We start from the raw sequence: 144,179 nt of genomic DNA, 5'->3' as shown, positions 1-144,179 counted from the left end.
CTTTAACGGACAAACCAGTTGACCAACCACACTGTAAAATATCTGAAATGTTGTTTTGGCCATTCTAAAAATTTGCATGGCAAACAATTCATTAAAAATAAACATTAAAAAAAAAATTCTTTCTTTCAAGAATGATTTTAGTTTTAATGTCAATATGCACCTATTGTAACTATATTTTCTGCATTTTTTTTCCAAAATATGTAGCCCATCAATAAGGTTAGAGCAACAGCACAAGGATCTTTATGATAATGGACTTTTAAATGCAGGAACAGAAATTTCACATAAGTATCTCTGTCTGAAGGATAAAAATATTTTATGTTTGAAGGATTTTGAAGGCAAGTACATGATAGAATTTACATTTTTGGTTGAATTAAATGCCAATCATGTTGTTTACCTCAGCAATACCCATTCTCACATTTTATTAGAATATAACAATGTACTGATTTATTAAAAAACAAAAACTATTATTTATTGGTTGATGTGTAATAGAGCAATTCCATGTAAATGTCAACCTTGCCATGAAATAAAGTTTCCGCAAAAAAAATCAAAACCATTTCTGCATTTTTTTGCGTAAGCAAGTACTTTAAAGTGCTTTAAAAATACTCAAAAATGTCTCTGTCAGTGTTTTCAAACTAGTATATTTGAATTACCAAAATCACACAAGTGCCAATTTCACATCTGTCACATCCATAACTGAGAGACGTCACATCCAAAATGAAGCTTTTTCCTCATAAATGCTAAAAATGTCAAATAAAATAAAATCAATCATGTTTGTTCTATACTGAACCGACTCTTATCCTATTGATTAGCATGGTTTCTTTTGGGTTGTGCAATTTAATTCACAGAATTTCTACAAAGTATGATGTAAACTGCAAACTGGCTTTTTTCGTCACATCCATAACATGCGATGTTTATTTTCCTCATTTAAAAATGTAAAAAATGTTTACAGATTGATCATTTTCAGCTCCCATAACTGTGCTTAGCTGTTTTGGAAAATATAAAAAGGATGTTTTAATATAATGTAAACATATACTTTATGAATATACGTTTTAAGATTTTACTGCAAATGTCACCTCCATAAAGCTGGAATTGTTCAATAATACATTATATGATAGTTTTGTGTGAATAAAAACAGAAAAAGTTGTCATTCAGAGACAATCATCCACTCCAGAGGGTTGTTTTCCATGGCTACCAGACTATTAAGTTATTGAGAGCTTGAATTGAACAGAAATTAGATCAGTCTTTTGAGCTGCATTTTAGACAGACAGTCATATGGGTTTCAAATGACACGAAAGTGAGCAAATAAATGACAAAATTCGATTTTTGGGGTGAACTATCCCCTTAAACACACATTAAAGCCGATGTCTAAATAGGCAAAGGGTCAAAAGGAGAAAAATGAAGTCCCCTGAAATCAAAGAGGATCAAAGGAGAGGGAGAGAGAGACCGTATTGCTCAACGTTTCCATCAGAATCTGATACATTATCTCCAATGCACTTTCACCTACATGGAGAAACAAGTGTTCTGCAATGAGCTGAAATGTTCAAATAACACAGACGTCTCAGCAGCCCTCTGAGAGATAATGTTGTGTTACAGTAATGATCCCTGATCTGCGAATACACTGCACAGTGTTCCCAGGAGCAAGCAAAGCGGAATTAGAGACAGAATAAAGGTGCTGTGGCAACCGATAACCATGGACATTTACTCTGCGTAAAAAAATAAGAGACTCAGTTGCAGGTGGTGCGAATTGCCAGATTAATTCCCACAGAATTTTATCAAAGTTTCGGCACGTTTACCAAGTCAAGTGTAAAACTTTTAGACCTTTTTAAGAGCATTATAAATTAAATTTCAGACTTATACAGACTAAACACTAAAGATAGTTTCTAATAGCCTGGTTGGTCAAGAAGAAAAGTCTTTTATTTACATGTCATAGGAAAATTAAGACCCATTTCAAATGATTTGAGACCTACATGACATTGAAGTGACTAAGTTTTTATAAGGACAAATGTTTTGCTTTTGAAATTTAAGACTTTATAAGCCATTAAGAGCCCACAGACACTCTTTTCTGAAAGTCAATGAGAAAATGGATCAAAATGTGACACAAAAATCACACACACAGGTAAAACGAATAATGCCTATGGTGAGCCTTTAAAATTGTAAAATTCTTAGAGCAATGAGGAAAAGGAGGTGTACTAGAACAGATGACAACAGAAATGTCTGTGATTTCAAATAAAGCTGCAAAATTTATTGAGATGAACACATTCAAGTAATACATTTTAGGACTGCACAATATATCAATTTAGCATCGATATAGCCATGTGTGAATACGCAATAGTCACATCGCAGGACGTCCAATGTGGAGTCAGGATTGTTGACCAAGTCAGAACACAAAATTTTGGAGTCATTTCAGTTAAATAGGGATGCAACGATTAACCGGTTTCACTATTAACCGCGCTTTAATTTTTCGCGGCTAATTAATCAAAGCTTCTCAACACCGTTTCTGCACAAAACAAAACTGCTGCAACTAAAAGTTATGCCAACTGTGCGCTAGTTTAAAATTCCGAGCTTGTACACCGAGACTAATCGCCATGCACACTGGATTAACTATGAAAGAGGCTATAACTAAGGCAATTTTTTTTTATTTCCCACACACGACGCAACGCACTCACGCTTTCCAGGCGCTGACATGGCAGGGAGATTTTGTGACCGTGGAAAATGCAAACGGCATAGGTTTGCAAACCCACCTAAAGTTATAATGGCACTGAGAGCAATCATGTGGTGAACGTTGATCCACCAGCAGAGATCAATCGAGTGTTTTCGGAGCGAGCCCTGAAAGACTCGAAGTGGACTGGAGCTGTTTAATGGCCTGAATCTCGGTGCGTTACATTCACTGCATGTTCAGCGCAAATGGCCACTAAATCGGAATTTTTTTTTTATCTTGTGTAACAAAAAAACTGCAATACAAAAAAAAAAAAAAAAAAAAAAAAAATCACAGAAAATTTGAATATCAATGTACTTTTTTCCAATATCATGCAACCTTAATAAGCGCCTTTTAAAATGGGCAAAACGTGGCCAAAATTATTATTGAAGCAATGTGGAAATGTATAGAATTTTCGGAACTCCGATGAGGCCAAATTTGTGACGTTTTTTTTTCTACATTAAAGCCAGCATGAAACAGAAATTACAGTTGATTTTATTTGTTATTGGGATATATATGTGATTTCCATCTAGTGCATATATATTGTGTGTATAAACAACTGACTTCTTGAACAAGAAAAACAGGACATACTGTAAATGTAGGACAGGACTTACTTTTGCTCCCTTTGAGTCATTTTAGATATGTGAGAAAACCTGCTGTCATTATGTACACACAATTTACACCTCTTCACAACAAATTAATAAAATGTTTGAAGAAATGAACTAAAAAACAAATAACTACTGTATAATGTAAATCTCAATACAGTAATATTAACAACAACATAAATTGGCATCATTTCATATTGATGGTCACATTTTGTAGATTATAAGTAGGGCCAGACAGGATCTGCAGACATTTTGTGCTATTTCTGCTGAGAATTTTGTAAATACAATCAGCAGATTTATGCAGAATGATTTTGGAAATATCATAACTAAAAACTTTATATGTTAAATTTAAAAAAAAAACGTCATAACTTTTATTTAATGTTTACAATGCAAATCCAATTAGATCCACTTATTTGGTAAACAAAGCAAGTCTCTCATAAAATATATCTACAAAAAGACAGAAAATATTATTTTACAAACTGTATTCCAAAAAAATCATATGAACATTTTCATATTAGTCAATATTATTACTGAAATTCATTTAAAAACTGTATAATATATGAATAATATTATAAATATTATTATTATAAAAATTATAATTATATTATAGATATAAATGTACACATTTTTACACAAATAAATAGAAAATCTGCGCACACAGATTCAGTGTGGGCGCAATTATAAGTTACAGTGAAACCAAATGGCAACTAATTCTCAGAGTATTGGTAGACTGTAAGGTTGCGGTAAGTGAAAGTTGACATGTACTTGCAAAGTTTGAAATATTGTGGAGAAATATTAGCAGAAACTATTAGAAACTAAGCTGACAGTCTACTAATATTGTAATGAGAATCAGTATGTAGTTGCAATGTAACTTCTAGTCAACAAAATGTGCAAAAGGGACCGTCAAAATAAAGTTATACCCATATTTTTTCAAAAGAATTGCTGCAGTCTTCATAAATGAATTGGACATGCTTCAGCTTTTTTCAAGAAAAGTCGAGGAAAAAATCCCCTAAAAAAACAGTATTTAAAAAATTTATTACAGAGGCATTTAAATAAAAACAAACACAAATAATGTGCACAAATAAAATACATTAAACATTGCAATATTCCATTTAAAAAAGAAGAACTGCCCGTTTTGATTTGACGAGGACTTCAGGTACAAAAGGACAAAGTGATATCTGAAAGGGCACGACAGCCTAATAAAGCGACTGTATGTAAACACACAAACACCCACAGGCTTTCAGAAGCGGAATGAATCACAGACTCTTGCGTTACTCAGTTTCGTTGACACTCTTGGAATGTAGTTTGGTTGGGAGGTACACACACACACGCACACACACATACATATCTGCCAGTGACACTCATTAGTTAGCAAGTCAAGGTGTAGTTGGATATCTCCATACTACGCACACACACAAAAAAAAGCAGTGACACCTCGTTTTTCTTTCTGGAATTTGGCCTGATACTGATCTACTGTACATTTTTCTACTGATTTGCCCCAAGATACACGCGATACAGTACCTCAGAATAGAAATTAACCAATAACTCCACAGCAGAACTTGTGGCATTCCCTAAAGTACATTACTGAATGTACTTCTATGGATTGAAACTAGGATTGTGAAGGTATCATATTATCTTAAGATAACCGAGATAAGCTTTTATCATGGTACTCATTATCACAATATTGGGATAAGCAAAAATAGTTTTGGCAGGTATACATCACAAAAGAAATCAACATTTGTTTTACTGAGTTGTGTGCATACATTTTCAGAGTAAAACAATGGTTTAAACAAATTAGTTGCAAAATGATTATAAAATATAATAGCTTACTTTTTACATTAAGCTCCATTTGGCAAACATTTTTAATTAACTAACATCAACAGAGGAAAAAAAACCATACAACTGAACTATTAGTTTATAGCTCCATTAAATAAAAGAGTTATTACTTTTGATGGTGATTTACTGATTTGTTTTTTAAACTATGATTTTTTTTCAATTCATTATGAATAATGAATTTTGAATTAGGAATTTTCATTATGAATAATGATTACTTACACATTTTTCCATTCATATTGTGGTTATTTTATTGGCTTACATTTTTTTAAGTCAATATAATTTAAATGATCGAGTTACATTTAAAAAGAGCAGCAAAATTACTTTAAATAATTTAATAAAACAACTAATTGTTATTAAGCATTTCTGTTTTTGGCCAAGTGATTCAAAAAAACTTCAGTTTCAGGCCAGAGGTTTAATTTCTGCACCAATTTACTAACTATAGATGGTTTGAGTTATTAAATATTAACATCACTTAAGGTTAATAAATGTGGTCCAAATTGTGTAGTTCAATTAAATAATGTTAGAAAAAAAAAGCTTTATTACTTAAAAAAAAAATTTAAAAAAAAGTGTTAACAGGCCTACACAAATGAAAACCACTGCAAATACAGCAATCTGAATATTCTTAAAATGCATTATGAAAGATTGAAAGTTGGTTTTATACTGGCATATTAGTTCAATGACACGAACTGTTTGTATTGTTTACTGTGCAACTTTGAATATTGGATCTAAAAATGTATGTCTAACTTCAAAACAACATTAGCACTGTTTGATAGACTGTAAACTATAGAGATGCTCCGATCAGTATTTTTGCAGCCGATAATAACTACCAATTCCTCGTCATTGTGATCAGCTGATACAGAGTAGAGATTGTGATGCTTCAAGCTTTAAATAACTTTACTGTTGCATAAGCACATTTTCCCTCAATGAATGAGATATTGCCTTACAGAAGAGAATAAATTAAGGATGTTGCATACATGTAATGGTCAGAAGCAGCTTTACAAAATAAAAAATTAGATAAAACAGACAGAAAAAAAATGATAGGAAAAACTACCAACAATGCAATTTGGAAACATTGCGCATGTGTTGTAGCACTGTAGATGTATAACCTGGGTTGTAAGCTCGTAACACTTGCGATTGGTTGATGAAATCAGGGGTCCGTTCTTCGTACCTTGCTTAAAATGATCTAAAATGATTTGGCAGATCCAGGATCTTTTAATCTTGATAACCGATCTCTGGCTAATTTGGTTCTTCAAACAAGTTCGCGAATCAGATTAAAATGTCTGGATAAACTGATCTGAGATCTCTGCATTTGTTGTGAAGGACGGATCTATCGATCCTCAAAATCATGATCAGCAATGCAACGATTGGCTGGCGGCACAGCAGCGTAATGACATCATCTGACTAATATTCAATTATCCATGCGAGTAAAATGACATAAAATTAGCAGTTAATGGTTTGTTAAATATGACACGCAATAACTTTCCACCTTTGTTGTGAGCTGCAGGCTTTACACTTTCATGCGTCAAGAGTATTCATTATGTATTTCAATGCATATCAATGTATTTAGTTCTACATTTAGAGAAGATTTTCTTTATTATAGTAGCCTAGGCCTACTCAAGTTTTTTTTAATTGGCGTAAGGAATAACTGTATAAATTAATTTAGCATTTGGATATTGGTAAAGGTGTCTGCGACTTTTGAGAAGCATTAAATCACTGGCATATTAGCGGTCAAAACACATGCATGACTGCATAAATTATTATCCTTTTTTAAAAAAGTCGAATAGTGCATGTACGCGTTTGTATCTAAAAAGTTCATATCAATAAGTGTTCTCTTTGAACCAGCAGGTGGCAGTCTTTGTACTTTTATTTCAGAGTGCAGATTGCATAAGTTTTATTAATATATATTTTTTAAGTTTATATGTAGTTAAAAATATATATTTACTATTTTCCAAGTGTGTATAACTACTGTCAGAAAATATCAGCATTTGGTGCATACTTTCAGTATTATCTTTGCTTGAACTGACCCGATCTAATCCTGTTTATATGAAATGAACCTGCTCCCGAGCAGGTTTGAGCTACCAGAACTGTTGCTATGACAACAAGTCTCAGATGAGTTTTGAAGAACTAAACGATCTTGGATCGTGTCAAATCGTCAATATCCAAATCCAGCTAACTGACTAATCCATGTACGAAGAACAGACCCCATTTCATGAAATCGGCCAGATCAGCTAGTACCGATACGGTCGTGAAATTTCATTATCGGCCGATACCGATCTTCGGCCGATTGATCGGAGTATTCCTAGTAAACAATGTTGTATTTTGATAGTTATTGACTGATAATATGATTTCCCTGTTCAGAATTAGCAAAGAATACTTTTCTGAAAAGATAATTCTAAGGAGAAAGCCTGAATGTGTGAATATAAAACCAACTTAATCCCAATTTATGAAAGTTTTTAAATATTTAAGGTATTTATTAAACGCCAACGATAACAATACCGTACATGTTTATAGTCAGAATGTATTTAATACATAAAATTATTGAATATCAGCACACAGGCTACATTACACAACTTTTTAATCAGAATTTAACACTTGACAGAAGCTGTAACTTTGACAGTTCACTTCACAATATTATCGAGAAAAATCCTCTCATCTGCAAGTTAGTCACGCAATAAAGAAAGTCGTTTCATTTACATTACATGTTAGTGAATAACGTTAAAGACTCAAGGATTAAAACTAACTTCGACTGTACAGTGTATCGAGAAAAACGTTTAAAACTGATTAAATTAACGTTACGAAGAAAGCAAAACGACACAATCCAACTGTTTACTTTTATTAGGAATAAAAGGGGGAAATGACAGATGAACAGCGCTCAAACTCAACACGACCTGTTTGAACCTCCTGAACCTTTCAAACAGAAAGTCAACGCTTGTCTGAAAATGTTTTGATTATATTCATCCAACTTTAACGTCAAAAACGTCAACAAATCCTGCAGTCAACTCTTCCAAATGAGGGCTGTGTACTTAAATCCAGTGAGCTTCCAAGCTAGACTGAATTTTTGGAGTGTTTTGGTTTAAGAAGGTAACTTATTGTTTTTTTTTCCAGTGATCGCTTTTAACTGAAAACTGTTATGTATGTCAGCAGTTCACGGAGTTTTACGAGTACAGCCGGAGACTGAAAACAGATGCTAATAGGCTAAAGCTCCAGTCGCTAACTGACAAACTTACTGACGCCTCGAGAGCTTTAGGTCTGCTGAAAAGCATTGCTTGACAACTTTCATTACTGGTGTAAAAGAGTCGAAAAGGCTACTTTGAAAGAAGAAAGTCGGTTACCTGTGATGACTGTTGGTTCTCTCTTCACTTGGGAATGGATTGATGTACAGTTGATGATGCTGCTGCTGCTGCTGAAAGGCTGACAACATACAGCCGGAAAAGACCGATATGGGCGGGTTGACTGACGTGTCTCTTGGCCAATTATATCGCGGGATTTTCGTCGCCTGACGGGTTACGTCAGAGCAAGACCATTTGTATTGCACAATGTATTTATGATGCAGTTTTTGTGTTTTTAAACACTCACTTGTAAATTAATGATGTGATTCAGAAAAATATGTGGTTCATATATCCATTTTTATAGATTTTTTATTCAAAATGTACACTATTCTGTACAAAAAATGACAAAAAATCGCTGTACTTCCCACAAAACCTTTAATATATGTTACAGTTATAGGTCTACATTTCATTTCAATTAGACAATATCTGCTTCTACTAGTACACTAATTGTCAAAGTTTTTGAATTATTAAATTTATTAAATAACTAATGCTCACCAAGGATGTGAAGGAAAATTAATTAAATGTGAAATAAAAAAATCTGTAATATTGTAATATACTTTATATATACATATAAAAAATAAGTTATTCTAATATTACATTTTAACTGCATTAAAAGCTACATTGAAATAAAACATTAAAGCAGAATAGAAAATAAATATTTATTTGATGTATGATGTTTTTATTGAGCAAATAAATTTCAACATCGGATTGATTTTAAATAGAACTGTAATTTCAATTTTACCTTTTCCCTTACATTACATGATTGCATATAAATAATAGACACCCTTTATGACATAATGGAATAAATAAATAATTACTAATTAGACATAGATTTTCAAAGAAGCTAAAGAAAGTGTGAAGAACTAAAGTATGTCTGATAATATTTTTTCTTCTGGAGAAAGTCTTATTAGCTTTATTTAGGCTAGGATGAAAGCAGTTTTTAATTTTTTTTAAAAACATTTTAAGGTTAATATTATTAGCCCCTTTAAGCTATATATTTTTTCGATAGTCTACAGATTAAACCATCGTTATACAATAACTTGCCTAATTACCCTAACCTGCCCTAATTAACCTAGTTAAGCCTTTGAATGTCACTTTAGGCTGTATAGAAGTGTCTGGAAAAATATCTGGTCAAATATTATTCACTGTCATCATGGCAAAGATAAAATAAATCAGTGATTAGAAATGAGTTATTAAAACTATTATGTTTAGAAATTTGTTGAAAAAACTTCTCTCCGTTAAACAGAAATTGGGGGGAAATAAATAAACAGGGGGGCTAATAATTCAGGAAGGCTAATAATTCTGATTGCAACTATATATAAAATTGTTGGTACCCTTCAATTTTGTCCAGGTCATTAGTTTGGCTTTTTTAATGCTTTTTTTAACCACAATTGGTCAAAATACACAGTATGATGCAACTGCTATCCACCCAAGCGCACAGACGTCCTTGATAAAGTAGTGGCCCATAGACTACCAATATCAAGCAATGTTATATGGAATTTCTACAGCTGTGCCATCAATAAAGTGTTTGAGCACAGAGAGACCTCATCCACTTTTTTCAAACTATTAGAGACTCAGGTGACTTTGACTCTGTTACTGTGAGAGAGGCTGGAGCCTTTGCCATGCTGCTGGAGAATCAGGATTTAATTTTTTTTTTCAGCTTTTCCACAACATCATGCCACATGTGGACATCCTCTATGCCAAACTCCAGAAGAAGGACAGATTCAGTCCACATCAGGGGGAGCATCCAGCAATTCCAGCAGGACATACAGAAGATCAGGTAGTTGCTGTATTTCTTGTTTTAGATTTGTTGTTGTTGTTGTTATTATTATTACTATTATTCGTACACTTTCTTATTCCTTTACAGAAATTCTCTCCATTCCCTAGTTGACCTGTGCGGTGAAGGTGGTTTTCAACCGAAGTGGTGGCGGTCCCTCAGTCCAGAGGTTCATGAACAGTCAAATCAAATCAAATCAGTCAAATTATTTCAATCAAATTAAGTCATTACAAACAAGCTCATCTACATCGTTTATTTACCTTCTATGGGAACTTGTAAATGTCCTTGTGTGTTTGATTTTAAGATAAAAAATAATAATCATTTGAGGAGTAATAATATTGTAGTCACCAAAAACATTTACCCACAGATGGTACATGAAACAATACAGTTTAATTTGTTGCAAGCACACTGGCTTGTTTAGATGATACGATGACCAGGGGCCTCATGTACAAAGACTTGTGTTGAATTCATACTAAAACATTGCATATGGACAAAGCTGTAAATGTGCGTATGCAGTAAAAAAATCTGACGTATGAAACACTGTGTACGTGGAATCCCACGCATATTCTCTTTGTACATCCGAATTAACGTGAAACTGAGCACACGTGCACGAGCGCAAAACCCCTCCTGCTGTATAAAACTATGATAAATGTAAATGCATTTTTATGACTAGACTTAAATATATACAGTCTTTAAACTATTATCTAAAAGGATTTGTTATTCTGTTCCCTCTTGTGGAGCTTGACATGTTTACTAAGAATGAACGTGTTTATGCAGTTTTGAGAAAGTATGAATTTAAACTCTACAACTGGTCTGCCTTTATAACTCAACCTGGTCATTTTAAATGTAGCAGTTGAAATTGACACTGTCATAATTCCATCATTTTTGTCTGTATCCTTTAGGTCTGTGATACCATACTCACACACACACTGAAGAGGTTCTTCTTCAATGACCACCTCTTTAGTGCCACATTGCTGCAGGCAGACAGGTTTGAGCAGTAAACAATAGTATGTCCAGAAGATGCACTTAGCAGGACTCTTAAAGCCTATCCAGTGCTAGATGGAAGTAAGCTAAAGACAGAGCTTAGTCTCATCTACTCCAAGGATGAGTTCAGAGCCTGTTGCGGTGCTTTAGACCTACTCCAGCTGTTTATGAAGAACAATCTTGAGAAAGTATTTTCAGAGACTGTAACTCTCCTAAAGATTCTTGTAACTACGCCTATGACCACAGCAGAAGCTGAGAGGTGGCTTTCAACCTTGAAAAGAATCTAAACTTTTCTGAGAAACAACATGACCCAGGAGATGCTGAATGCATTGGTCATGCTGTCAATAGAGAAGAGACTGGTGACTGAGATGACTGACTTTATCCAAAAGGTCATTGAGAAATTTGCAAGCCAGAAAGAAAGGAGAGCAAAATTTATTTTCAAGTTGTGCTACTGGTCAGTGATTAGGCAACATTTATGTGTGTGTGTGTGTGTGTGTTTATTGATTATCTTGATAACTTCATTACTGATAATAAACCCAAATAGAACTATAATTCACTGATTTGTGATACATTTATTGTATGCTTTAGTCATGTTTTTGTTTTTTCGCCTGATAAATGGCTTTTACACTCTTGTGTTACAAAGTTTGTGAACCCCCCCACAGTTTTGCAGTGTATGAATTTCTTTCTTCTGTTGGACACAAAACATGATATTATGGAAATAAAATATGTTGGTGGAAAAACTATATATAAAAAAAAAACTATGGAAGTCATAGTTTCCCCCCCAACCTTCTCCAGTATATTCTTGTGTAATTTGTGAAGAAACTCAAACAGACTTGGAACAGGTCAAGGGTGAGCAAATGATGACAGAATTTCTACTTTGTGTGATCAATCCCTTTAAAATATAATTATAATGGAAAGTTCAACTTGATAATGATAATAATAACAGCACTATAAGGAATGAGAACTCTGCAATAATAAATAAAAATGTCAATCAGATTCCAGTTTACTGTAAACCCTTCATGCAGAGCTGCAGACAGCAAAACTGCAATATAATAATCAGAATGATATTGTGTGTAGTGATGTGGACATCATCATTGCTACAGCTGTAAAGATAACAGCACAATGGAAGAATATCACTGCAATTTATCATTACACTGAGAGAATCAAAAATAAAAGAAATGTTGAATAAAATGTTGGTGGAATTAATGACGGGAAAACACTGAAAATAATGATTCCAAGATGATTCCTTGGATATACTTTTTTTTTAAAGTTAAATGGTTGTAAACAATTTATTTGAGTTAAATTTAAACAAACAAATGAAGTTGAACATTACTAAATTTAATATATTTGTTTAAATTTAACACATAAATTGTTTAATAATTTTTTTAAGTGTATATTAAAAGAAAAACACTGGAATAAAAAGAGGATTTTCTTACTTAAAGTTTGTCTACTTTTTGGTAAAGCTTTTAATAAACAGTATGGTGAGCTGGGTTTTACAGTGGTGTTTCTGTTCTTGGATATCTAACTTGTCTTACAATGTTTTCTTTTATTGACATGTTTTTTTAAGCTGTTTTCCTTTAAGCACTTTGTGACTTTATTTTATTTTATTTATTTATCAGAATCCCCATTAGCCACTACCAAGGTAGTGGCTATTCTTCCTGGGGTCCATCAAACACAACACAAAATGACATTAATACAAAACAACAAGATCAATAAAAACATTAAAATACAAAATTCATACATAACATCCAGATCAATCCACTTAATATTGTGCCATTAAATATTTCTCAAACGTTTTTTAACCTCATTTTACTTGTTACAAAGCATGTAATGTCTGATGGCAATTCATTCCATGTTTTCATTCCTCTATACATTACAGTCCGTTGCTTTGCATTAGTTTTTGAAACAGGAAGCAAAAAAATTCCTTTTGATGCATGCCTGGTGTTAAAATGATGACTAGCATTACTATACAAAAGTTGACAGTACAATACACTTGGAACTCTTGACACAGAAATATTTCTTATGAAACACAGCAGAGAAACAATTACCCTATCCTTCACCAATAACCAACCTAAAGTTTTATGCATTTTCATAATATTAACTCTTCTATTGCAGTGTAAAATTAGTCGTGCAGCTCTATTCTGGACTAACTGTATTTTATCTAAGTCTTTATTTGATGCACTCGACCATACCACTGGACAGTAATCTAGATAAGAAAGAACAATTGCCTGAACAATTTGAGAGATACAGTACTGTGGTAAAAATTTTACACATCTCATAATAATTGATAAACCTCTTCCCATAACTAATACCATTTTATCGATCTGTTTTGATCACTTTAACCTACTATCAAATAAGTGTCTATAGACACAGGGTTCCACACAACTCATTCATGTTGTCCTAACACAAATTGATTAAGTTAACTCAACACTTAACAAATTTATGTGGATTGAACATAAAAAATTAAGTTGTCCCAATGAAATCGCAATAATTGTGTTGTTTCAGCTCATTTTATATAAGTTGATTGAACAAGCAATGTTATAAAGCATTACACCAACCTGTCCTGTAGAGGTCGCTATTGGACTACTTATCCTATGTGCCTTTGAAAGACGTGCAGGCAAGCACACGAGAGAACAATGCAGTCGGAGTGAAGCCACGGGCAGAGAAGTTGTGTGTTGCTAATTAGCGTTGTTTGGTGGATTTGTGCGTGTTTTAAACCGTGAGTACATAAATGTTCACGTACTGTATGTTTACTGAGACTTAAGGAGTATGTTAGAAGAGTTTTTATGCTGTTTACCAGCATTAATTCGACGTTCTGTGATCGCCGTGATTTGAGATGACGCAGCAATAATTAGCTGCCGCTAATTTGATACTCACGTCGTTATTGAAGTTAATAAGTTACCAGCTGTGTGTATATTGTTCGATTTCAACCTGTTTATATTATGTTAGGCAGTATGTATGATTATTTCAGCCTTTGTCTATATTTCATGCAACATGTGACCCAGTTTGTGTCATAAACACCCAGTTAGCAGCAATTTGGACTCCATATTATGCTGCTGTCAGTATCTTAATACAATTATCCATTTGCACCTAACTACTTACCTGTATAATATTTGATCCAACTGTACTGTTTAATGTTGTATTACAAATGTAACTTTGATTTAATATTGTTTATTGTTATTCCTTTTTTGTAGAAACCACATCTCTATTCACCAGTGTGGAATAAAGCAACATTATTTAATTACCTCGTCTCATGCATTCTAATCGATGCACCACAGTGATCATCACCTTTAAACTGGCAAACTTAGTTGAATACTTCTCAACAAAATTGGTCCTTCGAGCCGGATTTGGTGATTACTGTGGATAATATGGCCCGTGCTCCATCAGATAGACCCATTAGACCAGATGATGTTCGCTCACGCCGCTCCAGACGTCCCCCAGCCTGGTTAGAGCAGTATGAAGTTGACCTTCCAAGACTAGTAGAACGTGAACAGCCAAGGCAACATCCTGCTAGTATGATGGACAGAGGGAGTTATATGGAGAGATCTGCCGAGATGACACCTCTCCCAAAGTATCCCACTGCCCGTAACTGGAGCACAGGAGGGACGGAAGAAAGGAATTTGGTCTCAAGTCATGTTCCCCTTTATGAGAGCACTCCTGCACCATCACATTATACCCCATCGGTGCTAGAAGTTATTCAGCAGTTGCAGGAGGATAATAGGAAGTTACACTCGACCATGATAGAAATGCAGCAGCGTATAAACCAGAATGCTGTTTTGTCACCTGTTTCGCCACCTCATCCTCTTTCACAATCAGTAGCAGTGCCTGCTCACAGTGCCCTGATAAAGACGCCCAACAATGTAGCACAAAGGCTTGGTCAGCAGCCCGTTATTGAGGAAACTGAAGAGGAATGGCCACCACCCCCTCCCCCTGTGACACATTATGAACGGCATAAACAGCCCAATCCAGATATCTCAGATTTTATGGAAGAGCTGAAAGAGCGAATTCAAAAACTAGAACTAAAACGGTCATCTCCCCCATCTACACCAAATTATTACCAGCCAAACGATGAACCAGATGAGTCAGAGTCTTGGTCAGACTATAGTAATACAGCAGCTCCCCCATTGCCCCCACCAAGAGACTATAAATTTACTGATTTACAACCCCGTAGACAAGAGAGATCATATAGGGGTCCTAAACCTTCCATTCCCGACTTCACTTGTGATGATCCCAGAGAGTTTGCTAGGCTTCGGATATCCCTGGAGAACATTCTCCCACCTCACGCTACAGAGAGATTCAAATACCAAATTCTGGTGGACCATCTCAAATTTGAAGAGCCACTTCTAATAGCTGACTCGTATAGTAACTCGTTGTTTCCCTACTCAGATACTATGGCCTCACTCATTAAGCACTATGGACAACCTCACCAACTGGCGCTGAGGAGAATAGCAGAGCTAATGGATGGGCCAACTATCCGATCAGGAGACTCTGTGGGATTTCGTAAATTCGCACTGAGGGTTAGAGCTCTGGTCGGAATGCTTGAACAACTTGAGCAGGAAGGACGTGTTGAACTTCAGTGTGGGTCACATGTGGCCAGGCTAAGCAGCAAATTACCACAGGAGTTTAGGGCTAACTTTAGGCGATATTTTCACCCCCAAAGGAAAGGAGTTCCCTCCCTTATGGACTTCTCAGAGTGGTTGGAGTATGAGCTGCAGATCCAAGAAGGTGGTGATATGCTTGACCGCATAGAGACTGGCAGAGAGGCTGCCAAAAGGCAAAGAGAGCCAAAGAGAGATGGTAAAACACGAAGCAAGTCAATGAATGTTTTATTAGGCTCTACACAAACTACCCTGATTGAAGCACCTTCTGCAACAAAGTCCCCTTCACAGTGGCCTGAAAAGGTCAGAGTATACTGTCCTTACTGCTGTAATAACCTGCACAATCTAGATGATTGTTCCAACTTCTCTCAGCTCACCAGACAGCAGCAGAAGCAATGGGTCATAAACAACCGGCGTTGCTGGAGATGCGGTCGAGGTCACCAAGCAGCCCAGTGTCGTCTAAGAGCACAATGCAGTAACTGTAAAGGCAAGCATCTGACTGCGCTTCACGAAATAAATACTCAACCAGGAGAACTGTGTAAGGAGGAGAAACACAGGGATGAAACGACTTGCGGACTGGTTAACTCTTCCACTGATATCCTGTATCTTGATAGAAAAGCTGGGTGCAGTCAAGTCCTTCTTAAAGTCAGTAAAGTGCTTCTGCGTAATGGCAGTCATACCCTGGAAACATACGCTGTCTTAGATGATGGATCAGAACGAACCATTCTCCTTCAAGAAGCAGCACAGAAGCTGAAATTACAAGGTCAATCTGAGAGCCTTACCCTTAGAACAGTACGACAAGACCTCCGGGTGATACAAGGCTCATCTGTTTCCTTCACTATCTCACCTGCCAGCCAACCTGAGAGAGTCTATAAGATGATAAGGGCCTTCACTGCTGATCAGCTAGGTCTAGCAGAACACACATACCCGATTGAACGACTGCAGTGTAAATATAGACACCTTCGAAAGTTGCCCCTACCAGACATAAAAGGTGCCAAACCTCTCCTTCTCATTGGTTCAGATTTCCCACATCTGATAACTCCAGTTCAACCTGTAAGATTGGGACCTCCAGGGGGACCAGCTGCTGTTAAGACAAGACTTGGCTGGACACTTCAAGGCCCTACTAAGTACTTACCATTACAGAATGGATCCCAGTCATGCTTGTTCACATCTACACTCTCGCCATCAGCCGAGCTGCATAATCATGTGGAAAATCTTTGGAAGCTTGATGTCTTGCCATACAGAAATGAGAAGCTAGTTACAAGATCTCGGCAGGATCAGGCAGCTATGGATCTCCTGCAGACCAAGACTGTTAGAGTGAACGTAGATGGAGTACAGAGATATGCCACACCCTTGCTAAGAGTGCAGTCCATGCCAACCTTGTTTGCCCCACCAACTTCTGTCCTTGCCAATCTTCGCAATACAGAGAAGCGCCTGCTCAAAGACCCAGATCGCGCCACAGCGTACAATGCAGAAATTCTAAAACTTGAAAACTCAGGATATGTTGAAAGAGTGAGCCAAGACGTATGGGAGTCCTCTAGTGAGTCATGGTTCATACCACATCACATGGTGACACACAATGAGAAGGCTAGAATTGTGTTCAACTGTTCCTTTACACATCAAGGACATAATCTGAACGAACTCCTGCTGCCTGGACCCAATCTGAGCTCTTCATTATTGGGTGTCTTGTTGAGATTCAGGGAACATACCACAGCCATCAGCAGCGACATAAAAGGAATGTTCCATCAGGTGAGACTCCTCCCTGAGGACAGACCCCTCTTACGGTTCCTATGGCGTGACCTGAGCAAAGACAGCCCACCTAGCGTGTATGAATGGCTGGTCCTGCCCTTTGGGACAACCTGTTCCCCATGCTGTGCCACATATGCACTTCAAAGGCACATTACTGACCACAGTCAGGAAGGTGATGAGGTTCGTGACGCAGTTGAGAGGCACTTTTATGTGGACAATTGGCTCCAAAGCTTCCCTTCACCAGAAAAAGCCAAAACATTGGTTAACAAATTGAGAGAACTACTCAATGGTGGCGGTTTTGAGTTAAGGCAATGGACAAGCAATGTCCCAGAGGTCATAAGACACCTTCCTCCAGCAATTCTCTCCCAGGATAGTGAGCAATGGCTTAATCAGAGCCAAATGGACCCGCAGGAACCTGCCTTGGGATTACGTTGGAGGTGTAAATCTGACACACTAATATACAAATCCCACTTGAGGGAAGCAAGCCCCACAACTATGAGGAACATTTACAGAGTGTTGGCCAGCCAATATGACCCAATTGGACTCATAATTCCATTCACCACAAGAGCCAAAATCATTGTGCAGATGTTATGGAATAAACAGAGAGAATGGGATGATCCATTACTCCCTAGTGACATACTGGAAGCTTGGTTAGCATGGGAGAGTGAACTGCCTCATCTGGAGAAACTGAGCTTGCCCCGATGTTACACAAAACCTCACCTAGACCACCCCAGTTGTACAAGAGAAGTGCATATCTTCTGTGATGCGTCAGAACGGGCTTATGGGTGTGTTGGATACCTGCGCACTGAAGATCCACATGGTCAGGTAGAAGTAGCCTTCATTACTTCAAGATCACGGGTAGCTCCTAAGAAGCAGCTATCAGTGCCAAGGCTGGAGCTGTGTGCCGCCCTCACTGGCGCCCAACTTGCACATCTGCTACAAAGAGAACTGACCCTAAACATTGATCGGATCACACTATGGACCGACTCAACCACAGTCCTTACTTGGATTCACTCTGATTCCTGCCGGTTCAAGGTTTTTGTCGGGACAAGAGTCGCCGAAATTCAGGATCTAACTGATAGCACAAACTGGCACTATGTTGACTCCCTAAATAACCCAGCTGATGACATCACAAGGGGGAAAACTCTGTTGGAACTGACAGGTGAGAATCGATGGGTCAAGGGACCTCCCTTTCTGTGGCTTTCACCCAAATACTGGCCTAATATCCCAGTCGGCCCCAAAGAGGAAGATTCAGAAGAGTTACGTAAACCTGCTTCCTGCTTAAATATTGTTACAAACACCCTTAAGCCTGGTTATCCTGACCCCAAAGACTTTCACTGCTTTAATGACTTGTTGAAAGCAACTGCACAGTATCTACATGAGGCGACCCCATCTGACTCTCCAGGCCCTACCGCAGAAACCTACCAGATGGCAGAATTAGAGATTTTCAGAGCTGCCCAGAAAGAGAGTTTCCCGGAGGAGACTCAGTCTCTTACTGCTGGTAAACCAGTGTCATCATCAAGTCGCCTAGCTATGTTAGCACCTGAACTTGATGAAGAGATGAACATCATTCGCGTTGGTGGCAGACTACGCAGATGCAACCAGTTAGAACTAGAAACTGCTCATCCGGTTGTATTGGATCCAAAGCACCCAGTGACTAAGATGCTCATCAGACATGTTGACAGTAACCTAAAGCACCCTGGCTCGGAAAGACTGTTTGGGGAGTTAAGACGCAAGTACTGGATACTGCGTGGCCGCGAGGCAGTTCGAAAGGAGCAACGTGGCTGTGTGGAATGTCAAAAATGGAGAGCTCAGCCAGTGGTTCCTCGCATGGCAGACTTACCTCCTGCACGCCTGCGCCTCCACAGTCCCCCCTTCTTTTCAACAGGAATGGACTGCTTTGGCCCCTTTCTTGTAAAAATAGGCCGCCGTAATGAAAAGAGATGGGGGATCCTATTTAAATGCTTGACGACAAGGGCAGTGCACATCGAAATCCTAACCAGTCTTGACACAGATTCGTTCCTGATGTCCTTAAGAAGGTTTATTTCTCGCAGAGGCAAGCCCGCTGAAGTACTGTCTGACCAAGGCACTAATTTCAAAGGAGGTGAGCGAGAACTCAGTGATTCCTTCAAAGACATGCACCCTTCCCTTCAAACGCTCCTGGCAGAGCATCAGATCAAGTTTATATTTAACCCCCCTAACGCCCCGCACTTCGGAGGTTCCTGGGAAAGGGAAATCCGATCCATAAAGACAGCATTATATGCCACGCTCAATGCTCAGTCGGTGACAGAAGAGATGCTTAACACCATCTTGATTGAAATTGAAGGAATCTTGAATTCCAAGCCGTTAGGTTACATCTCTTCTGATGTGGCTGACCCAGACCCAGTAACCCCAAATCTCCTTCTAATGGGGCGGCTAGACCCTTCTTTGCCACAAATACTTTACCATGACTCAGCAGGACTCAGTCGACGGCGCTGGAGGTCCTGTCAAGTCCTTGCTGACCGATTCTGGTCCCAGTTCTTGAAGAATTACTTACCTGCCTTGCAAACTCGAGAAAAATGGCAAACGGACACAAACCCTCTACAACCAGATACAGTAGTTCTCATAGTCGACCCTCAACTGCCCAGAGCACTATGGCCAATAGGACGAGTCATCAAGGTGTTCCCAGGAGCGGACGGGAGAATCCGAACAGCAGAGGTTCAAGTGAAGGATCGATCCTACATCAGGCCGACTAGCAGGCTGATCCGCCTCCCCACTGTGTCCGATGATTAGAAAAAGTGTTGCTGGAGTGATTGCAAATTTGTGCAGCAAATTTGGGGGCGGCTGTTATAAAGCATTACACCAACCTGTCCTGTAGAGGTCGCTATTGGACTACTTATCCTATGTGCCTTTGAAAGACGTGCAGGCAAGCACACGAGAGAACAATGCAGTCGGAGTGAAGCCACGGGCAGAGAAGTTGTGTGTTGCTAATTAGCGTTGTTTGGTGGATTTGTGCGTGTTTTAAACCGTGAGTACATAAATGTTCACGTACTGTATGTTTACTGAGACTTAAGGAGTATGTTAGAAGAGTTTTTATGCTGTTTACCAGCATTAATTCGACGTTCTGTGATCGCCGTGATTTGAGATGACGCAGCAATAATTAGCTGCCGCTAATTTGATACTCACGTCGTTATTGAAGTTAATAAGTTACCAGCTGTGTGTATATTGTTCGATTTCAACCTGTTTATATTATGTTAGGCAGTATGTATGATTATTTCAGCCTTTGTCTATATTTCATGCAACATGTGACCCAGTTTGTGTCATAAACACCCAGTTAGCAGCAATTTGGACTCCATATTATGCTGCTGTCAGTATCTTAATACAATTATCCATTTGCACCTAACTACTTACCTGTATAATATTTGATCCAACTGTACTGTTTAATGTTGTATTACAAATGTAACTTTGATTTAATATTGTTTATTGTTATTCCTTTTTTGTAGAAACCACATCTCTATTCACCAGTGTGGAATAAAGCAACATTATTTAATTACCTCGTCTCATGCATTCTAATCGATGCACCACAGTGATCATCACCTTTAAACTGGCAAACTTAGTTGAATACTTCTCAACAAGCAAATATATATATATATTTTTGAGTGCATGAAAAGTGCTATATAAATACACCTTTACTTATTTTATAGTACTATTATCTGAGAATTCTTAAATCAAGAAGCATTTTCTAGACAAGTAAAATAAATTTGTCATGTTATTCGAAAGAAAAAAAATAGGAAATTTTTCTTTAAAACAAAATAATGTGTCATTGGTATAAGCGAATAAACCTGTTTTTAGATTGTGCTGCTTACACCACTGGCAGAGTATTTGACCTGTTTTACTCATTAGTTACAGAAACATCTTCTGATGCACAGCCTTAGACATATCATCAGTGTTTTTTCCTGGACTCACAGGGTGTTTCGGGTCTTGCAACAGACACCCTGCTCCAGGCGACCCAACAGAGGCTGATCAAACCCCAGCCTGTGTCCAAGTGGCATGCTACCGCCACCACTGTTCCCCCATCTTCAACCAGAGCCATTTGGACGCTTTCTCCGCTGCCTCCACGTTTTTGCTTATGGCTCTTCTTCGGGTGGTGCCTGATATTCCCAGTAAACCATAGGCCTTGTTCAGGGTGTAGCTGGCTAATCCCCAACTGCCCACTTCCATTGGCATACACTTGGTCCTCCACCTATTCGTCGGACACTGCCCCACCAGCTCCTGATATTTTTCCTTCAGTCTCTCCTGAGCCACCTCCATACCCTCCTCCCAGGGCACTGTTAGCTCTAGCAGGATTAGTTGTCTTCTGGCCTAAGAGACCAAGATTATGTCAGGTCTTAATGTGGACTGGGTGATGTGTGGTGGATTTTTAGTTGCCTCTCTAGATCAACTGACATCAACCAGTCTCGGGCTGTGGAGAGCAACCCAGCAGGGCAGCTCTTTGATTTGTTGGCTGTGGCTTGGCGGTATCGCCTGTCCTTGATCCTCTTGCTGATTGCCTCAGCAATGGATTTAAGGCCCTGATCGTGTCTCCATCGATACCGACCCTCGCCTAGTGCGTTGGAGCAGCTGCTCAAGATATGCTGTAGTGTCCATGGCTTGGAACACAGCGGGCATGCAGGTGTCTCTACTCTGCCCCATGTGTGCAGGTTAGATGGGCTGGAATGTCGTCAACCCCTTGGATCAAGAACCTGATTCTCAGGAGGTTCTAAGTCCAGATGTTCTTCCAGGAGACATTCCGCTCCATCACCTGCTCTCAATTCATCAAGGGGGCAGGCGCCTTGCTGCCGCATGGCCACTGCTCTGCTGGTTCTCTCCTCCTCTATTGAAGCATGCACCTCCTCATACACCAGCCTCTGCCTGTCCCTCCCGCTGGCCAAGTCGTACCGGGTTGCTGCTATAGGCTCCCAATTCCGGCTCTGCCTTGCGCTACTGCCCCAAGGATGTCCTTGTGCTTCAGCTGGGTTTCAGCTTGTTGGACTGCCTCTGTTGCCCTCCACTTCCTCCCTGTCCTGACGAAAATCACTGCCCCGGACACTTTCGCATCTCTGGATCCAGAATCCTGCAAATGTTCCAGTGCCAGTGCCACAATGAACTCCCCCCTGACTGAGCCAAAAGGAAGTTAGAATCATTTAATTTTGACATATTATTTCTGGAAACAAACAATAATATGTTATCTGTCTTTAAACGGCTTCTTGATTTATGCAATTTTAGATATTTGGACTGGAAACTAGACAAAACCTCTTAGAAAATCATTTTCACACACTGTAAAAAGAAAAAGTTGACTCAACTAAACATTTTAAGGCAACCAGCTTCAGGACATTTTTGAGTTGAACTTCTCAAAAATGTCCTGAAGCTGGTTGCCTCAAAAATTTAAGTTGAGTCATCTTTTTTTTTACAGTGCACACACACGCGCACACACATATTTATTAATTAAGATTCTTTTTTTAACAGAACATTTACAGGTAATTTTCTCTCAGGACATCAGTGTTTCTTTTTAACAGTGTTTTTACTGCATATTATCAGATTTTATTTTACTGTGTAAATGTTTGCAGCGTGCACAAGTTCACTTCAAGGATAACACCATTAATCATAATGATAGTTTTAAAAACAGTTCTAATTAAAAAAAAAAAAGTTCACAGAATAGCTCACATCAAAATAGCTCACAACTGATAACGCTGCTGTGAAATGCTATGGTTAAATTCACAGTGATTATTCTTTGGCTGATGAACATTAAAACACTGTGGGCTATAATAAACTGAACACATCTTTCTTTTCAAATACAGATCTTAGTTCAGAGCAGTTAAATTTGTAAATCTTGAAATAGCTGTGGCCTTACATTAGGGTTCAATTATTCCCGCCGCATTTTCCCACAGATCTCGATGAACTAAAGAGTGGGACTTGAGGATGATTACAGTAAAATGGACTCTTTCATCCAGCATTAAACACGCCAATTACACTGACCCTGTACAACATGGCTTTGTTTCTGGGTGCGCAGAGAAAACGAAGTTTCACTCAGTTTGTAAATAGTGAATCTTTCTGTCATAATTCGAGAAATGTATGTAAATAAAGTCTGGAAGCAAATTAGAAACATGACTGGCATTCAATGGCCTATACAATGAATTTACGCCATAAAAGCAATAGTCTTATTATTTTCCACTGTTTACTGACTAAACATTTGACGGTGTTGTGCTTGCTTTATATGGCCGTTAGAGGGAGTTGGAGGTTAAATAAACACACAAAACTTGCAGAATGAATTGTTTTGTTCGGTGTGATGATTGAGCTCGTCTGTCTGCTGCACATATTTCGAAATATTTACCCTTGTAAAGATAGTTGCTGAAACATAGTTACCAAAGATTTGGTAACACTGACTAGCCTAAAGTGTAAGTAGCCTGTTTTCCCCACACATCTACGACAATTCATGACAGACACAAAACATATGACTTGGAAAAAAACCATAAAGTATTATAAATACTTTAGTGTTTTTGATCTATACTATATTAAATGACTTGAATTAATCTGTTGTGGTAGTTGCTGTAGTAATACAATTGCTAGTAACTAATCAAAATACCTAATACTACAAGTTTTCTAGACTTAATATGTATTATGGCCTACTACTGACACCAGCTTTTCCTGAAGTAAAAGCTAAAGTAGACCACAGTATTTATTAAAGTTTATTAGTTTATTATGGTTAATACTATAGTATCCTTTAGCATTCATTAACAAGTGGTAAATACTATAATATAGAAAATATAATACACTTTATATGATTCAAAATCACTTTAGTATTTCATAAAAATTTCTAAAGTATCTTTTTCATATAGTTAATAAATATTTTTATTACCTAATTTGTGAATATTACCAAAAAGTTGTGATTAACAACCTCAGTAGGTATATTGAATGTTTTGAGCCAGACCCTATGTCCATTACAATGGACGTCACACACTCAGCCCATGTTTTTGAGGTTCCTGAGCATTTCATCTAATTTAAAGCCTGCAGTCCATAAGAGTGGACGATTGTCATCCAATCAAATGGCGGTAGGGCTCAGCATGTTGTAATTTGAAAAAATCCACTTGCAGCAAGGCATCACTTCACTCTAGACACAGACGTAAGCCACATTTACAATGTTTTTATTCAGATTTATTGATATGTTTGCCAATATTTCATAAATTGTATGTAAAGAAGAGGGATTGTGCTTACTAATTAAAGTTGAAAAGCTTTAGATCAAGATTTTTTTAAATATGTCTGTCCATTAGGATGTACAATGGGTTCAAAATCTGTTACTGAAAGTATCTCCAGTAACACTGATTGAATTTTTTTTATATTAGAAAACTATATCGATGTACTAATTCATTGCTGAAACAAGTTCAAATGCAGAATATACAGATCTTGAAGTTCTTGAGCATTTAACAGATGGAAAATCTCAGATGTGGACATTATGTGGAGTGATGAGGAAGATGAAGATAAAGTTTTTATAAGCAATATGCAATCTAAACAACAAAAACCTCAAAATTAAAGTAAAAATGTTACAATCTTAATGTTTGTGACTTTGAAAAAAAATTTCAAGATTATTTCAGCAATAATGTTTTTTTTTTTTTTGTATTTTATGTTGGTATTATATTTGAGAAGTACAACTGTGTCAACCTGATGTCCATAGAAATGGACAAAGGATATATGTATTTGAAGGGTGTTGAATTTTTATCATTATTATTTGGTCTTATTTATAGGAGCCCCAAAAGCTGGGAAAACATACTATTACATTTTTCAGAAACTTGGAACATATTTTGCGGTTAATGTAAAGTTTGTGAGCTTTCTGAAGGCCTGCTACCACAACAGCACACGTTTGAATAAGGTTTAATATTAATTTATTCGTTCATTTTCTTTTCGGCTTAGTCCCATTACTAATCTGGGGTTGCCACAGCGAAATGAACCGCTAACTTATCCAGCATATGTTTTGCCCTTCCAGCTGCAACCCATCACTGGGAAACATCCATACACACTCATTCAAACACATACACTACGGACAATTTAGCCTATCCACCTCACCATACCACATGTTTTTGAACTTGTGGGGGAAACTGGAGCACCCGGAGGAAACCCACGCAAACACAGGGAGAACATGCAAACTCCACACAGAAACTGACCCAGCTGAGGCTCAAACCAGTGACGTTCTTGCTGTGAGGCAAATGTGCTACCCACTGCGCCACTGTGCAGCCCTAAGGTTTAATATCTGATGTAAACTAGTTTCATTAATTTGGGTGTATTTTATTTATTTTGCTATTTTTAAGTAACAAAAGACATATAAAGTGTTTTTTCTTTGGTGGATAAATGGACAGAAAAACATTTAAAGACAAACTGGGTGGCTGTTGTAATCACAAATATTTGTAAGTTAGCATATTTTATAAATAATAAATTCACAGTTCTAGTAGATTCTTTTAAATTAACAGCGGTGACCACATCAATCATATGTGCTGTGTTTTGTCTTTACAGTTTTAGTTACTGGAGTTGGCTTCTTTACAGTCTTGCAACCAAAAATGCCAGTAAGTTACTGTAAATATTATAGACAACATTATTATAAATATTTCCCAGTGTTTTCTGTTGTGAATAATGCTGTTTTTTTACTCTAAAATATTTCTAAAAACTAGAATGTATAATCCACAAGATGTATTTCTCATCAGACACAACCGAATATGAGTTTATGAACCTACTTTTGCCATTGTCGCCACCACAGCCATTACATGGAGCCCTGAGGACTGCGGGTCCCAAATTCCCCCCCTTACCCCCCCCCCCCCCCCCCCCCCCAACTTACACACAACCTCAGATATTGAGCAACAGCAGCAGACGTCCTGTTAGTATCATTATCACAGTTATTTATAGGCCAACTATAGGACAGCAAACTAAAACACTGCTTTATATTAATTAAGCCCACCATGAAACAGAATATGTGATATCAAGCAGCACTGGGGATATTTTTCTCCCCGTGTCTCCCTGTGGGTTTTGCATTCCTCAGTCTACTGTGGCAAGGCTGCTGACAGCCATTACAGTCATAACAGTAAGAGAATCCCTAAACGCCTTAGCATTGCACAGATAATTGCTGTCTTACAGAAAAAAAGTATTTTCCATTCAAAAAGTCTATAAATATGTTTTGCATCAGCACTTTTAGGATATTTTGATTTGTGGTGTCTTGCATTAAAACAAAATGGCAATGCTAGACAAAGAAACTGATTGTCTGTTGTTGTTTTGTTTTTTTCAGTTTAGACAATTTGGGCATTTTTGCTTTGTATGAAGTGTTTTTTTAGCCTAAAGAAAACATCCTAACATCCATTACTGTTTCTTTTGGCACACTTTTTATCTGATTGTGTCTGTAAATTTTAATGACAATATATACTTTATGAAAATTTAAAATTGACCCACCCTTTATTTTCCCTGAAGCTGTTTCAAACCTTTGTGAGTTTCCTTTTTTTATGTTGAACACTAAAGAAGACATTTTGAAGAATGTTGAAAACTGTAAGCCACTAAAATCCCCAAAATACATACTATGGAAGTCAATGGTTTCCAAAAATTTTAAAATTATTTTCTCTTGTGTTCAACAAAAGAAAAAACTGCAGCAGGTTTGTGGAAGAACTGGATGATGAGTACACTATATAAATTCTATGATCAGTTAGTCCAGACAGCCTATGTTTTTAGGTCATTGTAACCCACTAAACTAAGTTTATCATTCATCCATTTTCTTGTCGGCTTAGTCCCTTTATTAATCTGGGGTCGCCACAGCGGACTGAACCGCCAACTTATCCAGCACATGTTTTACACAGCGGATGCCCTTCCAGTCACAACCCATCACTGGGAAACATTCACAACGGCCAATTGAGCTTACCCAATTCACCTATACAGCATGTCTTTGGACTTGTGGGGGAAACAGGAACACAGAGAAACCCACACAAACACGGGGAGAACACGCAAACCCCACACAGAAATGCCAACTGACCCAGCTGAGGCTCGAACCAGCAACCTTCTTGCTGTGAGGTAAAAGCGCTACCCACTGCACCACCACGTCACCCTAAGTTAATCATGTTTTAATTTAATTATAAGTTACACAAGCTGTTCCATAAACTCATAAGGTTAATATGATTTACCTTAAAAAAGGCAACCAGGATTTTTTTACAGGTGAACCATCTCTTTAAATGTTCACTTCAACATTTACACCATACATTACAACAGCCATATCACCCTGCAGCCCAAGACTGCTTACTCACTGAAGCTAAGCAGGGCTGAGCCTGGCCAGTACCTGGATGGGAGACCACATGGAAAAACTAGGTAGCTGTTGGAAGTGGTGTTAGTGAGGGCAGCAGGGGGCTCTCCACCTGCGATCTGTGTGAGTCCTAATGCCCCAGTAAAGTGAAGGGGATGCTATACTGTCAGTGAGCGCCGTCTTTTGGATGAGACGTTAAACCGAGTTCCTAACTTTTTGTGGTCATTCCCATGGCATTTCTTGTAAAGGGGTGTAATCCTGGTGTACTGGCCAAATACTGGCCCTTACCCATCATGGCCCCCTAATCATCCCCATCCACCAAATTGGCTCTATCACTGTCTCTCCAATCCACCAATAGCTGGTGGGTGTTGAGCGCACTGGCGCCGTTGTCCTGTGGCTCCAAGTGGATGCTGCACACTGGTGGTGGTGTGGAGAAACCCCCCTCATGATTGTGAAGCACTTTAGGTGTATGTTTTTTACACAGCGGATGCTCTTCCAACTGCAACCCAAAACTGGGAAACATCCATACACATCATTCACACAAATACACTAAGGACAATTTAGCTTACCCTGTTCACCTGTACTGCATGTCTTTGGACTTTTGGGGGAAAACAGAGCACCAGGTTGAAACCCAAATACAGGAATACAGGGCGAATACAGGGAGAACATTGAAACTCCACACAGAAATGCCAACTGACACAGAAGAGGCTCGCACCAGCGACCTTCTTGCTATGAGGCGATTGTACTACCCACTGCGCCACCGTGTCGCCTGTATAATACATGCTTCAGGGAATCAAATATATGTATTTATTTAAATATATTTAGATTTATTAATAAAATGTATTACATTTTTAGTGTTTTGAGGGATATTTTTTGTATTCTGACCGACAGTAATCTCCGATAAGTTATTTCAGAAGTTGCTGTAGGTCAAAGTACAAACTATGTGTATAATTTGACTTTACTTTTAGACTATATGAAGACACGAACACCTGTTTTACAAGAGAAGTATCTTGTGAACACTTGCAATGTCCTGTAGATCTGCTGGTTTCAGTTTGTTGAATACTTTTTTTCTGAGACTGATTGGTGAGATTATGCATTCACAATGGTATGAACCATTATAGGGGTGATGTAAAAATGTATTGCATGTATTTTATTATTCATCATTCATTCATTTTCTTTTTGGCTTAGTCCCTTTAATAATCCAGGGTTGCCACAGCAGAATGAACCGCCAACTTATCCAGCACATGTTTCATGCAGCAGATGCCCTTCTAGCCACAACCCATCTCTGGGAAACATCCACACACACTCATTCACACTCATACACTACGGACAATTTAGCCTACCCACTTCACCTATAGCGCATGTTTTTGGACTTGTGGGGCACCTGGAGGAAACCCACGTGAACGCAGGGAGAACATGCAAACTCCACACAGAAACGCCAACTGACCCAGCCGAGGCTCAAACCAGCGACCTTCTTGCTGTGAGGCGACAGCACTACCTGCTGCGCCACTGCGTCGCCTTGTATTTTGTTATATAAACTATTATTATTATTTAAGATACAGATCAGAGGAAAATATTTCTCACTGTTAAAGAGCTGACCCCCCATGCATCTTGTTTTGACGTCCTTTAGGGGGGGAATCAAGTGTTAATTAAGAGGGTCAATCCCCCCCAAACCCCTCTGTAATTCCCACCCTGGTTAAAGGTGAATTAGGTAAACAAAATTGGCCATGTTGTATGAGTGTGTGTGTGTGAATACAAGAGTGGGTGTTTCCCAGTACTTGGTTGCGGCTGAAATGGCATCTGCTGCTTAAAATATATGCCAGTAATAGTTAGTGGCTTATTCCGCTGTGGTGACTCCTGATAAATAAGGAAAATTAAAGAATTACATGAAAGAAAATACTGCAGGAATGCATCACCGGCTGATGATTTGAAGTCTTGTATGTCTTTATAAATCAATAACAGACTAAGTGAAGCCTCTCATTGATCGCTCTCAGTTTCACAGACTCTAGAGGATTGGGACAAATCCCCCTCTTTCATATGGCAACGAAAACGCCTCAGTTAGCACAAATATCAGGCAGCACCTCTGTCCAGTCTCCAGCAGGGTGTTCTCGTGGGTAAAGCCATTAATGTATTTGAGTGAAGTTCAAGGAGCACCACCGGTGTAAGGGTCCCAGCAGAGACCCTTAATGAGGCTCTAGTGTTGGGCCAAGAGGACAGTCAGCCTCTGAATAAAGCAATCATTACAGGTTAATTATGGCACATGTGACCAGTGCTCAAATTCCTGCTGCATTATCCAGCCTCCCATTCCAGAAGTGCAGACAACCAGGCTGAATACAGCACACTAGAGAAGATAAACAGTGGAGACCTTTATCATTAGGGCTGTATCTCTGGAACTGCACGATTTAGAGCTGAAAATCCAATGATGTATATGTTGCATTTAAAAACAATGGTCTAAAATCAGGATTATTTGGGGATTTTGTGAAGACATCTAAACAAAACTTCCAAGATTATTAAGTAATAGTTCATTCATTCATTCATTTTCTACCGCTTTTCTGGGGCTGGGTCGCGGGAGCAGCAGTTTTAGGAGAGAACCCCAGACTTCCCTCTCCCCAGACACTTCCTCCAGCTCCTCCGGGGGGATCCCGAGGCATTCCCAGGCCAGCCAAGAGACATGGTCCCTCCATCATGTCCTGGGTCTTCCCCGAGAGACATGCCTGGAACACCTCCATAGGTAGGCATCCAGGAGGCATCCGAAACAGATGCCCGAGCCACCTCAGCTGACTTCTCTTGATGTGGAGGAGCAGCGGCTCTACTCCGAGCACCTACCGCGTGACAGAGGTCCTCACCCTATCAATAAGGGTTCGCGCTGCCACCCTGCGAAGGAAACTCATTTTGGCCGCTTGTATCCGAGATCTTGTCCTTTCGGTCATGACCATAGGCGAGAGTATAACGTAGATTGACCGGTGAATCGAGAGCTTTGCCTTTCAGCTCAGCTCCTTCTCCACTACAACAGAGGGATACATTGACCGCATTACTGCTGCCGCTGCACCAATCCACCTGTCAATTTCACGTTCCATCCTTCCCTCACTCGTGAACAAAACCCCAAGTAATAGTGTATAAGTTTAAGTAATAGTGTATAATAAAAGCACACTAGGATCAGAGGGAGCTAGATATTCTGTATAAAATATAGAGCGTGTGGTGGGAGTTTTTATTTTCTGCAATATATTTTATTTGTGACCCTGGACCATAAAGACCAGATTTACTGGATATGAGATTTCAATAGAACCAGAAAGTTGAATGAATAAGCTTTCCATTGATGTGTGGTTTGCTATACAACTATTTGAAAATTTGCAATCTGAGAAAATCAGTTTTAAAGTTGTCCAAGTTAAGCCTAATGCACATTAGGTTACTTATTTGAGAGAGAAAAAAAATCAGTTTTGAAATACAATTGCAGTTTATTTAATTAAAATGTTTTGCATGACTGGTTTTCCCAGTGTTGGGATGGAAGGGCATACGCTGTGTAAAACATATGCTAGATAAGTTGACGGTTCATTCCGCTGTGGTGACCCCTGATTAAAGTAACTACGCCAAAAAGGAAATGTATGTAAATGTATTTTTACCATTAAATAAAAAATTTACATTTTCGACTCTTGATGTAGCCTACTTTTGACTATTCCCACAAATATACCCTATACCATTTGTGGCCCAGGTCACATGTTTCAAAATAGTGATATTCATCAGAAATCAGTGTTAAGAAAGTTGTTATTGCAGCAACTTACTCAATACAATGGGAGCACTGGCAGTAGGTCAATGTGTGTTAAATGGGCTGTTAAGTCTTTTATAGGCAGTAAAAACGATTAAGTTAAATTCCCATATGGTTTGGAAACCAATTAAAAATGTTATAGGAACGTTGTCTAGGGGTTCTTATTTTTGGGAAACAAAAACTAACCTTCCCAGAATGTTACAGGGAGTTTTTTTATGCAACAACCTAAAAATACCTGACGTTCAGTATAGGCTATGCGCCCAAAAGAAAAACTTCTTGGATAACCAACCGTTCTGGGAACCCACCAACATTTTGTTATTTTTATTATGGGTCAGGATTTGAAACGGTAACGTTAGTCGATTCCCAATCTTTGTTTATAGGATGAAGAGATGTGCGCCGTGTCTTGGTGGCAGTAGTGCGCTGCGCGCGAGGCTCTCCGCCGATCATTCGTCACGGTCAGAGCCGCTATTTTGGGCGGGGAAAAAGAAACCCAACTAACACTCCAGCAGCACTCAGCAGACGAGCAGCAGCAACTCATTGCACGAGCAACAGGGAATATCTAGCAGACGAGGAGCACTGGAGAAAACACAAACATCTCAATCCAAGCAATCACATCTCTTTTGGATTTCTCATAATTTGGATGTCGGCTGATCTGGTGTGAAGCGCTAACCAGCTCAACTTCTGTTTTTTTGGGGAAGAGGGAGGTACATTTCGGCTTCATTTGTGTCTTGTAAACGGAATGAATGACCAAGACAAAGGTTGACACCGGTTCCCCGACGCATTTTGTCTCGTCGAAGGAGAAGAGGCAAAAGCAGAAAATGGAGAGCAGCACCGGCGAGCAAGAACAGCCGCAGCACCAACCGACACAACAGCCGCCGCCGCCGCCTGCGCCACCGCTACAAGTTACCGAGAAAAAGAAAATACACCGGGCACCGTCTCCTGCACGACCCAAAGATGTGGCCGGCTGGTCACTCACTAAAATCCGCGGTGGTATCGGCACGCCGACGCTGAGCGTTAAACCGGGGGCCATTTATTTAGGTGGCCGCGTGTCCAGACGCAGTCCCGTTACCGGGAAAGACGCAAAAACAGAGAAGAGTAAACCGGCCGGCAAATCCGCGCTGTCCGCGACCGGAGCTCAGAAGAGCAGCGTAAAGTCTAATAAAAGCGGCCGGAGAAAAGTTTCAGATGCCAGCATCGGATCGGATGATTTAAGCAAGGACTCCGGATGCGCACCGGGGAAACTCTCACCCACCGACAGCAGTTCCGAGCTCTCCGACTGCGCCTCCGAGGAGAATAAAGTCTCCACAGATGCACTTAGTAGCGACACGGAGACCAGCAGCCGAGGGGGGATCGACGGCGACAAAGCGGCAGTTGAACATGGATTACTGGACAAAAGTGGTCACACCAAGACCAGCGCAGAGAAAGAGCGACTCTCGCTGGGCATGGAGACCGCAGAGGGGAGCGTGTCCCCCGGGGAGGAGCGCTCACTCACCTCGATGGACAGCAGGATGCCCGCCAGCACATCATTGGCCTTTTCAGACCTGACAGAGGAGCTGATGGACGGCATGCATGAAGAATTAGTCAGGGAGATTGAGGAACTCAGGTCGGAGAATGATTATTTAAAGGTAATATCATGGTTATATTATTGTCTCATGGTATGAAATCAAAGCATATTTCGGATGGGATTTAGTTTTCCATCTAAAGTTCTTTGGAACCCATCTATGAGTTGGTGCTTTAACAGCCAATAAGCAAAACACTGGTCCAAACATGAGCATCAAAAACCTCCTAAACGTCTTACTACACCAAACTTAATCTAAAGAAGGAAATTTGCTAAACCTTTGGCTTTGCATATCTTTAATCTAACTCCACATTTAGCTATAGGCATACAGTAGGAAAATCTGTAATGTAATATTAGTGTAAAATGCCATCAAAATCTTTTGTTTTTAGTGATTATGGTTATAATTACTACAATAAACTTGAAATACACTCAAAGTGAATACATTATATTAGTGTTTTAATCAAATAAAGAGGTAAAGTTACACTTTTAGACCACCTATAACCAAACTACTAATCAAATCAAGGTCAGAAGAAAAACCACAGGTATTAGAAATTTGGTGAAATGATAAATAGCTGATTTGTTTTATAGCAAAGAAAACATTTTTTTGATGTATTAGTGGCCACAATAATTATAAACATTATTCTGGTGGAAACTAATAGTAAATGAATCATTTAAGTAACTAACCAGTGCAATACTGCCTGATGTCATTATCTAGACTACATGTGTGTTTTTACATGCCAGTGTTTCTCCTTAAAACTGAAATACTGTATTCACTCATCCTGCTGCAAGGCACATATTTGTTTACTATTTCACGGCCTTGTCTTTTCTCCAGAATTACTGAGTCATATTGAAGAGATAAACTGATTCTTTTGTAATTTCTGTTTTCGTAAACTATCACAAGACCATGACGAAACCAAACATATTTCATCTGTCATGCCTAATATTAAAGCGTTAAAATACCCAGTGTATGTAGCGCACTGGTGTAGCTGGAGTAATGCAGCTGTTTGCACAGATGCTGCAGCAGTGCACAGCGCCCGCGCCCACTTTTCACTCCATTGTTTATCCGCGCGCTCGAGCACGTGACGCGCGCTGCAGTAGTTGACCTATATTCACTGGAAATGTGTGACAGCACGCGGTGGCCCTCCGTATCTATCAGCCTGCATTTCTTACACGTTTGAGGTATAAATAGTTTATTTGGGTTTGCAGCAATGTGGTTTCCAAACATGGCGCTATTATGTAAACGATGTAGTAAAATGGTCTCGAGGAAAATAATGCAGCGTAATGATTCTCATGCAGATGATGGTACCCTCTCAAGTTTACACACAAACGGAGTGGTGTATCCTAAAACAAGATGTACAGTGAACATACTGTACAGCATATTAGTTTTTGTGTCAGTTTTGTTGTTGGCTTGGGTCATGTGAACTATTTTATATATCATCTTAATTACTTTTATATATTTTAATGGTGAACATTGACAAAGTAACCAAAACATAACATATTGGTCAACTTTAGGGAACTGAGATTTATTCATAATCCAGAAAGCTGAACAAATAAGCTTTCCATTGATGTATGGTTTGTTAGAACAGGACAATATTTAGCAGAGATACACCCAATTGAAGGGGTGACACGGTGGCTCAGTGGTTAGTACTGTCGCCTCACAGCAAGAAGATCACTGGTTCGAGTCCCGGCTAGTTGGCATTTCTGTGTGGACTTTGCATGTTCTTGCCGTTCGGGTGGGTTTCCCCCACAGTCTAAAAACATGAATCAGATGTTTCCCGGTACTGCAGCTGGAAGGGCATCTGCTGTGCAAAACATATGCTGGATAAGTTGGCGGTTCATTCCACTGTGGCAACCCCTGATGAATAAAGGGACTAAGCTGAAGGAAAATGAATGAATGACACTTATTTTAATATCTGGAATCTTCAAAAAAGTATAAATATTGATAAAATCACTTTTAAAGTTTTCAATTTAAGCTCTTAGCAATGCACATGTCTTGACAAAATGAGTTTTTGATATATTTACAGTAGGACATTTACAAAATATCTTCATGGAACATGATATTTACTTAAAATAAAATATATTCTTATGTTTTTCGTCCAAGGTCACATTTAAAAAAAAAAAAACAGGCCCATAGCCAGGGGGGTTTGGGTGGTTCAAAAGATCTACCTCTCACTGACAAAGGTCCAGAATTTATCCCATACATTAGCTCATTTGTCCTGTTTTGACTGCTATGCCATAATAAATTATATATAAAAAAAATACCTGGGAAAATAACCCATCGAAGAAGGCTTTAAAACCAAGTGGAATCCTGTACTGGCTGTTGCTTCGGCGTACCTAATTCTGACTGAGGAAAGTTAAATATGCTGGCCAGTTTGTTATTTGCCTAATAAATGATTATAGGCTAGTTTTTAATTTAAAACTTTAACAGATTCTAATGATATATGATGTAATAAGAATTTTTTCATATTTCTTTATTCAAAATCTTTAGGGATTTTTGGTACATCAAAACGTGTGGTCATGATGAGCATTCAACAAACTAATCCAGCAAAAAATAGTGCTTAAAATGTCATTAAAATGCAGTATTTAAACCTCATAATTAAATAGAAAATGAGGCGAATAACTGCAAAAAGGTCCACATTTTGAGAAAAAAGAACCACCCCTTTCAACAGGCTGGCTACGGGCCTGGTATACAAGTATTGGTCTATTTATTCATAGTAAATGTACACAGATACCAGTACTTTTTATTTTAGATGTAGCAATTTTAAATCATGACACATTCATTCATTCATTTTCTTTTCGACTTAGTCCCTTTATTAATCAGGGGTCACCACAGCGGAATGAACCACCAATCAGTGACTAATTTATTTTTGAACCACCTTCTTTGTTATTTTGAACAACTGTTTTTTTTTTGCTTGGCACAAAGCAGCACAAATAATTTCCACATACCTCACCAAGGACATAATTTAATAATAACAATATTATTACCACTCTATCACTTTCCTTTGGTTTGTCCCATGATATATCAGGAGCCAGAATGAACTACTAATTACAAGAACATGCAAATACCCCACAATATTTACAATAATAAATAAAAAAAATCTTCATCAAGTTGTCACAAAGTTGTCAAAAAGTTTCAAAACAAAGTTCACTTATAAGAATGTGTAACAGTTATATTGTAACTTCTCACATTTGAAGGTGCCTAAATATGTTTTTGGGTCATCAAAAATGATTTGCATTGTTCCTACATTGAGGAAAAGTGCTGAAATATTCTTCTATTTGGCTGAAGAAAGAAAGCCATGTTGGTTAGCTTGGGTGAAAATAGTCAGAACATTTACATGTGAAATATTCCTTTAAATGGCTTTTCACACTACACTTAATCAGTAGCATATGCATTTTTGAAGATACTCCAGTTGGAACTCATATTTACTTCACAATATTGAATTCACAATGCATTTTTTGTGTGTATATCAGGACGAAATGGAGGAACTTCGCTCGGAGATGCTGGAGATGAGGGACATGTACATGGAGGAGGATGTTTATCAGCTTCAGGAGCTCAGACAGCAGCTGGATCAGGCCAACAAGACATGTCGCATCCTGCAGTATCGCCTCAAGAAAGCAGAGAGACGCAGCATCCGCGTGGCCCAGACGGGACAGGTGGATGGAGAGCTCATCCGCACACTGGAGCAAGATGTCAAGGTTAGAGCGATATTCTGTAACTGAGCACTTCAGCTGAGGCGTAGACACGCTTACATTATTTATAACAGATAAAACCCACCCCACATATTCTTTTAGATAATTGATAGCAAGAGCTTGCCTCGCACTTTAAACTGAAATGACCTCTTGTGAAAAAGAAATGCACTGATTGTGTACTTGCAGTGTATTTCAAATCTTTAAAGTATGTTATAAAACTGTACTTGAAGATAATACAGTATTTATGAGATAAAACACAATGCAACTTGAAGTGAGTTCACATTCATGACTGTTTCTTTACACATTTTAGTACACTTTTAAAAAAGTAGTCAACTTTAGCTTTTATTAGTTCTTATATTATTGTTTTAATACAGTACCTGACTAAAGTTTTAGGAACAACAAAATAACTTGACTTCTAGTTGATAATTTGGTATAAAAAATGGCTTTTATGAAAGGCAAAGGCCTTTAGATTACACTTAATTTACCAAAATAAAATATGATATTGCCCTGATATTTAATAATTTAATTAGGACAGAAAGGACTTAGGATTTGTCACTAAACAGAAATAATTTACAGTAAAGAATATAAAGTTATGGTGCAGTGGAATAATAATTAATATTGTGTTTGATCCCATGAGTTTGGAGGACTGCATCCATACATCTCTGCAACGACCCAAATCACTTATTAATAAAGTCATGTGGAATGGCAAAGAAAGCCTTCTTGCAGGACTCTCAGAGTTCATCAAGATTATTTGGATTCATCTTCAATGCCTCCTCCTTCATCTTACCCCAGACATGCTCAATAATGTTCATGTCTGGTGACTGGGCTGGCCAATCCTAGAGCACCTTCACCTTTTTGCTTTCAGGAACTTTGATGTGGAGTACAAGTGTTACAAGTATATCTAAATATGTTTTGAATAAATGGAAATTAAATATATTTTAGTTTATTATAAACACATTGAGCAGTAAACTTATAACCAGGGCTTTACAGCAGAGTCTGTTTATTTACTTATGTAAATGTGTATAAATATACAGTGCTCAGCATATATGAGTACACCCCATTTTGAAAATGAATATTTGTATCCATTTCTCAGTGAATATGGGTAATATATTTTGGTGTATTTGAACAAATCATTTATTAAACAGATATATTTATTAAAATTATATTTTAGTCACAGAACATCTTTAGAAATGGAAAGATAATACATTGAAATTCATGCAAAATATTAAAAGAGAAATTACAACCCACAACATTTCAACAAAGTTTTATATTTTTTTCGTTTCTCTTGATTTTGCTATTTTTGAACATTTTATTTATTATTTTTCTAGAACATATAAATTTATCCTATTAAATTTCTAACTATTATTGCAGGTTATTTTGTTAGATTAGCTCTGCATTTGGCTTCAGTACTGACTAATATAATGTATATGCACAAAAATAATATTGTGAAGCATCCAACAGAAAATGTTCATTTAAATGAGAGATTTCGGGGGGGGGGTATATTTATATATTTATCTATATATCACTGTATATTTATTCAGTTTTTACATTAACTTCAGTAATATAACTGAATAATATGCAATATTATATAATAATATGCAATATTTTTTGTAGATATATTATATGACACTGTTTACCTAATAAAGTGGTTCTAATTAGATTTGCATTGTAAACCTTAAATTAAAAAAAGTATGATGTATTTTTAGTTACTATACTCAAAATCATCCTGCATCAATCCAGGTATTATTTATTTCTTTATTTATTTTTATGTTTTTTTTTCACTTTTATTTTATTTACAAAATTCTGTGCATAAATTTCTGTTGACATTTTTTGCTAACTAAATAAACCTGTAACTAAAAGACTAAATAAGTAAATACACTCAAAAATATATATCTTTGCTGCTTGTTCAAAATACTTTTGTTTAAACAACACAATTCTGGAGATTTTTTTCGGGGGAGACCTATTTTTTTATGTTCAATCATACCTGTCAACATTTGTCCCTGAAAATCGGTGAGACCGGGGGGAGGTGAGGGGGTGAGGTGTCTGAATAACACTGTTGAAAACTGGGTTGATAATTGTACTGTGGTGTTAGTAACTGTACTATGGAACTGTACTATACCAAAGTTGGTGAGCCGGGGGTTTTGCATACTGTACCTACAAAACGGGAGGGTGGCGGGAGAGGTCTGAAATACGGGAGACTCCCGGGAAAAACGGGAGTGTTGGCAGGTATGTGTTCAATCCTCTTAAATTTGTTACGTTAACATAATCGATATGTATTGGGACAACATGAATGATGTGTGGAACCCATTTTTACAGTGTATGGAATTGCATATAATGGTGTACACCTACAAATAAATTAATACATTTATAATGCAGTAATGAGAACTCAACGTTAAAGTGTGCTTCTTTTTCACGAGGCACTGTCTGAATCCAGTAAACAAATTTCATGAAATCCCGTGATGTCTGCGGTTGCCTGTAAGATCATACTTTAGCCTGCATGTCATGCACAACACATGGCCGAGGACACAATACTTCCTTTCTCTGGCCTGTCAGTGAGAAGAGAAAGAGCCATGATGTCATTGCCTCGCTGTCTGTATTCCTCTTTTACATGGCTGATTTGTATACTGTAACAGAGGGAGGAAAAGGAGGGAGTGTGGTTTCCCTTGCCAAGCAAACGTTGTGGCTCTTTGTGCTACCGAGACTGACTATTCCGGCCTTTTAACAAGTAACACCGTGACATGCTTAAGTTTTACCACTCAACACAGCTGGTAAGGATCAGAGGCAGTAGCACACAATCGATGAGGCGAGAAGCACTGGAGGGGGAGGGGGTCCTCCGAAAAACATCTCAGCCTCTGCTGAATTCTTTAACTGCTGACAGGAGTCTCCAAACACAGGGTTGATTGTCTCCCAACGCTACCGGTACAACCAGGTCAAATTACACCAATCTTTCAAATGCTTGTGCATTCAGCTGGTTGAAGTACTCCATTGCCACCGCTGAGACTGACATACTGTGCTTTAAAATCCTCCCAAAAAAAGAATATTTACTCACTATATGCCCCCCTCAAGTGGTTCCAAATCTTAATGAATTTTTTTTTCTTCAGTTAAACACAAAAGAAGATATTTTGGAGAAAGCTGGAAAACTGCAAACATTGAGTTACATAGACAAATACATTTGGTAACAGGTTTTCATCTTTCTTCTTTTGTGTTCAACTGAAGAAAAACCCCTCATAAAAAGGTAAGGGTGAGTAAATGATTTTTTGGTGAGATATCCTTTTAAGGAGAAAGGATATTCTTTATTTAAGTTTAAGCTTAGCATGACAACAAACCATTTTGAATATGTTCAGAGCCACAGATCAGAACTCGTTATTTTTGCAAATTTGATCGTAATAGAGTCTCATTTATCATTTGCATGTGTTTTTAATAGATGTGATTGTGTACGTTTGTTTTTTTTTCTCGAGAGTTTAAAGCAGTCAGACACAACAATGACGTTGTAGCTTAAAAGGGTTATTTCACCCATAAATAAATATTCTGCTATTAATTACTAACCGGGCATCATGGTGGCGCAGTGGGTAGCACGATCGCCTCACAGCAAGAAGGTTGCTGGTTTGAGCTGCGGCTGGGCCAGTTGACATTTTTGTGTGGAGTTTGCATGTTCTTCCCGTGTTTGCCAAGTGGGTAAGCTAAATTGTCAGTAGTGTATGTGTGTGAATGAGAGTAAAACAGTGTTTTCCAGAGATGGGTTGCAGCTGGAAGGGCATCCCTTGCGTAAAACATTTGCTGGATAAGTTGGCGGTTCTTTCCGCTATGGCGACCCCAGATTATAAAAGGGACTAAGCTGAAAAGGAAATGAATGAATGATAATTAATAACATATATGATGACTCTATACCCTGAGACCTTCCTTCATCTTCAGTTCACAAATGAAGATATTTTAGATGAAATCAGAGAGCTCTCTTGTCTTATAGATCAGTGGTCCCCAAAGTTTTTATCACCGCGGACCGGTCAATGCTTGACAATTTTACCGTGGACCAGGGGGCAGGGGTTCGATGACAAGCTGACAAAACATTGCTGTCACTCTGGTACAAGTTTTGTTTCGGTGTTCTGTGTTTGTCTGAGGTAATCTGTCAACTGAAATGTGTATATTCCATACAAGCTGAAGCTGATCAATTGGTCAGTTCTTGTCATGTGACTTGCAGTAACACATGTGACTCAAGGTGTGCTCGCAGCATTTATTCATGCTGCACCTGGAAGGCGTGAGCGCATCATGCCTCCATGCAAGCCATGCACCTCCATTGAAAATAACAAACTTGCGTGAACTCTAGAAAAGATGAGATATGCGAATGGCCCCTAAAAGGCCTCTGTCATTCGCGATCTCCAGCAGTTGATCGTCTTGCACAGACATGGTTGATTCAAATGGGTTTCAGATTTATTCCTAGGCAGTTTGCGAGTCCTTCACTAGGCCTTTTCCCTTTAGCAAAGAAACTTTCTGAAGACTTCTGTTTCTTACTCATTTTGCTGCTTGTAGGTAAAATTTGGCCACTCAAGTAACCGAGATATAAGCGAGACAATACAGTCATTTTTGAAAATAAAAGATTTTTCAGAATGAAAGACCATTCAGACTCAGATATTAAATAAAACAGAAATAATTAATGATTTCTTGTGCGGTCCAGTGCCAATTGATCCACGGACCAGTACCAGTCTGTGGCTCGGTGGTTGAGGACCACTGCTATAGACATATAGACGGCCCTGAGACACTCAAAGTCCAGAAAAGAAAAATTGTCAAAAAAATTGTCAAAACAGTCCATGAGAAAATTGTACAAATGACTTTGATCACCATATTGCCTGTAAATGCACCATAATGTTGTGGAAGGGAAACATTGGTGAACAAAGTAGTTTTTTCTTTTTTTTTTGGTGCCCAAAAGAGTTGGAGACCATAATGTATATCAGATCACCCTCAAGGTTTCTTTTGTCTGTCAAGTAATTGGACAAGAAAGACTAGAAAAAACGTAAAAAAAAAAGACTAACTTGTTCTTCAGTGTTTGGATTATCAGCCGTGAAATTTAATTTAAACTCTGAAAACTGGACTGACGCAGTTTCAATTTACTAGAACTTCTATGTTAAGCTGCTTTGACACAATCTACATTGTAAAAGCGCTATAGAAGTTAAGGTGAACTGAAATAAAAAATAGTGTTAATACTGGATATTGGATCTTAAGAAAATCTCTGGAGGATGATGGCAATGGCCATTCAAAATTAAATGACTACAAATAATTTCAGAGCTATGTAATCATGCGCTCTGTATATTGAGTAAAACCCTTGATTTGTGTGGTATTTTAACTTTTTATTGCGCAGCACATGACTCCTATGAACTGTTGTTCGGTACTTTCCAAACTCACAAACGCTGTTCAGAGGTCAGTGATTTTCTGACCTAGAGGTTGTGCAGGACAAATACTTTTTCCCCCTTGGACTTACTGTCATGTAAGAGTTTCCCATGTTCTTCGTGCTCTTCCCATCTTGCTCTGGTCTCCCGGGACGAGGGGGAGGGGATGATGTCACGGTCAGGGGGGGTGGGGGGGATGTGAAAGGGGTTGATGGAGGATCTCAATGTTTGTAAGATCCCTGCACCATTTCCTGCTCTCTGAAGCACTGGCCTCATTTCTCATCCATTGGGAGCAACTTCTCCCAGATCTGTCAGGGAAAGGACACAAATCTGCTCCACACCTTCTCATCAGCTGCTGCGATTTATTCAATTGGGTTCCAAGAAACATTGTAGCTTCCTCCACTTCTCTGTTATCCAGACATGTGCTCATGCAAAATAACAGCTGGAAAACAGAGAGAATCACAGCTGTCGGAAACAGAAATGTTTATTGAGATCTCTTCATGATCAGTAAATTCGGAGAACCTAGGGGATCAAAAATTAACCACTTACATTTTAACTACACTGTAAAAAAATTCCAAAACAAAATTCCTACATGTTGTTCAAACACAAATCGATTAAGTTAACTTTTTACAAATTTAAGTGGATTGAAGATAAAACAATTAAGTTGTCCCAAAAATTGTGTAGATTCCACTCATTTTAATTATTTTAAGCAAGCAGCAAAAGTCATTTTTTTTGAGTGTATAGAACTAGTTTGAGGAGTAGTTTTCTGCTTGTTGCAAGATATTTAAAATCAGATGTCATGCAGAACTCCACACCCAATCCTAATGGATGATTTTGGCTGATGTTTATTCTGCTTGAAAAAATGTTCTGGAAAATTTCTTTAGAGTTATACACTGTAAAACCCAACTGTAAACTTTATCAAATGAAATGAGTGTAGTTAAGTCAAAATTAACTGAAAGTTAATTCTGCTCATTTGAAAACAGTTTTGAACTCAGTATTGAAAGTAATGAGTTAATTAAACACCTCATTACTTAAATGGAGTAAGTTCACAGTACTCATATAGATTAGTTTTTTTTTTTTACTCAAATGGTTTGTTGCAATCTGCTTCCTCAAATGGTTTGAGTACGCCCTTAACTTACTGAGTTTTACAGTATTCAGTTGGTTTGAGTTATGTTTTCAGTCTTCTGATCAGTTTATTTTTCAGTACCAAGGTCCCGGTGTAAGCAAAGTTGGGATCGGGCTTTTGCTGTTTTTTTTCGCCCCAAAATTCTAGAATGGGCTTCTGTTTTTAAAAAGCTTCCGAAACTCCATCTTTGTTCTTTAGCATTTGAGCCTTTTTAATGCTGAGGGGTTTGCCTTATGTTTTAATTGTTGTGTATGTGATGTAGGTTTTATTTGAATTAGCATTGATTGTGTTCAGCACTTTGGGCAACGTTGTGCTGTAAAAATGAACTATATAAATTAACTAACTAATTAACTAACTAACTAACTTACTAACTAACTAACTAACTAACTAACTAACTAACTAACTAACTAACTAACTAACTAACTAACTAACTAACAAACTAACTTTTATTGTTCTCAAATTGCTTGGTTTACTCAAATGGATTAAGTTCACAGTACTCATTAGGATTAGATTTTGAACTTAAATGGTTGGTTGCAATCAGTTTCCTCAAATGGTTTGAGTTACCTTAACTTATTGGGTTTTACAGTGTAGAAGCGACCTCAATATTTCTCAGGCTTTCAGACTGTTCAGATTAGCTATGAAGTGCTACTGTGGAAAGAAATTTTGTTATAAATGCCTACATTTTTTATCAGATTTATCTTAAACTAAATGATCTAAGCTAGGTAAATCGATATCTCTGTAGTCTTAGCATAGGCCATCAGTTGTCTCATTTACACAATGCATCTCAGACAAATTTAAAGAGATTTCAAAATGAAATGCTGTCAAATTAAATACCAAAAAATACTTTTTTTCTCAGTAGAACATGAAAAGTGGTTATGGTGATTCATATAACACAATAGATATGTCTGCTACCATCCCTTCTAGAGTAAAAAAAAACGTATACAAGATAAACAAAATAGACGGTCATGGCTCCTCACAGTACACTGAGGTCTTCTGTGCTGAACAGGGCAGTCTGTACAGGAAGCTATGCTTGTTCGAGTATCATTTATAACATTATTATCTTTAATCCAAAATATCATCGCACCAAACAAGTAAATATTATCTACAAATATAGCCCACTTGAAGGAGTAAATGAAATGAGTGAGTGAATAGAGCTCAGTACACCAGAAGGAATGCTGTTTTGTTTGATTGATTTTTATTATATTATCAACTTCTTGGTCAGTCGCTGTGATAGTTATATAACAAATAGCGAGCTGTCTATTAGTAATGATGATTTTGAATTCTGACATATATACAAACGTTACTGTATTTAAATAATATAATAATTTTTAACTATACACCAATGGGATTGTGCTTTAGATGTCATCTTGTGGTCAGATGCGGAAATTTAATTGGCGCACACTCTCATGATGCATTATGGCATTTTCGAGCTGTTGAGTGTACATGGGTTGTAGACTCGTTGTTGCCGTGCATTGTGGGATTGATTAAGCGCAATTCATAATAGGGTTAGGCGATGTCGACCAATTTGGCATCGTACAGTGTCTAATAAGAAACACCGTGATGGACGATGGCATCGTCGTCGAAGGCAGCGGTGAATTATTTATTTATGAATAAGTAATTAATTCATAACAAATAAATTATTTATAGCCTACCGTTGCAACTACCTGACCCGTATGGTCTTAGTTTTACTCCGAAACCAAATAATAAATAAATAAAGATAAGTTACACACAAATCACCACCTGTCAATTTCCACGGGACTCTGGCATGAATAGGCAGAGTGATATGTGTCGTTTTAATGGTGTCGACAAACTTGGTTGGTAAAAAACAGGAACCAACCAACAGTATCAAGCATGAAAGCGGAAGATTGAAGCAGTGTACTGACCTGCTGACTGCCTGGATCCGCTGTCTCGAGTTCATGACAGTGTGTGTGCATCTGTGTTTGTGTGTGGTCACATGATGTGCGTTTTCAGAGGTAGTGCGGACGGAGGGCTGTTCACAAATGGTCGGTGAAACGCCAGAGTGGATGTGGATCATTTTCGTTCTAAAATGCCATTTTAAAACTAAGATGTATTAATGTAAACGGGTCCTTAGTGTGTATTTTTCGCAAGCGGATTTGCGGGGCGGAGGATCGCGATGCCGGCTCAGCATTGTGGTGTCTATCGGCCTAACCCTAATTCATAATGTCCACTATGGTTTCTGACTCCACTAAAAATGGCTGGTTTCGTCCATAATTTTTGCACGTTCAAAAATAAATTCGACCTCACATTGTGTAAAAACCGGGTTTGATTCTTTTCGCTTTTCACGTTCAAAAAATCGATTTGAAAGGTGTTTTGACAGTTCAGAGCCACCGTACAAGTGAAAAACTACTTTGGATCTTCGAATATGAATACGAAAAAAATGTATACAAAAATTACAAATGATAGTGTGCAAAGACCTTTTGTCTGCTAGTCCTATTTTACTGCCTCATTGTTTTATAGTCAACTATTCAAAATCAAACTTTCAGAATATAATGTTTGGAATGATGAATGAGTTTTTATTAGTTTTTGATATAGTGACATTGCATTTACTGTATTTCTGCAACTTCTGTGATTGTAAAATGAGGTATAGTTGCTTAAATGTGATTAATAATGGAAAAAAGTTATTGAGTTGGCCAGGCTGACTCAAGATTTTGGCCTACAAACATTAAATACGTCATCACTGCAGCACTGTATTTATAACCCAGCGTATGCGCAAAGCTTGAAGTACATTTTGGGATTAAAGAGACCTTCATGAACTCTCTCCTGTGCTTATAAAAGAGCAAATAATTCGCTAGTCAGAATGAGAATAATAAAGAGGAAGCAATGGTGACAGATGCTGATAAGCGAGGAAAAATATTGTTTGGTCAGTTTGGCCTTCGCCTGCTCTCATATCAGCTGAGCAGCAGCATCCTGGAGATAAGAAAGAGACACATAGTAATGCACAGCTCTTCATCTTGGTTTCCTTCTTCTCAGCCAAACCACTACAGGGGTTTCAGGAAAACTGTCTCCTAAAGCTGCTCTCTCCCTTCATTATCATCCATGTGAGGAGTGCACATGCATAATCATCCATGTGCTGCATTCACACGTCAAAGTCAACTCAAACGACCAGCCAGTAAGACACAGCCTCACTTTAAGCCTAGATCTCAAGCTGAGGATGGTTTAGAGGAGGCACATTAAAGATTACATGGGTCTCTTTTTTTTTTATATAAAATATGAGAAGCAGGAGGAGTAAAGGGCTGTTCACACCAAGCATGATAATGATTAAAACAAAAAATAGAGTTGTAAAACGGTTTAACTGAATGTAGAACAACAACAACAGAGTTCAGAGTATAACTATAATGATGAAGATATAGAGAATTTATATTGTTGCAATCACTTCAAAATTACTTTTTTCTAAGCTAATAAACGATAAAAAACAGACATAAACTAGAAACAAACATCTGTAAATTAGCATATTTTGTGATGCATGTTTTTATTTTTATTTTGCCCCATTTATTTATGCTTTTGAATTGCATTATGGGATCTTAATCTTGAACTTTCAACCTTGAAAAGTTCAAAAAAGTGACTTTTATTAACATTTTAATAGTTTAAAGTGATATATTGTCTCTGTTGGTGTTGTATATTATGGTTTATTATATTATATTATATTATATTATATTATATTATATTATATTATTTCAAACTACTAAAATGTCACTAAAAGTCACTTTGCTAAACTGTAGAGTTGAATTTTCAACATCAAAAGTCAACAGAGCACAGATCAACATCCCATAATGCAACTCACAACTGTAAATAAACAGAAATAAACCCTTTTGAATCACAAAATACAAAAACTCTTAATTAACAGATGTTTTTATTTTTTATTTAAAGCACTTGTGCATTTTAAAGCTACAGATGATGTTATGGAGAAGCTCACTGCTTGATGTTAATCACTCTTTTTAAAGATTATTTAAAGATAGTGTCTTTAAATAATATCTATATTTCTATATTTGTTATGACAAGGGAAAGAATGAAAAAAATGGATGGAAGTTATGCAAGCCAGGCTAACAAATTACAGTATAAAAATAAAAAGTGCTGATGTTTAGTTTTAGTTTTGATGTTTAGTGTTCCCTGCTTTGAAAACACTGGGGGAATAGTTTGTTTTATTTCACTACGCTACACTGAATACGATCGCTAAATTTGTATTATTACATTAAAACATTGTTAAATAAAGATTCATAGGTCAGATATCCTAGTAGCAAAAGAGGACATCTTCTAGTTACAATGGTCAAATGAAAATCATTAACTGAATAGAAACTAATTTTGTTGGTGCCAATAGCCTGGTTAGTGTGTCGGCACATGGCACTACAGTGTTCATGGAGACCAGCGTTCGATTCCCGGCTTGAGGTCCTATATGCCGATCTTATCTATGCTGGCAGCCAGCTCTCTGCAACTCTCACATGGTCACCCACTGAAGCTAAGCAGGGCTGCGCCGGGTCAGTACCTGAATGGGAGACCACATGGGAAAGCTAGGTTGCTGCCGGAAGTGGTGTTAGTGAGGCCAGCAGGGGTGCCCAACCTGGGGTCTGTGTGGGTCCTAATGCCCCAGTATAGTGACGGGGACTCTATGCTGCTGAGTGAGGATGAGGAGATTCCCCCCTATGTGTAAAGCGCTTTGAGTGCCCAGAAAAAACTATATAAATGTAAGGAATTATTATTATTCCCCTATTTGAGCTCCTCACACTTTCCTGTTTATAATCTCCAATGTCTTAAAACATTAAAGTGAAAACTAGGCATGGGCCGGTATAAGCTTGTGATGGTATGATAACCTTGGATAAAAATATCACGGTTTCACAGTATTGTGATCACTGCTCTAAAATAAGTTCTTCTTAAATGTCTTAGTAAAAAAACGACACATTTTTTTCCACATTGAACACAATATACAGTATTTCATTTTACAATTATTAATTTACAATTCACATTTATAATATTTTGGAACAGTAAACATGTCAGGCTAAATAATTAAAATAAATCTTTGACTTCTGCTAGGTTCATCAGTTTACAAAACACAATAACACATAAAAAACCTTTACATATACCTTAGGAACGGTATAGCAGAAATTTGTTGCGGTTTTAAAACCTTGACTTTTCCAAACCGCGCTAAACCTTGAAACCGGTTATCGTCCCATTCCTAGTGAAAACTCATAATAATAACAATAATAACCATTGTTATAATAAAAAATAATAACCAAATGTTATCATCCATAACTGTGAATGCAAATATATTTATTGTTATATTTCTAGTTATCATGCTTGGTGTGAACTGGCCTTTAAAGTACTACTTGCTTGTCGGTTTCAAAGATAGGATTTGTAAAATTAACCTGAGTGTGATTTATGAGCGGAGGCAGAAAATGGACTGGCAGATGTGTTTGAACTTAAACATGTAGTGAAACAGTGTTAATGGGTTTCTTTCAACACCACAGTATTTGGTGCCCTTGGACTGTCCTCATATGCTCATCTGAGCCGCATGTGTGCTTAGAGGTTAACCAAAGGGCAGCTTGCTTTTTTGAAGAAGCGTAAGGTTGAGTTCACAGCTCTGTCGCGCAGCTGCAACCAGATACAGATCTGGAGGGAAGTCATTTAAAACGGCCGTTTGCACAGCAGAGAGGAGGAGCAATCCTGAAAAGCAGGATCAGAGAGGAGCAACACACACACATAATCAAAGCCAAACACAAACAAATTTCACACAGCCATTTACATAGCTGACCAAGATCTGCAGACAAGCTGTCATGGTCACATGCAAAGACTCTTTGATGGGTCATTACCATCCTTTGATTTCTGTCTTTGGGCAAATGGTGCAAATATGGCGGTGTGGTTCACATGAAACTGTGGTGACATGGTGGACAAAAGGGCCATCTAAACACACATTTTGGATTTACATTTTTTATGAGGATTTCCTATAGATGTAGAGATTTTTTATACTTTACAGACTGTATATTCTGTCCCTTTTGTCTGTAACCCTACACTCAATGATGTATGCTGTTTGTTCACACTTCTTATTTAAAATGAGCTGAAACAACACAGTTCTTGAGCTTTTTTTTTTTTGGGGGGGGGGGGGGGGGGGGGCTTAATCGTTTTGTGTTCAATCCACTTAAATTTGTACAAAATTAATAAGTTTACTTAAATCCTTAATGTTGTCCCAGCATTTCTACAGTGTACCCCTAAAGCCAAGACTCACAGGATACATCTGCAGGTTTACATTTTCATTCTGTGTGACTTGTGAGTTGTTGTTGTTTCCTCATGGGAACAAATAAATTTACCAACTAGTTTAAAAGTCAAAAATGATTTTTACTAAAAATACTTGAGGGAGGATTTGGTCCCCACAATTTGATGAATAGCAGGAACACGTTTTCCCTGTCAATCTTGAGGTGTCCATCTTTGCATGTAAATACGACAACAGGCCGTGACATTGTCAGACAAAAGCAGGTGGGTGTCATTCAGCCTGAATGGAGGGAGGAGTGAATGCAAATAATGCGGGACCAACAGACACTTCTGGAGCTCTGATAATTAATGCTTTTGCATCACAAATACTAACGCCAAACTACCATTAAACCCTGGGCATATGGTTTAAAAACATACACTTTTCAAAAAATGCGGAGTTCCACACAATCAAGTTGTGCTTGGACAACATGAAGGAATTAAGTTAACTTATTAGTTTTTACAAATTTAAGTAGATTGAACATAAAAAATTAAGCTGTCCCCAGTAAAGCCTCAAGAATTGTGTTGTGTCAGCTTATATTAAATAAGTAGTTTGAACAAACAGCAAATGTCGTTTTTTAATGGTGTATCTACAGTGCTCAGCATATATAAGTACACCTCTCACAAATCTTCTTTTAAATTCATATGTTTAATAGGAAGCTATACAATATTATATTTGTGCATATACATTAGCTTGGAGCTTATCTAACAAAATAACTTATGATAATGGTCCAAAAACTAGTACACCCAATTTTATATGTTATTGAAAAATATTATATGCAAATTTAAAAAGAGGAATAATGTTGCAATATTTTGCTTGAATTTAACTGTATTATCTTTCAATTTCTAAATATGTTTGATGACTAAAATATTATTTTAATAAACATTTCTGTTTAATAAATCTGATTTGTTTAAATGCACCGAAATACACTGCCTATATTCACTGAGAAATGGATACAAATATTCATTTTCAAAATGGGGTGTACTCAATTATCTTAATTATGCTGAGCACTGTATATGGTCAAATATTTCTTGCTTTCTTGGCTTGTACAGAAAAATACTGTATAAAACTTGTTTATTGTCACACAAGAAAGCTGCCAAATTGTTCATATTTAAGATGTTATTAAAATAGTGTAATTTATAATTAATAAATATATATAGGTTTAAGTTTTAAGTTATTTTTGTATATAAAAATCACAAGATAATTAGCAGAAGACACTCACTAAACTGTCATTTACAGTTGAAGTCAGAATTATTAGCTCCCCTTTAATTTTTTTTTTCTATTTTAAATGTTTCCCAAATGATGTTTAACAGATTCAGGAAATTTTCACAGTATGTGTGATAAAATTTTTTCTTCTGGAGAAAGACTTATTTGTTTTATTTCAGACAGAATAAAAGCAGTTTTTAATTTTTTAAAATCCATTTTAAGGTAAAAATTATTAGCCTCTTTAAGCAATATTTTTTTTTCGATAGTCTACAGAACAAACCATCATTATACAATAACTTGCCTAATTACCCTAACCTGCCTAGTTAACCTAATTAACCTAGTTAAGCCTTTAAATGTCACTTTAAGCTGTATAAAAGTGAAAAATATCTAGTCAAATATTATTTACTGTCATCATGGCAAAGATAAAATAAATCAGTTATTAGAAATGAGTTATTAAAACTATTATGTTTAGAAATGTGTTGAATCAATCTTCTCTCCATTAAACAGAAATTGGGGAAAAAAATAAACAGGGGGGCTAATAATTCTGACTTCAACTGTATATGCCAAAAAAATGGAAATACTGTTTCCTGTTACAATTAATCCATAATTAATTGTAATTAGTATTGATACCAGTCTTTACATATTTGCCACAAATAATTATTCAGCACTTAAAATATAATACAATATTTATTACGATCCCTTATAATTATTATTATTTTAAAGGTTTATTTTTGCCTTTTATTAGATAGGACAGTAATCAGACACGAATCAAAGTGGGAGAGAGAGGGGGAGTAGGGTTGGGAATTGTCCCCAAGCCGGGATTCATGCTCAGGACACCCTGAAGTGCAACCACACCATATGTCAATGTGCTAACCACTAGGCTATTGCGCCGACCGGTCCCTTATTAATAAATATTAATTCCCTTTAAACATAAATATTTCTGTTTGGCTGAATGACATTGTAACATTATTTTACCCATGTTTTATTCTCACATAAATAAAAAATACATGAAAGTTACAGAAACTTTAAAGCATTTTTAGTAACTCTGGATAACACCATTAGAATAGCAGACTTATGTAATACAGGATATTAATAATAATAATAATAATAATAATAATAATAATAATAATATTTATTCAGTAAGTTAGTTATTTTCACTCTAACAGTTTACATTAAAAATAAAGTGATTTATTATACTATTTTTAGTAACTCTGCATAACAATGTGACTACAGCAATTTGGGAAAAAAACATAATATTGTAAAAGTTGCACTGAAAACAGTGGAGCTGCTGTAACACAACTAAAAAGTATGTAAAGTTATCAGTGTCACTGTTTAGTCAGATTCCGTTGACCTGATGGACAAGCTTGGAAGTTAATAATAGGTCCTGACAAAGAGAATCTAAAGGAAAACTTGACTAAACAAGCCAGATATGCTGTTGGAGTGATGAAGAAATGGAAAGAATGAGAGATGGGGGGATCTGATATGAATTAGAGCGTAGTAGTGTTGGTACAGAGGGGCATTGTGGGTACCCAGCTGCACCTTGGCTGAAGTTCAGACACTCAGAGAGGAGAAAACTCACAAACGGGGACTGTGTTCCTCCTACCACCTCACAGTCCCCATTTACCCCTTTCACCCACTGCTGCCCTCTCTTTTCTTCATTCCTCTCACATAAACCAACATCCTTCCCTTATATAGAAACATAGCAACATTGTCAGTAGAGAAACATAATCTTGTGTTGCTAAAATGGCTCATTTAACATCATTATGTGTGTGTGTGTGGTAGTGCTTGGTTTGTGTTCTATCTGTTTGCGCAACACCAATAATTGGCTCCTTAAAAGTGAGTGCAGCTTTACGATCAACTGCTTTTAATGAGCTCTCCACCACCTTCAGGGAGACATGGATCATAAATGTGTGAACCATATTCAATAGCTGGCATATTCACAAGCTAAAAGGGGGAAAATGGGGGAATTCTTTTGAAGTAATTAGTAACTACTGAATGGAACTTTTCTAATTAGTGTGTACTAGCAGAGCACCAGCTATTTTTTGAATATTTGAAGTGTACTTGAGTAGTGAATTAAATGTGTTTATTATTATTATCATTATGTACACAAATATATTCGTTCATTCATTTTCTTTTCGGCTTAGTCCCTTTATTAATCTGGGGTCGCCACAGAATGAACCGCCAACTTATCCAGCACATGTTTCACGCAGTGGATACCCTTCCAGCTGCAACCCATCTCTGGGAAACATCCACACACACTCATTCACACTACTGACAATTTAGCCTACCCAATTCACCTGTACTGCATGCCTTTGGACTGTGGGGGAAACTAGAGCACCCGGAGGAAACCCATGCGAACGCAGGGAGAACATGCAAACTGCACGCAGAAACACCAACTGACCCAGCCGAGGCTTGAACCAGCGACCTTCTTGCTGTGAGGCGGCAGCACTACCTACTGCGCCACTGCGTCGCCATTACTTAAATGTAATCATATACAATTTTTCAGTTACTTTATTTTAAGGTACAATTCTCAATAGTTATGATAAACTATTAACTATGCCCAGAGTTGGGTGTAATTTGTTCCACAGTAACGTGTTACTGTATTCTAATTAGATTTTTGGGGAACGCAGTAATGTAACGAATTACATTTTAAATTTGTGTAATCTGATTACAGTTACTAAAGTCAATGTAATTGTGTTACTTATGTTACAAATATAGTTTCTAGAAGAAAAAAATGCTTCTTTTAGGTCACGTTTTCCTTTGCAACATCAGTTATAAGCATACGCTTTTGAATTGCTGGAGAACGTGAGCTGAAATGGTTGCCGATGAGAATTGCTGCTTTTTCAACTGGAAATACAGACATTACTGTGATTTCATTGAGTGTAAAAAAATATTGCTGTGAAATGCAGTCTATGTTCAGTCTCTAAAGAACTTTTGAGTGCTTTTAACTGGTCCAACAACTTGTTCAAGCACTTGAACAGAAAACCTTCTAAGACAATACTTGTCACCAAGGAGGACAACGGCACCCTAAAACACGGTGGCTCAACTCAGCCTAAACAGGCTAAATTTAAATTATTTGTGCAGGATTGGGAGTGAAGCATCTTCTGAATGTGAAGAGAAGCGTAGCTGCTTATGGGGCCGTTCACATATTGCATCTTTTGTGCATGCAAGTTCGTTATTTCCAATGGAGGCACACGGCTTGCGCACACATATTCGGAGGCCATATTGCACGCACTCGCATTTTCCAGTCACTCTAGTTGAAAACTGCGAGTCACGTGACAAGAACTGACTGATCAGCTTCATACTTTTTATGGATTGTACACATTTGGGTAGACTAATTACCTCAGACAAACACAGAAAACCCAAACACTGCAGTGCTTTTGCATACTATGGATGTCAATGGTTACATGTATCCAGTTTTCTTCATGTCTTCTTTCAAAAAAAAAGGTTTTAACAAGTGAATGATAAGAGAAGTTTTGGGCGAACTCTTTAAGCCTTTGGAGTATGTCGAGTTGTTGTGATCAACCCATTGTAATGATTTTCAGTGAATATTAAATTACTGAAAGAGCTGCAGTTTATTCTGTATTTTTATAGGTATATTTTATGTTTTAAAAGTAACTTAAAGGTAAAGTAATTAGTATCCTGATTACTTTTTACATGAAGTAATTAGTAATGTAATCAGATTAGTTTTCCAGTAGTAGTCAGGAATTTGTAATCTTTTTTAAAGTAACTTACCTAATAACACTATGACTTTTCCTCAACAAACTTCTAATTTGTTGCTTATAATAGTTAGATATATAATAGTTATTATGGTGGGTTTAGGTATTGAGTAGGATTAGGGATGTATAATAAGATCATACTGAATCTGTCCTTTTTAAGTATTAATAAACAGCCAATATCTCAATAATAGGCATGTAATAAGCCTAATAATAAATAGTTAAAGTACACATGATATTGAAAGTAACCATACTGATTTGGTTAGCTCTCTTTGCTAGTTTTGTGGTGAACAATTCACCTGTCATTAAGAAAAAATGTATTTGTAATCTGAAAAGTCACTTCCTGTTGGTTTTCACTTAAATACTCAGATTATGTCCGTCTGATTTATTGGGCCGTGATTAACATACTTAACCACGCCCCTCCAACTGTCAGTTTTGACAGCGCTATGACAACAAGCAGATAAAAAGAAGAGGAGGAGGTGCCTATTTTCTTGATCTTTCGGAATGCTTGCTTTTCTACATCCAATCAGCTCACAGTAGACAAAACAAACCACGCCCACTGTTTTCTCATGATATCCGCTTGTTAAGTGTGACGTCACGCGGAGCGGCTTCCTGGTCCAGTCGCTATATCAAACTGTATGTGGAGACTCAACAAATGGTAATAATAAATGTTATACAAAGTGATGTAATACTTTCGAAAATCACGATCGCAATATATATCCATGCCTGATATCCGATGGCTAGAAAGTGATAAATTGTTTATGAATTGTTAAAATATTGGTGTCTGTGATGCAGCAAGTCCAGAGGCTGTTGCGTACACCATGATTTTATATAAAATTCGCTTTAATGTGTGATAGGACTAAAAAGTGGCCATAAACGAATATTTTCTCAATTCAATTGAGTAGCGGCTTGGACCTGGAAACAGTATTCCATACGTCACAACAAGCGGATTCTGTTCCTCTAAGAACTGCGTCACGACTCGTAAAACAAAACAGTCGCAGACTCCGATCCATGTGAACACTGAAGTGTTTCCTTTTTTCTCTTGTTTTATTTACCATCTTAACTTTTCATTTGTTTACTAATAGTGTCTTTGAAACTTTGGTTCACTCGATTAAACATTATAATGTTCTAAACGTATAATTGGAATGTTCACCACATTGTTTTAGGTGGCGAAGGACGTCTCCATCCGTCTGCACAATGAGCTGGACACTGTGGAGAAGAAGAGATCTCGTCTGGAGCAGGAGAACGAGGAACTGAGGGTGAAATTACAGGATCTGGAGGTGGCAAAGCAGGTCCTGCAAGCTGAGATGGAGAAGGCCAGAGAGGTGAGAGAGGTGATTTATAGATTTCCAGTGGGCTTTAAAATGAACTGTAGATTTTCAAATATATGATGATTCATGAATTGGGCCCTCTGTGGTAAAACACGCATTCTAACAGGAAAGAAGTGTTGTGTTCTGCATGATGACACCGGTAAAAAGATGCTGCTAGGGTGGTCTGGGTGCCCACCAGGGTATTGCAATGTGGCTGATTAAGCTTATCTGAGTGGTTGTTAGAGCAATTTCTGCATGATATCTGGCATGATAGGTAGTCCAAGTGAAAAGATCTTTAATGATATTTTTGTTCTTAGACTCAGATTCTTCCTTCAGTGTCTGTGGGATTGTACTGGGGGTTTCATGGTTCACAAGGCAATAAATTAAACCCAAAGTAAACAAATCATAGGCTATCATTAATCACAAACTTAATCTCTAATAAATATTCAATTTAGTGATTCACCATTATAAAATTTTAGGTTCAAATTGAAATAGCAATTTTAGAAAGCTTATGGCTGAAGGCAAAACACAAAAATTCCTTTTAAAATAAAATGTTTAATAAATATATTAATATTACACTTTTGTTTTTCTAAATTTTATGTTTTTCTGAGTAACTAACGAGGGTAAGGTAATTATTGTTAATGGGCATATTGTTAAACAGGTTTATTGACATCTTTCTGTGTTGTGAAATACTACATGAGAGCTGAAACATTTCTGTAGGTCATTCTATGTCTTTTAACGTAAGGTCTAATGTTCATTCATTAAGATATTGCATTAAAGAATGTAGAAGAATTGTTGGGCTGTTTGAACTGATGCATCTACAGTGAGTGATCTGTCACAATTTTATTATATAAATGCAACAAAATTGTATGTTAGCATCACACTAAATGTTTAGTGAAGTTTTGTTCAAGTAAAAAAGCCACATAGACCAAAAAACTGATCTTGAAAATTAAAATCGTCAACCGAGTCCTATAGTTATCCATGTCATTTATCCATATAATTTATACATGCACTCAAAACTTCCTTTTTTGTTCAAACTACTTATTTGAAATGAACAGAAACAACAAATTATTGAGATTTTTTTAAATAACTTAATTGTTTATTTTCAATTCACTTTTTGGTAAGTTAAGTTAACTTAATCGATTTGTGTTGGGACAGCATGAATGAATTGTGTGGAAACCTGCATTCTTCACTGTAAAAAATGCTGGGTTCCACAGAATTTATTCATGTTGTCCCAACACAAATCGATTAAGTTAACTTAACACTTTTAACAAATTTATGTGGATTTAACATAAAAAATTAAGTTGTCCCAATGAAATTTCTAGAATTGTGTTATTTCAGCTTATTTTAAGTAGTTTAAACAAGTAAAAATATATTTTTTTGAGTGTTTACAGTGTGTTGTGCGAACAAAAAAGTCCCTAAGAAAAAGTCAATTGGTCAATATTTCCAGCCCAAATCTCAATTTTAACATGTCCTGTTCCCCGATATTTTGGTGCATCCCTAAAAATAAGCAGAATGATTGAGTATTAGGCCAAGTAATATAGCTCGTAAGCCTCTTTCTTAGCTGTTTCTTGACTAATAGAGGCTGCTCTCCATTCTCAAAGGCTCTTCTTTTGCCCTAATCCCTTCAAAGGCTCTACCCTCCAGAGTGAGAGATTAGAAAAGGTGAGGGGTGTAGGGGACCAACAAAACTGCTTTTTCAAACAAACTTCTGTGTCATCGTGCTTCATTTGCATCAAACTCTGCATGTGCAGCAATCATGGGTGCAAAAAAACAAGTGTCCGTGAGCTCAAATTTCTTCATTCCAAAGATCCCTTTGAAGTGGCCAGTTTTAAGGTCTTTGGTTTGGAACGACCTTTCATGGTTGGCCATTATCGTTCTCACTCTGAAATGCCCTTTCGTTGGTGGATCTATCTGGTTTGATATGTAGTGATAGAATTGAAGTCACATGTGTGGCCATAAACGCTGGCCATTTAGAGTTGGAAACATCAGTTTTTGGCCCTTTTAGCTGCAGTGAGGAAACAAAGTTGCTAGTAATTGCGGAAAAATGGACTCATTATTAGTTTCAGATTCTCCGAAAAGAGCTCCAGGGAAGGTTTCTGAATGGAATAAGGTTTACGTTGTACTTGATTTGGTTTCAGGCAGATCTCTTAATGTTGACACTTTCGTTTAACTTGAGGTGCAATGCTTTGCTATAGTCAAAGCTTTCTCTGTGTGTGTGTGTGTGTGTGTGTGTGTGTGTGTGTGTGTGTGTGTGTGTGTGTGTGTGTTACGCTGATCTGTTGACTTTCTCTGTGTAAATGTCAGCTCTGGTTGGGTTGGACTGAGGGTGGAGGGGGAGCACATGAATTTAGCATTAGATTTTTTTTTCCACTGACAGTTTAACAAGGGGGAACATAAAGCATGCTCCTTGTGTTTGGTTAATTCTCAATGTTGGCCTGCATTCTTTTGCTAATAAATGTCTCTTTGTGCTTTGTGTAATAAACTGTTGGCTGGATGGTCTGTGGTTGGCTCAGTTCTTGGTCTGTGCTCTATTAGCTATGTCTGCTGCATGATAGAAAGTGATGAAAGCATTATTGTATGAATCAACGGTCATCACTGGCTTTTGTTTTGAGAATCATTTTTAAGGGTTTTGTTTATTGCTGTGAATGTCAGTCCTCTGATTTGCTTGACTGCATTGCTTTGGGTCGCTCATAGGTTTGCTCTGCGTTCTTATTGGCTGAGAGCCCAGGGCAGAATACGTGCCACTCTCTGTTGTTGTGGACTGGATTCTTGGCACAGTGGGCATTTATGGTAAACAACGAGAGTTTATACTCAATTGAACTTCTAGAAAAGAGCCAGGCGAGACTTTTAGTGAACGAATCACTCAAGAGAATTGGAAGAATATGATGGGTCATCATTTTATGGTCTGGCTGAATACAATGAAATACATGCAGTCATTTGACATTATTGGATGAAAGTGATGTAGTATGACTTATTAAACAGAACACTTGATTTTAATTGGCATTCAGCAGTGAAATGTTGTACAATGATGATGGCAAACAGATTTCCAACATACATGTGCTAGGTTTGTTTCTTGTATTGTTTTGAATAAATACTTCCTAAATAGGGCTGGGCATCAATTAAGATGTCCAGATGCAGATGCTTTTTCTGATCAGATTAAACTCTTAGCTAGATTTTTAACTAAACTTAAATTGAATTCATTCATTCGCTCATTTTATTTACGGCTTAGTCCCTTTATTAATCCGGGGTCGCCATAGCGAAATGAACCGCCAACTTATCCTGCACATGTTTTACGCAGTGGATGCCCTTCCAGTTGAAACCCATCACTGGAAACACCCATACACTCTCATTCACACACGTACACTACAGACAATTTAGCTTCACCTATAGCACATGTGTTTGTGACTTTGGGGAAATCCAGAGCACCCGGAGGAAACCCATGCGAACACAGGGAGAACATGCAAACTCCACACAGAAACGCCAACTGACCCAGCTGAGGCTCAAACCAGAGACCTTCTTGCTGTGAGGCGACAGCGCTACCCATTGCGCCACCACGCCGCCTAGATTTAATACAAATGCAAACTATTTATATTTTGAAATAAACAGTAAAAAAAGATTACACTTCACATATGCTTTTATTAAGTAGGTGTGACAAAAATGTTTGGGTGTTTTGTGGTACATCTTCTATTGTAACATCATGATGTATGGCGATTCATGATGTAACTTTCTATTTTACCATCTGTAGTAAGGCAGACTTCAATATATTTCATATGGTATGGCAGTCTTGTCTAGTAAGGTAGTTACAAAAACATATTTTGGTTGTTAAAGTTGGTAGTTCAAGATATTTTTTAACTTCAAATGTAATGGGACAGGTCTAATTTAATTAGATAAAAAAGACAATGAGTGTGTTTACGTGGACCATCTTAATGCAATTATAAGGACATTTTGCTAGCCAGATTTATTATTGATATGTACCTCTATTTACATTTCTGGAGAACACAAAATACGTCCAAAGGAGCTGCGTTTTTTTGCAGCTTTTGTTTTCTCAAATCCACCAGAGGCAGCTGTGAACGCTTTTTCAAATGTCTCTTGCGAGTGCCATTACATAATTGGTGCTCGCCAGAAATGTATACAGGGGTATGTTTTCACAATGAGCCTGTGTTGACATTTTGGCAAAAAATGTTTTGTATTAGACGTAAATAAATCAAAACAATAGTTAGTAACACAACCACTCTTTTTTAGTCTATCATTTGTGCTGTGAAGAAAGGCGAGTAAATAACCAAAACCAGGTAAGAAAAATAATCACAATTCTTAGGGAATAGTATGAACAATAAGAAAAATGTAAACACTGTATTATGATTAAGCGCTTAATCTGATTATTGGAAATGTTTGTATTATCCGTGAACATGTAAACATAGTCAATGTTCAGTAGGTCAATGTGAAAGGCAATTTTGCATGTGGACCAAGCTGATGTCATCAGATTCCCATCGAAAACCTCCCGTCCTGACACTAAAATAAACACTCAAAATGAAAGCTTGCTGATTTAGTTTTTTTTTTTTTTCATTTAACCTAGATAAATCCCCACCCTAAAACCTCTTTTTTCCCTGCCGCACATATGCTTCCATCTCATTCATCTCCTCATTCATCTTTCTCAAACTCTCTCTCAATACTTGATTTAACACAGAACAAGCATCGATCGGCTCTGCAGGCTTCATGAAGTCTCTCGGGTGATTAGGTTTACATGTCTGCTGCTGGTGGGAGTGAAAGAGGGTCTGTTTGTGTGTGTGTGTGTGTTTATGGTCTTCTGATGGTGGTCGCTGTGTGGAGGGCCTGTTTTATAGCAACTGTTTTACAGGTGTTTAATAGGCTTCAGTTTCCAAATACACATTCACACTCATGCCTAATGTGTTTGTTATTATTTATTATTTAAAGTATATTTTATATGTAATCTTTTTAGGTGGAGCAAAACATAAGAGGTAAGAGGTATAAAAGGTAAAAACTATGGTGCATATTAAAATTAATTGTAATTAACATGCAATTAAGTGCACAAAAAAAATTATATTCAGTTTGAACTCTTTTTTTAAGTACTTTTCACAAGGAAATTCTTGTTTTTTGGAAAAAAACTAAAGTATCCAGGTCAAATGTGTGCGAATGTTCTATTATTCTCTATTCTTCCCAGAAATCAACACAAAACCTCTTATGCCATGTGCTTTGTTTATTATTAGAAGCCAAGAGTGTCTGACAAACAGCATTTCATGGGATCATCCATATGACAAGTTTGTTGATTCAGAGCTCTTTCTAGACTGCTAGAGGAAGCCGTCCTATGAGGGTGACTGACCCTTTATTTATATGTTTCAGGAAGCTGATATCTTTGTTTTGCTCTGAGGGGGAAACCCTGAGAAAGGAAGGAAGTGCAGGGTCACTGGTGCTGTGTTCGTTAACTCAGAAACAAACACAAGATGAGGAACAGACAATCGTGCGTCAATGCTATTTAAACTTTAAAAACCTTTGCTCACACTGTAGGAACGGCATGTAAACATTTTCGGGCTGCTTAATTATAGTGAAAATCGATATCGCAGGCACTGGATTATATTGTAATATAATGCAGCGCTCACGCCCTGGTGTAATTACCGTAATTCCAAGATGACAACATGTAATGTTCAACTAAGTGGTCTTCACGTCTTTGGACTGAGGATTATCCGCTTCTATAGTGAACGTCTGCAAACTGAACTCCATGCAGCTGCAAAGGGTTTCATTTAGGATCAAATTACATAATTATTTATATTTTTTATTTTTCAGGTTTATTTGGCAAGGACAATGTACATTAATAATACAGAAATGTGCAATGTGCCAGAATTAGCTAGAAGGGTATAAACGGAGGTCTGAGCCAGCTTCAATTGGGTGGGACTTGAGCTCCAAGTGGACTGTACAAAACTGTAGTTTTTATTTATTTATTGTCGTGCACATGACATAGAGTCCAATATCATGCTTTATGAATGTCTACACCTACCCCAACCCTATAGGCTGATTTATACTTCTGCGTCAAGCGCACGCATATGCTCCGGCGCAGCCTTCATGCTGTCGCATAGCCCTCGCCGTGGCTGATGCCGATACTGACAAGCTCCTCTCAAAAAATGAAACTATACATCACAATGATGCATAGCACGAGCTCTGTGATTGGTTGGCTTGGTATCGCTGATGAGTGTGGGTGGGACAGAATCTGTTGGAGTGAGTGTTTACAAGTGTCAAGTCCCGTGAAGGAGCTCCAGGTGAAAACTTTTGTATTGTGATTACCCTATTATTAAAGTTGTTGCACGTCCGCTGGTTCCCATCTAAGAATGAGTGAGTATTAGCTACGTGTACATTAAGGTAGCATTCGGAAAAAACAAAACACCAGTGAAGAAACTCGACACAGAGAAACATAAAAACCTATTGCCAGCTTGCGATTCGGAAGTGTTATTGCAGAGCAGCACAAACAGTATGCAGAAGTATAAATGCACAGCAATGTTCAAGGCATGTGCCATGAGTCACGCCGATCACTCGACACAGAAGTATAAACCAAGCTTAAACCCAACCTCACAGTAACCTGTTGTGTTTTATTAATGTCTACTCCACCTGCACCACCTAACCCAGCCCACTTGCGCCGTAAATCCCTGCCACTTAGAGGTCACCCAACGTACTTGAGGTGTAATACCTCCCACTAGGATGTCTTCGGGCTGCAGGATACCAGCTTGCAAAAGTGATCATGTGAAATAGCTTTCCTCAATATTAGCTTTCTTAAATAGTAATAATTAAAAATGTATAATATAAATATACATTTGAACCCCCCATATCGGTTCATACCACTGTTATGCTTTTAATCGCACTTATCAATGGTAGGAAAAATATCATTCAACAGTCTGAAACTGGCCATTCTAGCACCAATAGACATCTTATGTATTCACAAAACACATTTCTTGTAAAATAGGTGTTTATATCTGCATGTAGCCTAAAAAAAGAAAAATTAGATGCATAATTTGTATAGTCTGACCAATAGTAACCTCTAAAATAGTCACTAAATATCCCTCAAAACACTGAAAACGTATACATTTTATTTGTTAATTAGATGCAAATGAAAATACATTAATAAACTGATTCACTGAAGCATGTATTACCAAACTACTACCTAAAAAGTTGACCCCCCCAACTGTCAATGTATAATTCGCAACACTGCCTTTAAGTAGGGATGCACTGATTATAGATTTTGGTTGTATGATTATAGTCTGAGGAATAATTACAGTTTCACTGTTATCACGATTACTATGCATTCATTAATTTCAAAACACTTCTAGTTTAGAAAATCATGTGAAAACTACTTATTTTTTCAAGTGTTATTTATTGCTGCTCAGTAACCAACTAATATAGAAGAAAATAATAAAAAACAAACAACAGTGCATTTCTCTTTGGACTTAAAAATAAATAAAAACAACATTTTTGGATTTTAAACAGAAGTAATAATTTTACACTGAAAATAAATGAACAATGAATAAATGGATAAATAAGTAAATAAAAATAAGAATGCATTAAAAATTTGTATTTGTCTAATGTAAATCTAAGCTACGTATTAGCTAAGTAGCGCACGCCTCCATTGGAAATAACAAACTTGCGCCCACAAAAGACATGTGAACGGCCCTTAGTTAATAGCCTCAGCCATAATTAATCCAGTGTGTGTGTGCGTATAACCCCAGTGTACAAGTTTAGAACTTTGAACTAGCGCACAGTTGGCATAACTATGTTTAGTTGCAGCAGTTTTGTTGCAGAAACGAGGTGTTGAGAAGACTTTACAATTAATTAACCGTGATAAATTAAAGCACTGTTAACAGTGAAACCTGGTTTAAGTACATGTTAGGAACAAAAATGTATCTTTTGAAAAGGTCTTGCCCCAATGACAGATTTTGTATCTTTATCTCTGAGAGTGTATGACATTGGGAAAATCAATAACACATTTTTTAAAAACACAAATGTGATGAAGTAACTTTTTTATAACATTTTACAACTGAAAGTGCTGCCATTTTCTTTGGTTCCGCATCAGGTGCAGTGGTCACACAGCACAATGCACAACATAATTCACATTGCAGACGATTAAAAAATGTAAACAAAGAAAATGACAAACAATAGGACAGGTCAGCTCAAAAGGAAAAGAATTAATTATAAACGACTGGATAATTTTGAGGGATTTAAAGCATTCTAGTACATTTAAAGTTATCCAAACATTTAATCAAAGTTTAAGAAATGATTAGGGATTCAGCAGGTGGCCATGCTGGTCTGTTCTTTCAGAAGTAATGCAGTTCTGACCTGCTGACTCACTGAGTATTGAGGCTTATGGAAACAGTCATCATAGGTCAGTTAAACAATGCTGTGAGCTTTTCAGAGAAAATGTCTCCAGACCGATGAGCAGTAAATAATAATAGTTCATGCATGATTCAGTGACCCTCTTGTATGTATCATTTGACTTTGTTTGTTAGTACTTGTTGGTTATACACTGTTGCATTTCAAACTGCCCTTTTCTGTCCATTATAACACAATTCAGTGAAACAGATTGATGAACACACAATGCACAGTCATAATAAAGCGAGTGTTCTCAAACGCTATTTTTAGATGAACAACGATAAGAAGTATTTCTAAAGTCCAGATTTCATTGTATCCAATATTTGCTTTGCTCTAAATAACACAAAGAAGGCCTGTTAAAGGGAGGAACAACAGTGGCTGGTTTGTGAAATCTTGAGTCTGTCTGGCAGCTGTGTTTGCTGTTTGTCTGTATTGTTCAGTCTGACCTGAACAGCAGCATCAAAGCACATGGCATAAGAGGTTTTGTGTTGATTTGTGGGAAGAATAGAGAATAATAGAACATTCCCACACATTTGACCTGGATATTTTAGTTTTTTTTCCAAAAAACGAGAATTTCCTTGTGAAAAGTACTTAAAAAAAAAAAAGAGTTCAAACTGAATATAATATTTTTTGTGCACTTAATTGCATGTTAATTACAATTAATTTGAATATGCACCATAGTTTTTACCTTTTATACCTCTTACCTCTTATGTTTTGCTCCACCTAAAAAGATTACATATAAAATATACTTTAAATAATAAAAAAAAATTATATATATATAAAAATATTCAAATCTACTAGTACAGTTTTCAAAAAAACATACTTTTAAGATTTAATGGACACTACAAGTGTAGTACGATTAAAGGTATCACTAATGTCTTTAGTACAGTGATTACAAAGTGGTTTGTGCAAATTTCTAGTTAAGGTTTACTGCTTAAAGCAAGTGGTTCATCCAAATTCCTATTTAATGAGCAATGGTACTAATTAAGAAGTCATCAGTACAACATTACTCAGTAGTACTCATTAAGTAGTCATTAGTACAGCAGAACATGTTAGGACTCATTAAGTAGCCATTAATACAGTAATACTCTGTAGTATTAAGTTGTTATTAGTAAAGTAGTACTCATTAGTATCCATTAGGAAGAAAATAGTAGAATTAGGTAGCCAGTAGACCAGTAGTACTTATTATGTTGCCATAGTACTTATTAGTACTCATAAAGTAGTCATTAGTAAAGTAGTACTTGTTAGTACTCATTAAGTAGTCATTAATACAGTAGCACTCTGTAGTACTTCATTAAGTAGAAAATAGTATAATTAATTAGCCAGCAGACCAGAAGCACTCATTAAATATCCATAGTACTTCATTAGCAGTCATTAGCACAGTAGTACTATAATGATCACCAGCGATCAAGTGGCTGCAGATCGCAACGGACTACAAATCCGCCATTACATGGACTACAAGTTCCAGTCATGCACCACTCACATGCACCTGTTCCGAGTTCCAATGATTATACACTTATAAGCTCATTCATTCATTAATTACCTGTACTATAAAGAGAGCACACACACACACACACACACACGCGCACACACACACGCGCACAAACACACACACACACACACACACACACACACACACACACACACACACACACACACACACACACACACACACACACACACACACACACACACACACACACACACATCTGTGCTGAGTCTTGTTATACTGAAGTGTGAACATTACAATGTGTTTTTCTTTGCCTTGCTTTGTTTTTGACCTTCGCTTTGTTTTGTTTGTTTACGTTGCTTGCTACCTGCCTTTTGACCATCCGCCTGTTTTATGACCACGACCATTGACCTGTATCCATCTGTTTGCTCCTGATTTTGACCGATGCTTGCCTGAGCATTCTTGTTAATAAACCTACACCCCTTTGTCACCACTTCACATAACAAGTACTTGTTAGCAATCATTCAGTGTTCATTAATATATTAGTACTCAGTAGTGCTTCATTAAGTAGCTATCAGTACAGTAGTATTAAGTATTCATTAAAACACATTAAAACTCATTAAGTAGCCACAGTACTTATTAGTGCTTATTAAGTAGTCATCTATACAGTGTACTCATTAGTACTTCATTAAATAGTACAGGAGTACTTGGTACAATTTATTAAGTTGTCATTAATAAAGTAGTACTCAATAGCGCTTCTTAAGTAGTCATTAGTAGAGTAGGACTCAGCAGTACTCATTAATTTGGGATTTGTACAGTATCCTCACTACTTGTCGTTCAACTTCTCAGTGGTTCTTATTAGCATTAATAGTACTTAATATTATCCATCAGTAGAAAAGATTCACTGCCTTATCAAGCAGCACTGTTATTTATTATTTTTAAACCATATTTGTCTTGCATGACAGGACGTCCAGCCGACCCCTGGTTTTCTGTGCCACACATCCAGATATAGATACATCCTCTCTCCTTAGGGAGTGAGAGGTGATTTCATGCTCCAGTAAGGTCTGCATGAAAAATGAAACATGCATCATAAGACACACAAGACTGAAGCATGCCAAACTCACGTGAGCATGCAAATTCATGCACAGACTGCAATGGGGAGGACTACAGCCAAGATATTAAAGATATTAGGATATTAAAATATGCTCATATTCAGAGATAGGATTGTTTGCCTGTCAAAACACACATCTGACTGTTTTTTGCCATTCATCATGTCTTCCTCTTTTCTTTTTTGAGCTGTTAAATAATTCAGAGCTATGTCAGATCACCACACCCAGTGGGACGTGTTGGTCCAGGGGAAAAAGGGGATTTTTAAAAGCATCTGGAACATCAGTGCCTACATGATTTGACATCACAGTCTCTGTAGTGCAGTCTAGGTGTGAACTTTTAAACCATTATCCGCTCTGATGTCAGACAGACATCTATCAGCTCTCTATGTGTGTGCGTTTGTACACATCAGACAGACAGAGAGCTTGTAATTTCCAACCAGCTTCCACTTGAGAATTACAAGACTGAACAAATGGCACAGGCAAAACAAACAATAAGAGGATGTTGGGAGGGAGGGAGTTTGCAGTAAGCTCTTTTTATGGAGCTCAGCGTTATACAGAACTGACAGACAAATAAAAAAAATAGCTGAAAGGCAAATGTGTGTTTGATTGATGTCTGGACTTTAAGTATGATACGCGCGCACACACAAAAACGAATATAATGCAATTGAGAGCACACACACACTATAGGTTATTAGATCTGACAGTGACAATGCTGCAGTGCTTGTAGGTCATTTATAACCCCATGCACACACATACAAAACACACACGCACACACCTTGTGTAAAGCAACTGGCTGTTCTATTTCTGCTTTTAATGGCGGTGTAATTGTGTTGTATCCTGGCTACAAACAGCACACAGACTCCATTAGGTGAGCAGCATGTTGTGTATTGAGATTGTGACCGTGGAAACCAGCTGAGATCAGCTGTTTGAAAGAAGTTTAGCATGTAGGACAAGATTAGATCTGTCAGGGTTATGGACAACACTTGTTCTCTGCTGTGACAGAATCTGTAGACAAGAGATGTTTTCTAAACAAGTAAATACTAACAACTTGTTTGAATATAAAAAAAACAAAACATTTTATTCAGATGTTCGATGAGAGCAGCATATTGTTTGTGATAATGTGGGATATTTCTTAAAAACAATCTGTTAGAGGTAAACAAAAGTTATGATATGATATGAAAATAATAGAAACTCTTTGATCATTTTTGATGAAGATGCTAATGGCATAACCAGATTCAATGATCTTTATTAAGCTAAGCTAAAAGCCATACTCGGCTGATCTGTTTAAGAGTTGTATAATGAGCCTATGTTCAAAAAAAGTGGAGTGTTCCTTTAAGGTAATTGTATTTTTACAGTTGTACAGAATATGTTAATGCACAATAGTATTATTTTTTTCATAATAGGGATAAATCCATGTATTGCATCTAAAAGCAAATTGAAAGCACAAGACGCCTTGTTTACTTCAATAATTTCAACGCGCTTTGCTCTAGCGCTCTCGTGGCATCTGTTTTTGCTACGCAACCATCAACCATTCTCTTAGAGGATCAAAAACTCACAAAGCATTGCTGCAGCTCTGATACAAGTTCCATTTATGGAGAAAATGAAAAATCACTGCAGTGTTTGGAGGGTGGCAAGGTGGCTCAGTGGGAAGCACTGTCGCCTCACAGCAAAGAGGTTGCTGGTTCGAGTGCCGGCTAGGTCAGGTGGCATTTCTGTGTGGAGTTTGCATGTTCTTTTCATGTTGGTGTGTGTTTCCTCTGGGTGCTCCGGTTTCCCCCACAGTCCAAACGCATGCTTTATAGGTGAATTGAATAAACTCAATTGTCTGTTGTGTATGGGTGTGTATGGGTGTTTTCTAATACTGGGTTGCAGCTGGAAGGGCATCCGCTGTGTAAAATAGCATTCTGCTGTGTCGACCTCTGAAATAGAGACTAAGCTGAAGGAAATTGAATGCAGTGTTTGGGTGCATACAAAAAATGAAGCTGATTGATTAGCTCACGTGACTTGAGAAGAGTGGCAAATCCCGATTTCACCATTTCCAGATGCGAAAAGCTCTCGGGTAAAAAATGTTCCTTACAAATGTATTTCTGTCGCGTGTTAGCAGACCACTGTAATCCACACCTCCGAGTCCGAGTCCAGCTGCGCTCTCATAGCGGGGAATTGAAAACAAAACCTTCGTTGCAGCACATTTATAAACGCAACACTGACGACCCATGTCTCCAAACAATTCTTCCTCTTCCACTTGTTTTAATTATGGTTGGCAGCACAACGTAGCGTCTTCGAAGCTATCATGCATGTTAATGAAGTTGCACCTCATTCACAATAGAGCGCGCTGATTGGTTCGATCCAAGTCTTTCTCTTGAATTAATGATGAAAGCTCAAAGATGTCATGTTGTACTCGCCGGTACAGACATCCAGTCTACATGCTGGAATACACACAAAGATCTAATCGCCATGATGCAGCTTCAAAATTTCTTTTCAAACTGGAAGAACGAATTTGCTCGAATTAACGCAAAAAAACAACCAATGCTGACTTTTTAGTGAAATATATGTGTCCTAATAGTGTTTTTAGCAACATGGGACACACATATGACTGTCAACATCTCAAAAAATGTGTTTTGGTGTTTTGTGTCCCTTTAAACCACAGATATATATAGTTGTATCATGTACTGTATTGTTCTAGACCGCTGCTTTCTGCCAGAACTGAGGCTGAATTAATTCTATTTGCAGTGCATTGATTATGCAAAATAAATAAATAAATAAATAAATAGATAAATAAATAAATAAATAAATAAATAAATAAATAAAATAAATCCATATAATTCAATCAATTCAATACAAGGCTATCAAAACAATACACACTTGAGCAGCCTAAAATAAAGTTGTTTATATTGTGTATTAAAACGCCATAAATGGAGTCCATTCTAATGTTCACTCGCTTTACATACACTCAGTATATCTACTCAGTATAGCTTTTAGATGATTACACAACACAAGCAGCGCCTCCTGCCCTCTGATCGAATTCACCGGTCTCTTAGGTGAAGCTAATTGGTCAGATCTCAGCTCTTCCGCTCACTTCCTAATCAGATCAGTAAGCTGTTGCTTTGATTCGGTCTAGGAGCAGATCTTATATAAGACATGTCTCCTCACATCCAGTGAACTTCATCTGGGTCAACCAGCAATCTTACACATTCCTGACACACACACACACACACGAGAAGTTCTACAGAAAAGTGAGCGTGCATTGATTTATATAGAGCATGTATAACAGTGTTCGCTTCACTGCGTTTGCACAAGACTAACTATCAATATTCATCAGCGTCTGTACACTTCACTGATCTGTTCAAGGGTTATTCATTATGGCTTGTTGGAAACCCGCAGACTCTTTATTATTTTAGCACGTTTGAAAATGCGAATGAAATATAGATTTATAATTCATCATAAAAAGCGAGGGGCTCATTACAGGCGGAGTACCTAAATTGCTTTTGGAGAAGCGCTCTGTGTGATTGTAGTTAGGATTTTGTGTTGTGGATATAATAGGCTGAGAAGTAAGATTGATCAGTTAATCATTGTAGAATTACACATTCAGCGCTTCTCTTTAGTGAAATGGTTTTATTGCCCAGTGACCTGCACAACCTTAGTGATGTATTCTGTCTAGACCAATAACCTGAGGAGATACGACCTGCAGCAATATTTACAGCAGAGCACTTCTGTAGAGCTCACTGAATACTGCACTCTAGTGAAGTAATATTCCTGTGGAAGGTGATATTTCAATCATTTAAAAACTCATTTTCAGTTCTCGGATGTCAAATTTTAGTCATACTGAGTTGTAGGTAAGCCAAAAATTGTGTTTTGGACTGCAGCATTTATCATTAAATTGATGATTGGGATCTACGGACCCTCTAGAGTATATCAGGATATTCTCAGTGTCTTAAAAAGTCTTAAAATGTCTTAAATTTCAAAAACTAAATTTTAGGCCTTAAAAAGTTTTAAATTCCCTGAAATATTGGGTTGCATGTCTTAAATATTTTTGAACAGTGTATAGTGTATACAACTAGAGTTTTCTTGTTTTGACACATTAAAGTATTTCGCGAAGAAATTGACAAGCAAAAAAATTATCAAAAATTTTCCAATTTTTCATTAGAAATAATCAATTTAGTCTCAGGCCTAAAATTTAATTCATAAAGGTTTTAAAAGAGTCTTAAAAAGTCTTACATTTGACTTGATAAAACCTGCAGATACACTGATATATAAAGGAGTCTGAAAAATGAATGGGGAGGGGGAAAATATATACAGTCAAGCCCAAAAGTATTCATATCGCTGGAAAATTCAGACTTATTTTAAAGTTATTTTGATTGATCCAGCAAACTTTTTTCGTTTTTTTGACCGGAAATGACAGGCTTTTTCCAAAAGATAATAAGATGATGTATAAGAGGCATCATTGTAGAAAAAATATATATTTCTCAGCTTTTATTTCTATTATATTATATTATATGATGTTATGTTATATTATATTATATTATATTATATTATATTATATTATATTATATTATATTATATTATATTATATTATATTATATTATATTATATTATATGTCAGGGGTATGAATAATTTTTGGCTTGACTGTATACTGTATATATACAAATTGTATTAAAAAGTATATACAAGTATTGAAGATGCCACTAGAATTAAACATTTTTGGGGAAAATATCTACGTAAAATATGATTATCATTATTGCTGTTATTTATTACTTTTACATTTTTTTTTATATGTATTCTAATTTCACATAATATTTTGTTGCCGATTTCAGATTGAGAATGTATTTAATCAATCACATTCATAGATTTTACTCACTGTAAAATGAAAAAAGGAAGAAAAAAATTTGTTTATGTTTGATACAATGCTTAAAATGTAGTTCATTGGTGTCCTGCTGAAGTGAAGCTTCTATATTAATATTAAATAATATTTTTGGGTATTATTTTTTTATTTAATTGATAAAAAAATAAACTAGTTTTAGAGGCCCTCGAATAGTAATATATATATATATATATATATATATATATATATATATATATATATATATATATATATATATATATATATATATATATATATATATATACAATAATTATAAAATGTTTTTTTTTCTTCACTTGACAATACATATTTGAAATATTACAAGATTTAATATAATATGTATTGTGGGTTCCTGTGTTCCCCACAGTATTTTCTGCTTGTGCACAGCATACAAACAACAATTCCTTCATCTACTCTCCTTATATCAGCATGCATGCTACTCGTCGTTAAGATGTCATACTGAATTCATTTCTCATTTTCCTCAGTTGAAGCAGTGCTGTGGTATTTGGGAATGCATCCATTAAGTAGTGCTAGAGGTTAAAAGTGTTTCTGCTGTTTTACGCACTACAGACTATTATCTAAAGACATTGATTAACAAGTCATTAAATGCCTCACAATCCAATTACGCAGCACTAGGATAAATAATCTGGGTGATATGTTGCAATGTAGATTAGCAACAGTGGCTCTGTAACGACCATCTAAATGCTTGACCATTACAATAATCTAATAATGATTTTCAATAGCTTTGCTAGGACATGAAACATCTCCTTCTGAGGATTAATGGTGCTTACAAATCAGCTGAATGTCTCTATGTGAATCATTTTCACTCAACTCTGGTTTTCTGTATGTATGTCTCTGCCTCAGTGATCAAATTTTGTGCTTGACATAAGTTTGGGGAAAAAGTATATGGTATATTGGGAGTAAAAAATCTATTTATTTGAAGAGAAAACTTTTTATATATTAATGTTGTTTGACTTTGAAGTCTGATGTTTGAGAAAAAACAAAGGTCACTAACTTTATCAATTCTTTTTCTGTTTTAAAAAAACAAACATTTTTACTGAATTGTACCTTAAATATGTCTTATTATGTGACAGCAATAGCACTTTTTTGAGGGTTTTCAGTGACGAAAGTTCCTGTTTTTAGAAATATATGGATGAAAAATATATTGGCATTTACTAAAATAGTCAATAAAATTAGGCCTGGGATATTTATTATTAATGATTTTATAATTTAAATAAAATATTTAAGAGCTGTAATTTATCCAACTATGCTTGAGACAGTCACTCCATAGGACGGTTTTGAGATTTGGCTCAAAAATGTAAAACATTTAATAACACAGCAGTTTTTATAACAAGAGGTCTGTGGAAGACATGTAACACAGGCTCATTGTAGATACGTACCCCTGTCTACATTTCTGGACAGTGTGAATTATGTAGCCAGAGGTGCATCTGGCTGCATTTATTCTTTAATAGGAGCACTACTAATAATGCTGCCGACGGCTTCTGTTACTTTTCGCGCTACTAGCTGACTGCTTACCTCCATATGGACAGATTTTAACCCTCTGAGGGCGCTGGTCACACTACCGTGACCACCATCTGTTTTTTCTTATCGGTGCCAAAGACACGAAGTATACTCTGTTGATTTTGGTCACACAAATAAGTGTTATGCACCATTCAAATCTGCGTGTACATTTACAATAACAACAAAAGTGTTTGCTTTTGCAAAATAAAAAAATAAACAGTGTATGCATTTTTTTTGTCTCCCTGTGAACTGTTTTTAGAAACACGTCACTGAGGAAATTGACACACAGACATCAGATATATATTTATAGAAAGCTTGAAGTGTCTTTTAAATGCAGTAAGTGCATATTGAAAACAAATATAGCTTGATAAAGTAATCAGTATGAAACCAACACTATGTCTAGATTCTCAGTCTGAGCTCATTATACCCACGAGGTTTTGTTATTCCAATCGTCCACGTGAGACTTGCGCGACATGTCAAGTAAAGTTGGCTTTATTGTCATTTCAACAATATACAGTGCAGTACACAGTAAAAAGAAACTATGTTCCTCCAGGACCAAGGTGCTACATCAAACAAAATAAATTGACAACATAACACCGTACTGTGCACTACTATAAACATTTTGAGAATTAAATAAAATAAGATAAACTAAAATAAAAAATAAATAAAATAAGACCGCAAATATGTGAACTGTGGTCAGAAAAATACAGCGGAATCTCCACGAATACATGAGAGAAATACATGAGAGGCATATCTAAATAAAGCTTGGAAGGTGCCTTATAGCTGAGCTGACCCAAAACAGACTTTCAAAATGTAAATCATTGTAAGGTTTTCTTTGAATGAGAGAACAGAAATATTTTCACATAATTGGGTAGTAAATATTCTAGCCTACAAGACTGGTTACTCTAAAGTCTTATTCAGGCTCATTCAGTGTGGTTTTTAGACCTTTTTTCAGCTAAATTTTTTTTCTCCAAAACCTACTAACCACGAATATATATATATATATATATATATATATATATATATATATATATATATATATATATATTAAAAACGTAAGCATGTACATCAATATTTCTCACATATTATTGTTACACAGTTTGTGCTTAATGCAAAAAAATACATGTTGGTCAATACTATGAAATAAGTAGCTGAAATAAGCACAAATGTCAGGACATGTCAAAATATCTTAGGGGCCAGAAGGTTAAGCTGTTACCACTTTTCCTAGTAGCTCATTACATACAGTGGTGGACTTGGGACGAGGAGAGACCAAAGTTGACTATGACGAAAGGGTTCGAGTCTGGAGAAAAATGGTTCCAGAAGTCCAGTAAAACAAAAGCAAAAAATAAATAAATAAATAAATGAATAGGTGGCGCAGTAGGTAGTGCTGTCGCCTCACAGCAAGAAGGTCGCTGGTTCGAGCCTCGGCTGGGTCAGTTGACGTTTCTGTCTGGAGTTTGCATGTTCTTCCTTTGTTCGTGTGGGTTTCCTCTGGGTGCTCTGGTTTCCCTCACAGTCAAAAGACATGCGGTACAGGTGAATTGGGTAGGCTAAATTGTCCATAGTGTATGAGTGTGAATGAGTGTGTATGCATGTTTCCCAGAGATGGGTTGCAGCTGGAAGGGCATCCGCTGCGTAAAATAAGTTGGATAAGTTGGCGGTTCATTCCGCTGTGGCGACCCCGTATTAATAAAGGGACAAAGCCGACAAGAAAATGAATGAATGAACAGACTGAAAGCATAGTGAAATCATGTGGCCACGATGGCTTTTCTTTTACTAAATTGGGTTGGGTTTTGGGAAGGGAATGGGTTGGTCAGTCAGTCAGTCGACAGCAAGATGGTCAGCTGAAGTGTATTTTGCAGCCTCTGGTGGATTTTTACGCAAGAAGAGGATGTGCGAGGAAAATTTGAGATCAAAAAGCTTACACAAAAGCAAAAACTACGAGCAGACGTACCTCTGGTTATGTATTTTGCTGTCCCCAGAAATGTAGACAGAGGTACGTATTCACAATGAACCTGGGTTTAACCATTTCCTGCATTTTAAATGATGACAATACTAATTATTATCATTTTTGTCGTGTGTGATAATGCGTTGATAAAATGCAACGTCAGCAACCCATATACAGAGTTTCCTCAAGGGTTTGATGCCATCAGCTTTGTCAGGATACATTTATGGCTCAACCCAGTCTGGCTCAAAAAACAAAACAAAACTGGCCCTCATAAACAAAGATAGATGGCATTAAATGCTTCAGCCAATCAGCTGCCATTGAGACAAATGGGAACGCTTTCTCCCAATATCATAGACCTCTCTCCAATATTCGGTGATATACAGTGCAGTGCTGCTTGTTCATCTTTCTTTCTCGCTCACTCGCTCTCTCAGATATTACATCTAGCCTTTTTTTGGCATTTGAGAATTTGCTGATATATTCTGCAGCGAAATTGAAAAGAGAATTGAACTGAATCTGTGATGTGTTGAAGTACTGGCTGTCTAAAGAACGCAGACCATTCAGATGTCTGCACAGCTACCAGTTATATCCATATAATTTCATCATTTGTTACGCATGCAAATTGCGGAATTTGACCCATTTTGGTCTTTTCCACAGATTCCAAAATCCTCCTCCAGCTTCAGCCTCCATCTCTGAATGCCAAATGTCTTTCTTAGTACAAATGAGAGAACAAAGTGTGCAAGGCAAGGAATGCTAAGAGTGTTTTCATCCACCAGAGCGCATGCCGGCTAGCAACCTGACACGCTAATGAGCGTCAAGTGCTTGCTATTCTGTCTAACAAGCGCATGAGCTCCATGATTGAATTCCTCTGAAGGGGGAGAACGACGTAGAAACAAAACAAAGAGCAGTTTATGTGGCTCTGGGGAGCTGGATGAATCTTCTGTAGATGTTTTTCACTCCCATTATGATGTTCATGCGGAAAACGAGGACAGATACTCGATCCAAAGCTTTGGTGGTATCTAGGACAGGTAAAAGACGAAGGGACAGATTCCTTCAGGCTGATTCTAAACAAGTTTTAGCTTATAGCCTACGCAGGATTTCAGTTCATCTCAATAGCGGTTTACATTTCTGTAGATATACTTGTCTGGAGTTTAATAATATATTAATTCATTCATTTTCCTTCGGCTTTGTCTCTATTTCAGAGGTTGCCACAGCAGAATGAACTGCCAACTATTCCAGAATATGTTTTACACAGCGGATACCCTTTCAGATGTAACCCAGTACTGGGAAACACCCATTGACACACACACACACACACTATACGGCCAATTTCGTTTACCCAATTTACTTATACCACATGTCTTTGGACAATGGGGGAAACAGAAAAATCTGGATGAAACCCACACGAACACGGGAGATCATGCAAACTCCACACAGAAATGCCAACTGGCCCAAGCAGCAACCTTCTTGTTGTGAGGCAAGACCATATATATATATATATATATATATATATATATATATATATATAGGCAAGAAAATTTTCATATATGTGACTTTTTTTGACACATAGAAGTAAACCTGAACTTTATTTTACAGCATTATTCACAGCATTATTTCACTGCCTCAAGCAAATGAGGAAGTTAAATGGGGATTTTCAGACAGTTTCCTTCTAGTTTAAATAAACGATTCACCAATTTGTTTGAATAATAATGTTAAATGTGAATGTCTAAAGCATAAAACGTTTACATGAGCCAAGATAAATAATAACTTAGTTAATTCAAGTCATAGACAGATCCCCAGGTTATCAGTTCTTTGTTTGAACTTTTGTTAAAATAACAAATAGTGTTTAATGAGTTAGCAAAAACAGCATTAAAAACCCTATTGAGATGCAACTTGTTTTAATTGTGTTTCATAAAAATACTTTGATTTGAATCCCATTGGAATCTACTCTGGCTGTGTTTTTCTCACATAACCTCTGTGAAAATTCTGGAGCAAATTACCTACAAAAAGTTTTTTTTTTTCTCAAAATCCTTTCTTTTGATTTGTCCAACATGAACTACTGCACAATCTCTCACTAATGTGTCCAATTCAAGCTTCTATATTCTGTGCACCATTATGGATGTGTTTGGTGCTCTGTGAAGAAATTAAAAATTCAATCAACAAGAAGAGCTAAATCATGTAAATTGTTAAGCTACTGTAATATCAGTGTCAGGGCAGATTACTTTCATTTCTGCGCTCAATTACATAATGTGCAAATGATGTCAAAATGTTTTTAATCAAGTGGGTTCATTATATGATTCCAGCTCCATAAAAATCATGTTTATGTTTTAAAAATGTGTATACGCTTACAAAACATTAAATGAAATTACAATGTTTAACTTTACTTTTTAACTTACAGTATATACCTAAGTGCTTAATTTCTAATTACATTTGATCACATTACATGAATCGTTTACAATCTATCTATCTATCTATCTATCTATCTATCTATCTATCTATCTATCTGGGTGCTCAACCCTGTTCCTGGAGATCTACCTTCCTGTAGAGTTCAGCTCCAACCCTGATCAAACACACCTGAATCAGTTAATTAAGACTTGAAGCAACACTTGATAATTACAGGCAGATGTGTTTGATATGGGTTGCAAATGAAATCTACAGGAAAGTAGATCCCCAGGAACAGGGTTGGTCACCCCTGAAATATACAGTCAGCATTTGAAGTGGATCACCACCTTTCATCAAAAATGTCCTAAAATAATTAAACAAGACCCAAACTTTTTTGATTCACTTCAAACACTGATTGCTGTAGTTTACAGTATGACAACACTTGATTTTCTGCAATGCAAACATGTAAAACACAGACATATCTACCTCATTAACTAAAAAAATGGAGTTACAGTTTTAGTCCCATTCAAATTTGCATAGGATTGAATCTCAATTTCTGTTTCAATTTTCTCTTCGGCTACTAATAAAGAGCTCTTCTGACATTGTTTCGATGGTATTTCCCCTGATGTAAGACACACTCCGTCAACCTTTTGAATGCTGTGTCAGTGGTGTTAATGAGGAACAGGTTGCTATAGTTAGATCTGATTGACCAACACCTGGGAGCAATTACCTCATGCTCAGTACAGGTGTGATGCAGCAGCTTTTTTTCATCCCCTGTTTCTCAGTCATTAATCTTCTGAACTTCACACAAAAGGCTCTCTTTTAAGTGATGGCAGATTGTCAACATGAATTAGCAGATTTTCGTCTTATTCTATGAATGGGTTGGCTGATCAAGTCAACAGTATTTTAATTGATTCTTCAAGTTTGCCTTTTTAAAACATTGTTATTGTTTATATTTGAAGACAGTGGAGTGCGCGCATGGAAGGAGAGGGGAGGTTTAAGCTGTTGTAATGGCACCATTGCTTTTTGAGAAGAGTTTGCGCTCAACAGAAGCTTAAAGATTAAACTCTAACAATCCAAAGAGAAAATAGAGAGGCAGAACAGACTTTTTAATATGCTGGAGCCATATTAATAACGTGTTCACTGTTCATGTAGTAGGTGTAACAGTAAGAGATGGAAGGATACAGTGTTCCTCATTCCATCTGAACTTTATCTGTCTTGTGTGTACTTGTGGTACAATGTGTTTCATGCAAATGCTGAATAATAAATTATAGATACCCTATTATATATATGTTTGCAATAATTAGAGTTGGTTTTTAATTAGTGTAATGGGCTATATGCACACGGACTTTTAATTTTCAGCCAGGCAGCCCAAGTTTAAGATCTGATTTCTTTAAAAATCTGTGATCTTCACTGCCTGTTAGATATACGGTATGAAACGGGTCTCATATCGGACAAGAAGCACTGCAATATATTCCATTTCCCCGCCATGTCTTTAAAATAGGACAGTTTATTTTACCCCAGTATTTTCAATAGAATTTCTGCACTAGTCTGTTGCTACTGACGACGCCAGCAGTTACACAGCCTTTCACCTTGTTTTACGCTTAAACAACTAAATGAATGCTTAAGTTTATATAACTAGATGTATTGTAATTACATTACAACATCGATGCTGTAAAAACAACCTTGTGAAAATCCTTAATTTACAATGCATTAAGCACATTTTCTCTCCAAGTATGAGACTTAAGTTATGTAGCTCTATATTGTTGAAGTATTTTGAAAGATTGTTTATTTTGTGTTATCTTAATAAATCCATGTTGCCCAGTACTACTTAAAGAGCACACAAACAAAGCCGTCTCTCTCAGCATGCATTATGATCATATTTCCACCACTAAACTCAACAATGATTTTAAATGCTAGTAATATTTCACCGTATTCTCATTCTCACTTTCCTTTCGACATTCTGTATCCCACACGCACTCATATCAGCTTCTCCCTCATGGGCCTGAAAGCTTCATATGTAATTTTAAAAGTGTTTCCCAGCTTTAATTAACACTCAGGCCTGGTAAGCATGTAAAAAAAAACGCCCGCTCACGGCTGGACAGAAGCATATGTCACTCTTCCAGAGTGTGAAAACGCTGGAGGCAAACACTGAGATATGCCAAAACTTTATCATGAATAAGAAATCCAAGCCCAGGATCAGCACAATATGTGACACATTGGTGGAACGGCTACAGTTATTTGCTGACAGATGCTAGAAGCAGAACCTGGCAGGCTGAGATGCTGTTTACACCTGTTTGTATGTGTATGTGTGCGTGTGTGTGAGAGAGCTTTAGGGTGCATTTACATAACATTGTTTTTAACTAAAAAACTGCTAACTTTTTTTATGCTTTTAGCAGCTATTTCAACTATTTTGGGGGGGCCTGAAAATGAAAACTTTTGAAAATGGGTTTACAAATGCACGTTTTTGAAAAAATGATCTTCAGTGTAATTTGCAAACATGTGATGATTTGTGTGTGTGTGAACACTGTTGTTTTGCATGCTCTAACACATACATACATTAGATTACCCAATCATAATAGAGATAATTTACATGTAGAGATCCTAAAGGTGCTGAGCAAAAAGATCTTTTTAAGCATCCCAGAAAGATTGAAGTATTTTTTTTGCTATTATGACAAGACAGTATTTAGACAGGAAGTGAAGAAAACCATTACCCTCTTAGAGTTTGTCGTCATCTTAAATACAGCCTCACAATATTGTAAAAAACAGGACTATTTTGTTTTACTGTGAAATTTCTATGTATGCACTGCAAAAAAATAGTTTTTCTTACTTTTTTTCGTCCTGTTTCTACACTACCTGACAAAAGTTTTGTCGCCTATCCAAGTTTTAGGAACAATCACTTCACTTCTAGTTGATCATTTGCTATCAGAAGTGGCTCACATGAAAGGCAAAGGCCTCTGGATTACGCTTCTTTTACCAAAATAAAATATGATCATGTCTTCATTTATAATTATTTAATTAGGACAGTAAGGTCTGACTTTGCTTAGACAAAAGTCTTGTCACTTAATAGAAACAATGTACAGTATAGAATATAAAGTCATGGTGCAGTGGAAAAATAATTAATATTGTGTGTGACTCCCATGAGCTTAGAGGACTGCATCCATACATCTCTGCAATGTCTCAAATCACTTATTAATAAAGTCATCTGGAATGGCAAAGAAAGCGTTCTTGCAGGACTCTCAGAGTTCATCAAGATTATTTGGATTAATCTTCAATACCTCCTCCATCTTACCCCAGACATGCTCAATAATTTTCATATCTGGTGACTGGGCTGGCCAGGATGGGCTGGCCAATCCTGGAGCACCTTGACCTTCTTTGCTTTCAGGAACTTTGATGTGGAGACTGAATTATGAGGAGCGCTATCATGCTGAAGAATTTGCCCTCTCCTGTGGTTTGTAATGTAACGGGCAGCACAAACGTCTTGATCCCTTAGGCTGTTGATGTTGCCATCTGCTCTGCAGATCTCACACAGAGCCCCATACTGAGTGTAACCCAAATCCATGATTTTTCCTTCACCAAACTTGACTGATTTCTGTAAGAATCTTGGGTTCATGCGGACTTATTAGGTCTTCTGCAGTATTTGTAATGATTGAGATGCAGTTCAACAAAGGATTTATCTGAAAAATCTACCTTCTGCCACTTTTCCAACAGATCAACTAGAAGTCAAGTTATTATTTGTTGCTCTTACAAATGGGTTCATCGACAAGACTTTTGTCAGGTAGTGTAGTTTAAATATCTAAAAAGTCTTAAATCAAGAATAATTTTCCAGACAAGCAAAAAATATGGTCTTGTTTTCAGAAATAAAGTGAGTTTTTCCTTAAAACAAACAAAATAATCTGCCAATGGGGTAATTAAAATAATCTTGTTTTCGCTTTAATCTTGTTGAAAAGCTCATCTGCATAAAATCAATAAATTGCAAGCTTAGATGAATGAAATGAGATGAATGAAATGTCTTTTAGGTACAGAAATCGAACAATCAGATATAACATTACAATGCATTGTCTTTAATTACAATTAAACAAACAATTAAAGCTACAATTTCTTTCATTTCTTATGCATGAATGCTTTAAACTCACTTGGAAAAGTTACCTGCTTTAATAACAAATACAAATTATACAATTTCACTCTATTATTGTAATATTTTGCAGTTAATCCACAAGTCGCATACGTTTGAAATCACCGTGTCTGGTCAACTATGATGATCCCTATTGGACATCACAAATACTGAGATGTGACTACTGCGGAGTGATCTCAAATCTCTGCATGTGTGTATTGGGATAGACAGAAGTGAATATGAAGAGTTCAGATGCAAAAACCTCTAAGTGCCTTCTGAAATTGTTTCCAAAAATGTGCATTTATCTCAGGCTCCTGTGTATAAGTTGAGTAATTGACATTTTATGGCAATTAATATGTTATTTTCATTGCCTTTAATGTCAAATAATTGAACAAACATAGGAGTCTGAGAAAAATGCTCATTTTAGAACATTTCAGATGACCCTTGTTTACATCTGAACTCTTCATATTGAACTGGAGCTACCTCAAATTCACATGCACAGAAAAACTATATAAAGGAGAATGTAAATGTATTGGGATCACAGAGATTTTGGGAGGAGCTGCAGATTTTCACAGCTTTGTGTAAGACGGTGTTTATCACTGCCATCCAGCTGTTGTGAACTAATAAACATTCTGTTGCCATGGATCAAAGAGAGCGAATATCTCACATCCTAATCAAGTGCGGAGAAACAAAACGTGTGTGAGAAACCAGCAGCACCTGCAGGCTCTCAGCTGCTTTATGAAAAATGATCTGGCATTTCGCTTTCCTGTTTTTCAGTGTAATTAGCGAGAGCGTGGTCATTTGTGCTGCAGTTGCTTCTGCATTTTCTGCTGGTTTGTACTGGAGGAGAGGGGCCTCTCTTCTGTCAGAAGGATTTGAAAGGTTGTGATTTCCTGTTTTCACCCTCTTAACTTCCTCCCCCCCCCGATTTATTCATCAATTTGTCCCATTGAACTCTTTGGGGGGAACTGCCAACAAAAGCCGTTGTCATGGACACCCATTATATTCTAGAGCAGTCGGAGACTCGTGCCGCTGCAGTCTGGGAATTGAGGAAAACGTAATGTGGAAATGGATTTACTACAGCCTCTCTCTGGTTATGTCTAGCGCAGTAATTGTGGTTATGTCTAGTACTGCGCAGTATACCACAGTGTGCACTGATACAAAAATGTATTTTTGAAATTCAGTTGTGAAACAGCATGCATTTGCAATGAAACATTAGTACATGTTTGCATAGCACGTTTGAGTGCATAGCTGTCACATGACCCTTTGTTTTTGTTTTTTTATATAGCGGTTTGATAGAAATGAAAAAGACATTTTGTTTTGCTTAAACACTTATGCTCTTTTGTTGCTTATACACTTTCGTAAAAAAAATGCCTGAATTTGCTTTTCAAATTAAGACAAAATCAAAATATTGCTGATATTACTACTCGCAATTTGACGTGCTGGATGGTTAGGAGCATTGCATTATGGGAAATGGTAATCTGTGTAAGTAATATAAGCAGCTGAAAAAAATTAATTTTTCAATTTCATTGAAAATCTGAGGCGACACGGTGGTTCAGTGGTCAGCACTGTTGCTTCACAGCAAGAAGGTTGCTGGTTTGAGTCCCGGCTGGGTCAGTTGGCATTTCTGTGTGGTTCATTCCTCTGTTGCAACCCTAATCAAAATCTAACCATCTGCTTCCACTCTGGAATGGCAGTCCTTATCTGATCTCGGTGTGACGGCTTGGGCTAAATGTGCTTCGTAAAATCGTTAGTTTGCTGCTAGAGAAAGATGAAGGGAGGAGTCCAAAAATAAACATTTCAGTTAGAAATAAGTCATCCAAATAAAATTAAATGTCTGCAGCAGCTTCCAGTTCATGCAGACTTTAATCTCTAATTCGCTATGCTATCATAACTATATATTAAAATTATTACAACAGCAACAACAATCACAGTACAACTGTTATATTATAATTCAAAATCATATATATATATATATATATATATATATATATATATATATATATATATATATATATATCTTCAGTATGCATCTTTATTAAGCACTTAATTACTTATTTTTAACATACCGGACACCCCCTCTGACTCGAAATAATCCAATATCCTGAGTTATTCAGTCAGTAGAACAGTACACTGGCTCATCTGCTATGAAAAAAAGAGACATGATGATGAAGAGTGCGAGCCGACTATCTGTTTCCTCACAGCAGGCTCTCTCATTGAGTGTGTGATTCAACCTGACTAAGGTAATTTTTATTCTGCAATATATTTTTAAAAAGCAATTTAAGCAAGGTAATAAAAGGCTATATATTTTTTAAAGTAACTCAATATCTCTGGCAAACAACTCAACTGTTCAAATGATCTGTTCAGAGTAAGTCTCCAGTTAACAACTCACTGATTCAAACAATCTATTCAGAGTGAGTCTCCAGTTAACCAATCACTGATTCGAATAATCTATTCAGAGTAAAGCTGCGGTCACACTGGGTTTTTCTTCCCATAGACTTCCATTCATACGCACGCGAATGCGTCAGACCGGAAACGCAAGGTCATGCGTCAAGTTTCGCATGTTGCTGCGGTGCAAAGTTCAAGCTTGGTGAACTCTGACCTGCAAAATCACATCACTTGACTGCGTGAGACCAATTGAGGATCAAAACAGGACCTCTCTGGACAGAAATTTAAAACATGGAGCAATCACTCGCTTTTTTAAATGTCTAATCATCTTTTTTAATCCCGCCCATTTTCGCAGCACCGCACGACAGAATTTCGCACACACAAAGCCCAGTGTGACCGTAGCTTGAGTCTCCAGTTAACCAATCACTGATTCGAATACTCTTTTCAGAGTGAGTCTCCAGTTAACCAATCACTGATTCGAATTATCTATTCAGAGTGAGTCTCCAGTTAACAAATCACTGATTCAAATGATCTATTCAGAGTGAGTTTCCAGTTAACAACTCAGTGATTCAAATGATCTGTTCAGAGTGAGTTTCCAGTTAACAACTCAGTGATTCAAATGAGTTTTTCAGAGTGAGTCTCCAGTAAACAAATCACTGATTCAAATGATCTGTTCAGAGTGAGTTTAACTAGTTCAACACGCTCTTTTAACTCATTGGTTCAAATGATCCATTCTGAGAGAGTCTCCGGTAGTTTCAGTCTTCCATTCATGAAACAATTCACTGGTGTTACAAACTGATCTGAGTGGGGTTTGGCGTGTGAATGTGGTTTCACATGTTTTCACATGAATTATCAGTGTGGCTATTGGAGTAGCCAAGACAGTAGGACAAGATTTCAGTCATTTTGAAAACTTTCTTGCTAAATAAACATTCATCAATAAGTACTGTACTTTAACTTTGACTCAAGTAATATTGAAAAGGAGGATTTACACGTCTACTGGAGTATTAATCTATTAGGGTATCTGCACGCTTACTCAAGTACCTAAATTGTGTACTTTGTCCACCAATGAAATACTGACAAAATATCAGTTATCCTACTGTATTTCGGATGTTTGCTTTAGGTTTGAAACAGTTAAAAACTCAATAATGTCTCCCATCTAAATACAAAGAGATTCAGCTCTCTGTCCGACATTGTGTCTCTTATGCAACAGTCTGTGCTCATTGCTGACATTTCATTTTGAGGCACAAAACGTGTGAAGTGGAGCATGACTTAGAGACCTTCTCAAGTTTCACACGCTCCGTTAACTCAAGTCTTCATAATTCAGTCAAACAAGCAGGTAAAATAAGAGAGAGTCCTGTAGGATGGATGGGGTTTTGTGCAATACACAAAGACTCTTTCTTCATCCTTCATGGTAATATGACATCACCTTATATTCTGAGTTAGAAGAAAAGTGTTTCATCAGAATATATCAAGCAGGCACAGGATCTGGGTATGGCTGTGTAGTCTTGTGTGTGTATGTGTGTGTGTTCTCAGATTTCCCTACTAGCGTAAGGTTTCATGGTGTTGAAATTCAGGCAGCTGATAAGCAATTCAGTGATCAGATGACAAACGACATGGATTGAGAGTTTCAACTGTTTCAACAAATTATGCAATGAAGATCATGCGTATGCCTGTCCTAAAAGTCATCATGGAATGAAAATTTACCATGTATATTGTAATAATAATATACTATAATTATATATATAATACATAAATATTATTGTTAATCTGTGTCCATTGTTCATTATACTGTATACTGTTAACTGTCACAATCATCTTACTTAAAAAAAAAAATATTTTTTTTTATTTCACTCAGGACTACGAATCTGTCAACATATAGACAACCAATCCTGCCATGCACCACACACTCACACCTGTTCCAGTTTTCCACTGATTGCGTCGTAATGTCAATTAAGTGTTTGCCTTGCCGGTTTTGATCCTTGCTTTGTTTTGTTTGTTTATTTACGTAGTATACTGCCTGACTTTTGACCATCCGCTTGTTTATCAACCACGACTGCGTATACATTGGTTTGTTCCTGTATTGACTATTGCTTGCCTGACCATTCCCATAATAAATCCTGCATTTGGATCCACATTCCATTGTCAGCGTCCCAGTCACATTACAGTAACTTTGGATCTTGCAATGTATGATTTTTGTCTGATAGAACCAAAGATTTGTCACTATGAATTTCTTTGTGACTTTAACACAATTTATGCAATAGTTGGAGCATTTAAATCAGAAGTGATTGTTTTTGTCACTATTCCTATTGTGTGCATAAAAACTGTTATACATATGTTATTAATTATATTATAAAAAGTTATTGTTATTGATTATTAATTTACATTATTAAAAATGTTATTAATGTTTTGTTTCTATCTTAAATGCATTTTAGATCCCAGTTATGCATTATTTAGCTATTTTTTGCATGCAGGAGCAGGACAAAAGCAATTATCCATTGTGACGTTGCAGTTGCTTAATGCAAGGAATATTACACATTCATGCCACATGAGTTCTGGAGAAAAAAGATAACTTTGATGGTAAATATTCCACTGTTAGAGGAAACAAGAGTCATAAAAGAAAGGATGTCATCAGATGTCTTTGTCACTTACTTTTAGACTAGTTTAAACAGTGTATTATGCTGCATTTCTTCAATTCAACTCAATTCATATTCATTTCTATAGCTCTTTTTCAATGTAGATTGGGCCAAAGCAGCTTAACATAGATGTAGAAAGGAGAATAAAATGCCATTACAGTATTTGATTGTGGAGCATTTCAGCATATAAGGTAGGCAGGATTAGTGGTGGAATGCAGGTGTAGTTCTAATTAAAGTGCACCTATGGTGAAAATGATCTTTTTTAAGCTGTTTGGACAGACTGTGTGTAGGTATTGTGTGTCTATAGTCATATTGGGATGATATAAACACAATAAGTCTCTTTTTTAAATTTCCTGATGTTAAAATAGAATACAAATCCCTCACATTTTGAAGCCCACCACAATGTGACATAGGAGTGCGATTTTTCCTTAACAAACGAATTGATTGACAGCCGCATATTAACATGTCTCCGTAGTAATGTGTATAATCATATCAACAAGACAGGATGTGCGCAAAGCAACTGGGACTAAAAGATCTGTTCAGCTCTCTGTGATCATCAGTCATCATCTAATGTGATCAAGAATGAGTTTTACAAGTTTAAAACGTTTTTAAAACAGTGCATGTTTGTAATGAATTACAGCGATTTTACTGTCTTTATCACCACAGTCACACGTCAGTACAATTATAAAAGAAGACGACTCAATTCTGGTTTGTGGACGTTAAATCAGGTTCATTTTGGACATGAACACAACAGATATCCATACAGTAGTGGATATTAATGTATATCCTATCACATTTGCTGTGCAAAAGCAGTGCAAAGTTAAGCGCGCGCACTGTGTGTTTGTGTGTGTCTGTGTGTGCATGAACTTTGGAATGATATTGTGTGTGACTCATCGTCGCAGAAGGGCTTGAATTAACTCCTCAACAAATACATCAAATAATCAATGGGAAAGTTCTTACGGTAGTAATTCTGCTTCCTTCATGTCTGTCACTGTGCTGTTTATCTGACACAGCCCAGGCTGAGACACACTCTGACAGGCACATGGGAGCGGTGGGCAGGGAGAACTAGCATTAAAGGCACAGGTAACAAAAACAGCTACAAGTTGCTCAGAGCTGAAAATTACAAACTTCTAAAAGGTATAATAAATAATCTGATGGGTGTTTTGAGCTGAAACTTTACAGACACATTCTGGAGAGGCTTATCTTAAATCTTGAAAAAAAAAGTAAAATAGGTGCCCTTTAAATTAAACTGATTCAGTTTAATACAAATGTCACCATTGAAGGCCGATCCACAGAAGAAAAGCTTCATGAACTTACTAAATTTATTTGTGAGTGCCAATTTTTATTTCGGTAATCTTTGTTCAGATTTGGAACTATAAAACCATGTTGGTTCGAGTGGCAGTGAAAGAGACTAACAACATTGCATTAGAAAGGCAGAATTGCATCAGTATTGTGAAGTAAATGGAATTTTAACATTACAGTGGACGAGAAAACACTCACAAAAGTGATGATGAGTAAGTGTGTTTGTGCTGGAGGAGTAGAAACGCTGAGAAAATAGTGTCATATAGCATGTTACTTGTTCAACCCTTGTGTACACCTTGTGGCCACAAGGCCAGTGTGATATTGGATATGCAGTGTAATAAATGATGCTGCTATAATCTCATTATGTTCAGACTTCTTTCCCACATACTCAGCAAGCCTCATTAAATTAAATAGATAAATAAATAAATAAATAGTGGCACTAAAATGGTCGATACACTGCTGTCAGTGCTTTCATTTGCTTGCTGCACAAATATTGATTTTAAAGTTTTAGTGCCATTAAAAGCTGAATTGCCATTAACCAGTGTCATTCTGTGTCATACGACAAGAAGTGAAAATTGTGTTTTACGCAATGGCAGTGAGTTGCTGTTTTCTATCATGCAATGAGTTGTTGTTGTTGTTGTTTTTTGAGAAAATAGCTATAGTGTTAATATTATCTATTGTTCAAGTAGTCCAGAGCTGCAACTAATCGTTTCATAATGTATCTGATAGTTCTCTCTGCATTTCCTCTAGTAGAGAGGGTTTTTATTTTGTGGAAACAATGAAATACCTCATGCTGCGATGTGAACAGGTTTAATTCCATGCTGATTTGCTGCCAAATTATGATTTATGAGTGAAAAATATCACACAGAGAGATATAAACGTGATGGTGCTGATATCAGAGTGAATATGCAGCGGCTGATGATGGCACAACAACAATTATTCATTCATGTTTTTGCACATTTTAATTATCCTTTTTTTCCTATTCCAGAACTCATTGAAGAAGAGAAGTGCCAGACCAAACAACAAACCTGATAAAAAAGCATCGCCTCAGGTAATACATGCTAATAATACATTTTACTTGATGGGTTAATTTGCTTTTCATGGTTTATTACCTGAATGAGTAATGATTAAGTAAAGGATGATAGAAAACTGTATTTTAGAAGCAGGTGCTATCAATTTTGTAGCAACTTAGGCATAATGAATTTAGTACAACTGACATCTTTAGAGTGATGAATGTGGAACATTTCCCCCTCTTGTTATAACCTGGTGCAGGGATCATACAGAAAAAAATACTTTTAAATCTATCATTGAGTATGTTTACATGGACACCAATAATCCAATTTAAATGCGATTAAGACAATACTCTAATTAGGAGTCTACCATGTAAACAGGGATTTTTAATTAATTGAATCCAACTAAAGTCATAATCGAACTAAACAGAAATCGAATTAAGACATGTGGAGTATGCTGATTTTAGTCACATTATTGAAATGAAGTACAGACATGTAAACGCCGCAATCAAACTATTACATTCGTGTAGGATTTTTGCCCCATTTTGTGACAGGATAATCTGATAGTCTATATACACACAGCTGTTTGACACTATTTTCTGCACCTACCGAGTCAGTGAAGGATCACAGACACATTTTTTTCCCATACAGCGTGCGGTATCAAATTCCATTAAAACAACACTCTTCCAGCAGTTCATACTCACATCCAATATCTCGTTTGTCACGGGGGCATGCATAAAATGTTCCTGAATGAAAGTGAATGTGCCAAACTGCAGGTAAAGTCAACAAATTAAAAATGAAACACCCGAAACTACATGAAACTCAGGAGGAAATGAGGATAGCGATGTGATGCAATGACGTTAATCAAATTATGTGCTATAACATGTAAAATGGAATCATTAAAGGAACATTCAAAAAGAAACTCATGTAAACATCTTTATCATATTATTGTCTAATTCAAATTAAGGCAAATAAAATGATTACTGATGTCCATGTAAATGTTGTCACTGATACACACTGTAGCGTAGAGAAATTAGAATGTCACTACATAATCATGAAAAAAAAAAAACATGAGGCATTGCAGTCTTTATTGACGTGCTTTCTGAGAACAGCTTAACCTCAAAAATTCTGATAAATGAAATAAAAAAGGTATCTGTAGTAAATGTGTGTAACATTGGGAATTTTTTTTGGAGAGTCAGTCAGCCTAAGAAGACTGTTGCTTTGAAAATTTTACATTGTGTAGACATAAATCCACCTTAGCTTTTAACTTTAGTGGTTTCAGGTTCAAGATTAGCTGGTTTAACAAGCTGGTGCTCGGTAGTGTCACGGTCACCAGCAATCCAGCCTGTGCAGATCGCTGGTATACACACACAGATCGCTAACAGACTATAAATCCTCCATTATACAAATCACAGCATGCACTGTGCACACACACACACCGGTTCCTGATCCTGTCTGATTGCACACACTCACAGCTGAAGCTGCTCATGAACTGATTACAGGACTATTTAAACAGCACACACACATACATCATGGCTGAGTCGTCTATAATGTGAAGTGGACGCTGACAAAAGGAGTGCGGAATGAATCAACAGAATGGTCAGGCAAGCAACAGTCAACACGGGCAAACAGATGTATACAGGGAAATTCAGAGTCGTGGTCATATAACTGGCATATGGTGAAAAGGCAGGTGGCAGACAGGAATAAACACTAAAACAAAGCGAGGATCAAACACAGCAAGACAAGGCAAAGTAAATGCGTCGTAAAGTTCACAAACAGATAAGCAAGACTCAGCCAAGAAGTGTGTGTGCTGTTTAAATAGTCCTGTAATCAGTCTATGAGCAGCTTCAGCTGCTGAGTGAGTGCAATCAGCGAAATCTGGAACAGATGCGTGTAAAACTCGACACATAGAAACATAAAAACCTTACTGCCGACTAGCGTTTCGGAAGTGTTATTGCAGAGCAATACAAACAGCATGCAGAAATATAAATGCGCGGCTACACACAAGGCAGGTGCCATGGGTCACATCAATCACTCGACGCAGAAGTATAAACCAGCCTTTATTTTCTTAGGCCTCCCTTTTCATCTACATTCCATGTCCACTTAAACAAAACGTTTGACACAGCTAACACAGCATCAGTCATGATTTTCTTCCATCTTCCAGTTGATTTTGTTGAATGCCACACTTTAGGTTGGTTTCAGTAGCATGCATTACTTCAGAGTACTTGTAATGGTGTGAATGGAACCAGGAAAATGGCCTAATGGGACAATTCATATTTTGGAGAACTGGTGGCTAGTTCCTATAACTGATTTCCTATAATTACAAATAATATACGAAAGCTTTTATTGTCCACTGGCCTTATTCTTAGTGCTAGCACCATGGCGGTGGAAGCAAGGTAACTAATGTTTTAGCTACTAACAATAACTTTCTCTCCAGCCTCCAGAGGACAGTTCTGACCTCAAATGCCAGCTTCACTTCGCCAAGGAGGAATCAGCTCTCATGTGCAAAAAACTCACTAAGATGGTCAAAGACAACGAGGCCATGAGGGAGGAACTGGCAAAGTTTCGTTCTATGTATGGAGAGGTTGATGCTTCGCTGACCGTTGAAGAAGTGGCGGACTCTCCTCACACCAGAGAGGCCGAGGTTAAAGTTCACTTGAAACTGGTGGAGGAGGAAGCGAATCTTCTAAGTCGACGGATCGTAGAGTTGGAAGTGGAAAACCGCGGCCTCCGTGCTGAAATGGACGACATGAAGATCCAGGATTCCCCAGGCGGAATTGGCATCTCGGGCGGAGTTGGAAGTCACCTGCTGTTTTCCACATCTGAGAATGTGATGGAGCTACAGCGCCACCTACAGTTTGTGGAAGAAGAGGCAGATCTGCTTCGGAGGTCCTTGATTGAAATGGAGGAGCAGAACAAGCTCTTGATGAACGAGCTTAACCACTACAAGTCTGAGCTTCCTGCTGTCACTGAGATAGAGACATCGTCATCGTCCACAATCACTTCACCCACAATCCTTCCTGGTCCTTCTGAAGATGCGCTAAATGAAGCTACCCATAAAGAACTTGTTGCTGCTAGACTTCAGATTGCAGAGCTGAACGGCAAAGTAAAGAAGCTACAGTACGAGAACCGTGTGCTTTTGTCCAACCTTCAACGGTGTGACTTGGCCTCCAACCAAGGCTCCGCACGTCCATCACTGGAAACAGATGCCGAAGCCGGAGACTCAGCTGAATGCATTCCTACCCAGACGCATCGCGAAGGTCCAGTGGGTGATGAGCAAATCGATATTCTGGAGGAGAAGAATCTAAAAGTTTCAAGAACAAGTCACACTCACACTTCTCAGTGCCTCAGTGTAAAGGATCTCCTCGCTATCCGTGACCAGGCACAACTTGTTACCTCAGCCATTCAGCTTCTGACGTCACCCGACACCTCCTGTATCTCACCGGACTCTGTCTATCGCAAGATCACCACCAATGATTCTGCTGAACCTGTTCTACTGGAGAAGAGTCAGACTCCAAGCTCCACACTGCCTGTGGTGGAGGTCCTGCATGGCAGACTGCAGTTCCTCCAGGCTCAGCTCCAGGCCCTCAGTGAGAGGGTGGATGCCCTGGAGGAGCCCCCAGAGAGAGATTGTGTGGACGGGATGTCCCAGATGCCCCTGCTGTCAGAGGCGGAATACCCTACAGCAAATTGCTTATGCCCTGCAGATGCTCAGATCAACCAGAACACAACCCAACAGAAGGTATGCACGCAATTGCTTAGTCAGATATTCTCTTGCATCGTACTCTTTCATTTTGCTTGGAGTTTTGTGCCTCTTTTATCAGCAATATTTCTTTTTGTTGCTTTGCTTGATTAGTATTTACACATAAAGGTTTGCCGACCACTATAACAATGCATGTTTGTAGTGCATTATAACATTTAGGCCTCTAATGGAGTAGATTATTAGTACTGTGGTAATTAGGGCTGTGCGATTTGGGGTAAATATCTCATTGTGATTTTTCTGACAGATTGTGATTTATTTTATAGTCAAGATTGAGCTCAATAATATGTATTGTAGCTTCTTACTGCAGTGGGTGTTGAAACTGAAAGCATACTAACTTACTCCAACGTTTACTAGATTCACGTGAACGCGCAAAATGAGGGGTCGAGGTGTCCCAATTCTCTTTAGGGTGAAGGGGAAGGGCTAGATGCCCCTTCAAACTGATATTTTTCCGGACCATACTCGAAACTATGGGCTAACAAAATTTCCCAGAATACACCAGCTACAATGATATCATGGCTGCACACGGAAGTCAGGAGATGCACAAATTCGTATTTTTTTGTCGTTATTTTGAATTTTTACAACAAACAAGCATTTGTTTTAATACATTCATAACCGCGTTTGTGTTTACCCATCATGCTTTTTAAAATAAAAATTCGCTAAATTTCGCTATCTATAATCCCTAGTAATAACACCTGTATAGCAGTCCCACAACATTTTGTCATTCGATGACTCTCAAATACCCTGTCAAAAAAAGTCTAGTGGCTGGGAATGAGCTTTTTACAGTGTCTGCTATAATGTTAATGTTGTTTTTTGTGTTTACATAGATGAGTATGGCCACTGTGTAAATGCACAGTACAGTTACGAGCTTATTGTCACATTATAACGTTGTGATAACATGATATCATTGCCTTCAGTAATTTCCTGAAGATAAATACCAAGTAATGCATCTGGAATAACTACAGCAGTCGCCATCGTCAATCTCATATGAAGAGATCACGATGACATATTATGACGTGTGCAGGTGTTGTAGTGGTGTCCCATATCTTAGTGGTAAATTTTGAAGCCCTTCACTTTCACACTCTGTTTCAAGGGCCAAGGGGAAGGGGTGGGGGTAGAAAAATAGAATGGGTATTGGGCCTAATTAGTCTGTCAATACTTCTGAAGCGGCGGATACAATCATCCCACTCGTCTGTGCTTTCCTGTTTGTTTTTTTTATTGTGGGTGTTCCACTCAGTCCGGTTGCACAATTCTGATTAGGAAGAATGACTTTTTCTTCACTCAATTAGCTAGTAAGACTGTCACACAACGACGACAGTCACGTATTTGCTCTGGGCGGGAGAAATGAATTGATACATATATATTTCATGTCGCAGCCTCTTGCGATTACCTGATCGTAACATTTCAAATCACGTTTGTGATTCGATTTCGATTAATCGCACAGCCCTAGTGGTTAAGTTTCCATGTTCCACTTTTTTGCTATTTTATGTCAAGATATTAAGGAACTTCCTATGCATTTCCATTCCTTTTTCAAGCAATCATACTGTAGTAGGCGGACTAATCCGTGCATGTTAGGAAGTGTCAAATCATTCTTGTTATTTGTAGATATTTCAAACAAACATAACAGCTTAGCCTCTTAAAGAGACAGTTCACCCCCAAAAATCGAATTGTCATCATTTACTCGCCTTCATGTTACTTTTTTATATATAGTTACTTTCTATTTATAGTTCCATATATATGGAGCACAAAATATATTGTAAAGAATGTTTCAGCTGGTTTTGTCCATAAAATGAATGTCAGTACGATCCAAAAACACTTTATTTTTAATTTTAATTTTTTATTTTACACATTTAGGGTTTAATCTAACATTAATTTAGGCTCCATTAGAGGCCAAACATTTGAGATCCAATCCAGACTCTTCCCTTCCTCCTTCTCTCCTCTTTCCTCACTGCATGGGCACCATGACCTGTGGTCGCTGCTACATTTCTTCGTTTGTCTTCTCCCTCTCTTTATGATTTCCCTCTACCCCATTTCCTGTTTCCTCCTCCTCAAACCAAAGATGCTTTCACTCCTTGTTGTTTTGTTTCTTTTTGCCATTTTGTCTTATACCACAATGACCAAGCTGTTTTTCCTATACATACTTTTCATTGTCTTGTGAGTTTTTAATTTGCTGCCAATGTTATGTGGGTACCATTGTATCATGTTTTGTGTTTTCTCGCATCATGCTTCTCATTTTAAATATGTCTGTTCTTTTCTTGCATCTCTCAAAATGTCTTATATCCCCATGCTATGCATCATCATATTCCGATATTCCGTCTGTCTTCTATCATGCTCGTCTTTTTATTGTTGTTTTTTTTTTTGGTTTTCCTTCATTAACTTGCCCATGCATGCATGCAACAGCCTGACTCTAGAGACCAGCCAGACTGTGAGGTCAAAGTTCACCTGTGCAAGGCAGACGAGGAGAGCATATGCCACAAAGACAGCAACAAGGATGAAGAATCAGACTTAAAGGAAACAAACTCTGATCTGGTGAGGCACTAAAACATGTACACACAAAAACATTTCAGATATGGTCTTACAATTGAACACACAATGGCTCTGTTACAAAATCTAATGAGCTGCCTGCCTAATGCTCTTTTAATGACTTAACACTTCTGAGGCAGGGCACTGTACATCCTTCATGGATAAGTCAATCCCCAAATTCACAAGTCAATTATAGGTTTCTATAGAAAGGTGCTCTCTGAATGACTGGCAAACATCAAAAGCTCTAAGATTACATGATCTATGCTACAGTCATTTAAATCTGAGATTTTTATGTTAAGAGTTAAGAGATTAGAGTGTAAGTAATGACAGTAAAGTTTATTAAATGGGACATTCATAAACTCTGAAGAATATTCATGTGGTTATAATATAAAAATACCCATGTGTCCATTAATAAAACAAGACTTGTTCACTCATGCAGAGATGTGAACAAATTTAGTTCTCACTGTCAGCATGGTTTAGTTTTGACCTGATACGCTATATTTACCCAAGAACAGAATCGGATATGTTTCTACAGAAGGGCTAATGAGGCTAAGGCCCTACTTCTTTACTTATTTTAGGTAAATTTGGGGTGGTTTAGATGGCCAGTGATCTGTCAAGACTTTATAAAACCTTGAAGTTTATATCCAGGAATGCTTAAGGTAATTTCAATACCTTTTAAAGACTTTTTAAAGACCTTCTCAGAATATTTTAAGACCTCATCGCCATTTCAAGTTCTAATCAGTATCAAACCTTTAACTTAATAAACAGTTGTTAATAAACAGTTGTAGTGAAGTAAATTAATGGAGCACCACCATGCAACAGAACTCAGGTAAGCTCGGAAGAAACAAAGCTTGAAAGACTAAATTACGCAGTTGTTTTCAGCGACAGGCTTCAGCTACTGTTTAAACTCGTCTTTCTCCAAGCAGGAGTACGCAAACTTACATTTTCCCATTTATCTATGGTTTCACTACATGTGGAGAGCGTCACATCACCTTTCTGCGTTTGTCGCAAATTACATTACATCACCCAGACGGAGGAGCTTGGCCGGACGCTCCTCAGCCTGAACCAATCAGGTGGAACGAGCACGCCATTGTTAATATTAGGAGGAAAATAAATATATTTATGCTGTTTTGGAGTCAAACATTTTTTACTACGCTTGAACAAAATTTAAGACCTCGTAAAAATGCAATTAAGACTTTTTAATTAATTAAATTTACTTATAATTAATTCAACTTTTAATACTTTTTAAGACCCCGTGGACACCCTGTTATAAATCAGGATTTCCACCCAAACAAGTCATCATCCAGCATTTCCACTAATGGGACAAATTAGATTAGAAGAGGAAGAGACAAATGAGATCTTGTGATCAATCCCTGGTCTCATGTTTTGAATTTTAGGAAGGGCACACTCAATACTGAACTGATGCTGTTAGAGTAGAAAAATAGAATTTTTGCTTTCCCCCACAAATATTAATCCTTGAACAGGTTGTGCATATTCAAGGCCCTGATATACTCATAAAAATAACCATTATTCTGAACAAAACCAGACTGAAACAAGGTTTGGAAATAAAAACAGCATGCCAAACTAAACTTTCTAGAAGAGTTTGCTCCATCTACCACTGAACTAGCAAAACTTTCCTGTGATTTAATCAGGGCTTTTAAACTGGTTTCCTGACCTCACCCTGATCAAAAGCATTTCTTAGAGGGCTTTACATAAAACATGTTCCTGAGTTAATGCAAGGATCTTGAGTCATGCTTTTAAAAGTCTGTTTAATTTTTAACAGGAGAGCATTTGTGATGCAATAAGGTCAAAGAAATAGCCAAAAGTGCCTATCTGCATGTGTATGTACATCGGTGATAGAAGCAGATGAGTTTCTTTAAACTGGAAGACTAGTTGACCCATGTATTGACTAATCACAGGGGCAGCCGTGGCCTAATGTTTAGAGAGTTGGACTTGTGATCCAGTGGTCGCCCTTTCCAGCAGGGATTGTTGGTGGGAATATCCACCTCAATAGCATGGCTGAGGTGATTCCCTTGAGCAAGGCACTAAACTGCATAAATGTAAATGTAGTGCAGAACTAGGTCTTTGTGTGCTCTTTTCTTGCAATTGCTCTTATCTCAGCACTCTTGATACCAAGAACAGACAGATTGTCATTGATATGATGTGCTTTAAAGACAGCTATTGACATTGTAGCACTGAAACGTTTTGACATGGCAGCAGATTTGCAGTTGTTCCAGTTTGTTTGTAATACAAATACTGAACAAATCGATTAATTACCTGTTATTCTCTCTCTTCCTGTTGCTCCTCAGCTGACAGAGCAGGTTCACGAGCTGCATGCTCTGCTGTCGGAGGCGAGAGAGAAGGCTCATGGAGCACAAGAAGCTCTGTCACAGGAGAGACAAGAGCGCCACATTGACATACATAAACTCTCTCAGGTACAAACACGTCAACACGTGCTAATTTAGGTCTTGCACAAACACCAGATGGGAGCACGGTGGCGCAGTGGGTAGCACATTCGCCTCAGCAAGAAGGTCGCTGATTCGAGCTTCGGCTGGGTTAGTTGGCATTTCTGTGTGGAGTTTGCATGTTCTCCCTGTGTTTGCGTGGGTTTCCTCCGGGTGCTCCGGTTATCCCCACAAGTCCAAAGACATGTGGTACAGGTGAATTGGGTAAGCTAAATTTTCAGTAGTGTATGTGTGTGAATGAGTGTGTATGGATGTTTCCCAGTGATGGGTTGCAGCTGGAAGGGCATCTGCTGCGTAAAATATATGCTGGATAAGTTGCTGTGGCAACTCTTGATTTATAAAGCGACTAAGCCAAGAAGAAAATGAATGAATGAATGAACAAACATGAGACACAAAATATAGCATAGCCGCAATATCATGCAATATCAGCATGATATATTTTCCTCATGTCGTGTTCTTTCTGTAGCTTCAGGAAGAGCATCAGAAGGCCCTCCTCCGCCGAGACTTTCAGCTGCAGAGTCTGAGCCTACAGACGCGTCTGCAGCAGAAGCTGTGGAGTCAGGAGAGGAACCTGCTGGTGCAGGAGTCACAGCAGCTCAAAGAGAGCCTGCTCCTCATCAGCCTTAAGCTCCGCTGGCTTCTCAAACAGTGGAGACTCGGCAAGAAACTAGACACAGACAGCAAGGACATCCTAGAGGTATGGAGGCTTTTTTAAAGCAGCTGAGGGGGGAATTCATTAAGAATGAACAGTGCATGCTGAAAGCAGGTGTATTTACACATATTGTTTGCATTGCTTTGGCACCTGATTCACTGAAGGAATTATGCAAATTGGGAAACTGTGCAAACAAAGTCTATGTGCAATTAGCATGCATAATTCCATAATTTCATATTAAGCCATGTGGGATGTGGACATAATAATACAGCTTGGTTAGACTACATTGTTTTTGCTTGGTGAACAAAGTGCAGATTTACACAAAGGTGAACTCAAAAGGGATTTTAGCTAAATTAATTAGCATTTAGCATGGATGCATGAAATTGATTGAAATAAGGGTAAAAAAATTGTAATATAACCATAACAAAGTTCTTATAATACTGTATAAGAACTTTGCATTCATCTCAGAATCCTGAAAAAAATATTTTCCATAAAAAATATTAAAGGTTTTTATGTTGACCTTTGTACAAGATGTAATATGTATTATATATAGATCAAACTTTAGTTACTCTACTCAAAACATTTGCATGCATCTTAGCACTTCGTTTTCTGAGTGCACAGACATCAAGTATGTAAACAGAAGCAGTCAGACCATGTTTCCCATACAGATCATCTCATCTAAGACACAAATAAAACAAAGCTTCTCTTAATGTTGCGTACATTTGTCAATCAGCCATTACCAATTGGGAATTCTTTAAATTCATATTTGTATTCAACATTTGTTCCTTCATTTGAGGTATTTAAAAAGCACAGCTGTTGTCAACTGTGAAGCAAGAAATAATTATTTGTTGAGCATCAAATGAACATATCAGACATCAAACATTTAAAAATAGCTTACTTATTATTTAAAAGGCCAATATTTTTCTAGGTTAACAGTGTCAAAGATCTCCGTATTCTGCTTGAGGAAGATCTGTCTTCTCACTATGGAGACAATAAGATGTCTGCATCGGAGGAACAACCACTCAACCCAGCACCCAAAGAGCACAACCTGCCAGAAAAGAGCAGCTCTCAGGTGAGTTAAAGCTGACTCTTTACAGGAAACCAACATGTTTGGATTTGGATTTCCTCATAGAATTTCTGTATAAATGTTATTAATTTGTATCTCCTGTTGCCCTCAGCAGCCCTGTGGATTCGGCAGTACTCTGTCGGACCTGAAGGTGGCGTTACAGGATCTGAGCGGTGAGCTGCGTGAGGAGCGTCAGAGTTCACAGGAGTTAACGCAGCAGTTTGCCCGGGCTAAAGCATCATGGGAAGTTGAACGAATGGAACTCAAGAGTATTATCACTCAGGTGAGTGTTATGCTGCAAGACTTTTGCCAAGGAAACTCCTGCAAAAATATTTTTTTTTTTTGCATTGAAGGAACTAGCTTGAATATTGACTTTTAAATTGTCAACAGTAAATGACTTGTGCAGATGACTATGCCAGTAGAACTCAGTTGGAGATTTCCCTATGAAATCAGTGATTGGAGAGAAATTGTAGCAAATGAAGATAACATAGCTGAACTAGATGTTAAAGTTTGAAGACAAACTTTATGGTGGCTTGAGAAAGAACTTTATGGTTGGCCTGTTGGAAGTAGTTTATTAAGTTTGAAAAAGTATCAAGTTTGCTAAAAGAATGTTTAAGATCCCTGAAGTCAACAATGTAACCACTTTAAAGACTGAAACAAGCCAGTAAAAAGCTTTAAAGTTGGCCCCTGGTAATAGCATGAATTAGCATGATTCTAGCATGAATTAGCTTGATTCTAACAAATTGTCATGTTGTTAGCATGTTCTTAACATAAATTAGCATGTTACTAGCATGTTTCTAGCATGAATTAGCATGTTGTTGGCATGGTTCCAACATAAATTAGCATGTTTCTGACACAAATTACCATGGTGTTAGCATGATTCTTGTATGAAATAACATGTAACTAACATTGTTCTAGCATGAATTAGCATGTTATTGATTACCATGTTGTTAGCATAATTCCAATATGAATTAGCATGGTGTTAGCATCTTTCTAGCATAAATTACAATATTGGAATATTGCTGTTTCTAGCATGAATTAGCATGCAACTATCATGATTGTAGGATGAATTAACATGTTTTTATCATGTTTCTAACATTAATTAGCATGTTGTTAACATGATTCTAGCTCAGATTAACAAATTGTTAGCATGTTTCTAACATTGATTTGCATTAACAGTACATTAACAGTTGTTAACATTAATCCAACACAAATTACCATGTTGTCAGCATGATTCAATCATGAATAAGCATGTTGTTATGGTGATTCTACCAGCATGTTGTTAGCATGATTTTAGCATGAATTAGCATGTTGGTAGCATGAATTAGCATGTAGCTAGCATGATTTTAACACGAATTACCATGTTGTTAGCCTGATTCTAGCATGAATTGGCATGTTGTTAGAATGTTTCTAGCACGAGTTAGTATGTTGAGAGCATAATTTTAGCACAATATAGCATATTGTTAGCATGATTTTATCATGAATCGGCATGTTTCTAGCATGAATTAGCATGTGCTAGCATGACTATCATGCCACTAGCATATTGCTAGCATATTTCTAGCAAGATAAGTATGTTAGAATGATTAGCATGTGTAAGAAAGCTAGTCACAGTCTATGGGACAGTTGCTAGGGTGTTGTAAGTGGTTGTTAGGGTGTGGCTAGTAAGTTTAAAGGCCATCAGTGATTGGCTGCTGGTTAGACTGAGTTGAATGACAGTCTGATTCAGAGTTGTGAGCTCACAAGGGTTGATCCAATGTTTAGTCAATGACAGTCTTTTACAATGGAAGTCTATGGGACAGTTGCTAGGGTGCTGCAATTGGTTGCTAGGGAGTGGCTAGGAACTTAAAAGGTCATCAGGCTGCTGGCTAGACTGAGTTAAATTAGGCCATTTTTAAGTCTGTAGGACAGTCTGATGCAGAGTTATGAGCTCCCAAAGTTTAACCCAATGTTAAGTCAGTGAGAATTTTCTGGGTCATTTTTCGGAAAACCGAAAGTCTGATCAGTTGGAAAAGATACAGCAACCAGAGTCAGACCAGTTTGAAGGTTTGACGAGAGAATGTAGTTTGAAAGGCTTAGGAGGAGATACACTTTAAAATTAGTCTCAGAAGAAGAATTTTAAGTGAGATAACAGTATAGTGGCTTTCTCAAGCCATCATAACTATTATATGGCCCAAAATAGTATCTATAATTTATACAGCTAAAATAGTACATTTTCAGTACAGGTCTTTTAGTTTAGTATGCATGTGTACTAAGCAAATACATCAGTGTTATAACCTCTGCACATGCACAACTTCATTTGAATTTTCTTTTGTTTAAATCTTCATTTTAATGAATCGATAACAAAACCGCAAGTTGATGAGACATTTTTTACATCAACTGAAACAGAATATTGAGTAAGGGGTGGGGCTTTCTTTCTGCACATCATTCCCTCATAGCAAACTAACGGTAAGAGGGGCGTGGTTAAGAATATTGTAGCTAAAGCTGTCAAACTGACGTCAACAGAGAAGAACTGTCAGTCCATACATGGAAGCAAATAGTCAGACTTTGATTGAAGATTACCAGTACAATCTTTTTTTAGGGATTAACTTGCACAGATTACTTAAGAATAACAATGTGTGCTAGCAAAATAAACATTGTTTATTTTGATTTCATTCATTCATTCATTTTCTTGTCGGCTTAGTCCCTTTATTAATCTGGGGTCGCCACAGCGGAATGAACCGCAAACTTATCCAGCATTTTTTTTACACAGCGGATGCCCTTCCAGCCACAACCCATCTCTGGGAAACATCCACACACACTCATTCACACTCATACACTATGGACAATTAAGCCTACCCAATTCACCTGTACCGCATGTCTTTAGACTGTGGGGGAAACCGGAGCACCCAGAGGAAACCCACACGAACGCAGGGAGAACATGCAAACTCCACACAGAAATGCCAACTGACCCAGCCAAGGCTCGAACCAGCGACCTTCTTGCTGTGAGGCGACAGCACTATCTACTGCGCCACTGCGTCACCTATTTTGATTTCACACAGACATTAAATCATAAAATTGATCTTTTAGTCTGTTCTGTTTCAGTTGATATGTAAATAACACTTTAGTAGACATTAGCTCATCTCTCAACTTTCAATTTTATTAGGAAATTGAAATAATAAATACTGTTTTGATGTACTTTGATGCGTGACAGATCACTGTATTGAAGTGCAAGTAGACATGATTGATTTCTGCTTACTACTAGTTATAGCACCAAATAAACATGAAAGAACATGTAATTTCTCATATAATCGCAGACACAAATAGTAACTATTTGTTTAGTAAACACAAAAAGAAGCAATTTTATGTTTAGTTCTCCCCTTAAGTATTTAAAAAGTACCGAAAAAGGTCTGATTTACAGAGTACTAGTAGAGTACTTTGTTGAGTGCAGAAATTCTCTATAAAATACACCATGGCTTGTTGTAACACAATAAAATCTGAAAGAGTCCACAGAGGTGAATCATTTTATAGGTACTTTGCACTGTAGCTGTGAAGTAATTACTTTAGCATTGATCTCACAGGGTAATTTAACTCGTGCACCCAGGACTATAGCCTTTGATTTAACAAACACTGATTACAGTAATTCCTCTTGGGAGATACATTGCGAACACCTCCGGCAGAAGAACACTCAAGCCAGAGCAATTCCTATGATTTGTTTGCTGTCCGACAGGCTGGATTTGACCTCTAGTGTTGTTATTTGGTATGCTGTTGTGTCTGCGGTGTCGGCCGCAATGTGGCTTTTCAATGGGGAGCTGAGGGAGAGTGTTTGTTGCTGGTTGTGATGGTGAAAGATGAGTTTAATATCTCTGCTCTGAGACACATTCACGACTGCAGTCTTCTTAATGGGTTAATTAATGAGATGAGGGAGGAATAGGACTCAGAGATGGTTAGCGGATCAGTCTGATAAACTAAGACAGAAGGAAATGTGAAAAACTAATAGGGAAACAAAGTAGAGATGCTCTGAAAAATGAATTAAAGCTGTTTTCAATGGGCAAAATAAGTGTTGCTTAAATGAACATTTCTCAGATTCATCACAAAGTGTGTATAGCACCTCCTATGCAGCAATCACAGTGAGCTTTGCTACTTTTTACATAAATTAACATCACAAAAGTCATTTAACATTCATTAACTTGTTTGTCAGCAAGAAAATAATGTATTTAAGAAAACAGCATTTTGCTACAGACACACACACACACATTTATGTATATATGAGTGTATTGTAAGTAGAGATGGGTACCAAAACTCTGTACTTTATCGGTACCTGTGCTGAATTGTAAAAGAAAGAGGTATCGATAATTTCTGATATTAATGGATCTGCTGTCGCTACTGGAGAATTATTGCTAACTAAACGTTACCTACAGTAGCATAATTTAACTGACTGACATGAGAAATGTTTGTTTTGTTCTGCCTGATAGTACAACGGCGAGTATGTCAAGTATAGACCATTTTAATGTGGTAATGCCATTAGCCCTTCAACATTTCCTGCTTGATATCATAATATTTCATAACTGTAACAAGAGGCAATTCAATCATATCTTCACCTTAAAACAGCAATCATAACATTATTTACCAATATGTCGAACTTTTTGGATTCTCGGAAGCTATGGGAATTAAAAATGTAAAACAGGAAATACATTAGGACCATTGTTATTGTTAACATATATAGCCTTCACAGTTTTTGGTTGTGAGTGCTCACTCGGCAGAGGCTTGTGCTGCAGACACTCGCCAAGCACACACACATAACTAAATGGTCAAGAGTATGGTTTAGTTTCCCAAGTGGACAACGGCAATGCTCATTGCAAAAAACACAAGTTGTTTTCTTGTAAAAGCAGAAACACAAGCAATCTGGCATGTTTCAGAAGTGCATTACCTGCAGATAGAGAAATGCAAAGTTACGACTGTTTGGCTACTAACATTACATCATCCACATCCTCAGGTTCGTATGCTAGCAGTCAATCACATGAGATCTCTCTAGTATAATATTAATAGTTTAATAAACACACACATTTAGTTACATTAAAAATAGTATTTTTTCAGCAGTAGCCTAAAGAATCTTAAACATTAAAAATGCTTTTACATCACTGTATTTACAAATATACTGTAAATAATTCTAGGTTACACACAATTCCTTCATGTTGTACCAACACAAATTGATTAGGTTTACTTAATTGGTTTTACAAATTTACAGTAAGTAGATTGAACAAAACAATTAAGTTAATTTAGTTATGTTAATGCTATTAAGTTGATTCAGCTCATTTCAAAAATAAGTAGTTTGAACAAGCAGCAAAAATATTTTTGAGTGTAGATGAATAATAAAAATAAACTATGCTTATTAAGAAATTATTTTTAAAAATAGCTTATTTTTACATTGCAAGAAGCTCCAAAACTGTATTAATTTTAATCTCAAACACAGTTAACTCATTTATGTGAATGTGATTTTACATTAAAAACTAATAATAAAATAAAGTGTTGTTCATTCTGTTCATTCTCATTAAAAAACACTACATAAAGTACAGATAAGAGAACCGTTAAAGTACCGAACCGATAAGTGGTATCAACAAAAGCAACAATACCATTTTAACGATACCCATGCATGTCTAATTGTAAATATACGATATACAGCCAACCTCAGGAGGATATTCCCAACGAAACACTGGAGAATATCAAATGGTGGCTGATCAACAATTTTCAAATTGCTAATTTCAATGCAAACATACAAGAGTAGATAATATTCCATTATATCCATTATATTCTCCAATTTTTATTCTTTGTTGTTTTTATTTCTCCTGCTTGTATTTGGTTTCTTTTACTGTAGTTTATGTAAAGCACTTTGAATTACCATGTGCTATATAAATAAACTTGCCTCGGCTATGGACCATTTTGAAGGATGTAAACAATAACAATGGACCTAACGTATTTTAAATTCTTTTGTTTCAATAGCTTCTGAAAATCCCAAAAGGTCCATATATTGATATATAATGTTGTTCTAGCGGTTTTAATGTAAGGTATGATTGAATTGACTCTTGTGACAGTTATGAATTAGTTTGACAACTAGAAGGAAATGTTCATGGGCCAATGACCACATTGAAATGGTCTATATATCTTAGGTAAAATGTACAATATATTGTACACATTATACGGTGGCACATGCATTTTTAGAATGCATGGACTCTGAAATTAGATACAATCAAAAATGGATTTTCTGGAAAACTGTTTGGATGCTCATTATTTAAGCCAACGTGTTTTGTGCCGCAAATAGAGCAGAAATTGCGTTGCAGCTTTAAATCAAGTGTGTATCCTGTAGATGTCTTCATCAGCGCATACAGAGGCAGGCATGCAATCTGTTGTGTTCAGATTAGCCAAAATACACTCTCCTCCCTTCATTGTTGCAAAGGTTATGGCCAAAAAAAAAAAAGCATACACATAAATTGCACCCAAAGCAAAAAGCCTTTAGACTCCCCAGAGAAGCTAATGACACTAATGCACCGCTTTCACCATTACTCGTCTAATAGGTCAATATTACACAGCTCCTTTCCTCCCTGCCACTCCTCCTTTTTATGCGCACTTCCTTTGTTTTTCTAAGACTGTGGTTCAGAGAATAAGCCAAGTGATAAAGCAAGAGATGTGGGATTTTACGCTCTAGAATGAGCTTTTAATTCTATGGCACTGTTAACAGCCTGTCACAGAAAATGAGTTATCACTGTATTAACAGATCAGGTTATCGATAACATTATTGCTGCTAACATAATTTTATAAAACCTTCAGTTGTTTCTGCACATTGTAATCTATTTTTAATTAATAATGTGAGTCAAAGGTGAATGAAATAAATCAAAAATAAACAAGCCCCAAAGCCAAGTCAACAAATATAAGCATTTCAGGATCATTTTTCTTTGCTATAATCAATCGGGTTTATGAAGAGGAATCTGAAACTAATATTTTTTGCCCTCTTTAATAAGCCGCATCAACCCATTAACCTCTTATTGCAATCCAAAGCAAAACTCATTAGGCATCATCACTGGGAGAAGCCAGTCACTGATTGTCTGATGAGTTCCCAGCAGGCTGTGTGTTTTAATAACCTGACTCGCATACCCTCGTGAAATTCATGAGTTCTAAAGATTTGCGGCTCCAACTGAGAGAGCAGGAGGAATTTATATGAGAACGGGGAGAGGAGTAGCCTGGCTTCATAATTACCATTGCTACTTACAAATTTTTTTGAATGAGCCTTGTTTGAAGCTGTTGTAAAACTGCCAATACAATATATAGAACTGATGTTGTTTACTGTAAACAGTCCGTGGTTATGTGTCTGTGTATGTTATATTTGAAGAACTGTCTATTTCCCACACATTTAACTGCATTTTGACCTCCTTGTGAAATGGCAAATGATATCAATAAACTAGCCTTGATCTCAGGACTCTGCTATGAGTGCATATGCATACTATGGTCATTTCTGCTTGTAAGATATCAAGCATTCTTTTTTTGTCTCAGTCTCTAATTTGTACTTCATCTTTGTCATCAGCTGGAGGGTAAGCTTGGGAAGGCGTCTGTGGCTGGGGGTGAAAAGGATTCTCCAGATCTTAAGGAGGCACTAAAAAAGGAGCGAGAGGAGCATCAACATCTACTGGCGGACTCTTATGCTGCTGTGATGGACCTTACCAAACAACTGCAGATCAGTGAGAAGAACTGGAGCCGAGAGCGGCTTGAGCTTTTGGAGCACTTCAACCAGGAAAGAAGTCAATGGGATCAGCGGGTACGCGATGCCCAGAGCAAAGGCGCACAGGTAGAATGTCATATTGTGGTTGTTAGGATTTATTTGCTCAAATGAAATTTCTGTTATTGCTTATTTACTTTCATGCTTTTTTTCATGCTTAAGTTTAATGTACTTTCTATTGAGAAAAAAAAAGACGTCAAGTCTTTTGTTATTTCTAAAATAAATATGTTTCTTCAGTAGAACACACAAGTGTTCAAATAATAATAATAATAATAATAATAATAATATATACACTCACTTTATTAGGTACACTAATTACTAATTACTAGTTCTGGTTTGGACCCACTTTTGTCTTCAAAACTGCCTTAATCCTTCGTGGCATAGATTCAGCAAGAGACTGGATATTCCTCAGAGATTTTGCATGAGAGATTTACACAACCACCACCAGCCTGAACCATTTATTCAAGGTATTCTGACCCTACCATCTGAACGTTGCAGCAGAAATCGAGATTCAGAACACAGAACTGCCTCTTACTGGATATTTTCTCTTTTTTGGACTAGTCTCTGTAAACCCTAGAGATGGTTGTGCGTGAAAATCCTAGTAAATTAGTAGTTTTGAAATACTCAGACCAGCCCGTCTTGCACTAACAACCATGCCATGTTCAAAGTCACTTAAATCACCGTTCTTCCCCATTCTGATGTTCAGTTAGAACTGCAGCAGATCATCTTGACTATGTCTACATGCCTAAATGCATTAAGCTGCTGCCATGTAATTGGCTGATTAGAAATTTTTGCGCTAACAAGCAGTTTGTCAGGTGTACCTATTAAAGTGGCCGGTGAGTGTATATTTATATTATATATTTTTTCACCATTGCTGGGCAATCACATAAAACCTTATATCCAAAAATAAATAAATATATTTTCTCAAATGTATGCACGCGTGTGCATTTAAATATACTTATTAAATATGTTTAGTAAACACACATATATTATATAAATACAAACATTTATTTTTGGATGCAGTTAATCTTGATTTATTTTTTAGGTTTAGGACTAATGGTGTACTCACACTATGCTATCCGAACCGTGCCCAGGCCAGTTTCCCAGTTCGTTTGAGAAGTGTGAGTGCTCTGAATCGGGCTCAGGCACGGTTCATTTGGCCGGCCCTGGCCCGGTTGGAAGAGGTGTGCTTGAGCGCGATACGCTAGTAGTGTGAGTGCAAATCGCTCCTGAGCCTGAAACTGAAGACAAGACATGACTTTTACGGGACTGTTTCATACGGATTTATTAATCATTCTTACTATTCAATGAACACGAACTGTTGTAGATTATTAAAGACGCAAATCCCTTACTGCACAACAGCTGCACCATTAGCAAACCTCAGAATACCTGCAGCATGAGGACTTTATGATCATTCATGAGCATCAAAAGTGGCTGATCTGTTCAGCGAAAAATTTAACTGTGTGTCACTGCATATCAAACAACTAAATCGATATAACTAAAGAAATCTCCACTGTGCTTAGCAAGAGCACTTCTTACTGAACAGTGCATCATCGATGACTTAAGCGTGCTCAGACCCGAATGCGATGTTAGTGCGGACCGTTGGGGGAGTCGGGAGGGGGGACAAGTGTGCTTCAGCCCCAGTTCAAGACAACTGTCCTTATAGTGTGAGTACTCACTAATACTTTATTAGGATAAGCAAGGTTGGAGAGAGTAGGGGGTAGGGATCGGGAAAGGTCTGCCAAAAGACTCAAACCCTGGACACAGAGAGTGTTATGGCACTAAAGCAAACACTGCGCAGACAGAATTTACTTTTAGTGAACAGTCATTTTTATGGCCTGGGAAGCCTGGCAGGCCTTTGATTTCATTTCTGTTTCCAGAATTTAAAAAAATTCATTACCTGAAATTTTTTACTTTCATGTTTTTCTGAGTCCCTTTAATCCTGTTGTTTTATTTGGGTCTTTGAGGATGTCATCGTGACATACTTTGTGCATATTTTATCCCCACACTTCCTTCACTGACTCAGGGCTCCCCTCACATAATTGGCGGATATGACAGTATCTCTAAACATTTCCGCAGAGCGCCTGCAGACAGACTCTCTGTATATTGCATCACTTATCTGGAATTGTTGGTTTTGCATATATATGCGGCTGTGTATTCTGTCTGTAGTCCAGCTGGAAAGAAGCCTGAGACAGTGCGGTCAGTGTGTCTGTGCTAACTGCACTGCAAGTAATGAGGCTGGAAAAACAAATGGGACTATAGTTTTATTTCCTTCTTTCTCCTACTCTGTGTCTCTTGTCACAAATCAGGCTCAGGGCTCTAATGTCTTTGTTTCATTTAACATCCTGAATGGAAAACTCTAATACCATGCCTCACTGAGAGAAATTGGGTCATTTTCTTAGACGTGATGAACCATACCACAATCATTAGTCCCACAGAAGAACCTAGCTGTTTTGAATGACCTCATTTCCTAAAGAGAATATTGGCTGACTCAGTAATGCCACATAAATGAATGGGTGTATTGTGACAGGATGTGGCCATGACATGCTGTAAAATACTAAAATAGATAATTTCTCTTCCAGTCTCTTCATGACAAAACTTCAGAGAAAGAAGCCTTAGCCGATGTAGTCGTGGGTAGTTCAGCAATGCAAAGGTAAAATTACTTCCATACAAAATAATCTGCATTCCCATTTAATCAGGCATTATTATTTTATAATCTTTTCCAATCTCTTACAACAGGACCAAATCAATCTCCACCCTCACTGAATTGAAGAGTCTGCTAGACACCAGTCTATTCCTTCATAGTCACAAGGTCATTGGGGAGCCAGAGGTCACTGTGGCACAGCACCAATCTGCTGCTCCTGCTTCTATTCTGGCTTGCACTGACTTAAGTGATCTCAACAATAAGAACTGGAAGTACCTGACCAGTGATTCAGCAATACTGGAGAAGGGTGACCAGTTTAAGACTTGGGACTGCCCAAGCACCAACTCTAACAGCAGCTTCCCAGGGCTGGAGCTGAACAAGGAGTACATTCAGAGAAGCTACACTGCTCCAGATAAGACGGGCATTCGCATCTATTACAGTCCTCCGACAGTGAGAAGAATGGAGAGGAGGCCAGTCAAAGAAAACACCAAGCAGGATTACCAGCAAGGACTATCATCTAGGGATTCAGCAATGATAGATTCATCTGGTCAGATTGCTGCATCTGCACCATTATTGACCACTTCCCCATCTGCATATGAGCAGTGGTTGAGTTCACTTTCACAACAGCACAGAGATCTGCTTGAAGGGCGGACAGGAGGTTCTGCACCTTTCCATGGATTAGAGATTTCAGGCAACCTTAGTGATGACATGAAGGAGATGACCAATTGTGTGCGACAGGCCATTCGTTCCAGTTCCCTGGAAAGGAAATGCAGCAAAGATACAGGGAGCCAGACAGTTGGGATTTGTAGTACAGGAACGCAGACAGCACAGTTTGTCAGCATTGGCATGCAGACCGATATACCCATCTCAACAGCAAGAGGCCTTCAAGGGAAAGCATGGTCTCCTCGTCCATCCACCTCACTTGCATCTGCACGTTCTCGACAGATCTCTTCATCTTTGGACAAAGTCCACAGTCGCATAGATAGACCATGTTGCTCTCCCAAATATGGCTCACCTAAGCTCACACGCAGGGTTTCTACTTCCTCCTCCAAACTCGAGACCTCATCAACATCTTCAAGGGATCGCAGTGTCTGGAATCTGCATAACCGCTCTGGATCTCAAAATGGTTCTGCCTGGGCTCGTTCTACCACCACTCGTGATAGCCCAGTGCTTAGTGGACTCAATGATGGCTTGACCAGTCTCTTCAGTGTGGTGGAACACTCTGGAAGTGTTGAATCATTGTGGAAAGCAGATACTTGTCCTGGGAGGCAAGCTGCCGGTAAACCGTCTTGTCCTAGTATTGGCGTTGGTTTGGGAGAAGCGGGAGCTCAGAAGTACGGAGTGGTCCAGGAATTTCTTCGTAATGTTTGTGGCAGGACAACATCAGTGAGCACAATGGATGAACCCAAGCCTGAATGCATGCCTGGATCTTTGATCAGCACAGATAACATCACAAAGATAGTCAATAAGCGGTTTATGAAAACACAAAGAGATGAACTGGTAGCCACAGGAAAGGATGCAATGAGCTCAAGCTCCAGTACCGTGGAGGTGAGACAATCTAATTCAAGTTACAGTATCACCACTCTTGATTTAGATGATTGTTTAATCATAAACAACTGATTGTTCAAACCCCCCTTCCTCCAAAGAATGGATCAAGTTCATGTCTTAAAGAGTCTTAAAGAAATAAACTTTTCTTTTCACAGGATTCAGTTTGTGACTGCAATTCACAAACTGTCACTACCTGTTTTGCCCGCCACTCTCGCTCTACCACACGACATACTCATGGCCAGTGCAAGCATCGAGTGCAGGAGTCATCCATGGGAACCGAAGAACGAGTCAATATGATTAATGAGAGGGAATGAGGCAGCTTCCTCTGACACCTCCCAAAATATATACAAAGAAAACAACTGTCAACACACACCCCACACACACTGCCACACAAATCCACTGCCACATAAGTACACCAACACATACAGACACACCCTTAAACAAACCTACGTATATACTTCATACCTTCAAAACATGACTTCAGGGTTACAACAATAGGATCTTGTAGAGTTACTGCATTTGGAGAGTTTCCAAACCAGACCTCAGTGTAACCAGCACACTTTAATGCCAAGGAAGGGGAGAGTGTTTACCTCCACAATTCCACTGTCAGCCAGCCAGATTTCTCATTGTAAGTCCTTTGTTCCAGAGTAAACCAGCCAGCCCTGCCTTTAAAGTCTACCATTCTACAGTCGTCCAGTCAGACTTTACCTTAAACTCTGTCATTCCGTTTTTCATCATCCAGCCAACAGGACAGCATAGCCAAACTCAAGTTGACACCAGGTCTTATTGAAGTCATGTAGATATAAAGGGAACGCACAGCATGCAAATGAACTACAAAAAAACCTAGAACCTCAAAATGGCCTTCAGTAAGAGTAACACTATCCCTCACAACTGCCGACTGGCCCTTACTCTAGTCTACAGATAGTATTGCTTGAATAGCTGTAAAATTATCCCATAACCAGCCCATGATGGTCTCGAACTCAGCTTTTTCGAAAATTTTCAATGGACTCCTTTTGCCTTTGGTGGTCATGAAGAAAGTTTCCAGGAAATCCTATGTGGTCTCAAGTTTGGTTTTGAGTTCACATCTCTACAGACAATCATAAACCAGCAAACCTTCTTTCAACCTCTGTTCTGCAACTACTATGGACCATGTTAAATTTTCCAACCAGACAAAATATGAAACTTTTCAACCCTGGATTTCTCTAAAAAAGGACTGAATGATATGATTAATCATACTGCGTTATGAAGCTGTCCTTTTACAAACTTGATATTCTTATTATGCTGTCTGAAGATGTCTACGAAAAGCACGTTGGTAGCTGTAGAGTAGGAGGATAGCAGTTGTTATGTTTGCTTTGGTACTTTGTACTGTACAAAAGTGTTTGGACATTAGAGCACTAACATGTAAATCTTCATTCCTTGGCTAAGATGTTGTCATAAATTTTAAAGTGTATTGATTATTTTTATTCCTACCCCCTGGTTATGGAAGACATGTTCCTTGGTGTATCTTCTGCAATTGTTTTCATTGTCTACCTCTTCATCCCTCATCATCATGCTAAAATAAACCTAATGGGTCTTAGTTATGGTAAACACCAATTTTAATTTGATGTTAAATGAAAACCTATTGAGTCCCAGCTGGGTCAGTTGGCATTTCTGTGTGGAGTTTGGATGTTCTCCACATGTTCGTCTGTGTTTCCTCTGGGTGCTCCGGTTTCCCGCACAGTCCAAAGACATGTTCTGTAGGTGAATTGAATGAACTAAATTGGCTGTATTGTGTGTGTGTAAATGTGAGAGTGTATTGGTGTTTCCCAGTACTGGGTTGCAGCTCGAAGGGCATCCACTGCGTAAAACGTATGCTGGATAAATTGTTGGTTCAATCCACTAATGAATAAAGGGACTAAGCCGAAGCAAAATGAATGAATGAAAACCTAGTAAACTTAGATCACGCTCTTAAATACCTTGGGGTGTTCCTTTGAGCCCAATATTCTGCAAAGATTGTCGGCTACTAATCAATTGTGGTGGATGCATAGTGGCTTAAAGTGGGCGCTCTCGAGCAACTTTCTAAAATGAGACACCATGTGGTCTATAAGTGTGGCACGATGGAAAAGGGCAAACTACACCTCAATCCCTCAAAGCCTCAGTCGTGCCAAATTAAATTGTCGCTTACCATGACTAAAACCCATAATCCTATTTTCCAGAACACATTTGAAAGCCTCACATAATACGAATTATGCAGATATCACATATATAAACAGATATGTTTAATACTGAAACACTGAATGCTAATTAATTGCCCACAGTGAGATTTTGAGATTAGAGAGATTTTATCAGATAATCCCAAATGTAATCCATAAGCAGACCGTTTGTTCATGTAGCTATGCAGTTACTGTAATACGAGTGTGTGCCTCCCTGTAGCTGCTCCTGCATAAGTACGTCGAGTACGTTTGTAATGTGTTTTTTCTCCAATCTCTCGTTGGAGTGGTGCTGCAGAAACTGAAGTCTAGCCTTTTGATGGTGCTTTTCCTAGCTTTGATGACAGTACATTAGAGGAAACTTTTTTGTATGCATTTCTCGAGCCACACGGATTTGTTGAGTCAGCTCTTTTATAAATCGGGCATTAGTAAAGTTTCAGAATATCACATTTCTCAATTGTCTGGCTAAAAAAACACGGGCAGATAATAAAAACCCAGCCTATTATGTCCCAAACAATGTCTCCTTACAGCCTTTGCCATATGTCCCACAGCTACCTCTTAACTCGAAACTGTATCTTGCATTACATTTAACCCGTTCATGTATCATTTTGAAGGTCACTAGAGTGCCTTTTTAAAAATTCAAACAAGATATCTGTTTTTAGAGAAAAATAGATGTTTTCAGAAGTCTGCTGTTAGCTAATGACTCCCTCTTTTTCTTGAAAAGTATGAAAATCAGACAATGTCTGTATTGCTAACGTTACATGAACTGCAAATTGATTATATAGTGAATACTGTAATTGATTATAGAAGCCAAAATACATTTTGAGGACATTTACAAGTGAAATCTGCTAATTTAATGTAACTCCGACCTATCTTTATAAGCCATTCTAACCTGTTTGAATGTTTCCTGAGTCTGAAGTTGCTCACTTACCCATATCAGACAAACGGTGTACTGTTCCTTCAAGTGTCCCTTAGCCGTTTAGTCTTGATGTTATTCACTCTTCTGAGTTTGGTCACATGATCTCTGAAAAAACAGAGGGAATGACCTTAGTTCAGGAGATTTTCATTTGAGCGCTCCCAAAGTCATAGCATCAAATTCTGAAGTCTTAAACCAGGGGTGCCCAAACTCGGTCCTGGAGGGCCGGTGTCCTGCAGATTTTAGCTCCAACTTGCCTCAACACACCTGCATGGATATTTATAGAAAGCCTAGTAAGAGCTTGATTAGCTAGCTCAGGTGTGTCTGATTGGGGTTGGAACTAAACTTTGCAGGACACCTGCCCTCCAGGACTGAGTTTAGACACCATAGGTCTCAAACTGGATTCCTGGAGGGTCACAAACACAGCTGATCCAACTAATAAAGGTGTTCAAGACTAAACAGGTGTGTGTTGGAGGTGGTTGGAGCTAAACTCTGCAGAGCTGTGGCCCTCCAGGGATTGAGTTTGAGACTATTGGCTTAAACCAAACCCACGGATGGTTTGCTGGTTCTTCAAATTTAGTAGAACAATCTAAATGATGCTAATTTGATTTGAAACAGAAGTTTGCATGGGAGCAGCTCTCTGATTGGCCTTCCCATTCACAATAATGGTCTCCCATCACTATTGTGTCATCACATTATCCTGTTTTAAAGCCTAGCAATATATAAAACACCCTGTCGCTTGTTGTCAATATCGTTTGCTAAATTATTATAAAGATGTGTATATTTGTTTTTGTTTTTTTGTTTTCCATTTGAAGTCTTTTGAATGAAAAAGATGACATCAGATGGACATTGAGGAACCATCTTAAATGTTTTAACCTGAAGTCAAATATACTGTAAATAAACACAGTTTTTACTCTTTCTATCCTCGTGTAGGAAACGTTGAATGTCTCTGCCAACTTTAAGCTTGAATTCTGTACTTTTCCTCACCTGAATTTAAACATGAGAAGATTTTCTGTAAATACAAACATTTTGAAAATAAAAATGCTGAAAATTTCTCGATAGATTTTCTGTGATTCTTTACATCTGGGTGGAGGGTGTAGAGATATAATGTTATGCTTTTTACAAAAAACAAATTATCATTGGCTAATAGTTAATGTGCACAATATAGTAATGTTTTATGTTATCTGTGAATTTGGATGGTATGAATGATGAAATAAATACCCAACAGACAGATTTCTAAAGTAAATCTCTTTTCAACCATTTATTTTCTCCAAAACACACCTCTTGCATAAATTAAACGTCTTTTTTTAAAAGGCATAGTTCCCCCAAAAATGTACATTTTGCCAATCATTTGAACAGTTTAAATGCAAAAACTTCTAACTGCCGTCTGAAATTGTCCTCTAAAATGAGCATTTTTTACCAGGCTCCTGTGTGTGTGTTCAGTATTATCAATTTTATGGCAAAGAATAAGTAATTTTTCTGGCCTTTAAAGTGATCTCAACATAAACAAAGGAGGCTGAGAAAAATGTTAATTTTTATGGAAATTTCAGACGGAACTTTTTGCATCTGAACTCTTCATTTACTTCTTCTTATCTTCCTCTTGTTCCAAACTTGTTTGAGTTTCTTTCTTCTGTTAAACACAAAGGAAGATATACTGAAGAATGCTGGAAAAAACAGCTGCTTCTGTAGTATTTTTGTTCCTACTATGGATGTCAATGGCAACTTTCTTCAGAATATCTTGTTTTGTTTTCATGAAAATCATCAAAATAAATGCATAAAAGTTTAGAACCACTTGAGTGCAAGTGATGAGAAAATTTTGATGGGAATTTTGTTTCATGGCAGATTTTGTCCAGAAAAACTACATTACCCATGATGCTTTGAAAAAAGGGGATCTTTAGCTCTCTCCCTGACCATAAAGCACAGAGAATGAGAAAAATGAAGCAGAACTCACCTACAGTGCTCAGCATAATTGAGTTCACCCCATTTTGAAAATGAATATTTGTATCCATTTCTCAGTGAATATAGGCAGTGTATTTTGGTGCATTTAAACAAATCAAATTTATTAAACAGAAATAGTTATTAAAATAATATTTTAGTCATATATAGAAATACAAAGATAATACAATTAAATTCAAGCAAAATATTGCTAAAGAATTACAACCTACAATATTTCAACAAAATTTTTCCTTTTTTTTTTCTCCTCTTTTTTTAAATTGTATTTAATATTTTTCTATAACATATAATTTTGGCTGTACTAGTTTTTGGACCGTTATCATAAGTTATTTTGTTAGATGAGCTCCAGATTTGGCTTCAGTACTGACTAATGTATATGCACAAATATAATATTGTATAGCTTCCTATTTAAAATATGAATTTAAAAAATAAATTGGTGAGGGGTGTATTTATATATGCTGAGCACTGTAGGTGCTCTTAAAATATTGGAATAAATACTCTTAATTTGAAAACTAGTTTCAGACATGTAAATGATCAGTTTCAACAGCTTCAACTAAATAGTTTTTCATTTCTCTGTATTTTTTTATTTGATTGCTTCATAGGATTGTATATCCTTCTCTTATTAAATCCTTTAGAACTCAACCTTGTAGCTTTTTCATTTTTCATACACTTGCTTCATATTAAAGTTTGTAATGTTGTGATTCAACACATAGCAGTTGGGTTTGATTCAAGACAATGGTTTAAAAACCCCATGGAAAAACAAATGGGAAAAATACTGCTGGAACCATTAAAGCTGATTGCACTAATTACTGGTTTTGTACAGCAGATTAAATGTAAAATAAATAAATAAAAAATCTCTTTCTATTGTAAGAATAATCTTTGATCGCTAACTTTATTTACATATTAAATCTCCACTCATTGTCATTTTTCCAGCCCTTAAATTCAGATAATTCATGCATAAATGTGTTGAAGGAAATAGAAGTGGAGGAAACTACTCATCTTTCTCTCCCTGTTGGCATAAAGACAGTGGAAAAGAAGCTAAATGAAGTAAAGAGAGCAAGGGAATGGTGTTTAATCTTGGTACAGTTCATGTCCAGCTGTGGATTGTGAGTCTCAGCCGAGTTAGAAATCTTTTTTTCACACACACCAGCTGACAAAAGGAGCATGGAAAGCAAATTCAAGATCATTTGTGTGTCTTTTGCATGTGTGTGTGTGTGTGGTGTCGGGTTTACTTGAGAGGAACATCTGTGATTTTCTTTAGGGATAGTTCCCTTGCCACTGAGATTTTCCTTCTTTTTTTTTTTCTCTTGTTTGAAAATAAACTAGTTTGCATTTGAATCTGAGTGCGGAAAGAGAGATAGAGATACAGGATGTGACCAAACAGTTGCATCATTCAAAAAAAGACTGATTTCCTGTCGCGATGGGATGACACTGCCATTAACATTCATAGAGTGATTCAGTGCAAGAGGCAGAGAAGAGAAAGGAAAAGAAACCGTGAGGGGAAAGCTCTGGCTCTGAATGTCATATAAGGGTTACTTTCAAGATGTGACCCACGACGATAATACATTCCATTTCATTCTCCACTGAGCATAAACACACACATACACACATACACTGCAATCAAAGCTGTCCTGCCCATACAAATGAACTGGACAAACCACACTACAGCAATCTATTGATTCGAAACAAGAAATAATACATTAAGTCCATTCTGGAATTAATAAGTGTCCTGACCTTAACACAAAGTTTTATTTTTTAATGATACTGCTTTTTATTTTTATAATATCTAACATTTTTCTTTAATCAATATATAATTAAACCACACGATGCTGTAGTTGCTATATAATCAAACCACTAAAATGCTCTTTATTAATATTAAATTAAAATAATTCTATACTGGCATATTTCTTCCACTTCCATATAATACTATATATATATATATATATATATATATATATATATATATATATATGCGCGCAATATCATGCGAGTAGCAGTGCGATATGGCTGTACTTCGTCACTGGTGTGAGCATACCTATCAAAATTGGGATGTTGAAATAAGGGATATCCCCCCAACCCCCACCCCACCCCACCCCAAAAAAATCCCCAAATTACTAAGAATATTCATCTAGAGCAGTTTAATTGTAAATAAACTGTTAAATGGTCAGTAATATGTATTATTTTTATTATTCACAAAAGAAAAGATAAACAGTATGCATTAGCAGCAAATAAATGAGCAAAGTTTAGCTTATTAAAATAAACAGCTACTATAAAAAAATTGAATCGAGTTATCAGATCTCATTTATTTCTTCTTCATTATATAACTTACACATTCTAATTAATAAGTAACGAATGAATCCCATTTATGTAGATTTTTCATTTGATTACATTAAATGACAGATGTGTCATGCCCACATCTAACGCTATAATGAAAGCATTCGATTAATTTCGATTCGATTTTTAATTCGATTAAAAATTACTTTTAATTTTTTCACCAATTGCTGAATGTGAGAACTAAAAGAAAGTGTATCATCAATTAATATAGCAAGATATTTGTACTGGGACACCAATTCAATCTCTGCACCATGAGTAGTAGTTATAGAAGCTTTTGCTTTTGCTTTGAATTTGAGTATTGAACGCTGCAGAATGTGACATGGCTATCAGCCAATAAGATTCGAAAACCAGACAGAACTGTTGTATAAATATATATACAGATCTCAGATAGAAGAAATATGGCAAAAGTGTTTTTTTTATAAATGTATTATTACATATCAAATTATTAAAACAATCAATATATACATTTTTCAGACAAAGGGACACATTAGTTATAACAGATTAGAAACCATTTTCTTTAGTGTTGTTATCCGCACAGTAAAAGCTAACAGTCAACTTTATCAAATGAAATGAGTGTAATTAACTCAAAATTGACTGAAAGTTAATTCTACTCATTTAAAAAGAGTTTTGAACTCAGTGTTGAAGGTAAGGAGTTAATTAAATACCTCATTACTTCAACTTAAATGGACTAAATTCACAGTACTCATATAGATTCGTTTTTTAACTCAAATGGCTTGTAGCAATCGGTTTCCTTCAACGGTTTGAGTTGCCTTAACTTATTGGGTTTCACAGTACTCTTTTTTTACAGGTATGAGTTCACTTCATTTATTGGGGTTTACTGTGCTCAGATTTCATCTACTCAAATGGATTAAGTTCACAGTACTCATATAGGATTAGTTTTTGAAATGGTTTGTTGTAATCGTTTTCCTCTAATGGTTTAAGTTATCCTAACCTTTTGGAGTTTAAAGTGTATTACTTTTATTAAACAAATCTAATGGCATTAAATATAAAGTGTTGATATGATGTTGTTACATTATGTTTATTAAATGGTAGTAATTATTTTATTTATTTTATGAAGTGGTTATTAAAACAGGCCAATAAGTTAACTTAAAATATTTATACTCACTATTTATTGATAACAAATGTATCAGTGAAACTCAGAATAAATCACATAGTCGTGGGTTCATTACTTTAGAGATTACTCCACACGATGAGCCTTTCAGATTTCATTCCTTCATTCATTTTCCTTAGGCTTAGTCCCTTTTTTTCATCAGGTGTCACCACAGCGAAATGAACCGCCAACTTATTTAGCATCTGTTTAACAAAGCGAATATGCCTTTCCAGCTGCAACTCTGTACTGGGAATTCACACTCATACACTATGGCCAATTTAGTTTATTCAATTCACCTATAGCGCATGTCTTTGGACTGTGAGCGAAGGCACCCGAAGAAAACCCATGCGAACACAGAGAAAACATGCAAACTCCACACTGAAATGCCAACTGACCCAGCCGGGACTTGAAGCAGCGAACTTCTTGCTGTGAGGCGACAGTGCTAACCACTGAGCCACCATGTCGGCCCTCTACAATTCAACAAAGCTACATTTACTCAAAGTAAGTGACGTTGATTTCATCCTGCATTCACATGCTCTCAGAATTATCATGAACATGCGTTCCTCAGACTGAAATGGTCTATCAGGTTTCTAAAGGTTTCATCAAGACAAATTTAGGATCTTTTAAGATCATTATAAATGAAATTCAGACTTACCTGTATAAACAAGGCTAAATGCTAAGGATTATTTTTTCTAATGGGCCAATTAAAACATTAAAAACAAATGTTATTGTAAGGAAAATAATTAAACTACATTAGTAAATAGAGTTAATTAATAAACTTTTGTTAAAATCTTTATTGAAATAGATCAGGGATCACCAAACTTGTTCCTGGAGGGCCGGTGTCCTGCAGATTTTAGCTCCAATCCTGCTCAAACACACCTGAACAAGCTAATCAAGGTCTTACTAGGCATACTTGAAAAACCCAGGCAGGTTTGTTGAGGAAAGTTGGAGCTAAACCCTGCAGGGCACCGGACCTCCAGGAACGAGATTGGTGATCCCTGAAATAGATTGTTAGTGATTGGAATGGTGATGGTCCGATTGGGTAGCTTTCATACATTGTACATAAAATAATTATTACCTGTTTAAAATGAACTAAGACCTACAATATTTCAGGGAATTTAAGACTTTTTAATGTGTACAAATTTAGTTTTTGAAATTTAGGACATTTTAAGACCCAGTGAATACACAGGTGTCAATATTATGTGGTCCCAAGCAAAGATATCCAAAAGCTATAAGGCCACCATTAGGCATTCTGCGCTAATCGTAATATCAATATTCCAGATTTAGAAGGGTTGGCGCAAAACTTGAGATGATAGTAATTCCCACACAACGCACAATCAGGCTCTTCGCAGGCTGTAATGCAGAGTCAGGCATTCAGTAAGCTCATCCTGATTAGATGGAAATCAGGAGCTTGTCTGAGGTGGACACTGCAGCTTATGTAGGTCAACAGGAGAACGATACTGCTTATCTTGTAAACCCCATGGTGAAAAAAGAGCTGGAATTTTTCTCTCGTGCAGACCACAGATTGATCAGGTAGATAAAAAATAAAAATGCAAGGGCCCACTTTTAAGTAGGAGAGCATGTGCTTGTGCTTTTTCTGAGACGGCTGATAGCTAATAAATCAGTTTAGCTGCAGTTTTGGAACCCTAAAGACATTGTGAAATCAAACTTTTTCAAATTTGTGGCTTGTTGATTTGTGTTAGTTTGAAAGTTGCAAGACTCGACTTGCAAGCAGGACCACATTCATATTTTTACCCAATTAAATTCCAATTACAACCCTAATTTTATTAAAATTCAATTACCCTTTCCTTCACTCATAAAATTAATCAGGCCTAACAAATAAGATTTATGTATTGTGATTGCATATTATTTTCCATCCAGTTGGATTACATACTTTTAACATAATTGAACTGATAAACTTTATGCGATGGATATTTATAAGTTAAAGATAAATGAATGATTTATGTACACTGTAAAAAATTATAAGATCAGTTAGTCCTGACAGCATATGTTTTAGGTCATATGTTTAAGTTACGCAAGCTGTTTTAAGTCAGTTTAACATAATATAAGTTCAATGGGCTAATAAGGTTAATTTGATTCAGCTTAAAATTTTAAGGAGACCAGGACTTTTTTACAGTGTAATAATATCAATAAAATCAATGTGTTTCTACTTAATTTATCTATTGTGTGGAGTATGGAACTGAATCAATTTTGCCCCCGGAATATTAGGTAAACCAATGTTATAGAATTGAATTAATTGGATCTGGCTTACAGCTAGATATATTTATACCATATTGATATCTTTTAACTGCTTAAATCTAATAGTATTTAATTTGAAAAGATTTAGATTGATTCTAAGAAATCTGAATTTTTTAAGTTTTCGTTTTTTAAAAACCATGTTTAAGTGTATACATGGTCTTGCCCCTAAAGTAGTCTGTGAGTTGGTACATAAATTCAGCAGTGATGGGGCGAAGACTAGAGGGGCAGTAAGGGGGAATTGTAGAATCCGCAGATGCAGAACCGCTGTGGGTCAGTCTTCCTTTTCAGTAAAAGGTTCACATCTATGAAATGCCATGCCTGTTAATTTACAGTTACAATCAGAAGTCCCAGTTTTTTTTCTGTAAAGCTGAAAGAATGGTTGAAATCTTTACAGCAATGTGAGCATTAAGTATTATTCTTTCAGGTTGGTCATGTTTCCATTTCTCTTTATGCAGATTGACTTGCATTTTATGTTTGTGGCTCTGTATATATTGTACATGTTTGTTGTATTGTGTTTTATTCTTGATTGTTTTTTTTTTATGTAAAGCCTAACCAAGGACGAGGGCTGCAAATTAGCTTTATGCTATATGCCCTATGTACACAACATCGGTTATCTTTGTATAACAATGTCAAGTTTATTGTCCCTGTACAATAAACAAACAAAAAAAAAAAATACATGCATTTAAAACACCCTGACAAATGAACCCTTGTGTACTGTTGAGGATGTTTTCATCCACTTTGGGGTGATTTTGTCTCTTAGTTTGGCCATAACTTTTCTGTGTTTCAGCTAGTGGAATGATTTTTGTCAAATGTACTACCCTGTTGTTATGTTCGGGATGAAAACTGAATTAAACTGCTGTAAAATGCATTAAATAACTATTTGTTTACATTTTTTTGCATAAATCTGTTAATTAGCCTCAGTAATGATCAAAACTACTAAACTGTTTAGAAAATTACAGGATTTTAACTCTTTAATTGCCAAATTCATATATGATGCCACTGATTTGTTGAAAAATAAATCCACACAAAATGACATATTTTCAATATAAAATGTAATTGTGGACAGGATTTTTTTAACCTTTTATCAAAGTCTTGGACATGTGAAGCAACAAGCCTTTAATACATTATTTTTGATTAATTTTCATTTTTTTCTCTCTAATTTACTGTTGGTGGCTGTTTTTTCTCCATTAACTTCCATTATATATATGATTGTGGTTGCAAAACCATGACACCATATAATCATGCGTTTTGATTGTTGGTGGTTTTCCCTGTTGGGAAGAGGGAAGGTAAATTTGTCATTTATACTGTTGATCATCAGTTGGCACCATTAACCCTTTAGATGGGCCTGTGCAAAAAAACAAACAAAAAAAAAAGTTTTTTGATTTTTATATGGAGTATAACAGCAAATTAAAATGTGTATGTGTGTCTGAGTGTGTGAGAGTAACCTTTACGCACTTACCTTGATGTATCTGAGAAAATCTAAATATGCATCTCAGCTCTCAGAACTACATGGAGTAAATAAAAACAAAGACTGTATTTATGCATGCTAATTTGCAGCCCTCTATACCATAACTTTTCAATCCAGATGGATGGGGCAACCATTACTGCATCCAAAATGGTAAAAAGCCTTGGAGTAACGATTGATGACCAACTAAACTTCTCTGACCACATTTCTAGAACTGCTCGATCTTGCAGATTCGCACTCTATAACATCAGAAAGGTCCGACCCTTCCTATCTGAACATACAGCTCAACTCATTGTTCAAGCTCTTGTTCTCTCCAAACTGGACTATTGTAACTCTCTACTAGCCGGGCTTCCAGCTAATTCTATCAAACCTCTTCAGCCTCTTCAGAACGCAGCAGCACGAGTGGTCTTTGATGAACCCAAAAGAGCACATGTCACTCCGCTACTCACCCATTATCACTGGCTGCCAGTTGCTGCTCGCATCAAATTCAAAGCTCTGATGTTTGCTTACAAAGCGACCTCTGGCTTTGCTCCTTCGTATCTGCTCTAACTTCTGCAGATATATGTACCCTCCAAAAACTTGCGTTCTGTGAATGAACGTCGCCTCGTTGTTCCATCCATAAGAGGGAAGAAATCACTTTCCCGAACTCTCACATTCAATCTGCCCAGTTGGTGGAATGAACTCCCTATCTACATCAGAACAGCAGAGTCACTTGCTGTCTTCAAGAAACGACTAAAAACTCAACTGTTTAGTCTCCACTTTCCTTCCTAATCTTAACTGCCTCTCTGGCTATACCACTAACTGTGCCCTCTCTCTCTCACACAAAAAAAAAAAAAAACATTACTATTGCTTTGCTTCTTAGACTTTCACACCTGAAACTTGTCTATAGCACTTGTTCACTGCTGCTCTTATAGTTGTGTAAATTGCTTCCTTGTCCTCATTTGTAAGTCGCTTTGGATAAAAGCGTCTGCTAAATGACTAAAAGTAAATGTAAATGTAAATGTAAATGCACCATCACATGTGGTTATAATGGAAGTCAATGGAGCAAAAACAGCCACCAACAGTAAATTAGGAAGAAAAAATAAAAATAAAAGCCAGTGCTGTTACTAATCGTTCACATGTCCAAGACTTTGATAAAAGGGGAAAAAATCCAGTCCACGATTACTTTTATATTTAAAATTGTAATTTTGTGTTTTTTTTTCTCCAAATCCCTGACATCATTTGTGAACTTGGAAATTAAAGAGTTAAAATCCTGTAATTTCCTAAACAATCTAGTAGTTTTGATCAGAACTGAGTTTAATGAACAGATTTATGTAAAAAGAATTGAAAAAATATTTATCTGATGCATTTTTTACAGCAGTTTCATTAAGTGGATGTTTTCATCCCTAACATAACAAAAGGGTAGAGAATTTGAACAGTGCACAAGGGTTAATTAAAATCAAAAGGTTACAAACAGTTATTAATAAACTTCATCGGGATTCTTTTTTTTTTTTTTTGAGGTGTAGCATTTATTGTTTTTATGTAAAAAAAAAAATACAAGAATTTATTGTTTGTTGTGTGTCATCGATTGAGCTTAGTTGTGCTAGCATTCATCCTTTATTTCCTTTCTTAACCATCAATTGGCTGCAAAGGAAACGGCTGTATAGCTGTGTGTCCTCAGAGCTTTCTACCATCGTACAAGCTGCCAAGTGTGGTTTGGCCAGACTGCAAATTAAACTAAAAGCTATTTGGTATTAATTGCTTGTTTGTACCTTAATAAATGAGATTTTCTGTGTCCTTGAGTATGAGGGAAATGGAGGGTGAGGCAAACTGTTGCGGTGGTGAAAAGAGGAGAAACAAGCAAAGAAACAAAAACAAGTAATAGAAGCAATTTAACATGTGGAAAAAGCCCTGATAGGGAAAAACTGTAAAATATGAAGTGGCAAACTACTGAATTCTGAAACAGCTTAGATGTCCCACTTACAGTCACACACTCACTGGTGTCTCAATTAAAATAAACTGGCCATAAGAATATATGTTTCTCACGAATCAGAAACCATCAGAATTTTCATGAATATGAGTTTCCTGCACTGTAAAACGATGATCATGATTGTTACGGTAAAAAAACTGGAAAAATACTACAGTAAAGTTTTCTTAATATACAGTATTTATACAGCAAATAACCATAAATAGAATTTCTCAGAATCTCAGAACTTTTTGCTCCTTTTTTACCGTAAATTTTATGGATTTTTTTTCAGTGTAAGCAGCATGGTGGCTAAGTAGGTAACACTGTCCCATGGTAATAAGGTCCCAGGTTAGAATGCTTTTCTCTTTGGAATTTGCATGTTCAGGGTGAATTGTCTCAGTTTGAGGTGAATTAGACAAAACTGTAACTCTCCCTAGAGTGTGAGGCTCAGTGTGTGTAAAAGGGAGATTGTATGGGTGTTTATGTTTGTGTAAAGTTTATGTTTGTTGTAAATAAGGATGTGTTTATTCTTTTGCACAATGCTGTGAATAAATTAGAATAGTAAAGAGCATATGCAGTAAAAATGTGAAACATACATATTCAGTGTCTTGTACTCTGATACCTCACTAAATACAGTAATGTCTAACTTTAAAGTAGTTTTCAAATGGCTGTGCAAATAGTATATAGTGCTGTCTTGAGCATTTTCAGGAAGTGTCACCAAAATCTGACTTTATTGCATTGGAAAACATGTACAGAGTAAACAGTATGGGTGTTTCCCAGCACTAGGAGTTCATGTACACTTTCTGGGCCAGGTTGAGGCAGGATGAGCATCCACCAGTAAAATGTTCTAGAGTTATTGGTGGTTCAATCTGCTGTGGTGGTGACCCCTGATGAAGAAGAGAAGAAGCCAAAAGAAGGTGAATAAGTTTTCTAGTTGGAAACGGAATTGCCTCTAAGGATGTAATTACAAAGATGTAAAAACATTGGAGAAACTCAGAGCTTTATGAACAATGTTGGTAAATTTTTATTTTTTTTTAAATCACAGAATTGCCTTGTTTTGTTGTCGAAGTCTCAGAAATATTCCTAGTCTCTAAAAGCTAACAGTCAACTTTATCAAATAAAATAAGTGTAGTTAACTCAAAATTGACTAAAAGTTAATTCTACTTATTTGAAAAGAGTTTTGAACTCAGTGTTGAAGGTAATGAGCTATTTACAGTTTTTCTTAGTGGCTTTGGTGCATTTCTCACAACACTGTTTACATTTGCACAACAGTTAATGCATTTCTCAAAACAATTAGTCATTTGTGCACATCACAGTAGCAGTTTCTTATTCCTTTCAACAAATTGTAAATGCTTTTGGACATGCATCAATGGCTTTCATACAACTCTCTGCTGTTTTATAACATCATCGTTTGTTTATGTCATGTCAGTCAAAATTAACTAAACTTGTGAATGCTAAATAGTCAATCCATATAAAACTAACAGTCCTCATTTCATTACTTGAGTCATTACATACAAAAATGTTGAACTAGTTGTCAAAATCTGTCAAGCAAATTTTATAAAACTATAACTATGTAGGTTCAGTTCCGATATGTACTGCAATATTGTTTAGTTGTGCACAGCTTAACCCAAAGGAAGTTTATGTTTGTTGTAAATAAGGGTGTGTTTATTCTTTTGTACAATGCTGTGAATAAATTAGAATAGTAAAGAGCATATGCTGTAAAAATGTGAAACATACATATTCAGTGTCTTGTACTCTGATACCTCACTAAATACAGTAATGTCTAACTTTACTGTAGTTTTCAAATGGCTGTGCAAATAGTCTATAGTGCTGTCTTGAGCATTTTCAGGAAGTGTCACCAAAATCAGACTTTATTGCATTGGAAAACATGTACAGAGTAAACTGTCATAATGAAAACATGACAAAGCCATGTGACTATCTTGTTCATAAACAATGGTGTCAGGACTTTTCATCTTGATGACACTGACTCTTTCATTGACATGAATATGAGCTATCCATTTTGAGCAAGTGACATGCTTTTGCAGGTTATCAACTAGGTTTTGCAGTTTGTACTAATTGTTTTGAGAAATGCATTAACTGTTGTGCAAATGTAAATAGTGTTGTGAGAAATGCACCAAAGTGTATGAGAAAAACTGCAAATACCTCATTACTTCAACTTAAATGGAGTAAGTTCACAGTACTCATATAGATTAGTTTTTTAACTCAAATAATTTGTTGCAATAAAATTCCTCATACGGGTTGAGTTGCCTTAACTTATTGGGTATTACAGTACTCAGTTGGTTTGGGTTCTCTTCATTTATTGGGTTTTACTGCCCTCAAATTGCTTCATTTACTCAAATGGATTAAGTTCACAGTACTTATTAGGATTAGTTATTGAACTTAAATGGTTTCTTGCAATCGGTTTCCTTAAATGGTTTGAGTTACCTTAACTTTTTGGGTTTTACAGTGTATACAAATGACCAATGATGCACACAGTATGTTTAATACATAATGAAAAATACCATGAAATTATTATAAATATAGTAGCATTTCAGTATGAATAATAAGCAAACCAAGACTGAATGTGTTATTTTCTTTTAATATAAACCAAGTGAACTAAAAGAACTGAACTACTAAACAAAAATGTGCAAAATAGCTGTCAATTCCTATTAATGATTATAGATTTAATTCTGCAGTAGCTGAAATCCCAGAATGGAATCACTAAACCTCCCTATTAACCAAAGTGAATTCTCAAGCTTAGCAGTAACAGTGCTGTCAGTGGTTTTGACCCGGCAGGCAGAGATCCCGTGAGACTGAAGCCCACCACCCTAATCAATCATACTCCGCACTAATGCAGAGGTCATTTTGGAGGAGAAGAGCTGGGAAACCAGAGCGTCCCTACTGACTGCAGCAAGCTTACTGGAAAGAGGCAGAAGCATGTACAAGCCAGTAGCCAGAGTCTTTCTATGGGTGATACAAGATTCTTAGGCTGTCCATGAAAGACAAATACAGGACATGAGAGAACATGATAATGTGGAGAATGGTCCAAAATTGCAGCTAGAATTGATCATCGGTTCAGCTCTGAAAAGGGTTCTGTTCCTACAAACAGGGTCTCTACATTTAGGAGAATTTGGACTTAAAGCTCTGCAGTGACTAAACCTTCATCAGCAGAAAGTGTCAAAGGACTAAACTAACATTTGCTGAGGAGCATGTTGTGTGGACAGAGAACTGGACCAACGTTCACTTCAGTGAGGAAAGCAAGTTTCAAGTTTGATGGGGAACATCATGTTAATTTTCAAACTGGTAAAGACTGAACCCAAAGTGTGTGCAGAAGTCAGCGAAAGTTGGAAGTATCATGGTGTGCATGATGTTTTCTGCTGGAGTTGTTGTTTCACTTCGACAGATTCATGACAGAGTGAATGAAAATTCAGTCCTTCAGCACTATGTGCTTCCTTCTCTGCATTCATCCCTCAATCAACCAGCAATTTTCAAGCAAGACAGTAAAAAATGGAAGACGCTATTCCTTAATGTTGTAATCATTGAAATAATGAATTGGCCAACCCAGTGTCCTGACCTAAACCTGAAGGGACATCTCTGGAAAACCCTTGGCAACAATGTTATGTACTACAGTGAACTGGGAAAGAGACTAAAGAAGAGCAGATCAAAAGATTAATGATGTCTGTGGGTGTGGGAGACTAGTAATGTCTGTTAGAGACTTGTGATATCCTGTGGGATGGGAGACTAGGGAAATAGATGTAATGTGGCTGCAGATGCTCTCAAGCTATTTAAAGTATGTGTCTGTACATTTACTACTAATTTTTGACTACTGTAAACCGTGAATTTATTTGTTACTTCTTATTTGGTAATCTTACTTCTTGCCAAAATATTGATGTTTATGTAGCGCAGTCGCAGAGAGCGAGTGGGTTACATTTACAATTCTGAATACTGTATTTTCCACAAAATCTGTTGGTTATTTTGCAAAACACTGTTCTACTAGCATGGTATAGTCACAAAATAAACTACTTCACATTTTTAATGATAAAGACAACTTTATTTCATAAAAAAACACATGTTTATAAGTTGTTTTCTAATTTTGATCTCCACTGTTGTCCACAAGCAAATAAAATAAGGTGAAATAATAGGCAAACAAATAGTAGCATGCATCAAATGAAAGCAGTGTGTACGAAAAAGTTCCAGTCATCTGTAATTACTCTGCCAAATCACATCAGTCAGCCGTCACGCTGATGGAAGGCGGATAAAATACAAACACAGGATGCAGGCAAACAGTCGCCGCAGATTATGAGCGAATCTATCGCTCTAAGCTCCCTGTTGCTATGAGGGAAAGTGCACCGAGACAGTCCTGAGGTGTGTTTTGGCCACAGCACTCTATGTGAAGGAAGGGTGTGAGCTTCCTAAGGGTGAAAATGAGGGAAAAACAAGCAGGTTGAGTAGACTTGCTTAAAAAAGCGAGTGCTAAATCAAATCTGGTCTCAGTAAACAAGACCGTGTGTCTGAAACAGTTTTGGTAGATGAAAGTGCAACAAACAAATGGTGCAAAGTTGTTTCGCATAGTTCAGTTCTTACTTTGTTTCACAATTTACTTCAATTGTAGGCCAATTCAGAATTATTTTACATTTTGTAAAATCTGTTTCATTTACATCTGTACCTGATAAAACCGGAAAGAATACATTTTTTGGAGCACTTAAAGGTGCAGTATGTAAGTTTGACACCCAGTGTTTGAACTAAGTATTGCACGCCTGGTTCAAAACAAACGCAAGCGCAGGTTGCCAGATTGACATCAATGACAGGAGTGTGCCTGACTGTCGAGCCTAAAGGCTGATTTAAGGCTGATTTAAACCGTGTTCTAAACAAAAGCAATGGCACGCGATAGAAGGAATATTTTCATATAAAAATGAGTTTTTGTCCTAACCCACACCTGAAATTTATATTTTTAAAATGGCTTCTATTTCTTGCAGCTAAACAACAGGATAAACTGACAATGATCACCTCAGGTACCCCTCATGTGCTTTATTCAGTGTAAAATGTTAATAATGTAAGTTTGAATGCTATTTCACATGACATTTATTGCCATACTACCAGAGATGTATAGTAACGAAGTAGAACTACTTCACTACTGTACTTAAGTACTAAAAGGCAGTATCTGTACTTTAGTGGAGTATTGTTTTTTTCTCCTACTTCCACTTTTACTTAAGTACATATTTTCGATAAGTTTAATACTTTTACTCTGATAGATTTTTTATGAGCTGCATCGTTACTCGTTACTAGAGGTGTCAAAATGGTCGAAATCGGTTCAGTAATAGATCATAACGGGTTATTACGTACTGACGTCATTTATCTCCTATGTGCGGTGTCGCAATACTATGGCGAAGGACGGAGGCGCGAGGGCGAGTGAAGGCGGCACAGCACGTGAGCCGCTATTTCACTACTACAGAGAAATGTTGTGAGACTCCATCTCTGCCTCTCTCACTTTGGAGATTTGACCCGCTGGCCTGGTAGGCGTGTATGAGGTGCAAGTTTTCTCCACTGTGTCTATTATAGATTACCTGTGATAACCGCGTATTATACATACATAGACTGTAACCGCGGCTGTTTTTCCCGCCTTCAGTGAACAACGCTTTCATTTCTAAAGCCAATAGCAGCCCTTTCTGTTGAGAAGGTGAAGACAATAACTAATCAAGGGGGTGTAAGACCTCGCCTGTCAGCGTTTAAAAAGCAGGCGGGAGAATATTTACATTAGTTTATTTGCTATAAATGCTCATGCTGTCTTCTGTGCATGAGTTTTGTTTGATACATTCAGAAAGAGTGTTTTCTTTGAGCGGGTCAAATTAAGGGTACAGTTCATATATCTTACTGCTGTATTAAAGGACACAATTGTATTACAAGTAACCATTTAACACCACACCAAGAAAAAAACCAATAGAATTTTTTTATTTATTGCATTTCTTAATTCCTAATGTCGCTAGTTAACACAATCAATACATTTTCCCCCAACACATCCCATAATTTCTAAAATATCAGCCTCTACCAAATGGTTGAGATGTTGGTTTATGGTAAAAGTACCAGAATGAATAAATATACTATAAAAATATGAAGTTTAGGACCAATTTAATTAAAACATAATCAAAATGAAACATTTTTGAATACTAAATCATAGCCATAAGCCATAAAATATTTCAGATTTTCATTTAACACAGTAATATACACGTTTTCTTTTTTTTACAATAAAATCAAAATCAAGTGAATTAGACCGTTCGTTTACAGCGTTTACAACCAGTAATTTGTGCTCCGAAATTGGGTTTCAATAGCGTTTTGAGTGGATTATGGACTGTTTTTGTGACACACAACTTTGAAAGGTGTGTGTTAAAGCTGTTATAATCTGTCAGATCTGTGGTTCAAGCGTGAGAGAAAAACAGTATTGTAAGTCATGTTTCTTTTCGTTCTGCTTAATGACGTGCCCCCAAAAAAGAGATTTAAAATAAACAAAACAATATGATGTCTTTTGACTGCATTCTTTAATAACTACATTACACAATACTTGTACTTTTACTTTCAGTACTTGAGTAGTAAATTTTGAAATAAACTACTTGCAATACTTAAGTACAAAAAATGTTGAATACTTTAGTACTTCCACTTAAGTATGGTGCTTAAAGAGCACTTTTACTTCTACTCAAGTCACTTTTTGATAGAGTACTTGTACTTTTACTTAAGTCTGGGTCTCTAGTACTTTATACATCTCTGCATACTACTGAAAGCAGCAGCAGATTGAAATAGGATAGGATAATAGGATAGGATATTTGAGGAATAATAGGAGAGGAAATTTCTCTTGGACAAAAAGCTGCTACAACGTGGCTCTAAGCAGACAATAAAATAAATAAGACAAACAAAGCAATTAAGAACACACATTATTTACAAAATAAGACCATATATAAATATATAAATATGAAATATATAAAGCACAACACACTCAGGTGCTAATGTACTACAGGTGCCATGATCTTGGTAGTGTTCAACAGTTTTATCAAGGTAGGAACAAATGAAAGCTTCAATCTATTGGTCTTACACGTTGGCATTCTCAGTCTTTTTCCTTATGGTAACAGCTGATATTCACTGAAAAGAGGATGTTTGGAATCAGCACTAATATTTATTGCTGTTCTCATGATCGCCTGCTTATATAGAGTCTGTATGGGCTCGTATTGTTTTATTCTTTTGATTTTCATGGCTGTTTTTTGAATATGAACCAATTTATTTTTCGATTGAACAGACAGATTTCCAAACCAGACTGATTAAACATAAATATTGTACAAACCATAAATAAACAATTTGAAATGGAACTTCGTTGCAAGCTAACACATATCAATGATTCAGCATATACACTTGCATAATGTTGAAGAGGGTTGATATGTATTAAATAAATTATAAACCTTACCAATTCATAGGAGTGCAGTGAGTGCACTATTTTGTGCTTCTGAATGGCTGTATTTACAATGTACAATGGGTTACAATGTGACCAGCTTACCTAATGTTTACGTTTGTAATATTTATATTATTTTTCTAATTAATAACCACCTCATGTGGAATTCTGAATCTGTGCCTTATTTCCAGTGGTGTAAAGTAACTAATTACAAATACTTGAATTACTGTAACTGAGTAGTTTTTTCTCAAGAATTGTAATTTACTGAGTAGTTCAAAATGTGTTCTTTTACTTTCCCTTGAGTACGTTTTTACTGCAGTATTGGTACTTTTACTCCACTACTTTCCTTCAACCTGCAGTCACTACTTTATTTTTTCTTGTCTACAGGGATTAAAAAAATCAGTCCAGTGATTTATGTCCAATCAAATTGCACATACTGTAGAAGGTAAATCGCATCATAATGAACTACCTCAAGACATGGGCGATTTATAATTGCAGAAAACTGTTTAGAAGCATTAAAAGTGTCCAAGAATTTGTCCAAAATCTTTACACACATTGACCCAGAGACTGTTTAGATGCATGTTACTGATGAGAAGATGATGGACGTTTACTGTATGGTGACCAAAATGGCCTTAAATACCCAGCAGGAAAAAGATGTCAACATGACGTCAGATTGACTTTGTAGCCTAACGATGAGGACGTTGCATTTTGTTTGGAAATGAAAATCATCAGAACTCAACGTCAAGCCGACGTCAATGTCCATTGTCCAACCTAAAACCAACCAAATATCAACATCTTATAATGTTACAGCTTGATATTGTGTGGACGTTACCACTATGACACCTGTCAAACGCTGGATTTTGGTTGCTATACCTGATGAATAAATGTCAGTATTTGACGTCAATATGATGTTGGTTTAAGATGTTGGCTCGACGTTGGATTTTGATCACTTTCTAACAACCTAAAACAAACCAAATAACAACATCATTTGACGTCATTATTGGACATCAAAATAAAATTGTCCTTAGACCCTGGCTAGACATTGAATTTTGGTCACCTGACATCACAACCTAAATCTAACCTAATGTTAACATCTTATGACCTTGTGTGCCTGCTGGGAAATAAATAAATGCACTACAGAATGTTACATTTACACACATCCACAAATTACATGTAAATGCATCAGCTTTTTACAGCGTAATACTCACTACTCTTGAGTGCTTCTGAAAGGTCTCCTTTTTACTCATACTTTGAGTAATATTTACAACAGATACTTTTACTCTACTTGCACTACATTTTTAGCCAAGTAATGGTACTTTTACATGAGTATGATTTTTCAGTACTTTTTCCACCACTGCTCATTTCAGTGTCTGCTACTGTCCACCGGAGGTTGCATTTCGGTCACAGATACGTACTTTGGGACGTTTCAGACTGACTGAATGAAATATGCTGTTTTCTACAAAGGCAACTCGGGGTGTTGAAATATAAATGGCTAAACTGGCATTGGGTGGGTTAAATGACCAAAATTAAGACAGACGTGCAGCACACATTTTCAAAGCAGAATATCTGACTTCAGCATTATTTTTCAGTTAAACAAGTATGTTAACTTAGCATGTTTCTAAATATCTGCAAACTTATTATGGTATTTTTATGGTTTAGAAGAGTCAAAAATTTACACACGGCACCTTTATATTGTTTTTATCAATTCACCATTTGTTAACTGCATTTCACTGCTCATTTTTTATTAAAACATGCGATTTGTAATATTTTTTATACATATATTTCTTACACACACATGCACACACACACACTAAAGACTCCCAGACAGGAAAAAGACTCATTTCACCTCAAAAGACCAAACAGAGTCATCATGGTAATTAACTTCAGCCCATAATTGGAGCTTACATTGTGTGATTACAGTGTAGCAGCTCCATGACCAGTCTCTGCCCGGACTACACAAGTGAACCCCAGAGGTTAGACTACAACCATAAACCATATGTTAGCCACATCACTTTTAAGCGATTAAACCAGATTGAACTCCACTCAACCTCTGCCGAGTGTCTCTCTCTTGTTCTCACTCTCTCAGTCTCTTGCCAAAATACCATCAAGCTGTGCCAGGAAATCTGGGTCAATGGAAGAAGTGGCAGAAGGAAAAAAACAAGAACCAGAAAGAGACAGATCCTTCTCTGGAGACACTGAGAGTCTTAAGATAGTAGTGGAAAGCTTTTTTTTAAAATGCAATTATCACATGAAGCAACGTGTTGTAATGTGCCTCTCACCCTCACAAGGAACAGCTTCATTTGTTCTGCGTTTAATACACTTCAGATCAAAAACTGTCTGAGTAATCATGTTGGAAAATATGCACAAATTGTTTTGTGTATAATTTCATGCCATATTGTCACTGACACAAGGTCTGCATATTAATTATTAATATATTGCAATCTTTCTGTTTTTCAGTGATCTACTGTATATTGCGATATGAATACAATTTCAGCAGATGGCTTAAATAGCTCTATTTGTAAAGAAAGCATTAATTAATGATTGATTGGGATAATTCTGTAGGCGAGTGAATCATACTGAAAATTAATAAACAAATTACAAGATTGAATAATCACAATAGGGTGACACAGTGACTCGCAGCAAGAAGGCCGCTGGTTCAAGTCCCAGCTGGGTCAGTTGGCATTTCTGTGTGGAGTTTGCATGTTCGCCCTGTGTTGGCGTAGGTTTCCTCCAGGTGCTCTGGTTTCTCCCACAATCCAAAGACATGCGCTATAGGTGAGTTGAATAAACTTGCCCATAGTGTATGAGTGTGAATGAGTGTTTAGGAGTGTTTCTCAGTACTGGGCTGCAACTGAAAGGGCATCCGCTGTGTAAAACATACTGTATGCTGGATAAGTTGGCGGTTCATTCTGATGTGACGACCGCTAATGAATAAAGGGACTAACCAGAAGGAAAATGAAGGAATAAACGAATAATAAAAACAGACATGGATATTTAATCATGAATTCAAAATAAAATACAACACTCAATACTGTCTAGTATAGACACACTATAAACTACTGTATTATTCCATATTTCAGTACGCTACATTGCAGTCACATAACCTCTGCATGTTACTAGTAACTATTAAAGAGGGCACCAGCTGTTATACAAAAATTTTTGTAGTTTAACCCTTTGACTACCCCACCAAGAAAAAAAAAGACATTTTTCTCCTAATGTCGCTAGTTAACACATTCAATGCATTTTATCCCCAACACATCCCATAATTTCTAAAATATCAACCTCTACCATATGGTTGATATGTCGGTTTTTGGTAAAAGTACTGGAATTAATACATATACTACGAAAAATCTGAAAATAGGAAGTGTTTATTTAAAATAGAACATTTTTGAACATTAAATCACCTTTATTTTTTGAAGTATGCCATACAATGTTTAGATTCTCGTTTAACATGCTTTCTTGTTTGTTTTTTTTTACAATAAAACCTAAAATAGTGTGTAATAGTGCAACAGGATTACGTTTGTTTGATTTTGTTTTTGTAAATCAACAATGCTGTGTGTGTAAGCCATTATTTAAAACAGTCATTCTTTAAAACAATAAGAACATGGTCAACCGTTTGGTAGAGCGGGCAGTAAAAGAGTTAAGTTTCTGAACCATGTGAACAACCGAGCAAGTTTACTATATCACAAAATAATGGAGATGCCTTTATTAAAAATGACTTATCCAATGGGAACAACTGAAGCAAATGATTAAACAAAAGAGCAATAAAATGTAGGTGCTGTGACAAGTTGTCTAATGTACACGTACATGTACATTTAATAATGTTAAAGAGGTTTAATCTGTATTAATTAGATTATAAATCTTAGCATTTTGTTGGAGTGCAGTGTGTGCACTATTCTGTGCTTCTGAATGGCTATATTTAAATTTCTGTCATATTTCGTCTGGTGCAAAAAGCCAAATTGCTTATCACTGCATATCTCATCACTTAGCATGTTGTTAGGACAGGGGGTTAAAATATACACTGCTCATCTTATGTTTACATTCATAATATTTATATTATATGCTAACTAATAACCACCTCACGTGAAACTCTGAATCTGCATCTCATTTCAGAGTCTGCTACTGTCCACCGGAGGTCACATTTCGGTCGCAGATGCATACTTTGAGAGCCTTTCTGACTGAATGAATGAAATACACGATTTTCCAACAAGGCAACCCGGGGTGCTGAAATTTAATTGGCTAAAGTGGCATTGGGCGGGTTAAATGACCAAAACAAAGACAGCGTTCCAGCATGTAATATCTGACTTTACCATTATCTGACTTTAGCAACTGCCACTTAGTATGTTTCTTAAATATCTGTAAACATATTATGGTGTTTTTACACTTTAGAAGAGTCAAAAACATACATGCAGCACCTTTAAATTGTTTTTATCAATTCACCATTTCACCAATTCACCAAATAATAGAGATGCCTTTATTCAAAATGACTTATCGAATGAGATCAACTGAAGCTATTGTGTTGTGACAAGTTGTCTAATGCAGTGGATGTTTTTTTAATGAAACAAAGTATAAGCAGAAAATAACTGGTCCAAGAACTGAGCCCTGAGGCACCCCAGTAGCAATATATGTTGCTACAAATAACTCCTGCAAGACACCATAATAGATCTACCTGAAAGTTAAGATCTATTGTCCAATGTCATGAGGATTGACATAAGGATCTGGTGGTTAACTATGTCAAAAGCAGCGGACAAACCCAGCAAGATGAGCACTGAATATTTGGAAGCTGTTTCTTGTCAATTCTCACACAGAAGCAGGGCAGCTTCAGTACATATTATGCCATCACAATGAATGGCTTCATTTATTCTGCATGTAATGCATTAATCACTAAAACAGTTGTATGTATATAATATGTATTCAGTAGTCAACATTTGAAGTGAATCAAAAAATAGTTTTCAAAATTGTTCTAAGACACAAATGGGTGTTGCTGAATAGTTTTTTTGACAACTTTGATAAAACTATTTGATCCACTTCAAACTCTCACTACTGTATATCAAATGTATAATTGTTTGCCACATTATGTCACTGAAAGTTATCTTTAGCCTAAATTCAAAATAAAATACTACTGTTCAGTACAGTCACAATTTAATTTACTCTATTATTCTGCATTTCACTCTGCTACATTAGATTCACATAACCATTGTTACAAGTGAGAATTAAAGAGGGACCCAGCTCTCATGGAACTAAAACTAGTAGTTTTTAATTTTTAAATGCACTCTAAGTGTCTGTACCATGTAGCTATAACTATAACTGTACTGTAACTCTATAACTGTAACTATACACTACCTGGCAAAAGTCTTGTCGCCTATCCAAGTTTTAGGAACAACAAATAATAACTTGACTTCAAGTTGATCATTTGCATCTTTAAAGCTCTGATGTTTGCTTACAAAGTGACCGTTAGCTTGGCTCCTTCATATCTGCTCTCACTTCTGCAGATATATGTGCCCTCCAGAAACTTGCGTTCTGTGAATGAACGTCGCCTCGTTGTTCCATCCCAAAGAGGGAAGAAATCACTTTCCCGAACTCTCACATTCAATCTGCCCAGTTGGTGGAATGAACTCCCTAACTACATCAGAACAGCAGAGTCACTTGCTGTCTTCAAGAAACGACTAAAAACTCAACTGTTTAGTCTCCACTTTCCTTCCTAATCTGCAACTGCCTCTCTGGCTATACCACTAACTGTGTCCTCTCTCTCTCTCTCTCTCTCTCTCTCTCTCTCTCAAGAAAAAAAGAAAAAAAAAAAAAAAAAAAAAAAACATTTTTTACTAATGCTTTGCTTCTTAGACTTTACACACCTGAAACTTGTCTATAGCACTTGTTCACTGCTGCTCTTATAGTTGTGTAAATTGCTTCCTTGTCCTCATTTGTAAATCGCTTTGGATAAAAGCGTCTGCTAAATGACTAAATGTAAATGTAAATGTTAAAGGCCTCTAGATTAAGCTTATTCTACCAAAATAAAATATGATCATGCCTTGATTTTTAATTATTTAATTAGGACAATAAGGGCTGACTTTGCTGAGACAAAAGTCTTGTCACTTAACAGAAATAATGTAGAGTATAGAATATAAAGTCATGGTGCAGTGAAAAAAAGAATTAATATTGTGTATGACTCCCATGAGCTTAGAGGACTGCATCCATACATCTCTGCACTTATTAATAAAGTCATCTGGAATGGAAAAATGTGTTCTTGCAGGATTCCCAGAGTTCATCAAGATTCTTTGGATTCAAAGATACTTTTCCAAATGATTAACTAGAAGTCAAATTATTATTTGTTGCTCTTAAAACGGGGATCAAAGACAAGACTTCAACAAAAGTGCAATACAATTTAGGTGCTGTGACAAGTCCTAGGTATTCTAATTCAGTGATTGTTTTTTTAATGATGCTATGTAGATGGAAAAAAGAAGTGGTCTAAGAACAGAACCCTGAGGCACCTCAGTAGCAAGATGTTGCAATGAATCACTCATCCAAGACAACCTAACAGATCTACCGGAAAGTTAAGATCTGAACCTGAGATGTCCAATGTGATGAGGATTGACAGGAACATCTGATGGTTAACCATGCCACAAGCAGCACACAAATCCAGCAAGATAAGCACTGAATATTCAGAAGCTGCTCTTGTCAGTCTCTGTCAGGACTGTCAGTAGAATGTTCGCTTTTGAAGCCAGAGTGTTTACTGTCCAGGAGGATGTTCTGTATAGGAATGGAAGACTTGGTTGAACAAAACTCATTCAGGAGTTTTGCATTGACAGGAAGAAGGGATGTAGTTTTCTAAAAGTGCTGTATTTAGACTGAGCATCTTAAGCACTGAGCTGGAGAAATTTCAATGGAGAAAAGAACCAGAGTGTAGAATTGTGGTGATAATATGACAGTGCAGGTACTGAAAGGGAAACGGTTTGAAGGAGATCAGATGGAATAGGATTGATTGGAAAAGTAGTGAAGTGATTGGAAATGATTGGTAATGATTGGACGAGTTTGGAAAGGATACAAGATTGCTGGTGAGATGTGTTTTTTAATGTGCTTTCAACAGCCATTTGATTTCCGAACAACAGTAAAAAAACAAATTCCTACTGTCACATTTATCTTGTTATATTAACATTAGACCCTCATGAATAATAATGAATAAACCCGTTCTCTGTACAGTCACTGAAAGAACATTACATAATAAAGAAACATTTGATGTGCTGTGCCAGAATAAAAAGAACGTGTAGATATTGTACAAATGTATGAATTATACAGTATGCATATCTCTCATTCATCAACGCTCATTGTCATTCTAAGCTCATCTTCAAGAATTCCTTGGTTTCTTTATTCACTATAGACAGATTATTCTCTCTCATGCACGAACTACTGCTATTCAGAAGTTTGGAGCTTCTTCTGCAGGAATATTGTAAAATATTACAGCACTTTTAAATATGTTAAAATGTAATTTATTCCTGTGTTGTCAAACCTGAATTTATAGCATCATCATTCCAGTCTTCATATATGCCAATATTCAATAATTCAATATATCATGATAAAAAAACAGGCACAATATTGATATCTTGGGCTCTTCAAAACAACATGAATAATAAGGTCAAGCTTTAGAGTGCTTTTTAAGAATATTCAGATTGCATTTGCAGTGGATTTGCATTGCTTATCATTTACTAATGGGACTTTAATAAAGTGCTACCTATTGTACTTTATAAACCTTTTGCATTTATTAACACTCACCGGCCACTTTATTAGATTAACCTTACTAGTACCGGGTTGGACCTGTTTTGCCTTCAGAACTGCCTTAATCCTTCATGTCATAGATTCAACAAGGTAAATCACGCAGTTGCTGCAGATTTATCGGCTGCACATCCATGACGCCAATCTCCCGATCCACCACATCCCAAAGGTGCTCTATTGGATTGAGCTTGATGACTGTGGTGGCCATTTGAGTACAGTAAACTCATTGTCGTGTTCAAGAAACCAGTCTGAGATGATTCGCACTTTATGTTGCGTTATCCTGCTGGAAGAAGCCATCAGAAGATGGGTACACTGTGGTCATAAAGGAATGGACATGGTCAGCAACAATACTCAGGTAGGCTGTGGCATTGACACATTGCTCAATTACTAATGGGCCAAAAGTGTGCCAAGAAAAGATCCCCCACACCATTACACCACCACAACCAGCCTGTTAAACTGTTAAAACAAGGCAGGATGGATCCATGCTTACATGTTGTTGATGCCAAATTCTGACCCTACCATCCGAATATTGAAGCAGAAATCGAGACTCATCAGACCAGGCACCGTTTTTCCAATCTTCTATTGTCCAGTTTTGGTGAGCCTGTGTGAATTGTAGCCTCAGTTTCCTGTTCTTAGCTGACAGGAGTGGCACCTGGTGTGGTCTTCTGCTGCTGTAGCCCATCCGCTTCAAGGTTCGACATGTTCAGAGATGCTCTTCTACATACCTCGGTTGTAATGAGTGATTATTTGAGTCACTGTTGCCTTTCCATCAGCTGGAACCAGTCTGGCCATTCTCCTTTGACCTCTGGAATTAGCAAGGCATTTGCACCCACAGAACTGCTGCTCACTGGATATTTTCTGTTTTTCGGACCATTCTCTGTAAACCCTAGAGATGGCTGTGCATGAAAATCCCAGTAGATCAGCAGTCTCTGAAATACTCATACCAGCAGCTCGTCTGGCACCAACAACCATGCCACGTTAACTTCAAAGTCACTTAAGTAACTTTTCTTCCCCATTCTGATGCTCTGTTTGAACTGCAGCGGATCATCTTGACCATGTCTACATGCCTAAATGCATTGAGTTGCTGCCATGTGATTGGCTGATTAGAAGTTTGCGTTAACGAGCTGTTGGACAGGTGTGCCTAATAAAATTGCCAGTGAGTGTATATTCAAAACATATTTACTCTGAATATGTATATACAATAAAGCAATACAGCATTGCTGTATATTGTGATAATAGCTTCAGCACTTCAGTCACCGTCTTATGATACTGAAGAAACCATTCTAATATGCTGATTTGCAGCTTAAGAAACATGTTATTATTGTCATTGCTGAAAACAATGTATTGCTGCTTAACGCTTTATTTTTATGAATAATTTAATTAAATTTCTTTGTTAAATTATTTCATGAATAAAATAAACATCATGTCTTTGTAACATTATGAACACCTTATTTGTTGTTCTATATACACTTCTGGTCGAAAGTTTAGGGTCAGTTTTTTATTTTTATTATTAATTTTTTAAATAATTTAAATAATAATAAATAATAAAAAAATAATTCTGTTCATTAAATCGGCATTTATTAAATGTAAGAATCTTGTCAATTTTGTAATACGTATTTATTAAATATTTATTTAATACTACTCCAGTAGTAATATTACTCCAGTCATTATTACTTTTATTACTAGTACCATTAATAATAATAATATTAACAATAATAATGCATATTAGAGTGATTCCTCTGAAGACTAGAGTAATGAAGCTGAAAATCATCATTAAAATCACTGGAATAAATTATTGAATTAAATTATAAACTTCTTTTGAACAGTTTTGTATAGTGCAATAATATTTCACAATTTTACAATTAGTACTGTTTGTGATGAAATAATTGCAGCCTTGATGAGCAGGAGAAGATTATTTTAAAACATTTAAAAATCCTACTGACCCCAAACTTTTGACCAGTAGTATATTATTATTATTATTATTATTATTATTATTATTATTATTATTATTATTATTATTATTTATTGTTTAATTACATTTTAAGTTTGATCTTTATGTCTTAATGTCTCACTGTCTTAATGGCAGTATAAACGCTAAACCAACCAGTACTAAATATATTATTTTATGCTTTTGGTCCAAAGCAAACGCAGCCTTAGACTTATCACTTCAGAGGTCCCAGTCATCTTGTTTTGCTGTACACCAGGGTGTGGATGGCAGCACTTATTCAAATGAGACGCAGTAGCAGAACAGTTGCATCAGATTTCATTTTAATCTAACTACGCCTGCTACAACAAAGCCTTGAAATGTCCTTGAGAACTTTTGAAGAGTTTTGCGTGTCTAAATATACATCGCAGTTTCTGTATCTTATGGCGAGGGGGGTTCTTCTGACTCAGACAGCAGTCTACAGAGAGATCTGCCAGGTGTTTCTCATAATTAATTCATCACAGGTTTGCGGTGGACACATTTCGACTGAGACTCAATAGAGAGACTCAAAAGGGGATGGTCATGACTATAATAATGACAGCATTTTAATGACTTCTAATGCATTTTCAGATGCTCTTCTCTATCTTCCTTCTATTTGATGATGAACTGACACAATATGTCATAGATAAATACATAATTTAAAGATCGAAGCTGTGCATGCATTAGCAATTCCTAGTCATGCTCACTAACATATTAATACAGAAACACAGCAGAAATATGCAAATAGAGAGTTAGAAATAACCCCTCTACCATTTGTATGTGCAATTAAATAGTGATGAAAGGGAAGAGCTATATTTTTTTGCAGTATTTCAATTGCTTTGGATTGCAGTGCATTACCGAACAGCAGAAACACTCATATAATTATCCCCAATTTACACTGAGTGAAAGGCATTTCACTGTAAAAAATTCCCTGTAGATTTTACAGTAAACAGCCGGCAGCAGGGTTGCCAGTCAGTTACTGTATTTTTAAATTAAATTACAGCATTGCTACTGTAGAAAATACAGTAACTGGCTGGCAACCCTGCTACCAGCTGTTTACTGTAAAATCTATAGGGAACTGTATTTGTTATTTACTGTATTTTTTACAGCAACTGTATTTTTATACAGTAAAATACTGGAATATCTGTGTAAATCGTAAAAAATTAAAATGTAAAATTTAAAAAGTGTTGTTTTGTAAACTATTAACTCCTTTAGCTCTAAACAACTTAAGTGTACATAGTGTTGCTTAAAACAATTCAATCATCTATTATTTATTAAATAAAAAAATAAAAAACTCACGTTAGCTTGAAGTTCAACGTTTATTTAAAACATACATTTAACATTTTTTGGTCCCAAGGGAGTCCATAGAGGTGTACAACAAATCAGCTCCAGGTACTGCTCGATCACTGAATGCTCCATAAGAGTTCCTAGAAACAAAGAGAAAAACATATAAGATCAAGTACAACACAATAAACAGACAGAGAGTTGACAAATACAGACGGACG

At 36.9% G+C, this 144,179-nt stretch overlaps 2 protein-coding genes across 4 annotated transcripts in view; one reads left to right on the top strand and one right to left on the bottom strand.

Moving 5' to 3' along the window:
• osbpl2b (oxysterol binding protein-like 2b) overlaps positions 1–8,571 on the bottom strand; it is a 37,863-nt gene extending 29,292 nt beyond the window's left edge. For both annotated transcript variants that reach the window (XM_056449391.1, XM_056449392.1), the window contains exon 1: positions 8,469–8,571. The gene's annotated coding sequence lies outside the window, so the exon portion shown is untranslated. The remainder of the gene's footprint in view (positions 1–8,468) is intronic.
• Positions 8,572–32,129: 23,558 nt separating this feature from the next.
• On the top strand, positions 32,130–114,858 carry soga1 (suppressor of glucose, autophagy associated 1). 2 transcript variants are annotated; one of them, XM_056448668.1, is made up of 14 exons: positions 32,130–33,240; positions 36,645–36,869; positions 55,712–55,870; positions 88,917–88,979; positions 91,376–92,680; positions 95,099–95,227; positions 97,531–97,656; positions 98,153–98,383; positions 99,267–99,410; positions 99,520–99,687; positions 106,957–107,217; positions 109,731–109,801; positions 109,888–111,340; positions 111,496–114,858. In XM_056448668.1, exons 1-14 carry the CDS (start codon positions 32,359–32,361, stop codon positions 111,652–111,654), a joined length of 5,376 nt encoding a protein of 1,791 aa, XP_056304643.1. In that variant the 5' UTR covers positions 32,130–32,358; the 3' UTR covers positions 111,655–114,858. The 2 variants fall into 2 exon arrangements, with proteins under 2 accessions (XP_056304643.1, XP_056304642.1); XM_056448667.1 differs by having other exon boundaries at positions 99,517–99,687.
• Positions 114,859–144,179: the final 29,321 nt, after the last annotated feature.

The sequence above is a fragment of the Danio aesculapii genome, chromosome 23, assembly GCF_903798145.1.
Source record: "Danio aesculapii chromosome 23, fDanAes4.1, whole genome shotgun sequence".
NCBI classification, from domain to species: Eukaryota; Metazoa; Chordata; class Actinopteri; order Cypriniformes; family Danionidae; genus Danio; species Danio aesculapii.
Note: the sequence above shows the minus strand (reverse complement) of the source record. Positions and strands in the feature narration are given on the sequence as shown.

Excerpts from the sequence above, each read along its gene's own strand:
- soga1 (XM_056448667.1), top strand. The coding sequence starts at position 32,359 with ATGACCAAGACAAAGGTTGACACCGGTTCCCCGACGCATTTTGTCTCG. Across the intron at positions 92,681-95,098 it reads AGAACACAACCCAACAGAAG|CCTGACTCTAGAGACCAGCC; the intron begins GTATGCACGCAA and ends TGCATGCAACAG. Across the intron at positions 107,218-109,730 it reads CCCAGAGCAAAGGCGCACAG|TCTCTTCATGACAAAACTTC; the intron begins GTAGAATGTCAT and ends TTTCTCTTCCAG.